The sequence below is a fragment of the Lepidochelys kempii genome, chromosome 2 (genome assembly GCF_965140285.1).
Source record: "Lepidochelys kempii isolate rLepKem1 chromosome 2, rLepKem1.hap1, whole genome shotgun sequence".
In the NCBI taxonomy this organism is placed as follows: Eukaryota; Metazoa; Chordata; order Testudines; family Cheloniidae; genus Lepidochelys; species Lepidochelys kempii.
In genome coordinates this window covers 49,205,955-49,350,133 of record NC_136381.1, presented here as the reverse complement: position 1 = coordinate 49,350,133, position 144,179 = coordinate 49,205,955, and the positions used below count along the sequence as shown (strand labels likewise).

Below are 144,179 nucleotides of genomic sequence, written 5' to 3'. Positions count from 1 at the left end.
CAATGTCGAATAGAGGGGAATGATCACATCCCTCAATCTGCTGGCAATGCCCCTACTTATACATTCCAAAATGCCATTGGCCTCCTTGGCAACAAGGGCACACTGACTCATATCCAGCTTCTCGTCCACTGTAACCCCTAAGTCCTTTTCTGCAGAACTGCTGCCGAGCCATTCGGTCCCTAGTCTGTAGCAGTGCATGGGATTCTTCTGTCCTAAGTGCAGGACTCTGCACTTGTCCTTGTTCAACCTAGTCAGATTTCTTTTGGCCCAATCCTCTAATTTGTCTAGGGCCCTCTGTATCCTATCCCTACCCTCCAGCGTATCTACCTCTCCTCCCAGTTTAGTGTCATCTGTAAACTTGCTGAGGGTGCAATCCACACCATCCTCCAGATCATTTATGAAGATATTGAACAACACTGGCCTGAGGACCAACCCTTGGGGCACTCCACTTCATATGGCTGCCAACTAGACATGGAGCCATTGATCACTACCCGTTGAGCCCGACAATCTAGCTAGCTTTCTATCCACCTTATAGTCCATTCATCCAGCCCATACTTCTTTATCTTGGTGGCAAGAATACTGTAGGAGACCATGTCAAAAGCTTTGCTAAAGTCAAGGAACAACACGTCCACTGCTTTCCCCTCATCAACAGAGCCAGTTATATCGTCATAGAAGGCAATTAGATTAGTCAAGCATGACTTGCCCTTGGTGAATCCATGCTGACTGTTCCTGATCACTTTCCTCTCCTCTAAGTGTTTCAGAATTGATTCCTTGAGGACCTGCTCCATGATTTTTCCGGGGACTGAGGTGAGGCTGACTGGCCTGTAGTTCCGAGGAGCCTCCTTCTTTCCTTTTTTAAAGATGGGCAGTACATTAGCCTTTTTCCATTTGTCCAGGACTTCCCCCGATCGCCACGAGTTTTCAAATATAATGGCCAATGGCTCTGCAGTCACATCCACCAACTCCTTTAGCACAGTTCCCCCATCTGTAATATGTGCTTTTTAAAATGTTTTTAGATCGACAGATGAAAGTGTTATATAAAAATTAGATATTATTATTTAGTATGTTTATGGTTAGTTTCACTTTAAGGTTCTTAGTGCTGCAATGTTTGGGGAACAACATGGAAGGGGAATGTGTATTTGTTAAAAAAAACAACTTTTTCCATTGGAATCATGGAAAAAGTGTTATGGTCGTAGATTTTGTATATACTTGCTTTTAAAGAAGTCTAAACTGCAAATTTGGGCCCAAATTTAGTTGGCAGTGTCCCTTGAAATGCAATAGTTTGAGTTAAAAAAGCATAGCACAGCTTGAGAGAACAGAGGTGGGGTGAACAACTTTGGGGGCCTGGTCCATGATCAGGGTTTCTAGGTGCTACTGTAATACAAATAATAATTAACCACAATAACAGCATGTTAGATTAGATTTGAAAGATGCAGTGTTGAGGCAGAGAGCCACAAATGTTGTTTAGATGGCAAATGATGCAGAGAAGAATGTTTACCAGCAGGGGCAAAATTGTCTGGAGGCCAGGCAAGTGTCAAGCATCTGGTGTGAGACTTATACATTTAGCAGTTCTGTCACAACTATTCACATCTCAAACTGCAAGCACTTGCATTCAGCAGTTGTGGGAAGGTAGCTGCCCCAGCTCCTCATGGCCACCAGAGGCTATTGTGGTCCCAAATATCAGGCAGCCAGGTGGCCTCTGGTTCCCTTGCTGGCTCAAGGACATGGCAGGGGGGAGGAAGGAGCAGTATGAGAGGCTGTTGAGAAGGTGAAGGGAGAAATGAGGGAACTGCGAGGGGGGGTTGGGGACAGGGAGGAACAGAATGTGAGGGCAGCGACAGGGGAGCAAGGGAGAAATTTGGGAGGCTATTGGGAGATGGACAAATAAGAGGCTGTCCAAGCCCCTCCCGCAGGTGCTCTCCTCCCTGCCTGCATGCACAACACCTCTTCCAGAGTCTCCCATGCACCCTCACAGGTCTAGTTTAATGAGATTGGCAATCTAGGGCTAATGGTTTTTGGAGGCCCCCTTTTTAAGAATGCGGTATTAGTGAAAGCAAAAGAGTACCCAGCTTATGTCAATCAACAAATCATTTATAGTACTGGAAAAAACATGAAAAGAAAATTGAAGCCAATGAACAATTTATGTACTGCTTGAAGAGACCTAAAACATTGAGTCAAATGAAATGCTGCATGTTTAAACTGATATCTTGCCACCTTTAAATGCCACAAATTCAATTATAGTTTCCTCAAATGACTGTGTCTACTGTAAATTCCATTCAACTGACATGGTAGCAAGAGTATTAAGCTTAGTTTCCATCGTAGTAGATTAAAGACTATTTAAGGCAAGCTTAGAGAAAGATTGCTCTGCTTCACAGTTGGCAATAGGTACACTCAAATACAGTCTCAACACATTGAATATATTCAAGACGACATTACTCCAATCTTTGTCATGCAAAAACTTGATGATCCCAGTACCACTCTTGGCCTGCATGTCCCAATACCTTATAAATAATGAAGATTGATAAATTTCAGCAAACTCAGGTTCTAGATCATTTGGGTAAACCTTGAGTAATGCCTCAATGCATATTTTCATCTCCTGTTCACTTCATACTTGAAGAGACCTAAGGAAGCCAAACTTTGTGAGTAGTTAAACATATCAGTCACTTCTTTATAGTTTCAAACTTCACTTGTTGAGGATAACATAAAAGCGCTCAACCTAGAATTTCTTTCTTCCCTGAAGCATAGTGTCACTTTTGCCACTTGGAAAGCTTTGCTTTGCAGTATGTTTGTAATGTTCACAATAGGACTTACAAGGAAGTCATGAAATTAACAGCAATGACATGATCCAGATCCGGTTTTTGAAGCTTCACACTAATCTTGTCAAACTTTTCTATTATCAAATTCCATAAGATACTCATCCATGTAGTTTCCAGTCAAATTTCAATAAAAATAGTTTCTTGAATGATTATGACCATCTGTGTGTGTGCCAACAAGAAAAGCTTACACACCATTTTTAATATAGTCAGTGTAGAGGATGACGGGGGAAAATAGTTCACTTTAACATAAGTATAGATTCCTCTTACCCAAAATTATTTAGCTAATACGTTTAACAAGTCATCATCAACAAAAGCACACTTTTTTCCTAAGTCACAATGGAGCTATGTATAGCCATCAGTAAGCACAGCATCTGAGTTTATAGCTAAACAAATGCTTCTAGCTCTGGACTAAATGAAGTACAGTTGTTGACTTGTTGCCCAATAATGTGTGTGTAAGATCTATAATTGAAACACTGACTTCATGGCAACTGTAGGAAAAGGTACAGAGGTGCAAATTCAGAAAGAATACTTTCCATACCAAATGTCTCAGAGTACTTTGCTATAATTTCTGCTGAGTAGCTATAAAAAAGACATGCACTTAAAGCCTATTCTATATCAAACAGAGGATATAGAAAATGCCCAATTAGAAGTGCCCAGATTAAAAATTAGTAATGAAGACAGCTATGCAAAATCAAAGGCAGAGACTGGCTCAGAAAGAGGTACCAGCATATATTTCAGGTTGCTGTAAAGTAAAATCTGCCTTTACGTACCACCCCAAACACTACCTGTAAAGAACATTGCACCACAAGAAAACAATGAGCTATTAGAGAGCTATTTTTATTAGATTAACTTAATACCCTGAAATATGGTGTTCCGATACTAAATACTTATGTTACTTCAGTTATGTGTAAAGCAGTCTACAGATGTTATCTAATTTAGTTTTGACAATGATCCTGTAAAATAAAGTATTATTAATTTCCTTCTATTGCTAAAGGGACTAGGGATGAGACACGAGCCTTGCCCTGCCACTAGCTCTTTATAGGCAACGTCAGAACCTTTTGAGGAAAATTGTGGAAACTCTCTCCAGATTCCCCTGGAAGATGTCCAAGATCCTGCCCATAAACTTCTGGATATCCTCCAGACTATAGGCCCTAACAAGATAATGCTGCCTATGAACGAAGCCATATTGGAGACTACTAAAATGGCTTGGCACACCCCAGCTACCTGCACTTCCCACCCAAAAAGGGTGGAGAAAAAGTACTTTGCTCCATCCTAGGGGGCAGAACACTTGTTCTTTCATCTTAATCTGAATTCTCTAGTGGACCAGATTGTCACAGAACATAACAGGCTGCACCAGCTTAGGCCTGTCCTTCAGACAAAGATGCTAAGAGACTAGATCTTTGTCAGATTTTTTTCATCAGTTATGCTCTTTTCAAATATTGAATTACCATGTATTTCCATATATCCACGTATGACTTTATTCATTACAACAAACTATTGGAATTCACTAATGAACTGCTGCAGGAGCTTAGGCCCAGTTCCACACCATCCTCGATAAAGGGAAATTGGTTACCAGATCATCCCTTCAAGCATTACTTGATGTAGCAGATAGAAGTCACCATGAAGTGGGAAGCATCAGGAGACAGGCATCACTGTAATTCTTGGGAACCCCAAGGAGGTCCAGGCAATAGTAGAAGATCTCTTTTTCAGGTAACAGTCTATTTAGTGAGAAAACAGTCACTTCATTTCCTTAAAGACTCCTTGGGATATATACCCTGGCACCTTGGAGGAAATATCCTCTCCATACATCCAGTGTAATACACCCTGCCTCTAAGCCCTTCTACCATCAAGGGGCCTATAAGCCCCCTAGGAAGTACCAGAGGGCACAATGCAGCAGGCAGAACACCCTGCCACCATCATCTTTTTAGTCCCAGGCTCCCCCAAAAAGGCTTCTTGATGGGATGCCCAAGAACCAACCAACCAACCTCCACACCTTTCGGTGGCCACCTGGCCTATTTCCTCCCAATGTGGCAGCATATCACATCGGACAAATGGGTCCTAGAGACCATCTCAACCAGTTATGCTGTAGAATTAATTTCCATCTCTTCCCCATAACCTCCCTTACAGTCTCTCTTCAGGGACCCCTCTCTTGAGAGGACTCTCAAACAGGAGGTGGACTCCCTAATCCAGCTAGGGGCAATAGAGCTTGTGCCCCTCAGCATGAGGAAGGGGTTTTACTCTAGATATTTCCTCATCCCCAAAGAGAAGGGTGGCTGGAGACTCATCCTGGACCTCAGACAAATGAATGTCTTCCTACTCCATTCCAGATTCAGGATGACCACTCTAGGCTCTATAATCCCCTCCTTGAACAAAGGCAACAGGTTTGCAGCCTTCAAAATACTTTCAGACAGACATTCATCCAGCACAAAGGAGATTCCTGTGCTTCTCAGTAGGCCTGAGTACTTTCAATACTGAGTTCTCTCCTTCAGCCTCTCCATGGCACCGAGAGGTTTTTACAAAGGTACTCTCCACTGTAGCAGCCTATCAGAATCGCCAAGGTAGCCTGGTATTTCCTTATCTCAAGGATTGGCTGCTTATGGGATGATTGTATCAGGAGGTATCAAGGTTCCTTTCCCACTCTGAACTCTAGGGTACAGATGTGGGGACCCTCATGAAAAACCCCCTAAGTTTATTTCTACCAGCTTAGGTTAAAAACTTCCCCAAGTCACAAAGTCTTTGCCCTTGGGTTAGGTAAAATGTTGCCACCACCGCGTGTTTTAGACAAAGAACAGGGAAAGGACCACTTGAGTTCCTATTTCCCAAAATATCCCCCCCAAACTCTTTCACCCCCTTTCCTGGGGAGGCTTGAGAATAAACAAGATGAGCAGAAACTGCTTGGATTTTTAAGACCCAAAAAACCCAATCAGATTCTTAAAAATCAGCTTTATTAGAAGAACGGGAAAAAAAAGATCAACTCTGTAAGATCAGAATGGAAGATAATCTTACAGGCAGTCAGATTCAAAACATAGAGAATCCCTCTAGGCAAAACCTTAAAGTTACAAAAAGACACAAACAGGGATACACATTTCCTCCAGCACAGCGAATTTACAAGCCAAAACAAAGAAAACCTAATGCATTTTCTAGCTAGATTACTTACTAACTTTACAGGCGTTGGAGGCTTTCATCCTTGATCTGTTCTTGACAAAGGTATCACATACACAGCCAAAACTTTTCTCCCTTCCCCACCTCCAGATTTGAAAGTATCTTGTCCCCTCATTGGTAATTTTGGGTCAGGTGCCAGCGAGGTTACCTTAGCTTCTTAACCTTTTACAGGTGAAAGGATTTTGCCTCTGGCCAGGAGGGATTTTATAGCACAGTATACAGAAAGGTGGTTACACTTCCCTTTATATTTATGACAGGAGGCATGGGTAACAGTCCTTTCTAGACCTCTTTCATGATCTAGGACTTCAGGTAAATCTAGAAAAATCCAATTTGACCCCCACAAGTTACAGAATTTATCAGAGCAAATCTGAACTTGATCCCAGCCATCGCATTCTTACAACTAGACAGATTCCTCACAATGAAAAACCTCACCCAATTCGACCTCAGCCTCCTGATGACAGTCCAGTCCTTTCTGTTCCTGCTAGGCCATATGGCCCCCATGCTCCAAGATGACCCTTATCTGCTGATAGTGGGGAGCACAATTTAAAGGTTCAGCCGCACAGGGAAAAGCTCAAGTCATGACCCCCACCCCCTGGCAGCCCTCCCACTCCTTAGTCTCCCTTCCCGGCACCTCCCAGCTTTTCGTTCTACCTCTCCCTATGGGATGCAGTTTGCCAGCTCTGGCAGCTGCAGGGCAGGGAGGGGACCCAGCCACGCCATGTGACTGAATGTGCCTGGCAAACCCTGGCAGAAATCTGGGAGGGCATGTGACCCCCCCCCCATGGTCACACCCTTTAAGAGACTCCACCACTGGTGACTTCAGGCATAATTGTGGACTGACTGTGCTCCAAGAAGACACACGTTAAGCAAGTGAGTCTCGATCCTTCAGAGAGACATCACATCCCTCACCCGGTGGGAAACCAAAGAGACTATGTAGTGGTTCCCTTCATTCTCCTATCACCCACAAATACACTCATTATTGATGACTCCCTACTAGGTTGGGGAGTGCACCTGGATGACCATATAGCTCTGCATATCAACCTTCTTGAGCTTTGGCCAGTGCACAAAGCTTGCAAGAGGTTCCTGCTCTTCATCCACTCAACACATACCCAAGTTATGTTAGACAACATGGCTGCAGTATTTTATATAAACAAACAGAGGAGCAAAGTCTCACCGCCCTGTATGGAAGCAATCAAGCTCTGAAACTCGTGTCTCTGATATCAGATCAAAGTTTCAGAAGTGCACCTACCAGGAATAATAAACACATTAATAGACAGCCTAAGCAGGCATTTCCACCAGGATCACAAGTGGGAACTCCACACTTAATAGTGCAGAATGTATTCTGGCAGTGGGGCTTTCTATCCTGGTACCTTTTTGTGACCCAAACAAACAAGTGCCCAGCCTACTGCTACTGAGCCACCCAGGACACAACTCCAGAGGTTAGAGGCCTTTCTGGTACAGTGGTCAGATCTACTATGTTCCTCTATTACCTCATATCCCCAGGAATATCAAGCAGAACAAGGCAACAGTGATCCTGGTGGAAAGTTGGTGTCTAAGGAAATTCTAGTTCCTTACCATTCTGCAAAAGGCCTCTTGCCCATTCATGCACCTACAACTGTCCCTGAACCTACTGTCTCAGACTGAGGATAAGATTAACCATCCCAACCCAGCATCGCTCCATCTAGCGGCCTCAATTTTCGATGGACAACAAGCTTAGAAAGATCATGTTCCAAACAGATCTAATCCATTCTTAGAAACAGCAGAAAGCTTTCTACAAGGAAGTGCTATGCCACCAAATAGAAGTGGTTCTCCATATGGTGTCAGTGTAACTTACCTCCAGTGGAGTCTGAGATTCCTCTTACCTTCAACTGTTACCTGTCAGTTCACTATGTGTGCATCTGGCAGCTATGAAGCCTTCCATCTCCAGTGGAGAACTGCTTGACTTTCACCGATCCCACAAACATGGAGTTCCTAAAAGGTATCATCAGAACCTTTCCAATAGTAATATAGCCTGCATCTGCCTGGAACCTGAACTTGATACTTTTGGCATGAACCCACTATTAAAGCCTTTGGCCTCCTACTCTCTTTCACCTCTCTGTGAAAGTGGTCTTCCTAACAGCAATCACTTCTGCTAGAAGAGTGGGTGAGCTCTGGGCCCTCATGGCAGACCCTACCTACTGGGTGTTCCACAGGGACACAGTGTCCTTGATATTGTATCCCAGTTTCATCCTTAAGGTCACCTCTGAATTTCACCTGAATCAGACTCTTCACTTGCCCATCTTCTACCTGAAACCTCTCAATAAAAGGGATGACAATCTTTGGATGTCTACAAAGCTCTAGCCTTCTACTTCCAAAAGACAAAGAAATCCCTTTAGGAAGTCTAAGACTATTTGTTTCATCACCAAGAGAAGCAATCTTTTTGCAAAGTCTCCTGAAATGGATGTCAGGGGGCATTCTCTTCTGCTATGAGCATATGGAAATCCTTCCCCTCAGGCTGTCAGGGCAAACTCAACTAGAGCACAAGCTGCCTCAGTGGCTTCCCTGCAGGGAATTGTCATCTCAGAAGCCTGTAGAGTGGTGACTTAGGGCTCCATTCATACCTTCACTAGGCATTACGCCCTTGTTGAAGCTTCATCTGCAAATGTCTCCTTCATCTGTGGAAGAGATCTGTGGTGCAGCATGCTTCCTTGCATCCTTCTCCTTAATGAGTTTGCTTCACCCAAAGCGAATACCCATAGGGACCAGTGCTCAGAGAAGAAATGGAGATTACTTACCTTTAGTAACTGGAGTTCTTCCAGATGTGTCATCCCTATGGGTATCCCACGACCCCATCCTCCTTCCCCTCTGCTCAAATCCTCATTTGATTCATGGTTGAGAGGGAACTGGAGAGGCAGTTATTCACATTGTCACATATACCCTTCATTCAGAGCACAAGAAGGCATAGCTCAGGCACAGACCAATGGACACAGGTACTGAGAAGTCATCCCAGGGGCGCAGTGAGGCCAATAAACATAACTCGCTTCAAGACTGAGCTTGATGAGTTTATGGAGGGGATAGAATGATGAGACTGCCAACAACGGCTTTCAGCCAATCTCCCATGGCCGGTGATGGGACACTAGACAGGGAAGACTGAGTTACTACAGAGAATTATTTCCCAGATGTCTGGCTGGTGGGTCTTGCCCACATGCTCAGGGTTTAACTGATCACCGTCTTTTGGGTCCAGAAGGAATTTCCCCCCAGGCCATATTAGCAGAAACTCTGGGGGGGTTTCACCTTTCTCGGCAGCATGGAACATGGGTTTAAACTAGAGTAAATGGTGGATTCTCTGAAACTTGAAGTCTTTAAATCATGACTTGAGGACATCAGCCAAAGGTTAGGGGTTTATTACAGAAAGGAGTGGGTGAAGTTCTGTGACTTGCAAGGTGCAGGAGGTCAGGCTAGATTATGATGGTCCCTTCTGGCTTTGAAGTCTGAGGTGCACATGCACATGGACAATGAATACTCACAGGGACCACACATCTTGAACTCCAGTTACTAAAGATAAGTAACTTTTTTTCCATTTTCATCTCTAGTGCAGATATGTCCTAAAATTCCCCTAATCCTGCTCTTGATTACATTTTTGGGAAGCCTACAGTAACTCCACTGACATCAGTACATGTACATCAGTAAAAAGTCAGTGTAAATGAGAGGGGAATTGGCCCTAAATATTTACCCCTTATGACTGTAGAGTTAATTTTCCATATGTACAATTATTACTTAGTATTTATTTGTATTACTATAGTGCCTAGGATCCCCAGTCCTGGATCCAGATCCCATCGTACTGGGTGCTGAACAAACACAGAACAAAAAGATGGTACCTCCCCAAAAGCTCACAATCTAAGTATAAGACAAGAGACAAACAGATGGATACAGATAGATGGGGGAGTACAGGGAAACAAGATAATATTGGTCAGTATGATATAGCCAGTGGTATCAACATACCAGTAAACGTTGTCAAGTTTTTTTTTGGAGACATCACAGCAAAGAAGAGTTTAAGGAGCTTTGCGGGTTTACAGTGAGCTCCTCCCAACAATGAGGAGCAACACAGGAAAAAGCAAAATGGTGCTGTTTTGAAAATTTAACAAGGGTGCAATGGAGGCTGGCATTTTTGGCTGATTGGAGGTGGGAGCTGAAAGCTCAGTAATGAATGAAAGGTGGTAGGTAGGGTGGGAATAGGCCATGAAGGGCCTTGAAGGTGAAGACGTGCAGCTTATGTTTAATATGATAGACAAGGAGAAGCCAGTGGAGGGATTTGAAGAGGGGGAACAAAAGGCCATGCAACAGATTAGGAGAATGTTTTTTTTTTTTGCAACAGCATTCTGAATGGATATCAGTGGGGCAAAAGATGGAGAGGACTTTGCAGAAATTGAGACAGGAGATTAAAAGAGCTTGAACAAGAGTTTGAGCTGTGTGGATGGATAGGAAATGCCATATGGCAGAGATAGTATACAAAAGAATCAACAAGTTTAGACACATCCTGGCTGTGAGGACCTAAAGAGCAGTCTGAGTCAAAGAGGATGCCTAGGGTCCTGAGTGACTGGCAGGATGGTGGTGTTGTCCACAGTCAGCAAGAAAAGATGTGGCTGGAGGGTTTGTGTGGGAAGATTAAGAGCTCTGTTTTAGTTGTGTTAAGCTTAAGTTGACTGCTAGACATCCATGAAATGTCAGCAAGACAGGCTGAGATTTTAGTTTGGACAGCAGGAGACAGGTCTGGAGTAGAAAGATGCATATTCAAGTCATCAGCACAGAGATAGTAGTTGAATTTGTATTTGCAGCTAAGATTACCCAGAGATAAAATATAGAAGGAAACGAGAAGGGGAACAAGGACAGAGCCCTGTGGAACCCTCATAGAAAGTTGGAGCGGGGATGAGGAGCCTCTAAAGCAGCGTTTTTCAACAATTGGTCCGTGGACTGGTGCTGATCTCTGAGATCTCCCTTACACAGTTTAGGAAGGCAGCAAGCTGGTCTCTGGTATCAAAAAGGTTGTGAAACACTGGTCGAATGCAGTGGTTCTCAAAGCTGGTCCGCCGCTTGTTCAGGGAAAGCCCCTGGCGCGCCGGACTAGTTTGTTTACCTGCCACATCCTCAGGATTGGCCGATCGGGGCTCCCACTGGCTGCGGTTCGCCACTTCAGGCTAATGGGGGCTGCGGGAAGGGCGGCCAGCATGTCCCTTGACCTGTGCCACTTCCTGCAGCCCCCATGGGCCTGGAGCAGCAAACAGTGGCCAGTGGGAGCCGCGATCGGCCAAACCTGTGGATGTGGCAGGTAAACAAACCGGTCGGGTGCACCAGGAGCTTTCCCTGAACAAGCGGCGGACCAGCTTTGAGAACCACTGGTCTAAAGGACATGCTGAAAGAGCAATTAGAGATGCATTGGTCTCCTGCTGAATCTGGAAATAGACACTTACAAGCTACATCTTAGGGGTAACTTGTACAATATACTTTTTATTCATTTGTTTTGGGGTTTGCAAAGAAATACATTTTGGTTTATGGTTATTTTCCTAAATCACACTCTGAGAAGAACACTTAGTAGTTTTTGCTTGAAGGCCTAATAGCCCAACATTTTACAATATCTAACAGTGCTTCATTAATGACACATCCAAATGATGCCTGTTTGCAAGCTAGACATAGTGAGAAAATATGCTTAATATGAGCATAGGAAACCCTCAGTAATATTTGTTGTACAGGCTTTTGAACTACATATGCCTCATTTCTACTTAGGCAATGCAAAGTTTTCTACTGAATAGTATAGAAGGAAAAGTGATTATTATTACAGCATCCACGTTCTCCAGGATAATAGCACTTTTGCCATTTAGCTTTATTTTCATCCAGTGTTCCAAGCTGCTTGATGAGGTTATACAGTTACTCAGTGTGAAGTGCTGAAGGCTGGAATGTCATTGCCTTGGTAACACTGGTCAGGCTGCTCAGTGCTTCTGTCCTTGGAGCTCCAGTGCTATCAGTACTAGCAGATAATGCAGTCTGCTAATTCAGCAGACCTTGATGTTTCTCATAAAGAGAGACCACACGCATGGTTCAGTGACAAAGGCACTCGGCCAGGTTTATTGTCCTCAAGGCACAGTACTAGAATCCCATAGGAGCTATAAGTATACTAACACATGAGTTCCCAGGGGCAAGGAATGGCTCCATCAGCAATGGGAGTTTCTGATGTCCGTTGGCCACACAAAGGAATAAGGGGAAGTATTCTGACATTTATAGACTGAAACACACAACTTGTATATCGCCTTATGTATTTCATCATATCTGTTTGTTACTTCCCCTTGTTCCTGATACCTCAGACACAACATTCCTATTCATGCTTCTGTCAAACCATTTTATCTTGGACTAGATAGGGGTGTACCTGTTCCAGCCTTCTGGAATGTATTTAAGTAAATATCTAGTGTGCTATTATTTTGCCAAGGCCAGGCTTACTCTGGTTCATAGCTATTGGTTCAGGCCTCAGGTCTTGCACGAGGCACAGTGTTCTAGGCTCTCTCTCTACTACGCTCGTATATAGTGAGGTATAATGAATTGGGGTTATATCAGTACGATTTATGAATTCTGACTGACATTGTGAAGTTGGATTATGAACACTTGCTGTATCATTAGTGCCTATATATATGTGGATCCACCATTGCTGACCAGTCCTGTAGGAGATGCACACAAAACAGGGACAGTGGGAAATACTTAAGGTTAGCGATGACACTTAAACCTCACAAAGTTATGCAAAACAACCAGCTATATTCTTAGAAAAAACAGTTTAGCTTTTTCCTCTGAAGAGAGGGGGGAAGGTAGGAACAGTGCAAAGTTACCAGGAGAACAAAGGAGGCCAGGTAACCAGGAAGAGCTTAAATAAGGAAACCCATAGGAAGAACCAGCATGAGAAAAGACAGTAAAGTCACAGAAGCTGGGAAAAGGGCTCTGCCATGGGGTACACTCACCACTAGGGCACCTCCTCCTGGTTGCTCTGGAGATTAGCTCCTCCCAGGTCCTATGCCCTTCTGTTGATCATTCTTGCACCCTCCCATTTCTCTCTCTCTCTCTCTCTGCAAGTCTTTCCATTCACTGCCCAGATCGTACCACTTCCCCAGTGGCTGGTAGGGGACTCCAGGCCGGCCCTCTACTCCAGGTTCTAGTTCTGGGACCCTCTGATCAGCAGCCAAGGTCTGTAATGTCCCACCTTGCTGCAATTTCCCTGTGCCTTTTCCTATTGTGTCTTTCTCAGGCTTTCACTCCACCCCTCCCTTCTGAATAAACCCTTCCTTCAGAGCCTGGATTTTCTGAGGTTTCTACTCTCCCTCTGGATTTCCTTTCTAACATCCAGAAAGTGGCTTCAGGGTCCCTCATTCCAGACCCCTTCTGCTGCTAGCTTCCTGGGTTTATACTAGCCCCATCTGTTCCTTCTCAGCAGGGCTCCATCATCACTTGGGGGTTATTTAGGCCACCTAATTCCCCTCAGCTGTGACCTATCAGGTTAATTGTCCCCTTCTCAACCTCATTAGGTTAGTGTGGGATGAACACCCCATCATAGGCTCCAGAAGGGATTAGTCACCCAGCATATAGCCCCCTTTCCTGAGCGCAGGTGACCTCAAGGATTGTGGACAACCCAAGGGAATCAAACCCCATCCCATGGAATGCCCTGGAGTGGTGAGGAAACTGAGACAGAAATATGCATGTAGTGTTTATTGTTTTATATGATCTGTAATCTCCTGTGCTTTCCATGACTAAATCGAAAAGATCATAAAGGTATTAGATTGTCCAAAGTGTTTGTGTTGACTGCTTTACAACTAGTGTATGCCCCTGAGAGGGTTAAACTGTAAACCAGAAGCTTCAGACCTTTTGGGTGATGTTCTGGGAAAGGGGGCTGGAGTTAAACAACTGGGATAATCTCTGGGGTCAGCACCGGTCCTGGGACCGAGGGTAGTAGGCTCAGGAGCCCCATTTCCAAGAAGAGGTGTCAAGGTTCCTTCCCCACACTGAACTCTAGGGTCCAGATGTAGGGACCTGCATGAAAACCCCCTAAGCTTATTTTTACCAGCTTAGGTTAAAACTTCCCCAAGGTAAAAACTATTTTACCTTTTGCCCTTGAACTTTATTGCTGCCACCACCAAGCATCTAACAAATATATAATAGGGAAACAGCCTGCTTGGAAACGTCTTGGAAACGTCCCCACAAAATCCTCCCAAACCCTACACCCCCTTTCCTGGGGAAGGCTTGATAAATATCCTCACCAATTTGCATAGGCGAACACAGACCCAAACCCTTGGATCTTAAGAACAATGAAAAAGCAATCAGGTTCTTAAAAGAAGAATTTTAATTGAAGAAAAAGTAAAAGAATAACCTCTGTAAAATCCGGATGGTAAATACCTTACAGGGTAATCAGATTCAAAACACAGAGAATCCCTCTAGGCAAAACCTTAAGTTACAAAAAGACACAAAAACAGGAATATCCATTCCATTCAGCACAGCTTATTTTATCAGCCATTTAAACAAAACAGAATCTAACGCATATCTAGCTAGATTACTTACTAAGTTCTAAGACTCCATTCCTTTTCTCAAAAAGAAAAGGAGTACTTGTGGCACCTTAGAGACTAACAAATAAGTACTCCTTTTCTTTTTGTGAATACAGACTAACACGGCTTCTACTCTGAAACCTGTCATTCCTTTTCTGTTCCTGGCAAAAACACACAGACCAAGAGAACCTTTGTCCCCCCCACCCCCACAGCTTTGAAAGTATCTTGTCTTCTCATTGGTCATTTTGGTCAGGTGCCAGCGAGGTTATCCTAGCTTCTTAACCCTTTACAGGTGAAAGGGTTTTTCCTCTGGCCAGGAGGGATTTTAAAGGTGTTTACCCTTCCCTTTATATTTATGAAAAGGGGTAACAGATTGAGAACCAATGCCCAAGAAATGTGCTAGAAAGACCAAGGGGAACGTGTGCTGCAACTGCTGAGGATGCAGAAATGTGGCACAGCCCAGGCATCCAGAGGCCTGGCTTCCCCTCCCAGCAGTCATAGTGGGAGGCCAGGACAGGGCGCTTGCTAGGTTCTATGACATGAGGATTTAAAGATTTTTTTTTTCATTTAATTCATTTAATTTCTTCTCTCCTCATACTAATTCTTGGTATATTATGCACTGCTGATGGTTGTGCTTTTGAGAAGGCATGGGCTGTGCAGCCAATTTCCTTATACTGCTGACATTTGCTACCAAACTTCAGGTTATCTTTTTGGTACCAGAGACAATTATTTTCTCAGCTACAGTTTCATACTGGGTGTTATCCTAGCCTCATTAAAGTCAATGGCAAAACTTCCAGAGACTTCAATGGAACCAAGATTTTACCCTCTGACTCTTAGTACTCTCTGGGTGATCTTCCAGCCATTCTCAAGTAGTCTGCCTTTTAAAAAAAGAAGTGTCTGGTCACACTCTCTATCCTGAATGTTGAAAAAGGAAGCAGAACTAGCATGTTCTTACTATTCCCACCTAATTTAGGGTCCCCCTCCTTGTATTTACATTATTTCAGTTCAGTTTTACCTTCCTTTTGAGGGAACAAATGCCCATTTTACAGTGGAGGAAACCTAGGGGAGGTCTCTGGTTCCCTATGAAATAAACAGTAGAGAATTGAGAGATGAAGGCAGGTGATTCAGTGGGAGCACATGGAAGGGCTAGATGTCCCAAAATGTAATGTTCTTGGGAAGGGGCTTAATTTTTCACATCATTAACTCATGATGGCATGTCTCAAAGGTGGCATGTTTATAGGGGATGGCTTTCTCAAAGCGAGAGTTAAGAGCTGTCTGGATAACTCAAAGGAGGAGGATTTCTGGAGATCAGTTAAGGGCAAATATCTCATGTGCATGCCTGAGGTGTCAGATGTTACGTGGGGGAAGGGTGTCTTATGAACTAGAGGAATGTATGGCATGAGGGACTCTTATAGGGTGCTCACTGAGGGGCACTCGCCTCAGAGGGAGAATGTACAGGGAGTGTGTCTCCTAGAAGGAGAGTTTAGGGGATCATCACTGACTTGTCTCTAGAGAGAGTGGGAAGAGCCAACCACGAGCAGCCTCCCCCTAAATAGGTAGAGCAGAACCTGGTGGTTTGCATCACTTTACATGTATCTTGTTTGATTTTTGTTGTGATACTGTCTGACCTACTTGGAGTTCATTTACCTTCCATTTACTAAAGTGTTTAGAAACTTTTACCTCTTCCAAACTCCCATATCAGTAGATATGCTGCAAAGTGAGACTTTTTCCATATTTCCACATGGATAATGTCATCCCTGGTGTGTGTTGATAGAAGCTCTGGTTCCATATCTTATTAGTCTTTCGGGCCTTACCTAATGTTTCTATTGTTTGGTTTGAACTGTTCTCAGATATTAGTATATTCATGTCACATTGTAATATTCAAGGTCATTACATGACAAAGTTTTTCTTTAGTAGAAAAGAGATGCCAATGTGCTGAAATTTCAGAACAGACACATTAGGAGTTTATTAAAGCAAACAGCTTAAGTCAGATTTTCATTCTTGGATTATTTGGAATCGGGCTGTGCCAGAGTGCATAAGTAGATAGCTCATCTTGGATTTTCATTCTTGAATCGAGATTTGGATTTTAGCATGCATATCGTTCACACAAATTCCTATGCAAAAACTACAGTAACATACTAATGATTATGCAGTTCAATGCATCAAATCTGGAAGCTGTGCTTTAAATGGAGAGAGAGTTTTTACTGTCGATGTCTCATGTATTAATTGATTCAATATATGCATTGATACAGATTTTTTTATTATGTTCATCTTGTCAGGTTTCCACAGGGAAAATTGTTTTATTTTGCCTCTTAGGGTATGTCTACAGTGCAGAATGTACCCATGTTCAGCTTCCATGCATGTGAATCTGTGTTTGTTATCCTACCTGAGAATGTCCATACAATAGGGCTACATATGTCCCACACCTGTGTAGCTGCATCCACAGTGGCACTATGTTGACACATTTAATGTGAGAATTTCTGGGGGCATATCTCAAGGTTCATAGCACCTCACTTACTGAAGCTGCTTTAGGGCTGGGTTCGTGGTGCATTGTGGGAGAATGTGTTTAATTCCCAAGTCCTTGTGCAGCAGCATTCTTAGCCCACAAACACACCTATCAGAGTCTGTTCCAGCTAGATCCAAGCCATGTATTTAGCACCAGGGGAAGAGCTTTTCTAGCTTGCAGCTGCATTGATCTGTGTAAACAGGATCTGTGAGGTGGAGCTGTGTGAGGAGCTTGCCCCAACCCTCCAGTCCCAGGACACGCACATAAGAGATGCCAAACAGGTCCAGAAGCAGGTTGCTGTTGCCATGTGGAAGATGGCTACTGCAGACTGCTACAGGTCTGTGGCTGACCAGTTTGGTGTTAGCAAGTCAACTGTCAGAGTTGTGGTAGGAAAGATTTGAAGCATGGGTTACCCTGGGTGGTGGCTATCTGAAATAATAGCTGGCTTTGGGAGGATGGGCTTCCTAAACTACACTAGGGCCACTGATGGCATTCCTGTAAATAGTCTGCCCACCATGAAGAGCACGTGAGTATATCAACCACAGAGGGTACTACTATATCATTATGCAGGCCTAGGTCAACTGCTGAAGCCAGGTCATAAATACTAACATGGGATACAGAGGAAAGGTGCACAATACCAGGGTTCTGAGGAGATCTGGCACTTACCTTTTTGGACAAACACTTTCCCTCCAAATGACATGGTTATCAATAGGATATCAGAGCCCACTGCTATTTTAAAGAACCCTCCTTACCCTCTCCTGCTCTGGCTCATGAAACCATACCATGACCTCAGAGGGTCTAGCAAAAGAAGGTTTATTACATGCTTAACAGTTACAGGATGGCAGTGGGATGCATTTGGCATGCTTAAGGCAAGATGATGAAGCCTACAGAACCATTGTATGCCAGTGAGGCCATATGCTGTCCATATTATTGTGTGCCCTGTACAATGTCTGTGAGGCTAAAGACAAGTAATTTTGCATGGAGTGGTCTCAAGACACTGCTGGTTTGCAGGCTGGTATAGGCAACCAGAAAGTCCATCTGTTATCGCTGGGGTTCAGTCCAGGCAGACAAGGGAAATCAGAGATGCCTTGTGTGCTCGCAGCCTAGTTTTGAAGAGTGGTGTAATGCTGTATATTCCTGTGGTATACACAGCATATTATTTGCTCCTCGCTGCCTGGCCGCCCTGCAAGCTGCTGTTCCTGGTTGCCTTGCCAGCCGCTGTTCCTTGCTGCCTCCTGCCAGCCAACTACTAGCCACTTTTGCTGACCGCTCCCGCCAGCCACCCATCAGTCAGCTCCGGCTGCCACCTGCCTCTCTGCTGTGACCCCTGTAGGTCAGTCTCTTAGTGATTTTTTTTTTTTTAGCTCTCAGCAGGCTGGGCAGAAACACTGCCTCATCACAAGTGATTTCAGCTTTCATTGAGTACTTAACAAAACAAAAGGCTTCTAATAAAGCCTATTTAGCTCTATCTTTTAACAGTGGGGAGGAACAGGTTAAATCAGAGTGGGAACCCTTAGGGAGAGTCCACATCTCCTGGCTGGGACACCTGTCCCACCCCTCTTACTTTCACAGAGGTCTGGCATTCGATCCCCTGGCTTAACAAGGTCCATTCAGCTGAGGGTGACACCCCCCCATCACCATTTGGGACAGGTTAAGCGCAGTTCTGCTCCCCTTTATTCATACAATAAAGATGACAACATTGATAACAGCATTTGACTACCTCTGCATTCAATACTAAAGTGACTTGTAACCCAACACCAGCCAAAGTTGATCACTTTGAGCAACACGGCTCTATCTGCTGGATATCTAAGCAGAGTAGATGTGTTCATGTAAATACAGTTTGCTCCTGAAGTCTCTCCATCTCCTGGCTAGCTGTCAGGGGAGTTCACTCAGACCCTGCTTAAACAAGCAAAAAAAAAAGCATACTATTTTACAACATAGAAAAAAAGAAGAAAATTCCCCCTTTTATATTCTACATCATGGCAAGCTACCGGTTGATACTTTTATCCTCTTGGTATGCTTTATTACATCTTTCTTCACCATCCTGTTCAGAAGCTCCTGCTAACATTGCCAGCCCACAGACACACTATGTTAAGAATTATATATTGAATGAATTAAAAAAAGTAATGAATAAACAACATTTTGGCCCTGACCAAGAGTGGGGGATGGCACCTCATAAGGTTCCTGTTACAAGTACTGGTTTTAACATTATTTAAGACTGGGGAAGCCTTGGAGGATGTTAGCCTTTGGGGGTTTTCAGAGTGGAAAGAGCAGTTTCTTCTCCAGGCCAGTTGAGGAATTCCCTCTATCTGTGCAAAGGAGATTTTTCAGCATTTGCACACTGAACAGTATATCAATGAGTGGAGATGATTAGTGAGCTACAGAGGCAGTATCGTAAGTTTGCCCTGCCCAGGAATCTGACCAACGGTTTAGAGTTTCTCTTTCATGAAAAGTTTTAAAGCATCACCACCCAGGAGGGGAAAATTTGAGGGAACATTAACAGGATGCTGAGCTAGGATTCAGAGGCTTGCTAGAAATGGAACTGAGACCCTCCCCCACCATCACCTTCCTCCCCTCCAGACTGGATACCATGTGAATAGATAGGGGGCCAGGACACTGCTGTCCCTAAGAAGCTTTTCCATTCTGTTACAGCCATTGGCACTTATAATCCAGACTGTCTTGGACACTGCTGCAATGCTAACAGTGACCTAACTCTATACCAGCACACTGGGAGGAGAATAAGATGAAAGATGCACTCATGCTTGCTAATCTTATAATTCTGGTTCATTTTTTCTACCAGTAAGAGTACAATTAGTAAAAATCACTAGTTTCTTTAAATCCCCCTCTATGCACGCACCCCACACCTACAACCACACCCATGTTGGATCCCATGTGGTGGTGGCAGGGCTTCTGTCCTCAACCAAAGCTAAATCCAACCCCCTGCCTATAATATCCTTCATAACAATAATTGTATTGGTCATAGCTTGGAAATCCCTCCTACTTATGCTGCAATTTCCAATATAATAATAAAGATGGCAGATGCCATTTACCAGGCTCTAAGTTCCACTGTGATACTGCTTCCTTTTCTGGGTGCCCCAAGTGCCCATCCCTAAACAGATATTTGGATCCCCTAGCTGATCCAGTCACATGGCTTGGTGTGAGGCCAATTCCAGCACCATGCTCTATTCCAGCTTCTAGTCTTCCAACTCTGTCCCCTCTGCCTCCAGGCTGTCCACTGTCACTGCCCCCATCCCCTCAGCCTCCTGTCTGAAAAATATACTGACCCCGCTCAAGAGATGGTTATGGAGAACTGTGGACTTTGTTTTGGGGGTAGTGGTGAGTGCCCCCCTGAATTCTTCATAGTACAGCCATATAGTGGGGAGTTGCCAGACTAGCCAGTCCCAACCTTTGCCTTGCAGTAGGCAGACTGGAGGTGGGACGCACAGCACAGTATCTGACTGATCTCCAGCACTATGAGTCTCTTGAAGATCTTTTCCTATAAGTGCAGGTTTATGGTGCTTCTTCCAAAATCAGCCCCTGAAGTTCTCACTAGACTTCATGGTTCCTCAAAGCTTCTTCTGGGGCCAGAAACAGATGCATTTCCTAAAAGCCAGTTTCAGCTCTTCTGTGCAGCAGCTGGATTGTATTGCTAGCAGTTTTCTCAGCCCCTTGCCTTAAGACAATCAGTTCTCTCTCCTTGGAACAGGAGCTCCCCTTCAGCCCTCTTTCTGGTATTGGGATTTTTGTCTCAGGCCTGTTTTAGGTTAGTCAGCTGTAAGACTTTTGCCATCTCCCTTCAGCTGAACACTGTTCCCAGTTACCTTCCAGTCTGGAGGGTTCAGCAGACCAGGCCTGTTTGACTGTGAGGGATAATGCAGCTTTTAGGCTGTTCCCCTTCTCCCAACTCCTTCCCAATACTGTCCTTAAAGGTACAGTAACTGTCAAGGAACAAGAGAACAACTCAGACTCTAATGAAAGACTTGATACCAAGAAGATCAGAAAGGGAAATTAAATGTCCTGAAAGACTCTTAGAGACTTGCTAACCTTCCTGGAGAAGGGGTATTATAGGAAAGTGAGTGGTAAAGACTCACTTCGAGAGTGATGTGCTGATAAATTCTCCTCTCAAGGTAGCTGACACATTGGGTTTATGGAAATGTACTACATGGGTTGAGAATTTAATGTGTGTTGTCGTTGGTTGTTAGCTGTTTATATATGTATGTATGTAAAGAGTTAATTTGTTTTTCTTTAAGAGGGACGATGTAGAACTATATTTGTAAAAGATTATAATTTAGAATCACTCCCTCATAAGGGACAGTATTATGAACATAGGAATGTGCTCTCCAGGCAGGGTTTGGGAACATTGTGTGCAGCAACGCACTACAGAAGCTCTCCAGTTTGTTGTATTAAAGTTTTATTCCTTTCTCATTAACTGGTTTGTTGTTTAATGAACCCCAAGATGGTGACAGATTCCACGACCCACCCTCTATCCCCACAGCTCAGAAACTCTTCATGGGACTCTGGGCGATGAAGGAACTGAGCAGTGGGTAGAGTCACTCTGCTGTTCATACCTTTGGAAGGAAGTGAGAGGGCCTGAAAGGCCCATGTGTAACCTCTACAGGACTCTACTGATAAAACTTTCAAATTCCTGTATGGGGGGGTGAGCGCACCACGAGTGGGATCCACATGCAGAGAACTTCTTGAACAGTTACTATAAGGTAAGCAGCTGCTTTTTCCCTATGTCATGTCACCTAATTTGGAATATTTTATTGAATTAAGACTTTTAACTAGAAAATGGGGTGCAAATGTATTGACTTGTTAACTCACGTTTTCATTTTATCATCAATATACTGACTATTCTGCTGTAATTATGCAGAGATGGGTTATAAGAAACTTAATATTCCATTTATTCAGCATACACTTTATCTGGCTGTGATCAGCTGACACTGTTTTTGTTTGTTTCTTTAGACATAATCAGTAACAATCCTTCTGAAATTTGTTCGTTGCTCTATTTGATTACTTCGAGCATTTCCTCTTCTAGTTCCACTTTCCTGCTTCGTGTCCAATTTTGTCATCTTAGCAAATTTGATCTTTCTGATGAAACCGATGTTTAAAAAGAAAAGGAGTACTTGTGGCACCCTTAGAGACTAACCAGTTTATTTGAGCATAAGCTTTCGTGAGCTACAGCTCACTTCATCGGATGCATAAAAGTGGAAAATGCAGTGAGGATGTTTTTATACACAGAGATCATGAAAAAATGGGTGTTTATCACTTCAAAAGGTTTTCTCTCCCCCCCCCCCACTCTCCTGCTGGTAATAGCTTATCTAAAGCTATCACTCTCCTTACAATGTGTATGATAATCAAGGTGGGCCATTTCCAGCACAAATCCAGGATTTAACAAGAATGTCTGAGGAACGGGGGGGAGGGGTAGGAAAAAACAAGGGGAAATAGGTTACCTTGCATAATGACTTAGCCACTCCCAGTCTCTATTCAAGCCTAAGTTAATTGTATCCAATTTGCAAATGAATTCCAATTCAGCAGTCTCTCGCTGGAGTCTGGTTTTGAAGTTTTTCTGTTGTAATATCGGAACTTTCATGTCTGTAATTGCGTGACCAGAGAGATTGAAGTGTTCTCCGACTGGTTTATGAATGTTATAATTCTTGACATCTGATTTGTGTCCATTTATTCTTTTACGTAGATTGTCCAGTTTGACCAATGTACATGGCAGAGGGGCATTGCTTGTACATGACGGCATATATCACATTGGTAGATGTGCAGGTGAACGAGCCTCTGATAGTGTGGCTGATGTTATTAGGTCCTGTGATGGTGTCCCCTGAATAGATATGTGGGCACAGTTGGCAATGGGCTTTGTTGCAAGGATAGGTTCGTGGGTTAGTGGTTCTGTTGTGTGGTATGTAGCTGCTGGTGAGTATTTGCTTCAGGTTGGGGGGCTGTCTGTAGGCAAGGACTGGCCTGTCTCCCAAGATTTGTGAGAGTGATGGGTCGTCCTTCAGGTTGTAGATCCTTGATAATGTGTTGGAGAGGTTTTAGTTGGGGTCTGAAGGTGACGGCTAGTGGCGTTCTGTTATTTTCTTTGTTAGGCTGTCCTGTAGTAGGTGTCTTCTGGGTACTCTTCTGGCTCTGTCAATCTGTTTCTTCACTTCAGCAGGTGGGTATTGTAAGTTGTAATAATGCTTGATAGAGATCTTGTAGGCGTTTGTCTCTGTCTGAGGGGTTGGAGCAAATGCGTTTGTATTGTAGAGCTTGGCTGTGGACAATGGACCATGTGGTGTGGTCTGGGTGAAAGCTAGAGGCATGTAGGTAGGAATAGTATCTGTTATCAAAGTCCATCACTTACAGTGCTATCAGTCAGTGTTACTACATAAATTGTTGGGCAAAAGTCAACATGGTTTCTGTAAAGGGAAATCGTGTCTCACTCATCTATTAGAGTTCTTTGAAGGGGTCAACAAACATGTGGACAAAGGGGATCCAGGGGACATAGTGTACTTAGATTTCCAGAAAGCCTTTGACAAGGTCCCTCACCAAAGGCTAATTTACTTATGTAAATTAAGTTGTCATGAGATAAGAGGGAAGATCCTTTCATGGTCTGAGAACTGGTTAAAAGACAGGGAACAAAGGGCAGGAATAAATGAACTGGAGAGGGGTAACTAGTGGTGTTCCCCAAGGGTCAGTCCTAGGACCAATCCTATTCAACTTATTTATAAATGATCTGGAGAAAGGGGTAAACAGTGAGGTGACAAAGTTTGCAGACAATACTAAACTGCTCAAGATAGTTAAGACCAAAGTAGACTGTGAAGAACTTCAAAAAGATCTCACAAAACTAAATGATTGGGCAACAAAATGGCAAATGAAATTTAATGTGGATAAATGTAAAGTAATGCACATTGGAAAAAATAACCCCAACTATACATAAAATATGATGGGGGCTAATTTAGCTACAACTAATCCGCAAAGAGATCTTGGAGTCCTCCTGGATAGGTCTCTGAAGACATCCATGCAGTGTGAAGCAGCAGTCTAAAAAGCACACAGGATGTTAGGAATCATTAAAAAAGGGATAGAGAATAAGACAGAGAATATCTTATTGCCCTTATATAAATCCATGGTATGCCCACATCTTGAATACTGTGTGCACAGATGTGGTCTCCTCATAGCAAAAAAGATATACCGGCATAAAAAAAGGTTCAGAGAAGGGCAACTAAAATGATTAGGGGTTTGGAACGGGTCCCATATGAGGAGAGATGAAAGAGACTAGGCCTTTTCAGTTTGGAAAAGAGACTAAGCGGGGATATGATAGAGATATATAAAATCATGACTGGTGTGAAGAAAGTAAATAAGGAAGTGTTATTTACTCCTTCTCATAACACAAGAACTAGGGGCCACCAAACGAAATTAATGGGTAGCAGGTTTAAAACAAATAAAAGGAAGTTCTTCTTCACACAGTGCATAGTCAACCTGTGGAACACCTTGTCTGAGGAGGCTGTGAAGGCTAGGACTATAATAGGGTTTAAAAGAGAACTAGATAAATTCATGGAGGTTAAGTCCATTAATGGCTATTAGCGAGGATGGGTAAGAAATGGTGTCCCTAGCCTCTGTTTGTCAGCGGGTGGAGATGGATGATAGGAGAGAGATCGTTTGATCATTACCTGTTAGGTTCACTCCTTCTGGGGCACCTGGCATTGACCACTGTTGGCAGACAGGATACTGGGTTGGATGGACCTTTGGTCTGACCCGGTATGGCTGTTCTTATGCATGCAGATATGCTCCAAGGGGAGTGAGCATAGCTTTCTGATTCAGGCACTGGCCCTTGACTCAGGAGATCTGGGATTGGCTGGGGTGCTAGAACAATTTGTATAGTGGCGGTGCTGAAAGCCATTGAACCAAACTGTAAACCCTGTATATAATGGGAACCACTTCAAGCCAGGGGGTGCAGCAGCACCCCCCACACTCCTAGTTCCAGCACCCATAGGGACTGGTTCCCATTCTCACACAGACTTCCTGCGTAACCATGGGCAAATCATGGAGAGTGGGATTTTTGAAAGCATGTAAATCCCATTATGCACTTCTTAAAATCCCACCCTTAAACTTTCTGGGGTAGATTCCCAAAGACCTCAGGTGCGGTGATGCTCAGTGTTGTCATGCCTAACTTTTTAGTGCCGATAACAACATCACTGGGATTCACAAAACCAAAGTTAGGCACTTAGGCTCCCTGTACAGTGAATGGGAAGAGATAGATATTGATGGTTGGGATGGACTCAGATATTGCAATATAGTGTGGGGAGAGAGGTTCATATATGCATATACTTAGAAGCTGTTAAGTCACTGGACAATGAACCAAACTGAGCTTGTTATGTTCTGGTTTTTGCAATTTTCTCTTTTCTGGGAACTGCCTTGTTGGATAGTGCATTGAATTAAACATTGGAGAGGTTTAACACAATAAATAAATAGCTGCAACACAGCTGTAAATTGTTAGGTATTTATCTTCTGCTTAAGCTTTCAAGTTTGGCCATTTCTTAAACAATCAGTAATAGGTGGCTGGAGTAACTTAATTTTATGACTTGCAGCAAATGTTTGCCCCAAGAAAAAGTGGAAGTAGACATGTTAGGTTTTGGATCAACAAATCATCATCATTAACAAGTTTTCTGGGTTGAAAAGGTCTTTTACTGACATTTGAAGAAGGGATTTTTTGGAACACAGCCAAAAATATTCTATGACTATTTGTCAGTCCAGTTAAAGGTATCGAATCCTTTACTTTGCCCATGTAATTTCCCGATGAAAAGGAAAGGCAACAAGGCTAATAAAAAGAAGAGCCGTACAGTGCAAGACAACTTGCTGATTGTGACTGATTCCACATAATTTTACTGATCCAACATCTGTCACTTAGCTGTGAAGCTATTTTGTTTGTGCAATAGATCAGGTAGAGTTTACTGGAAAGCTAAAATTTCAAAGGTTTTTCTGCAGTTTGTAGGAATTCTTAATGGAATAGATTGCTCAAACCTTCATTTAAAAAAATGTAATGAAAGAAAACAAATCAATAAAAGATTTTTTTTCCTTGTAGTAAAAAGTGTTGTTTTTCCATAAATGGCTTTAGTAAGTGTTCTTTTTCTGTATGAAGTAAATTATATGTATCTTTGAGCTTCTGCTAAGCAAGACTGCTAGAGCCGTCTGTTTGTAATGACTAAAATACTGTGAGCTGCTCCAAATGGAATTTGATGATCTCATAAACATTGCTGGCTCTCAGTACATGAGGAAGAAACCATTTCTGAGAGATTAATGTCTGTGCTAAGATTTATGAATTAAAATGGCAATGGGTCAATTTTATATTCAAGGGCTAAAAAACAAAAGTGAGAATACATAAAATGATGGGGTGTAATAAAGTAAGATGATACCAGTGGTTCCTCTTTGTACAGAAACCGAAAAGGTGTATTTCTCTGTTTTAGTGCTGAGTTTTCTAAATCATTGTCTAATTTTTTTTTAATCTTATTCTGCTGAGGGAAAACAGAGGAACTGAGATTCTTTAGAAGACATTTGGACTGTGAATGGATCTTTCTAGCTCAGTGGTGCCAGGAGCTGAGGCTTCCTAATGTTCCTAAATCATAAGAAATTTTCATAACAGGAATCACCAAAGCAATATAAATTCTCAGCAAACAACCAAACCCCAGCAATGTGAAATGTACGAAGCCATGGTAATAATTCATTTATATTAGAAAGACACCTATCCCTTACTTTTCAATAAAAGATGATCTGAGGACGCCAATGTTTTTCTTGTGCATATTCTGAGTGAGATATTGGGATGAACGTATTCAGCCATACTATCTCATGGTAAAAATCTTTACAGGCTGCAATTTGACCCTCAAACCTGGCTGAACAATTGTTTTTATAGCCTCTTAATCATGTTCTCAGTCAAACATTTGGTGTGGGAAGCTTCTCAGGCCAGAGATGAAAGGGTTTGAGCAACTGTTCTGCTAGGGCTCATTTCTGATCCCCATGAAGAGTGAGTAACTTGGACTATTAAATGGATCTTTGTGCTCTATAAGTTCAACATAACTTACATATAGTCCTTTGTTTGCTTTTGGCAGATGTGTGCACAGATCTGACTATGAATAGGGCTTCCATGTCTGTGCTACTGCCAAATACAATCATTGTTAAACCCATACCTGTGAACATACATGGGTTTCTAATTAGGCATTTTTATGTGTACCCTGTATCTTGCTCTGGCTGGCAAATTCAGGATGAGCTTCCTGGCTCTTTTCTTCACTGGTTCTAGCATAGTCCTCAGACTAACAGTAATTAGCATTACATGAGAGAGAGATCTGTCCAAAACTGTAGAATCTAAACAGTGTATGTGTGAGAAGGAAATACACCCTTCCAACGTTTATTTCCTAGCTGACAATATGCCTTGCCCTCTTGCATTGTAACTGTTATTGTACTTGTCCAAATTAGACTGTTGGCTCTTGGGTTATGGACCTTGTCTTTCATGTGTTGTAAAGCGGGGTGTTTATGGTAATGATGTTAGGATATTTACATTATAAAAGAGAGAGAAAATATAGAAATGATGGTCTACTAATCAGTCAATGACTTAATGCTAATTCCTGGTCCCCAGAATGAAGTCTGAGTTAAGGGATTTATCCAGAGGAGCTATGTAAGGGTTGATAGGAATGGAATCCTCCTCCGGTGTCTGGTTGTGGGCTGTGAAACATGAGCACACCCACTAGAGACTGTATGGATTATAGCAGTCCCCAGACCCACTGACCATCACCAATAACAACAACACAGAAGTTCTGGCCAGTGGATCCTCATAGTTTCAGTTCCACTCTCCTGGATGTGGATTCCCTCTGAGTAGCTTCTTCACAGCTTGTCCCTTCGCTCCCTATTCAGCAGAACTATGGCAGTTCTCATACTTTTTGGTCACTGTGCACCTGAAAAAGATAGGGAGGGAGCAGGATTTGGTCCATAGAATCAAAAGTACATGGATTAAAAATATATTTGCATATAAACATCTATTCCCACAATCCATTCTAATAAAGAGGTGCCATACCTAGGATGATCAGGCGCACTTACCATGACAAAAAAACATGAGTATTTTAAGAGAGATCAGAATAGATTGTGAGTTGGGACCCTTATTAAGATTTATGAAGCGAGATTTTTTTCATTAGTTTCAGCTTTTGCATGTGTGTGTTTTGGTATTCAGCTTTATTACTTTTGCAAGTCCATTAGCGCTAATGAGTAGTAAAGAATATTGTTTTTTACTACATAATCTGAAAGTTTTTTCCAAACTGCTCAGGTCCCCTGTACTTTTCTGTTCCCAAATGACTGAATATTCACCTTAAACTGTACAATTCAAGGTCAGCATGAGACTTAAAGCTGTACCTTCGTAGAGAAGAGGCGCCAATCTGTTGGAATTTCAGAGCAGACATGTCCGGAGTTTATAAAAGCAAACAGCTTAGGTCAGATTGTCATTCTTGGATTATGCTAAACCAGTTTGTGCCAAAGTGTATAAAAGCAGATAGCTCAGATTTTCATTCTTGAATTGAGACTTGGATTTCAGAGTGCGTGCCACGTGAGTGAATCCCAGTGACAAAACTGTAACAGTCATCTAGTTAGTCAGATTAGGGAGTTCTCTGTGTTAAATTTCCGTGTTGTTGTTTTTAAGGACAGAAATTGGTCTGTAATGTTTTTTTAATTGCTCCTATGATTGCTTGAACTTTATACCTTAATTCTGCTAAGAGAAATACTTTAATTTAAACTTCAAATACCTAACCCAATGTTCCGTATTTGTCTCCCACCCCTCAACTTTTGCTACTACCTATAATAGAAAGACAGAGCAGAGGGGAGTGTTTATAGCAAAGGGTTAGGAACCACCAAACAAGCCTGGAAGAAGTCTCTTAACCTGTCTATCCCATCAGGAAATTGAGATAATAATACTTACCTGCTTTGTAATGCTCTTTGGAGAGGCAGTGTGGTCCAATGGTACCAGGGTGTTAAACAGGAGACCAGGATTGTGTTCCCAGCTGTGTCCATAACTATCTAACCTTGGGCTAGTCTTGTGCCTTTGTTTCTCTTCCCATTCTTTGTCAATCTTGCCTATTTAGAATGTGAAGTCCTTGAGGAAGGGACTGTCTCTTAGTTAGTGTTTGTGTCTATCATACCAGGGTCTGGTTTTATTTGGAGCCTTTAGGTCAGGGGTGGCTAAACTGTGGCTCTCTTACAGTTAAAGTGCGGCTCACAGAGGCCCCCCTCCCCAATTCTCTACCAGATCGGGGAGCGGTAGTTCTGGGCTTCCACCCTGCGGCAGGGTGGTCAACTGGTGCCTGCTGAGAGTGAGTGGGCACAATTTAAAGGTCCACCTCCCCCCGCCGCAACAGCTTGAGTCACGCCCCCCCCTCCCCACACCCCTTCCCGTTACCCACAGTGGCCACTCCCTGAAGCTCCCAGGCATTAGCTCTGCATGGAGAAATAGCAGCAAACAGCTGGGAGCTGCAGGGAGGGGCCGCTGCTTTAGCTCCATGGGGAGAGGCAGCAACAAAAGCCGCGGCTCTCCCTGTAGCTCCCAGCTGTTTGCCGCTGCCTCTCCCCAGGGCTTCAGCTCCCAGCTTGCTGGCTCCAGCAGCTGCTGTACAGGAACGGGGCCCAGCAGTACTGTGTAACAGCATGGCCAGCAAACCCTGGCAAAAATCTGGGTGGGGCACATGACTCTAACTGCCCCACCATGTATTACCTCTGGTCTGTCCAGTGGGGAGGGAGGTCTTGGGGCTTCAGCCCAGCAGGATGCACCTGTTGGGGCTTGGGGCTTCAGCAGGAGTGGAGCTGAAGTCCCGAGCCCCAGCAGGCACGCCCCAGCTCTCAAACTTCTGTTAAAGTTAAATGGCAGCTGCTCCAGGTCAATTAAGACACCTGGGGCCAATTAAGAAGTTTCCAGAAGGCAGGGAGAATGCTAGATTGATTGGGACACCTGAAGCCAATCAGGACTGGCTGAAACTAGTTAAAAGCCTCCCAGTTAGTCAGGTGGGTGTAGAGGTCAGGAGCTGTGGGAGGAAGTTGTGCTGTTGGAGAGACTGAGCAATACACACCATATCAGGCACAAGGAAGGAGGCCCTGAGGTAAGGGTGAAGTGGAGCTTGAGGAAGTGAGGGCTGCTGTGGGGGAACTAGCCCAGGGAATTGTACATGTCATGTTTCTAAAAGGTCAGCTACCATAGCTGATACTATTAGGGTCCCTGGGCTGGAGCCTGGAGTAGAGGGTGGGCCTGGGCTCCCCTTTTTGCCCCTCCTCCCCCGATTAATCACTGAGACTGTGAGACAACAGAGACTGTGCAAGGGAGGATAGCTTCTCCTCACCTCCCTTGCTGGCTTATGATGAAAATGGCTCAGTAGACTCTGTGACCCTTGTCTCTAGAGAGAGAAGATTATGTGGAGGGTCACAGTGAGCCTCTGAGGCTAGCGAAATCTGCCAGGAAACGTGGGACCCATGGAGACAAGGGCAGAGCTTTGTCACACATGGTTTGAACTAAGTGGTTTCCATTATATCCAGGGTTTGCAGTTTTGTTCAGTGGCTTTCCACCCCCCTATACAAATTGTTCCAGCACCACTGCCCCTCTGAGTCACCTGCAGAATGATGCAAGCTAACAAGTATGCCTTGAGTTTACATGCAATTTGGTGCATGACTCCCTACTTATTAACTTAGAATTAGCAAAACAAAACCTGCACTTGAGTGTGGGATAAAAATCAATATTTTTGAAAAGATTAAGGGTGTTTTGTTTAATAAAAAATATTGTAGGCTGTTTTATGTGTTTAATTGAATTCCACTTACCATCCTAATGAAACTTGATACTAATCACGAGTAAAACGTTTAATTATCTAGTAAATAACAATATATCATTCCCCTTTTTCTAACATACTAAAATGTACAAGTAATAAGAATTTAAATTATTAAACTATATAATTGCTCAAATAAATGTATATAATTATAGTGTGCCCTGCCAGGTAGCAAAAAGATGTACCATATCTATTGTAAAGGCTCTCTATAGTTGTAAATCAACATGTTATAATGGTTCTATCCACTAATGTGCATGCATCTTTCTTTAGAAAATAACTGAAGTACAAATGGAAAAGCTGGTTAAAATCCACAGTTTCAGTTGAGGCTTTCTACTTGATGATTTAAATCAATCCAGCCTGGCTGAAGCAAGGGTTTTCTTACTGGGAGCTGTCGGAGACTAGCCGTCTATATTCTATAATGATTTTGCAGTTTAATAAGAATGTCCTGAACAGTAAGTAGCATCTTTAAAAAGATCCAAGAATTTGGAAATTCACCACCCTCTGCTGACTTTGTGCAATCAGGCTCTTTGTGAAGCCAGTGGGAGTGCACAGGCTGAAATTAAGCTGCACAAATGGGAATTTGATGTGATAGGGAACAATGTGAATTTATGATGTACAATTACATAACTAAAGTCGATGAGCCAAACTTATCCTTGACAGAACTCCAAACTCGAAGTTATACTGAACATAAGGTGGGAAAAGGTATTGCTGAATCCATGTCTCCTTGAGATAACGCCTTCTAGGTGCAATGTTCTGTCCCCTCTAGTAGCACTGAGATCACTTACAGAATGAGTTTAATGAGTCTGTTCTATACCCAGCTAACAGGCAGTTGGCTTTTAGCTCATGCACTAAACTCCAGAGGTCCCAGGTTTGATCCCGCCCACCGCTGAGCAGGGTCTGTTGGTGTTATACTAACATACAGCAGCTTCTGTGAAGTAACTGCACCTTCAGCATAAGCTCAACAGACAGAGTCAGCCAGCTGCAGTTGGATGACAGGGTCAGCATAATATGATGAATTCAGATGCAGTGTGTTGGTTCAGGCTGGCCAAAGAATTTATTATTTTATTTACGAGTGGAAACCCGTCACCTTACGCTTCCCAGAACATGAAATTAAAAACAAATCCTTTAGTACTGAAAGATTTCAACCATATCGTCATTTTAGTGCAAAAGCTTTGAGGTGTCTGCACTCTCTTGCTGGTAATTCCTGGCTTTATGCACTCAGAAACAGGGGCAGAAGGAGGCACTAGCCTGGTAAAATGTCCGTTTCCTCTCTCAAATTCCCTCCAGCATTTCCTCCCTCAAAGTCACTAGCCAGGACAAATTTAGATCCCCACTAACTAGTCCCATTTGGTGTATGCAGTGTTATTGAAGAAGAGCTCTGTGTCTGAGCCAAAGCTTGTCCTTCTCACCAAGGGAAGTTGGTCCAATAAAAGATATTACCCCACTAACCTTGTCTCTCCGTTCCCATTTGATGCATTTGTAAAGCCTCCTGTTGGAAATTGATTTTAAAAAAATTACTACATCCTTTAACAATTAGTGATGCCCCATGTAATATTCAGTAATACTAAATAGTGTTTAGTAAGAGCCCTGTGAGAGAGAGCATCAGCTGGAACAGGTCTAAGAACTTAGGACAGCACCTTAGTGGTACAACTCATCTAAAGAATTATGTGGGCTCTGTATTGCCACAGATGCATTTACTCATTTTATTTGCACTATGTGTTTAAATTTATTGGAATCACTGAAGTGCAAAGGAGAAGAGTTATTCTTTGAGTTTGAAATATAAGCCCCAGCCTAACCCCAGGGTCAGCTATTTATTGTTCCTGTTTGTAATGCACCTCGCATATATTTGTTTTTAATCCTACGGTGCAAACAGGCATTTTTGTGACCACCTTCTACTGCAAGGGAGAGATGCATGGTTCAATATAAGTTAGTCTCTCTTCCCACACCCAGCCCTGTGCAATGATTTGTGTCACGCCCCGAAGTCACAAGTTTAACACGCCGTGAAGAGAAATCTTGGTCCCAGGCAGGGACCTAGCAAGGGGTGCGAGGCGCGGTACTGCCAGCACCCCCTCCCCCCGCACCCGAGTGGGGACAGGATCACAGCAGCTCCTCGTTCAATTACAAATACACACTAACGATCCCGGGGGGCTGCAGCCCCGAGCCGGGGCGGACGCAGCGGGAAGCGGCGCAGGCAGGGGACTAGCTCTGCGGGGGGCGAGCCTGCCAGGCGCGAAGCAGACGGGCAGGGGAGCGGGGCAGAGGCGGCGGAGGGCGCGGGGGGGGGGCAGCAGGGGAGTCCAGGGGATCGCTCTCTCCGCCCCCTGCGCGCCGGCCAGGCGCCCCCGCCCCCTCTGTCCCTCTCCCCCCCGCCCCCCCGACCGGCCTCAACGGGGGCTCGGAGTTGGCGGGAGCCTATAAAAGCCCCTGGCGGAGCCGGCGCCACCGTCCTGCAGGAGCCGGCCGGAGCAGCCCGGGCCCAGAGTGCGGAGACGCCGCGCCGAGAGCATGGCCCAGCAATCCTGTCAGTGGGGCTACGACAGTGACAACGGTGAGTGAGGGGCAGGGCGAGCCCCGCAGCCTCCCCGGGCGGGAGCCTGCAGCGCTCGCGGCCGGCCCGGGCTCCGCTGTCCGCGCATCTGTCCGGCACCGCCGCTCTGGCAGACGCTGTAAGGGCTGAGACTGGGGCGGGCTGGGTGGGGGCTGGCTCCCGGCTCCTGCAACTTCTGCTGCCATGATAATAAGTCTGGGCACCACTTTACCGCCAGGTCAACCCGCGTTCCCCGTCCGATCTCCACCCTCACCCGGAAAGTGGATCTTGGACAGCTCCTGGAGCGCGGCGATCCAGGCGGCTGACTCCAGCTCCCCGGCTGGGCGGGCGGGGCGGGCCTGTGGCTCAGCCGCATATTCACCTGCAAAAACAGTTTCTTAAAAGGAGTCCCGCCCAATGGTTCAAATGCCTCTGTCTGAAAACCAAAAGGAGGGGGAAAATCCACAGTGAATGGCACAGCTGTGAGGCGATGTATGAATAAAGTGTAACATTGATTGTATTTGTATTAAACAGATGTCAACTTTATGCCTAAATGGAAGCGATTTTCATGTCATTCCTTTGCATTTCTTCCTAGGACCTGAGCACTGGCACAAATATTACCCTATTGCCAAAGGAGACAATCAGTCACCTATTGAAATCAATTCCAAAGAGGTCCATTATGAGTCCTCTCTTCTGCCTTGGTGTGTTGGATATGATCCTGTTGGAGCTAGGACCATAGTGAACAATGGGAGAACCTGCAAAGTTGTGTTTGATGACACTTTCAATAGATCAGGTTAGTCTGGGTTTTACCTGAAGAAATTATAGAAATGAATGTTTGCAAAGTTCTTGGAAAACAACATCTGCTCTATATGCTAATATGCTATATGCAAAAGGGTCTTTGTACTGGCCCTATGCATATCAACACAGATGGCCACTTTGGGGGTGGTCCAATATCTGCATTTTTGTGGATTCAGTGCCCCCAATACTCTTGTTCCCCTTGGCTGTAGGGTGGATTTCCCCTCACCAGCCACACTGTACTCCACCTACATGGAGCCCAAATCCTCAGGATTTCTGTGAGAGGAGTGAATTTCACCAGAAACGCTTTGAGGTCCCCAGCTGGAATGCCCGTGTAAATGCAAAATATCATTTTTGAAAAGTGTGATCATACTATTTTGACAAAGAAAAATAGCTAACAATCGACTCTAAATCCTGCTTTGTTTACTCTGGCAAGAATCCCATTAAAGTCAGTGAGTTTTTTGCCTAAGGACTGCAGGATTAAGCCTGTAGTATTTCTGCTAAATGAGTCCCCAGATACAAAAGGAAAGGGCTTAGAAACTTCAGTTTAAAATGAACTCCTTAAAGCAAACATTAACACTCTCTAAAACAGTGGTTCCCAAATTTGTTCCGCCGCTTGTGCAGGGAAAGCCCCTGGCGGGCCAGGCTGGTTTGTTTACCTGCTGTGTCCGCAGGTTCGGCCGATTGCGGCTCCCGCTGGCCGCAGTTCGCTGCTCCAGGCCAATGGGAGCCACTGGAAGCGGCGCAGGCAGAGGGACATACTGGCCGCTGCTTCCAGAAGCTCCCATTGGCCTGGAGCAGAGAACCGCGGCCACTGGGAGCCACGGTCGGCCGAACCTGCGGACAGGGCAGGTAAACAAACTGGCCCAGCCCGCCAGGGGCTTTCCCCGCACAAGCGACGGAACAAGTTTGGGAACCACTGCTCTAAAAGTATCACCATTCTTATTAACCTGTTTACCCACCAATTCTTTACATCCACATGCAAAGTGCTGCACATATCAGATGTGGCTCTTCAGGCTTAGAGCATCCATACATATCGAAGAGACATGCCAATACCTTTTAGCAAGTGCCAGCAGCATGTAGCATCTCTGTACAAATGGAATTTCATACTATTACCATTGGCTATACTTCATAGAAAAGTTGCTGTCAATAAGCTATGAAGTTGCTTCACTATTGAGTTAAAAAGGAAATCAAGTGAGTAGTACTGCAGCTCTAATTCTTATGGCTCTAGAAATCAAAACTTGCTCTCATCTTTGCAGAGCTTTTCAGTGAATATTTCTGAATGCAGATTAGCAACAACAGCCATAATTTCTGATCACAAAGTACCTTGCCCTTGTGAACACATCTCAAGAAGCTTCAGAAAATACATGTACTACCTGGAGTAGAGCGGATAGGAAAATTGTTGTCAAATGAGTTTGTTGTCAGAAAAGGCTGTTTTGTTGAAAAACTTTTTTTTTATGAAATAGCATCTGACATATCATGAAATAAATGTAAAAATAATATTAAAATGAAAAACTCCATAAATTAAAACTTGAAAGAAAGCTACACAATTCCAACACAATATTGATATTCTGAAATGACAAATTTTCAAAACTGATTTTTTTTTCTAAGATTACGTCCACACTGGGAGCTAGGGGTGTGATTTCCCTGCTGGTGTACACATACTCACACTAGCTCTGATCGAGCTAGCACAAGCGTAAATACCAGTATAGCTGCAGTACCATGGGTAGCAGCAGAGGCAAGGCTTAGCCATGCCAAGTAAGGGCCCTGTGGTTTCAGGTGGGTTTGTATTTGTCATGGCTAGGTCATGCCTGTACTACTGCTATCCACGCTACCGTGGCTTCATTGCTACTTATACTCATGCTTGCTCAGTGAGAGTTAGCACAAGTATGTGTACCTGAGGAGGGGAATCACACCCCTAACTCGTAATAAAGATGTAGCCTAGGTAATCATTTCCTTCAATTTGGGAAGAAAACAACAACATTCCAAAAGGAAAACACATTTTAAAATGTTGAAATTTCCTGCAAATCTGATTTTCGGGCAGCTCCAATTTGGACCCCATGCAGCAGCCCTTATGCTTGAGTGTAAGGTCTGCAGGATTGTGCCATTTATTTGTAATATGTGAAGTACCAATCTTAAAAAAAGGGAAAACAAATGGCTGTCCCTTTATATTGTAGGGTGAAAGACCAGCCTCTTTTGGCACAAAATATGATGTTGTTTTTAAACTGCATTGTAAGCTTCAACTACTATTGCTAGTAGTGACAATAATTAGTATGAGAGAATTTGCTAAAAGATTCAATGCTCTTAAATATTTAAGTGTGTATACATCAACTTTTTTTTTATTACTTTGATGGGTTCATGAAAACAAATCTATAGTCAAAATGAATACAAGATGAATTATTCAATAAAATGAAAAACGGAAGCACACAACAGACTGGGAATAGTTATGGGATTTTGATTAGTTCTCTAGCAAAGACAAAACCACATCTCCTTAATGGAAATCACTTAGCATTTCTTCCTAATGTGTTTTTTTTTTATTAGATTCATTTTCATGGCGTTTGCTTTGGAATTCTATCATTGATGAGCTACATCATTAACGAAAGGTAGCTGCAGTATACTAAAGACCTCCATAATCACTGCTGATTATGCGCACTAGGGCTGTCTCATTGTTTCCTTGTGCTCCCATCTGTTTGTTGCATCCACCGTTGTCTCTCATCGTATACTTAGATTGTAAACTCTTTAGGGCAGCACAGTACTAAAGGTACCCAGAGCCTTACGTAATGGGGCCCTGATCATGACTGCAGCCCCTAGGGACTACTGTCAAGCAAATAAATAATAATCATAAATAATCTTAGGTAAATTATGAAATGCTTACACATAAGCAACACTGCTGTCACAAAGTGCAGAAAAGTTTGTGCTTGTGTAAATTTATTTCAGGCTAGGTATTCTCATTAGGTGTTTGATTCTGAGAGAAAAGGTGACCAAGAATGATAGTGGTGGTTTGGTTTTTTTTAGAAATCTATCTGCAAAATCTATGTCTGTTTGCTTCAACTATCATGTGTCCCTGAAGTGTTAAACTGTAAACCAGAGTCCCCAAAGTGTGGAGCTCTGCAAAAGGGAGTGCCTAAGGTATTGTGTTGAAGGGAGTTAGGACGGGTCCTGGGGGTCTAAGGCAACTGGATCATGAGGTCCCACTTCTGTGAAGGGGGTAACAGACTGAGCAACTGTACTCAGAAAATGTGCGAGGGAGGCTGGAGCCGGAGAGGCCTGCTGAGGCCCAGGGAAGTTTAAAGGCACGTAAATCCAGTGTTGGAATCCAACCACAGCACCTTGATGAGCGTCCAGCATGGAGAGCTTGACCAGGTTAGGCTCTTTCTTCCAGCTCTGTCACTCCACCAGATACCTCTGGCATCTCCCCTGATACTCCATGCACAAATTCTCTGGCCATCTGTACCCCCTCCCACCCCACCCCACTGATTTTCCTGGTGGCTGCAGGACAGAGGCTGGAGATACAGCGTTCAGACATGCTTTCCTGCAAGTCTCCCTCTTGTCTTCCTGCCAGATCTTCCACTGCCTCATTACAGCCTTTCATAGAAATGTTTCTCTTTGGACGTAGCTCATTCATAAAACTTTTACCAACAGAAATTTTAATGTGAAGAATTGTATATGCTAGCATTTCATAAATGATATTATATTTATCAACTTTCAGTGAATATATGTTCATTTTTTGGCTTCCACAATCATAGAAATACTGAAGATAAATAACAGTAATAACTCTTTAGTTGGGAGAAATCTAACTGAGCTTGGACTTGTGTTTTGGTCTAATCTTACAAAAAGTTATGAGGTTGAAGTTGCTTCCTTATTCCCAGTTCCTTATTCATGGTACCAGCTCCTTGCCTTGTCATAAGGTTTTGAGTGTTAAAAGAAAGCCATTTGTAATGTAGAGAGCTCCAAAAACTATTAAAGAATAACCTTTTTAAGGTGCTGCTATCTCTTCTAGTCCCACAGTTCACACTGCAGGGAGTAAGTATTGTCTGGTCATTAGCCAGGAAACTCTGCTAACAGACTTTCCAACTCTGCCACTGATTTGCTCTGTGACTTTGGGTAAGTTACTTAGCCTCTGTCGCTCAGTTTCCACATATGTAAAAGGGAAATGAAGATAACCATGCTTGTCTACTTTTGAATGGCACTTTGAGATCCTTAGGTGAAAGACTTTATATAACTGCAAATTATTTATGATGATTTATTTAAGTATTACTAAAGTCAGTAAGAGTTAGAAGAATTTGCACAGCTAAAACCTAACATAAAGCTTTGCTTATGTATTCCCATTGGATTGCACATATGCCAACTAAAGACAAACAACAAAGCTAAACCTTTTACTCTGTGCTTAGCACATCTTTTAACACTAAGCATTTCAGTATGATGACAGCTAGCATTAATTTGAGACCAGCAATGCTTAGGCCCAACAGGATTTAAGAATTGTATTGATGTTAACTTTGATCCTCCATGCTGTTGTTGGAGATCAAACCTTGAGTGCTCTTCAAACAAAGTCTTCTGGGGCTGCAGTACTGGAGTGGGTTACATGTTTTCTGCCTCTGGAGATACAGGTTGCATTAGGTCAAAAAAGACAATGAATTTGGGAGCTAATTTTATAGCAGTCTTTACTCAAAAGCGGCCCTGAGCTGAAAGAGCAGGATGTATTGTGTTGTAAGTCATCATGGATGTGTATTGTAAAACTGTGAGAAAACTCTACTTTTTTCCTTTGTATATTAAGTGCTTCTCATCCTACAAAAACACCAAATTTACATACAAATAACACCAAAAGAAATACTGGGTTTATCTTCCCTTTTTAACAGTTGCTTAGAGTGGAAAATTCCATTTTAAAATATGAATGATGTAACTCTACTGAAGGCCTTTTGGAAACCTGCTTAACTGACTTTATTAGTCATAATGATCATGGTGGTACTGATAGTTTCTGCTCAGTACATGTTTATTTATGTATGGATTTTTTCCTAATGCACTGTTGACATAATGAACTGTAACATTGCTTGATGATATTGTTCCTTTGTTTCCTTGTAAAGCAACATTTTCTATCTTGGGGAATAATGCCTCATTATTTTCCCTTGTGGGTTACCATTTGGCCTTGTAGATCTGGCCACAGGTAAGGGTTTTAAGACTCGTTTGCAAGGACAAGAACTCCTCATGTCTATAAACAGGGCTGACCTTCTGTGCCAAACTGATTTTTGTCACTTGACCTCAGACGAGCTACATGGAAGAGTCTCTGCTCCCCTCAGCTGCATCCTCCTGTACAGCATTGACCCGCACTGGCTATGCCAGCCTCACTAAAAAACTGTACTGTTTTGATGCAAATGCAGTCTCTTGCTGGTCATAAAACAGTTCCATGATGGATAACCATGGGGCGCTGCAGGAAATGGAAAGGCCCCACTCCACCAGACCTCTGTCTCTGCACACCCAGTTACAGGCCCCACATTGTGACAGGGGCCTCTTTTAAATAGCTGCTGTGAATTCTACATTTCAGCAAGTACTTTAGACTGTCGTCACTATAATAAATGTTCCATAAATAGGAGAGAAGGGCCCCATTCAAAACCAGTGTACAAACACGCATAGTAAGAATCAGTCACTGACCAAGAGCCCTCTGGGAACGAAAATATTGTGAGTACTTTCCTAATACCACTCTCCTGGGCTATTCCACCTCGGGAGAGGTGCATCCTAATGGCTTAAGCCAAGTTACTTGAGTCCAACAACAGCAATCTTAACGGAGTCACATCTGTATTCCCTACTGTGGCCATGATATTTCTCCTTCAGAAATAAACTGTGGGAAATTCCTAGTTCCCAAAGCCCACACATAAAGCCAAACACTCAACTAAATGCCTAAAGAAGGTCAACACCATTTTGACGGGGCCACCTCCCACCTGCCAGAAATGCTGCGTACACAAACATCATTAGAGAGAGCCTGTGAGCTCCACTAGGAGGCTCTTGTCTGCCCTCTTCTGCAATCCCATGCTTGGACACCATGAAAAGAAGCTGAGAGGGATTTCAGTGTAGGCTGTGATTGGGATTTCAGTGTAGGCTGTCCAGACACTCTCAATGTAGAGGAAGCTTTTCTCCACTTTTAATTTTTCAGAAACGTGTTTCCAAATAGGATAGAAATAGCTGAGGGAGTAAGACATGATAAACATTATGTGCACTGGAACACTGTAAATTCTCAGGTGTTCTTGCTGTGTATGTCCTAGAGCTAGAACAGAAGAAGGGAATGTGGGACATTCTCTTTGAAAAGGCTTCAGAAATGCTTATCCTGCACACCAGACTCATGCTGGGTTACCAATGCCAGGGTGGACGCAGTATTGCAGATATCATGGATAGGAAAAGTTTTGCTTAAACCATTTGGGGTCCCTAATCCAAACAGTTCAGTTCTCCAGAGGCATAGTTATATTGATGAAGATAAGGAAGAAGGAGGGCATCTCCAGTGCTGTGGCTTGTATAGTTATCCTCAAGCCAAGAAGGAAGGAGATCAAGAGGCTGCACTATCCAGCCTGTAAGAGAATTTTCAACCTTCACTTGTGTGCTGCATCTCAAGGCAGACCACCTCACCAACTGGGAGATGCAGGTTCTGGGATATGGAAGCAGAGTTTTCTTACTGACTTACAAGACAAGACATTCAGATGATCAGTCTTTTATGTGCAGCATTCTATATTCATGTGCAGAGATTCTTTTCCAATCCAATCAGCAAAGGCAGGAATGCTTTAGGCTCTGTAAAAGGTCCAATATCATCTTATCAGCCCTGTGATAGGAATCAGACAGGCTAAAATTACACCTTAGCACCAAACCAGTACAAGGGGTCCTCACTTTGTAAATTAATATAGACAGCTTTCTCACCCTAGACTTAGAGGAAAAGATCATAGAAAATTCAGAGTCTCAGGACCTAGAAGTACTGCCAAAGGAAAACTCTCCTGTGGCTGAATAAACTCTATTTTCGTGATGCCTACGTCCATTATGGGATATAATCCAATCTTACATGCAAAGTCCATGCAGCTTTTTATGAGTGTCCACTCATTTTCTAAAGGGTCAACCTTTAAACTCAAGGTTTAAAAAGGGGAAGTTCAATGAAAAACAGATTTACACTCAGCCATTTTCTTCATTCCTATGCATCCAAACTATGGGGAAATTTTCAGGCTCTCCTGGCAATTGTGTATCATTGAAAGGTAATTGTGTTTGTCCTGTGGGATGCGTTTTTATCCTGGGTACAGGATAAGTTAGTCATCTTATCGTAAACACCTCTGCTCAATATGCAGCAGCATTCAAAAACAGCAAGCAAAAAGTTAAATTGCAAAAAGGAATGGGATGGAAAATAATACAGGAAATATTATGATTGTTCTATTCCTTAGAACTAGTGGAAACCAGGTCAGCATAGATGACCACTGTCCATAACATCTGGAAACTTAAACTGCTCAACATATCCCAGGGACAGAGAATTTGGTGGCAAATCCACCCTTTGGGAGGAAGCATCCCTGGACCCTGAAACATTTCTCATCTATGGGAGACTCTAGTGATGGGATTTTGCCAACCAAAAATGCCAGTAATTGAGATTCTGAAGGTTCCCAAGCAAAGCTGCAGGAAGGATGCATTCTCCATTCCTTGGACAGGACCACATCTTCTCCACCTACTGTAAAGAAAGCAGCAAGATAATTCTGCAGTTAAGGATTATCATGGACAGATAACAGTTGTCAGGGAATCTCGCAGGATTTCAGGTACACTTTTGCTTTCAGGTTGGAAGAATGCAGCTGACACATCCTACAATAGGAATTTTGTTCTGTGGGAAAAATCAAACACAGAATATAAAAACACCCTTTTTAGATACTCTTTGTCTATAAAATGTCATATGAGAACTCTACATCCATTGTCGAATTATGTACTTGTGTCCTTACCTCTCTTTTTTTCTGAGGTTACAGAGGAATTGGACATGCAAACCTACCTACCCAAATCAATACAGTTCATAAAATAAATATTTTGGGGATGTGAATCTTTTACGCAATCCCTTAGCATCTACTGCTAATCTACTCCTGGAATATCAGAAACTCACCTTCAAAACTGGCATATCTCCTAGTGTTATGTTTGTCCATCAGAGTGTTAAAATTGGATTTCCTGAAAATGAAGGAACAATGGAAGAAAAAATACCCCAAAGGATGTGAATTTCTTTTGTCTAGGAGAGCTACAACCCAAATAGCCCCTGGCGCGCCGGACCGGTTTGTTTACCTGCTGCGACATATTTCTAAAAGATAGTCTCCATTAAATTTTTTTGTGAAGTTCTATGGCCTGTGTTATACCATAGAGTCACACTAGATGATCACAGTGGTCCCTTTTGGCCTTGGAATCTATGAATTAAAGTTAAGCCATAGTCTTTTGTCATTATGTCTGGATCAAAATCAGTTAGGCACAAATTAAGCCCTGTTTATAGAAGAGAAAAGCTCTTTTATTTATTTATTTATTTTTGGCATGATGTCTTACAGCTTCACCTGGTGCCAGACTTAAAATGACTGGTGATAGTCCACAAGTGAAAATACTATGTCATTATTTCCCCTCAAACAGGATTACTAGGTTTTACAAGTCTGTTTTAATGGACAATTGATGCCCCTGACAGCTGCTACTGATCCTGCTGACAAACTGCCTACAGTATTACATTTCTGAGAGAACACATGAAAGGCCTCCTTTAGATGCTTTAGTTCTAGGACATTTCAGAAAGGAGCTGAACATGGACTTACTCCCAGTCTTTTCAGATCCAGGGATGTAATTGTCCTTACCTAATGTATATGAACTGAATCCTGTGAGGTGCTGGACCCCTTGTAGAAGTTGTTGAGCACCTTTAACTTCCAAGAAAGTAAATGGGTATTGAGGATGCTCAGAACTTGACAGGATCAGACCCTAACCTACTAGCTGGAAAGTGTGAGTAGTCAAGAATCCACACACCATGATGATATTGTCAAAATGCACTTACCTTGTTCTTTGTGGTCTATAAATAAAACCTTCCCAGTGTTTGGAATAATGGCTCTTTAATGCATTATGGCCTCTTTGGTGAACATATTGCAATGGGAATTACGCCTATGGAACTTCTGCAGGGAAAAAAGTTTGTCTGCGGGCTCAGTTGCCACTTCTCTAACTCATCTATTTTTACCTTTTTCTTCTGCCCTTTCTTCAAGAAATAGACTTCCCGTAGAGGCAACAGACTATGCTGTAAATAAACATTGCTTGCAACAAATTAGTTTTAAAAGCTTTGGTAGGGCTTTAGTACTTCATGGCACCTCTACAATACCTGTAATGCTGCATGGTCTCTCTAGGGCAAGTTTCACGAGAGAGATTCCCATCAAATGCTCAGCATAGATTTGTTCATTCCACAGCAGGACATTTGCTCGAGGATAGTGGGCCATCCTTAGCATGCTTCATCCCCAAACTGCAATACATGCTGCTGTTAGAGGAAGGGGACCTGTTCGGTAACTGGCATCACATTCTGTGGTTTGACCCTGATTCATGGCAGTTTCTATAGCTATGTAATCAAATAGTGCTATGTACCCTAGTTATAGGAGGATATAGGCCCAATCCTGCAAGGTGCTGAATTTCCTCAACTCCCACTGAAATAATTTGAATTTGCAGTAGGTGCTCAACACTTTCAAGGTTTGGACTCCTCTCTGGTAAATATATGAACCTCTCTTGTGAAGCAAAGCTTCCTGAAAAAGTTCTGAGCCAAATATTGATGTAGGTTATCAATTGCAGTGCTGAGAAATGGGCCACTCCCAGGTATCTACAGACTGCGTCAACTTCACTTTCATTGGGGTTCTTCTAATGACCATGGCTCTGAGCACATTGTGGATGGAGTGAAATATGCGGGAGAGGTAGGACCCATTTTTTATATATATTTATATGGTGCAAACTGAAATTTGGAATTATTGTGCAGCTGGGCAACATGAACAATTTTCACTTTCAAGTATTTATTTGTATTTATTGGTTTGTGTATGAAACCTGTTATTTCAGTGAATATTCAAAAATGTGAACCAGGGTGAATCATTTCTGCCAACAAACATAGCTTTTTCACAACTAAAATACAAACCCCTCGCCCTTGGCAAAATGTGTAAATTTTTGTAAATATGCCCCAACCTGATATTCACCATTTTCAGTAAGATCTTTTGCTGTTTTTGTAACAAACACAGCTTTTGTGGCAAAGTGTTTTGTTTTTCTCAAACTTGTGAAAATATCATGTTTTGCTAGTTTTACTTGTTTATTAGCATTAATGCATCTTGGTATTTTCACAGATGAGGGAAATGGCTTGTTAAAGGGATATTTAAATGGTCTGAGGTCCAAAATTGGATGTACCTTAAAACCGATGCAGGGTGGCAGAGAATATCCTCCACATTCTAAATAGCTGTGCTTTTAAATCATCACTCTATTGTTAAGAATTGTTTTAAACAAATATTTGCTTCTATTTTGTTGTAAAAGCACCAAACTACTATGTACTGAATTCACTGAAGTTAATGGGTGGATTTGACCCAGTATGTACTCACTGTGGGCCTAAATTCTCCCTAATACTCAAAGACCAATTAATTAATAACAAATTCCAGTTTCTATCCCCCTCGCACATGGGAGTTCAAGGCCCAAACTACCATGGAAATACCATGGTTTCTCTATATGAGAACCCATGCTGCAGCCTCTTAGTGTTCCCACCCTGAAACCCACATACATGCCATGGTGCCGAATTTTATGGTGGTTCTGAACAGCTTGCCATAAGGAGAAATGTTGGCAGACCAGATGCATAGCATAGCTCCACTGGCCCAAAACCTTGTGGTAGGGGCCATGGATGATTTTTTTCTATCATCTCTATTGCTACTAGCGTCAGCCATGGTCAAACTGCATGGCTATGCTAGTTCCTAGTTGCAGGCTGAATAGGAGGACTCTGTCTCTCCAAACTCCTGCTTGGTTCCATCAAACAAAGGGCTTTTACTTGGCCTTTAGTTTTCAGGACTAAGATTTGACCTCTAGGTCTGTGTATAGAGGAGAATGAATTTTATGGAGTGATTTGGGCTTCACTAGAGTGTAATTGGAGGCCTCGGGCTATGCTGCTTTTATCCTTTGTAATAAGATGTTGCATCAACAGAAAAATAAATTAAGTAGGGCTGTCAAGTGATTAAAATTAAATGCGATTAATCGTGCGATTAAAACATTAATTGCAGTTAATCACACTGTTAAACAATAGTAGAATACTATTTATATAAATATTTTGGATGTTTTCCACATTTTCAAAGACTGATTTTAATTACAACACAGAATACAAAGTGTACAGTGCTCACTTTATATTATTTTTTATTACAAATATTTGCACTGTAAAAATAAAAGAAATCATATGTTCAATTCACTTAATACAAGTACTGTAGTGCAATCTGTTTAGCATGAAAATTAAACTTACAAATGTAGAATTATGTACAAAAAATAACTTCATTCAAAAACAAAACAATGTAAAACTTTAGAGCCTACAAGTCCACTCAGTCCTACTTCTCGTTCAGCCATTCTCTCAGACAAACAAATTTGTTTACATTTGCAGAAGATGATGCTGCCTGCTTCTTGTTTACAATGTCACCTGAAAGTTCTCATGGCACTGTTGTAGCCAGCATTGCAAGATATTTACGTGCCAGATGAGCTAAAGATTCATATGTCCCTTCATGCTTCAACCACCATTCCAGAGGACATGCATCCATGCTGATGATGGGTTCTGCTTGATAACGATCCAAAGCAGTGCAGACCAATGCATGTTCATTTTCATCATCTGAGTCAGATGTCACCAGCAGAAGGTTGATTTTCTTTTTTTGGTGGTTTGGGTTCTGTAGTTTATCCATTGGAGTGTTGCTCTTTTAAGATTTCTGAAAGCATGCTCCACACACTGTCCCGATCAGATTTTGGAAGGCACTTCAGATTCTTAAATCTTGGGCCCAGTGCTGTAGCTATCTTTAGAAATCTCACATTGGTACCTTCTTTGCGTTTTGTCAAATCTGCAGTGAAAGTGTTCTTAAAAGGAACAACATGCTGGGTCATCATCCGAGACCACTATAACATCAAATATGTGGCAGAATGTGGGTAAAACACAGAGCAGGAGACATACAATTCTCCCCCAAGGAGTTCAGTCACAAATTTAATTAACACATTATTTTTTTAACGAGCGTCATCAGCATGGAAGCATGTCCTCAGGAATTGTGGCCAAAGCATGAAGGAGCGTACAAATGTTTAGCATATCTAGCACGTAAATACCTTGGAATGCCAGCTACAAAAATGCCATGCGTTTTGGCAAGAATTAAATGTGCAGGAAGGAGGTGCTCCTGTGGGTTTACTCCCCCTTTATAACCTTTAGCTCAGCAGTTAGGGTACTTTCTTGGGTTGTGGAAGACCTGGGAAGACCTGCTCTGGAAAAGACCTAAAACAGACCTCCCCATTTCACCTAAAATTCATATTTGATTTAAATCAAACCAATTTTTTAAAAATAGTATTTGGAACTGCTACTGAACTTCAAAATCAGTTGTTTGTTCAGCTCTCCTGAAAATATGTGTTCACATACCAAGTGGTATTAGAAGCTATATAAGTCCTCTGGAAGGATAAATAAATGTTGAAAATTTTCCTGAAAACATAGTATTACAGAAAGTAGAAGTGGGAAAGGGCCACCTTGTCCATTCCCTAGTAGAGCAGACAACTACAGAGTAATAATTTATAAAGCACACATGAATTAGGATTTTTCTTTTAGAATTTCATTAACCTGAAAATCCAGTTGAGATTCAACACATCAATGGATAACTTATATATTGCACATATGCAATTACATGCATGGGTAAGCATCTCCTCTATTACATGATCTGATTAATTTTAAGCAAGTTTTCCAATATTTTGTGCAGTCTCCCTATTCTAATTTTTACACTTTGTTTAAAAGTAAAATAGCTGACAAGTGATTGCTACAAAAGCACAAACACATGGAAGAGCTGTAGAAGGTATAGGGCATATTTATACATATTTTCTTTTTGTGGAGTGATACATTTGAGGCCCAATCCTGTATTCCCTGTTCACCCTATTGAAAGAGGTTTGGGTGCACAGTGAATGCAAGATTGGGCTCTTGGTGGCTTGTTATTGCAGAATAATATTTATTAATGTTTAATTGTATTTGGTTACAGCTTCATTTGATACACTGGTATTCAAAATACAGTAATTACGCTGAAGCTTTGAGAAACTATGATGGTGTGGCTATTTTGGGTATTTTTCTGCAAGTAAGTAGAAAGAGCTCATTCTTTCTTTGTAATATTGCATACATTTGTTCTTTGCAGGAGAAAGGTTCCTGCTCTGCTTTTCAGTATTGTATCACATTAGAGGACATGTTCAGAATGGTGGATTATGTTCTGATGTGAATAGAGGGACTGAGGAAGACATCCTAACCACAGGGTGTACTCCTCCTGCTCAGGGGGTGCAGTGTCAATAGCGGGTGGCTGTCCAATAGCAATCAGGGGTGCACTGTATTACTCGCTGACTGATTTCTATATCCGGGATCTCTCCAAAAGATTCCGCTTTAATCTTCCCGTGAGAAAAACATGCCAAAAAACAGCATGTATCACTTGTACCAGATTTACCTGGTGGGTGTATAGTTTTAGTTTCAAATGGTGGGTTTTAGCCACTCATTTCTCATCAATGTTAATTAGAGATAGACCCAAGTTCAAACTCTGAATTGGGATCCTGATCAAAATCTTCTCAGTCTTCAAATCCAAGGTTCTGGTTCAGCCCATTGCAGAAATGGGTTCCAGCCAGGAAGTTTAGATTTGGTCCAGATTCAAACTTCCTCCTAATTGTGGAATTTGTTCCAAGATTTTTGTTTGGGCTCATTTCTAATATCAATAGACAAAAATCTGAGGTCCTTCCTGAGTTCTTTAGCTCTATTCAGGCAAAACTCAGTGGGTCCAGTAGTAGTTGTTTAATGAAAGACCCTCAGATGTTGAAAGTCTGTAGTGATTTTTCTTTCACATTATGATTTCTGTGTCTGTTATGAGAATGAGGAATGAGAGCACTGGCTATTAGCAGATGTAATAGGAGCCGGTGCTGAGTGAGCTTCTCCACACATCTCTGCAAATATACCCTGAGCCTTTTTAGTATATTAGAGTAAATTAGGTAAATTTTAATATTTACCAGTCAAATTATGTGGTGGTCTTGTGAGAAGAGACCGATTTCTGAAGTTTTCTCTGATGCCAAACTTCAGTGGGTGTTTGGTTTACATGGGACTCACAACGAGGCCCAAGAGAATAAGGACAAATTTGTGTTACTGGTGACATGAACCATGTTTTAAGCCATTCTTTCAGTGATGAGAAGTTACATTACTTTTAGATTGTGCTACCCAGGGCCTTCCCATAAACTGTAATCCTATTCTGAAATACAGAGAGTCCTATTATAGTATTTCTTTGCTCTTCTCTTCTTTTCTTTACGTGAGATCAGATCCTTTGCAGAGATATCAGCTTTCTGCTCATATTTTCCCTGGATCCTCAGCTTGGCATATAGTTGTATTTTTAATAAAGTCAGGCTTCTGCATAAGGGCTAAAGCATGCATTTGGTAGGAGAATTACCATCAAATGGTACATATGCATGCTAAAGAAACTATACATTTTCTATTTGTTATAAGTCCAAAATTGTGTGAACTGTGAAACTAATTTGCTACTAATCCTCCGAAATTCTTCTTTTGCATCAAGTTTATATTCAATACTGGGAGCCCACCGTGCTCTCACTTAAGTCAGTGGTAGTCATACTAGTCACTTCAACTGGAGCATGATTGAGCCTGGTATGTTGTTTTAGCAAATACTACTATAATGAAAAATCAAGCAATGATTTTTATATTATTCAGGGTGTTTTTCCCCCTATCAGGTGTAACATTTTGTTATTGTTCCATACAAGATGTTCTGAGAATGTTGCTAATTAAACTGACAGATGGGATGGGTCAAGTTCAGTTTTTCATGTAGTCGTGACCTATAATGATGAAGGGGAAAAAAGCAGCTGTCATATCTACTTTTCAACTCTTGCTTCCTGCATTACAGGTAGGAAAAACTCCCAAACCAGAGATGAAGAGAATTCTTGAAGAAATAAATGGTATTAAAACAAAGGTAACAGAACAGTTTTTATTATATTAGGTTAACTGAGTAGCTGCAGTAGGGAAAATCAGAAAGCCAGATTCACTAGTCTGCTCTGGCTGCTTTGCACTGTTCCAGCAACACATAGCAGCCAGCACATTCTGGTGGCTATGGCCCGGAATATCTTTTTTTCTTTAAGGAGAAATGTAATTCCTCCTCTCATTTCTCTAAGGTCCCGCATTGACTTCAGTGGGCTTTGGATCAGTTGCCAGGCAGCTCTCGTTGATAATTAGTACAACTATCATTGCAAACTCTATCCTAAACTGCTTTTTAAATTAATTAATGATCTAAGGGCCTTGTCCCATACTTGTCCCATTATATAGGCAGAACTCCCACAGAAGGGAGCTCAGTTTGCATACGAATTATAGTATCAGGACTATGTTTAACACCGGAAATAAATGCAACCACTGGGTGTTTCCTAAAAATATTAGTCTATGACCAACATTGGTGGGGTTCATTCTAATTCTACTAAAATAAAATTCACTCTTCAGAATACATCTGACATTGATTATGTCACTCACCTTTTTAAGAGTTTGCTTCTGCAAGATGCTGAGTACTGTGTATCCAATCCAGCAAATCACTTAAGCCTGTGCTTAACTTTAAGCACGTAAGTAGTACCATTGATTTGCAGGGTCAAGTCCTGAACCTCTCCACCAGCTCCCCACTCTCCATCACCTCAGCTTTAAACTTCTTTGCCTTATCTTCAGTCCCTAAATAACTCCACCTCTCCCTGCTTAACCAACCGTGAATCATTTATTACTCTGTCCCTTGCCCTCTTTGCTCTGCCCATAATGCCAGAGCCACCATTTCTCTCTTTTTTCTTAATGCCTTTTTTCATGCCATTATCTACATGTGGAACAGCCTCACCACTGTAATCAAAAGTTCCTGAATAAGTGAAGAGATCAAACACTGTCAGATACTATGTTAAAAAGACAACAGTGATACCAGCCCCATTACATGGCAACTGAGACTGCCTGTCAGATTTTACACCATGTTTTAGTAACAATGGAAACCTAGCTGTTCAGTTTTGGATAGTGGAATCCAGTCATGATGCATATATATCACAGAAATCCAAAACTGGGCTGTAGCTATTCTGAAAAAGAAACAGTTCAAGAAAAGCAGAGAAAGATAAGAGCATGAGCTAAGGAATTAAAATCAATGCACAGCATCTTGAATTTTATTTGTTATACTTTTTTTTCTTGGCAAAGTATAAATCTGAACAAGGCTACATATTTATGTATTTATAGGACGGGTTAGTGAAAATATATCCTGGACATAAATATTTCATGCACAGTCACAATTGTTAGGTAACAGTACATTATGGTGACAAGTTCTAAGAAGTTACTGTACTTAATTACATCAGTGGACACTTTGATAAAGTGCATCTTATTTTATTTCTTTGGGAAATCTCAGCCTTGGACTAGTGGTCATTTCTAGAAAAGTAAGTTACAGAGCAAATGTTTGAAAGGAGGTGGTCAGCCTCTTACATAATATTGGACATTTCATTAATTCTTCCATGGAAACTTGACTCTCTCTTTTTAAGCAAGCTCAGTGTCTCCATTAGTGTTATTAAAGAGATTTCTGTTTTATTTATTTGAAGGGAAAAGAGGCTCCTTTTTCAAACTTTGATCCATCAATTCTTTTTCCTAAATCTTGGGACTATTGGACATACCATGGCTCCTTGACTGAACCTCCTTGTGATGAGTGTGTTACCTGGATTCTTTTGAGGGAACCTATTATTGTCAGCCCAGACCAGGTAAACTTCAGCTGGACATTAACCTCCCTACTGTCGTGGTTCTCTCACAGTTTCGGCTTATTTATTTATATGCCATATCCCAGCCCTACTCTTTCAATAAGAAAAACTCCCCTTGGAGTTAATGGGAAATTGCATGAGTAAAGACTGGGTTAAAATAGAGTAAAAACTGAACTTCAGGATTGGGCCCTTCTGTTAGTCACCTCCTCAGCTGACTTTAGTAGAAGCACCATTGAGACCCCTAAAAGAGCTGCACAGGACTCCAGGCTGCTAAAGGTATGTCTACACTGCAGCGGGGAGTGAGTCTCCCAGCCCCGATAGATAGACTTGGGCTAATGGGGCTCACGCTAGCGTGCTAGCAATAGCTGTGCAGATGCTGGGGCACTGGAGGAGGGACCCAGGGGTGAGGGTGGGTGGCTAGCTCAAGCCTCCGCCAGTGCCACACAGCTATGAGTCTACCTATCCAGGCTGGGAGGCACACTCCAAGCTGCAATGCAGACATACCCTATGAGCCTATCCACCCACCCCAGTTCCTTGTCTGTCTCTCCACATTTGGAAAATTGTTGGTTCCAGCTCCTAAATTCCTAGACCATGTTGCTGGGAAGGGTCAGGTCAGAGGCCACAGAGCTTCACAAATCAGTGAGATTGTAACAGACTGGGGGAGAATAGGAGGGGTCACAAGGAAGCAGGAGGTGATCAGAGAGTGTTTGTGTGGGTTTTGTGGCTACCAATGTGGAGGGGGCTGACTGTAATCAGGACTATTGTAGATTGAAACAGGAACAGTCTTTCTCATACATCAGCCAAAGAGGAGTGGCAGCTTTCCCTCTGCTTTCCTCTTTGTCTACTCTCCCCTTTACTTAAACTCCGGATTGTAGATGATGGAGCTGGATGTGGCTCACACATGTTATTTGCCATAGAGCCTTGCAAAACCGAAGCCTGCACTGTCCAAACACCAAGCAAATTAAATTTTAAGCCACTAACCTAGATACTTATGTGGCGTGATAAATCAGCAGAACATTTAGTGCATGTAGAAAAAGCTATAGTTATATTTGCTTAAACCATTTCAATTCCAAAGAGGTTTTTCAATTTATAACTTTCTGAAACTTTCATTTTTCAAGCAAAATGTCCCAGGTCTGTTCAAGTTGATTTTTTTTGTTTTTCTTTTTTGCCTTTTGAAAGTTTGAGCAAAACGACTTCAGACATTTTTGAATGAAAAGAGAGTGAAACAGTACACTTTTTTTCATGGAGTGTAGTGATTGAGGCAAATAATAAATAGTCAGCTATCTCATTCATTATCCATTACATGTGCTCATCTAATTAAAAACTGTTTGTAATGCAACCTCAGTTTTGGCATTTCCAAATTTCTGAGGGATTCATTTTGCAGCCACAATGTTCTTTCAATATAGTCTTATTTAATATTTCAAAAGGTTCCTTCCTAAAATCCATAGGAATCACATTTTAACAGGTGAAATAATATTTTTTTAACAAATGGTACTTATAAAATAACTTGCCCCACATTCTAAGTGGCAGCATGTAACAAATAAATTAATGCAAATTTTGTAATCCTTTTAAATACATTTATGGAAATGTTCATGGCCAAATTTGAATAAACAAAAGCAACAACTTCAGAGAACCTTCATTTCTCCAATCTGAAGGCCTCATGTTAAACATAACAGTCTCATAGCAGAAATAAATATTTTTTGTAAATTTCCACACACCCTAGTATACTCATAAAGGTGCTTAAATGATTGAAATTGGATGAAAATGACCAATGACCTCCTTGGTGATCTCAGATGTAAAGGTCAGTTTTCTAATCTAGGATTCAGAGTAGCAGCCGTGTTAGGCTGTATCCACAAAAAGAAATGGAGGACTTGTGGCACCTTAGAGACTAACAAATTTATCTGAGCATAAGCTTTCGTGAGCTACAGCTTACTTCATCGGATGCATTTAGTGGAAAATACAGTGGGGAGATTTATATACACAGAGAACATGAGTATAACATGTGTGTAACGTTCTCTGTGTATATAAATCTCCCCACTGTATTTTCCACTAAATGCATCTGATGAAGTGAGCTGTAGCTCACGAAAGCTTATGCTCAAATAAATTTGTTAGTCTCTAAGGTGCCACAAGTCCTCCTTTTCTTTTTAATGTAGGATTGTTCCCATGCTCAGCAGTCCACAATGAACGAGTCCCGAAGTTCAAGAGTCAATGGGAACATGAAAATTCTTTGAGTCAGACAGTGAGTGAGTGACATGTTACACATGCACGTAATAGATACATGTAGACATATGTTCTTATCCTAGGATCTCAAGGTGTTTTATGACTACAGTACACATAAGCCAATGCAGGCATCTCTGACACTCCATACGGATCCTGGCAGGCATCAGTGAATCACACAGCACTTTATTTCCAAATTATTATGTCCTGATACATTTGTGGCTGCTTAGTTTAAAAAAAAACTGAATGAGTGGAGTACAGTGAAATCACCAGAACTCAGATCTGACTTGAACCTTAAGAGGAAAGCTAACACAAGCACCTGTATGACTGCGTTTTACATAGCTCATTCAAATACAGAGCCAGTCTGGAGGTCACTTCCTTATTTTTCTTTGTTTGTACCAAAATATAAAGGCATTAGATATTTGGAAGGTTCTCCTTGTATGCAAAATGCAGATTGGCTCTGGTCAGTTTTCCTGGCACAACGACAGATCTGGTTAGAGCCTTATTACTGACTCAGCTGTTTACATCACAGGGGATCATGTACGGGTTTATATGAAACTCCAGTGTAGGTATAGCTATCAGTGAACAGCTCTGTGTTGCATCAACAATAAAAATGTCAGCTTCCTCTCCTCCCCTACTTTAATGGGTTGATCTTAGTGTGAAATTCTTTTAGATTGCAACAGCTATGTGCCGAATCATTGATCCAACTTCATCTGATGTGTTTCTGATCTATACTCAGACTGCTCTTCTTTCTAAATACGGCTAGTAACAAGTTTGGGTAATTAATTGTTCTCCAGGCAGCCATCAGGTCCTGTGTGTAATCTGCAGGGAAGCACCTTGATCTGCGCATCAGAAGACATTGATCATTTCTACAAAGTGGATAATTAGTACCTGTAGATGGTGCTTTGTCATTCTGCTTTACAGACAGAATTATTATTAGTAATATTTTTATTGCAATAATGCCAAAGAGCCACAGGCAAGGACAAGGGCCCCACTGTGCTTGGCACTGTATAAACACAGAACAAATCAACAGTTCCTGCCCCAAAGAGTTGCAGTCTAAGGCCATGTCTACACTGCGGGCACTAGAGCAGCGCAACTATGGCCCAGTACTGATGCCGGCAGTAACCCCAAAGTGGAAACACAGCCTAAAGTGATGGGAGGGTTTTTTTCTATCACTGTAGGAACTCCACCTCCCCAAGCAGCAGTAGCTAGGTCAATGCACTGCGTTGACACCTGGCATTAAGTCAGCACCCCTGAGCTCTGTAGCTATGTCTACCTACATTTTAAATATAGACCAGGTTTAAGTAGTCTTCACCTGAGAGAGGTTCACAGGCTCAGGCCCTTAAAGATCTCTAATCCTCGAAGTGTGCTAACATTGCAGGCTTGCTGGCGATAATTGTTTTAAGTGCTAATCCCTTTGCCACAGAGACCAAGATAGTGTTCTTGTATGGCTGAGATACTGAGGGCAAATTTTCCGGTGTGCACCTGGAAAGATGTGCTCATCCCATATGCGTTAAGCCATGCAAACAGGTAGATATGTACATCGTTACCCAATCCACATACTATTACTATTTTATTTCTATAATATCCTTGGCATGCCTGGCACTTTTCAGCAAATGTATATACTAACCCTCCTAGGTGCACCCCAGTGTGGGGGCATGGGTCCAGCAGGAGTGGGTTGCATGGAAATAGGTATCACTGGGTGCAAAAACAGGGAAGAACATTATCAAGGCTTGAGAAGTACCTGGAAAATGTTGTTTGTGGCATCACACAAAGAGAAGATAACCCTGGATTTTTAATGTTTTCACCAAAAAAGAAACAAACCGAAGGCCCAGCTTCTAATCCATCTAAAGCATTGCAGGGGGCAGCATCTTGCTATCTTAATATTGCTGACACTAGTATTGAGTCTTCCTACTGTTCCACAGCAGAATACAGTCTTGTGCCTCAGCTCATTACTGAAGCAAAGGATTTGTTGGAAAATCCAGCCCTAAGGCCTTCTCAGAAAGGACCAAATCCTGACTCCTCCCCCACAACCCTGGAGGACTCTATTCCTATGACCAAATGGTGCAGTTCTTGTGCTGAAAGGGAGGGGATAGGATTTGGGGCCCCTGCATAGGTGGTGCACACCCCTTGCATGTCACAGAACCCTGCAAACCAGTGCTCCCTGCACCCCATCACATTGAGCTTGGGGGCAAGACTGAGCTGGAGAAAGCAGGGGTGGAACCAGTGGATCTCTGACTATGTGGATCTATCTACTGTAAATATTTATGTAATGCCACTGTAGTATCTAGGTAATGGGTCCCCTGGCTATTCTAATCCTCTGAGGGTAGCATGCTGGCCATGAGGGTTACTGCAGCCAATGCAACTCTATGGCCTTCGGGGGAAAATTTCTTCAAACTGGCAGCTCCAGTTTATAGCCCAGTCACTCTGATGATGTTCTGGTTAAAGCACTGGGCTCAAAGGTCAGAATTCTCAAGTCTGAGAATTTTCATTTTGGTGCAATTACTCACTGTGTATTTTCCTTTTATACTGCACTGGCCAGATTTCTCATGGAACGGAAAACACATGCCTCTGTTCTACAAAATAGAATTCTTCTTCGAGTGATTGCTCATGTCAATTCCAAGTAGGCATGTGCGTGCCATGTGCACGATTGTTGGAAGGTTTTCCCCCTAGCGGTACCCTGGAATGGTGCCTTAATGGTGGTGTATATAGGTCCCTGCCGACCCGCTGCCTCTTCGGTTCCTTCTTACCGCAGGTCATTGGAGCAGCTTCTCTCTCTCTCTCTCTTATGTTTAGCATGTAATCCCCTAGTGGACTGTTCTCCATTGTTTTCCGTAAATAGTTCAAAAAATGATTTGTAATTAGTATTAGTAGTTAGTTAAGTATCAGTTGGGGGTCCCCCCCATCTTGTTTCCCCCCTGAGGAGTGGGGCATGCATTGGTCTCAGGGTTTCAAGCTGTGCAGGTCCTGCCTGAAGCCTGTGCTTAAGGGAGACCCACACGACTCCTGCCTGAAGTGCCCTGGAGAGGCACACCAGTCAGACAAGTGTAAAATCTGCAGCAGCTTCAAGCCCAGAACAAAAAAGGAATGGAACTTTTGGCTAAAACTCCTCCCAATAGAGTCAGTCCTTCACCCCCTGCCGACCCAGGTGGAGTCCGACCCTAAGCCCAATGCTTCGGTGCGCAGCACGCCAGCCTTGGTGCAGGAAGCTTCAGTGCTGAGAAAAGACTTGGCTAAGGACTCTCAGCACTGCCATTCCCCGGTGCTGAAGATCGCCCCTAGTGCAAGCACCAAACACCTCCCATTCGCCAGTGCCTCACAAGAAAAAGAGAGCAGACAGGAGGTGCTCCCCCACTAAAGTAGTGGAGTGGGCAGGCACCAATGGGGTGCATTCCACGTCGGGACACCTGGCCTCAGCCCCACCTATACCAGCACTGTTGACTCCGGCCTCTCTGGGAAGTCCATCAAGTCCGGTCCTGGTGGACTCCCCAGTGCAGGAGGATGATATAGACCTCCCATCCACGCTGCACACGTTTGAAGCAGCCAGGGACCTGATCGTGATGACAGCGCAGTCCCCCCCCCATCCAGCACCAGTTCACACACCGGTGACAGTTCTACAAAGAGGCACTGTGGCCTCCCGGGGCAAGCTTATGATGATGCAGTGCCATTCACCATCACCATGGCACCGTTCCCTGGCACCGTCTCAGTCCACTCTGCCCTGGTCACTGGGATCAGACTACTCTTTGGAGTCAGAGGTGGACTCCTATGCCTCTAGGTGAAGCCAGTACTGTTCCCAGCACCGCTCGAGGCACAATGAAGGGCAACCATTGCTCATGATATCCTGGCCTCCACAGTGGCAGGGGCTGACCCAGTGACCCTTTTGGACACCGTGGGCCTACCGCCAAGTCCAGGACATGGGCTTCAGATCCCTGTCAGTGGGCTTCAGAGGTGCAGATCCCTCCCTCTGCCACCTCAGTGTCCCGGGAGCCTCCTCATGAACAAGAAACTGACGCCCAGGTCGGCGCCAACACCAGTGCAGGGCCCAGCATCAGCACTGGTACCAAGACTGGTGTGGTACCAGGAACCAGCACTGTCCCCAGCACCACCCAAGGGGTCACCATGCAGGGGGATTCCTGCAAGCCAGAGGGTCAAGAAGACCCAGTGTCCCTGTGGTCATCATCCTCATCCTTCCTGAATGAGGCTGTGGGTGGGTACCTCCACCACACTGCCTGCCATGGACACGAGGACGCATCAGGACCTGCTCAGGAGGGTGACTCAGAACCTGAATATGCAGGCGGAGGAGGTCTCAGAGGAGATTGATCCTATGATGGATATTCTGGCTCCTGAAGAGCCTTCGAGGGTGGCTCTGCCCCTCATTAAGACATCCAAAAGGTGTTGTGGCATACACCTGTGTCTATTCCCCACACAGCTAAAGGGGTAGAATGCAAATACTTTGTGCCATCTAAAGGGTATGAACACCTATATACTCACCCATAGCTGAACAGTTTGGTGGTGGAGGCAGCCAACCACAAGGAATGGCAGGGACAGCCAGGGCCCACCCCCAAGTCCAAGGAAGCAAAAAAGCTGGATCTCTTTGGTCGGAAGGTATTCTCCACCAAGAGGGCTCCAGCTTCGCATATCAAACCAGCAGGCGGTTCTCAGCCATTATTGCTACAATTCCTGGAACACCTTCTCCAAGTTCCAGGGATTGCTTCCAGAGGACTCCCACTCTGAGTTTGGGACAGTCCTGGAGGAGGGCAAGGTGGTCTCAGGAACCTCCCTACAGGTTGCCTTGGACTCAGCAGATCTGGCCACTCACAAGATGGCTACTGCTATAGCTGTGAGACGCAGCTCATGGCTTCAGGTCTTGGGGCTCCCTCATGGGGTCCAGAATAGTATCCAGGACCTACCCTTTGACTCTTCGGGACGCTTTTCAGAGCAGACAGACTCAAGGCTCCATAGCCTTAAAGACTCGCGGGCAACCCTTAAATCCCTGGAGATTCACATGCTGGCCCCGCAAAGGAAGCTGTTCAAACCTCAGCCCATTTCTCGCTTCTACTCTGCTCCTCTCAGGCAGGACTATAATAGGAAATGGGGCAGGAGTAACAGGAGGCGCCCATCTCAGTACTCCTCAGGTCAGGGCCAGGGGGCAGCAAAATAGCACTCAGCCTCAAAACTGAACTTTTGAAGGTACGCCTGAGGACGGAGCACCAGTTCAAACCCCGGATCCTTCCCCTCCTTTTGCAGATCATCTATCCAATTTCTACCATGCCTGGTCTCAAATAATCGCAGACTGATGGGTCTTGAGCACAGTAGAATTGGGATGTTCTCTCCAGTTCTGTTCCCTCCTGTCTTCCGACCCACCATACCTGTTCCTCTTCAGGGACCCTTCTCATGAGCAACTTCTAGTGCAGGAGGTGCAAGTGCTCCTGCAACTCAGGGCAGTAGAGGAGGTTCCTCTGGAGTTCAGGGGTAGGGGGCTCTACTCCTGTTATTTCCTAATCCCCAAGGCCAAGGGTGGGCTAAGGCCTATTTTAGACCTGCAAAACCTCAACAAATTCATGAAGAAGTTGAAATTCCACATGGTCTCCCTGGCTTCCATCATTCCCTCTCTGCATCCAGGGGACTGGTACGTTGCCCTTGACTTGAAGGATGTGTACTTCCACGTGTCCTTAATGTTGTCCCACAGACGGTTCCTACGATTCCTGGTCAACAGTACTCACTATCAGTTCATGGTCCTTCCCTTTGGCCTCTCGGTAGCCCCTCGGGTGTTCACCAAGTGCATGGCAGTTGTGGCAGCCTTCCTACAGAAGCAGCAGGTGCAGGTATTCCCATACCTGGATGGCTGGCTAATCAAGGGCCACTCTCTGACCCAAGTGGAGGACCACATGAGCCTGCTGCACACAACATTTCTCCAGCATGGCCTCATCCTGAACATGGCGAAGTCAACCATAATTCCCACTCCAAGAAGGTACCAATGAATTTTATCCTTTGACTCCACTCAGGCCAGGGCCTTTCTTCCAGAATCTCATTTCCTTGCCATGAGCGCCATCATAGAGGATCTCAAAAGGTTCCCTATGACGACCGCGAGAAATTGCCTAAAACTGCTAGGGCACATGATGGCTCCGTCCCCTTCAGGCGTGGCTAGCCCGAGTGTACAGGCCAAACCAAGACCACTTAGACTGGTCACGATCACTCCTTAGGTCCTTGAGGCCCTCCGGCGGTGGCTCAATCCACGGACAGTCTGTGTGGGAATACCTTTTTCCAACCCTCAGCCCTCGCTATCACTAGTCACAGATGCATTGGCAATGGGATAGGAAGCGCACCTAGGTGGACTCAGGACTCAAGGTCTATAGTCCCAGGCAGAAATTTCACTGGACATCAACATGAGGGAGCTGCGTGCGGTGCGCCTCACTTGCCAGACATTTCAAACCCATCTCCGGAGCAGATGTACTCACAGACAATACTGACAGACAATACCACCGCGATGTTCTATATAAACAAACAGGGTAGTGGAAGAAGCCTTCTTAATTGCCCATTTGATATATTTGGAGGCATTGTATCTTTCAGGCTCACAAAACGAACTGGCCGATCACCTCAACAGGTCTTTTCACAGCCACGAGTGGTCTCTCCTCCCGGACATGGCGATCAACATCTTCCAAAGGTTGGGATCTCCCCAGATAGACCTGTTTGTGACACAAAGCAACAGGAAGTGTCAGCAATTGTGCTTTTTCCTGAATCATGGCCTGGACTTGCTCACAGATGGGCTCCTCTCATGGAAGGGGAGCCTGCTGTACTCGTTTCTGCCTTTTCTGCTGGCACATAAGGTCCTCCTCAAGGTTCAATGGGAGAAAGCATCCTTGATCCTCATAGTGCCAATGTGGCCCCATCAGCACTGGTTCACCATGCTGTTAGACCTATTGGTGGACATGCCTGTAGCCATGACTATGGTTCTGGACTTGATCACACAGGACCACGGCCACCTTCAGCATCCCAACCTGAAGTCTCTCCACCTCACAGCATGGAAACTCCATGGCTGAACTCGTTAGAGCTCATGTGTTCCGTCCCGATTAGGAAGGTCCTCCTTGGCAGTAGGAAACCCTGCACTCGTGCCACTTATCTGGCTAAGTGGAAGAGATTCTCTGTTTGGTCCCTACAAAAGGGCACTCCTCCATTACAGTCATTGGTTCCCTTCATCCTAGACTATCGACTCTACCTGCAACAGCAAGGTCTGGCAGTGTCTTCAATCAAGGTGCACCTGGCCACTATTTCATTTTTCCATCCGGGCTCAGCTGGGTGGTCAGTATTTGCTAACGCTATGGTTGGCCGCTTCCTCAAGGGGCTAGACAGTCTGTACCATCAGGTACGGCAGCCGATTCCCCCATGGGAACTTAACCTGGTGCTCTCAAGGCGGATGGGCCCGCCCTTCAAGCCCGTAGCATTGTGCTCTCTACTTTACCTTTCTTGGAAGGTGGCATTTCTAGTGGCTATAACATCGTCCAGGAAGGTGTCTGAGCGCAAGACCCTGACGTCCAAGCCCCCTTACACTGTGTTTTATAAGGATAAGTTACAGTTGTGGCTGCACCCAGCGTTCCTCCAGAAGGTGGTTTCGCAATTTCACACAAATCAGGACATCTTTCTTCCAGTGTTCAGCCCTAAGCTGCATGCTAATGGCAGGGAACGCATGCTCCATTCCCTGGATGTCAGACGGGCATTAACTTTTTACGTTGAGCGGACAAAGCCATTTAGAAAGTCGACACAGCTCTTCGTCGCCATTGCTGAGTGAATGAAAGGTCTTCCAGTTTCCCAAAGGATCTCTTCATGGATTACAACCTATATCAAGGTGTGCTACCACCTATGAAAGATACCAGCCCCAGCGTTAACAGCATACTCCACAAGAGCACAAGCTTCATCTGCAGCATTCCTGGTGCAGGTCCCTATTCAGGACATCTGCAGGGCGGCGACGTGGTTGTCTATTCACACTTTTACATTGCACTATGCCATTACACCTCAGGATAGAGACAATGCCATGTTTGGCAGAGTGGTCCTGCAGTCTGCAAATCTGTGAACTCCGACCCCTTCTCCAGGGGACTGCTTGGGAGTCACCTACTTGGAATCAACATGAGCAATCACTCGAAGAAGAAAAAACGGTTACCCAGCTTTCCTATCTGTTGTTCTTTGAGACATGTTGCTCATGTCCATTCCAAGACCGACCCGCCTTCCCTTCTGTCAGAATATCCAGCAAGAAGGAACTGAAGAGGCATCAGGTCATCAGGGACCTATATACATGGCCATGAAAGTGCCATTCTGGGAGCTCCACAGCCGATCTGATGGGTACCACTAAAGGAAAAAACCTTCCAACGACTGTGCATGTGGCACGCGGACACCTACTTGGAATGGACATGAGCAACACCTCTTGAAGAACAACAGTTAGGAAAGGTAGGTAATCGGTTTTTACATTCCTTTACTACAAGTTCTAGCAACAAAACCTTGGTAAACCACTCTTACTTCCTCTCCAGCCACATAAGCTATTCTTACATTCTGATTGATCCTGGGGCTGGAAAAAAAGCCTTAGGTTGTGAGGCTTACGGAGCTGAAATTATTCAGCTTATTGAAGCTGTAAACATGGTGGACCAGTGATCTGAGATGGTACAGGGAGTCCTTTTTCTAGATGTCTGGCTTGTGTGCCTAGCTCACATGCCCAGGGTCATACTGAACACCACATTTGTGGCTGGGAAAGAATTTCCCCCCACATCAGATTGGCAGGGACTTTGGGGAATGGGGGGAAGAGTTTGCCTTCTTTTGAAGCACAGAATATGATTTTCCTGAAGGGATCATCTGTGCCTATCTCGCCTTATCAACTCCTTGCCATTGCAGCAGCACTGGTGACATCTTGATCTCTCCTGTTGTCTGCTGGTGGCACACAGTTTAGTGTCTAGAAGACTGAAATGCTTTAGTCTAACTAGAGTCTTTGGGTTTTTATAGTGGGATCTGGGTAAAATTTAATGGCCTGTGTGTACAGGAGGTGAGACAAGATGATCTAGTGCTCTCTTCTGGCCTTAAACTCTATGAAACTGTGAATGCAATATACAGCGAGCTTTCAAGTTCATGATGGATTTGTTATTGTGTTTCAGATTCATAATACAGTTGATGCACTTTTCATTGCCCTTTGAAGATATAAGCTAACTATTCTGAAGACAAGGTGTCATCATGGCTCATGTCACCCTATATACTCTTTCCCTTGCCTCCTTGATCATGGAAAGTAATATCACAGCAAAGAAATTTTATTGAAGTTCCACAGTGCAAGAGGCAGGCAACAGCTGCTACCACTTGCACATGACAGAGCTCCCTAGGTTGAGGGTTTGTGGGGACAGGTCATGAGTAGGCCAGAGAAGAAGCCAGGCAGAGATGGAGAATCCACTGTTACACAGGTCTACTATGTAAGGATCCCCAGAGTCTATTCCAGCTATTAGGCTGTAGTAGACTCCATGCAGTGGCTCCTGTGACTTTGTAGGAAGATTCCTCTCCAACCCCCAAAGCTTGACCCAGCCACAGTGGTTGGTCTAGACCTGGATTTGCCCCAAGTGAATTCCATATTGACATTGTTATTTTGCTTCTTTGCAGATGGCAAAGCTCCGTAGCCTTTCCATCAATGCTGAGACGGAACCTGCTCGCCCCCTGGTGGATAACTGGCGCCCTCCTCAGCCTCGGCATTTCAGGATGGTGAGAGCCTCGTTCCAATAAAATCTATGCTGAAACTGGGTGTCTTTGCGTGAGGCAATGCCTGCATCCCAAAGCCTAGTTAGCTTTGTGCCCTCTCCTGCTCTTCCTCTGGATGCAGTGCTGCATTTCACAGTCCAAAACTCTGCATAATGAAATGTGATGGGTCCCCGACTCTAATTTTGAGATGTCAAAAATTACTCGAGGCAAATTTGAATCTTTACATGAAAATGTGGAATCTGTGTTTGGATCTCAATAACAACTGTGTTGACTTTAATAGTAGCATTTATATGGCTATTTCTAAGGAAGAAAAATGGAATAGTTACTAATGGCTAGAAAAGGCATTTCTCCATTAACCTTATGGTCTTCAGCGCTTGCCTTTTTCCAGACCAAAGAGGTTTCCAATTAACAGAAACAGAGTCATTTGAATTTAAAATGGGCGACATGTGTCAAATTCTGCTGTCAATTGTACTAGCAATCCAGTAGGGAATACCAGGTGTAACTGAGGGCAGAGTTTTCTACTTTGTATTCATATAGAAATACGGAGAGTACAAAGACTCATTAAATTTCCATTGATAATTAAGCAAGTTAAGATTTTAATGAACTGAGAGATTAATATTGTACAATTTTATGTTGAAAACTGAAATCAAGTTGTCATATTCAGGTTATTAAATGGGGGGGAGGAGAGAGTTCCTACTTTAATTATTGTAACAACGGACTTATTCTTGTTAGAGTGTCAATATTCATTTTAATGTTAAAGCAACTGAAATGAAATGAATTTCAAGAAATCCCAGGATTTTCTTTAATTTCCTGCATTTGTAGGTCTTATCAGTGGATGAAAGTGAATAGATTCTGTAGAAAACCCTTTAGCATCCTAAGAGTTACTTAGTCCCCATTTTTTCTACTGTACCATTGTCCTTACATATCTGAAGGCCAAATTCTGCCCTCGTATACCTATGCAATTGAGCCTGATGTCGGTGAGATTTGCTTGCAGGAATCTCTGTTGGACTTGTGGTAGCAAAAGCAATAAAAGAGTATTGTATGACTGCACTTGAGGTAATAGCATTTCTGCATTACGCGAACCAACACTAATGAAAGCTCTTTTGTAAGAAATGGTGTTTGGGGTTTTATTTCTAATTTTGGGTAACAGGAAAACGCAACAGACAAAAATACTTGTCAATGTCCTCCTAATACATCTCTGTATACATTAGGGATGGATAAGATTGTAGTACCTAACCCTGGCTGTTTGTACTGCAAGGTACTGGCATGTTTTTTGTGTGTGTGTGACTTCAAGGAAATAGCATCTCTAAAATGAAAAGGAGTACTTGTGGCACCTTAGAGACTAACCAATTTATTTGAACCTAAGCTTTCGTGAGCTACAGCTCGCTTCATTGGATGCATACTGTGGAAAGTACAGAAGACGTTTTTATACACACAAACCATGAAAAACTGGGTGATTATCACTACAAAAGGTTTTCTCTCCCCCCACCCCACTCTCCTGCTGGTAATGGCTTATGTAAAGTGATCACTCTCCTTACAATGTGTATGATAATCAAGGTGGGCCATGACCAGCACAAATCCAGGTTTTCTCCCCCTCCCCCAACACCCTCTCCCCAAAAAAACCACTCTCCTGTTGGTAATAGCTTATCTAAAGCGATCACTCTCCTTACAATGTGTATGATAATCAAGGTGGGCCATTTCCAGCACAAATGCAGGTTTTCTCCCCACCCCACTCCCCCAACACACACACAAACCCACTCTCCTGTTCGTAATAGCTTATCTAAAGTGATGACTCTCCTTACAATGTGTATGATGATCAAGGTGGGCCATTTCCAGCACAAATCCAGGGTTTAACAAGAACGTCTGAGGAAGGGGGAGGGGGAGGAAAAAACAAGGGGAAATAGGTTACCTTGCATAATGACTTAGCCACTCCCAGTCTCTATTCAAGCCTAAGTTAATTGTATCCAATTTGCAAATGAATTCCAATTCAGCAGTCTCTCGCTGGAGTCTGGATTTGAAGTTTTTCTGTTGTAATATCGGAACTTTCATGTCTGTAATCGCGTGACCAGAGAGATTGAAGTGTTCTCTGACTGGTTTATGAATGTTATAATTCTTGACATCTGATTTGTGTCCATTTATTCTTTTACGTAGAGACTGTCCAGTTTGACCAATGTACATGGCAGAGGGGCATTGCTGGCACATGATGGCATATATCACATTGGTAGATGTGCAGGTGAACGAGCCTCTGATAGTGTGGCTGATGTTATTAGGTCCTGTGATGGTGTCCCCTGAATAGATATGTGGGCACAGTTGGCAACGGGCTTTGTTCAAGGATAGGTTCCTGGGTTAGTGGTTCTGTTGTGTGGTATGTAGTTGCTGGTGAGTATTCGCTTCAGGTTGGGGGGCTGTCTGTAGGCAAGGACTGGCCTGTCTCCCAAGATTTGTGAGAGTGTTGGGTCATCCTTCAGGATAGGTTGTAGATCCTTGATAATGCGTTGAAGGGGTTTTAGTTGGGGTCTGAAGGTGACGGCTAGTGGCGTTCTGTTATTTTCTTTGTTAGGCCTGTCCTGTAGTAGGTGACTTCTGGGAACTCTTCTGGCTCTATCAATTAGATAAATTATTACCAACCGGAGAGTGGTTTTTTTTTTGGGGGGGGGGAGTGTTGGAGGGGGAGAAAACCTGGATTTGTGCTGGTAAGGCCCACCTTGATTATCATACACATTGTAAGGAGAGTGATCACTTTACATAAGCTATTACCAGCAGGAGAGTGGGGTGGGGGGAGAGAAAACCTTCTGTAGTGATAATCACCCATTTTTTCGTGGTTTGTGTGTATAAAAACGTCTTCTGTACTTTCCACAATATGCATCTGATGAAGTGAGCTGTACCTCACGAAAGCTTATGCTCAAATAAATTGGTTAGTCTCTAAGGTGCCACAAGTACTCCTTTTCTTTTTGCAAATACAGACTAACACGGCTGTTGCTCTGAAACCTGTCATCTGTAAAATATGGTATTTCATCACAGCAACTGCTAATTGGCACTTTCCCCCACTATGATGTCACTTGTGTGTCTCTGCTTCAAGAAAATCCTCATTCCTAATAGCATTTACTTCTCGTTTGATCATATACCATCCTTGATCCTGCCAAAACCCATATATTCAGAAGTATTCTGCTTGAAATTTTCTGAACTGATCTGGCTCGTGTCTAATGATGACATTTCACTCTCAATTGCACATGAACTCTAGTTTCCTACAACGAAACGCATGATCGAACTAGATGAGCTGTTGGGTCACTCTGAATTTAACTTTTAACCTCTGCTTCACCTCCACACGTCACAGCCCACAAGCCTGACTGTTTAAGAATGGCATTAGTAGCTTCTTTTCCCTGAAGACATAGAATAGATATTCAGTAAGTCACAACGAGTCCTGTTGAGGTCTAAAAAATATCAGGTAATAAATTATAAGGAGGCAAAAGTAAAGTCACGTAACTGATTCCTGTAAGCCTGGAGAAAAGCCAGCTGGGCCAGTTCCAAATAATTCCCCAATAGGAGCCAATGGGTCTGGAACTTCCCTCTTCAGTTCTAATGCAAAATTAATTTTTCTGTCCTTACACACACATCTGGAGAGGTAATAGATTAATGCAGGATATTTTGTCACATTATTAGCCCAGAATACATCTGTGTATGTGACCGATTCAATATAAAAGCAAGCATTTAACAATGTTGGGTGAGACACAAGAAAGTATTTTAAGAATAACATGAGTCTGTTCTTACTTCATTCGTGATATTGGCGGGGGGGGAAAGCCCAGTTCTTTAACTCTGAATTTCCTAGTAGCTTGTACGACAACCTTAATAGTATATTTTAAATGTATTATTAAATGTGATAAATATCATTCTTTTCTTTCAGGAAGTAATGCTTACGAAGGTTATGAAATGTGTACTATGCATACAGAGTATGCATGTTTCCAAGTTTAATGTCCCAGGACCAGATCACTTCTTTCCTTATTAAAGTCAGTAAAAGAGGGAATCTTCCTTGTTATTTACCATGAGGTTGAGTGCAGTGTCTGTTCCTCCCATCCTCCCCTCAATTGCAAGATGATGGCAGAACAGAGATGAGACCCCCAATACCGTTGTAGTCATGGATCTGGTCCCAAACATGAATCATTTGCCATCACAAATCAAGTCTCTCTGTGCGTTTTGTGGTACTGCCAACTCAAAAACTATGAGTCAGACCCCCCAAAATCACAAGAATTGTTTTAAAAGATTATATTGGGGGTGAGGGTTGGCTTGTCTTTTGATTTTTGAACTCCCCCTGCCCATCCCCGGTGAGTGTCAGCAGCAATTTGTGTTGCTCACTCCCACATTTTTTAGGTAAGGTCATTTTGCTGCCTTCCAGTTCAAAGCCCCCCCACCCGACCCAGTTCAGCTTGTCCCTGAACCCCCATCAGTTCATCCCATTGCAGTAAGCCCCCCTCCGTTCAGCCTGTCACCAACCCCTCCAGTTCAGCCTGTCCCCACCCCCTCAGTTTAGCCCATTTCCCCATCTCCCTCAAAAGGTGGCTCCTATCTCCAGTCAAATCTGGCAACTTGCCCCATGCATCAAAAAGTGAGGCTTCAAATCTACAAATGCCCTTTCACCAAATCTTGTTTGGCTTTCCCTTGAAATATGTGTTAACTACTGATATTAAACAATCTGTTCCACCTTGTATTTAGCTGTGACACTCTCAGTACGTTTCCCGGACCTGAAGACGAGCTCTGTGTAAGCTCGAAAGCTTGTCTCTCTCACCAGCAGAAGTTGGTCCAGTAAAAGATATTACCTCACCCACCTTGTCTCTCTAATGTCCTGAGACCAACGCAGCTACAACAACACTCGATTCTATACCTGTACATGTGAGAATTGTTTGACTTAGAACAAGTTTTAAAAGAGCACCCTTTTCAGTGTTGTTCAGCTGTGCAGTTTAATATATATGCAAAACACGTATGTAATAGAATCAAATAGGATAGAGCCCAAAGTCTGATGGCTGGTGCCAAAGTGGTTGCACAGGGGGAGAGAGAGAAATTATAAAACTGTGTCCCCACCCGTGATGTTTTCCCAGATTGGCCTGTAGATGGCAGCAAAAGTACAAGAACAAGAGCTAATGCACTGAACCTGCCTTCACTGAACTCTATAGGCAAACTCTCATTGACGTAAGTGATGCAGGATCAATCACTACATTATCCTGGCGGCAGACAGAACTCCTTGTTTAACAGCAGTGATATTTTATTTCAGCCTGTCATTGGGTTTCCATCTTAAAAAGGCAGGATAGACATTGCATTGGAATCCACAAAGGGCGGTAAGGACCTGACTTTAGAAAATCAAATAGTTAATTTGACATTGACAATAGTATTTTCCTTCCATTATCTGCATAGTAGCACATGTTGGTTACTATAATGCATTTAAATTTAAGATACACTGTTATTCTTAGCAATGATGCTTGCAAATAGGAAATGTGGAAGTTTCATGTAGAAATATATTGTATATTCTACAGTTTGTTTGGTGTTTTTATTATTTATTATATTACCCAAACAGTACCATCCTGTCAGATGTGCATAGTGCTGAACAAAACTCATAGCTCCTGAGTTTGATATCAGTTACCCCAGTGTAAATCAGGAGTGATTCCACTGACATCAGAAGGTGAAATCCTGGACCCATTGAAGTTAATGGGAGTTTTGTCACTAACCTCATTACGTGGGGCCAGGATGTCACCCAGGAGCCATAAAACTTCTGTAAATGAAGTTGGAATCAGCTCCATAGTTTAGAGAAACGAAAATCTAAATTGCATTGGTAGAACTGAACAATGAAATTCTGTGAGATGAGGGATGTGGGGCAGCTGGAGATTTAACTTTGATGTCTCAACCCTGGTCAACAGAAAGAGTTAACCCAGACCTGTACGAGGCCAGTATATTTTCTGCTGCAAAGGCTGAAAAGCCAAATAAAAATAACCATTCAGTGGTCTATAGAAGGGCTTTGCACACCGAGCTATGCTGAGCTTCCACAGCTTGGTGGCTATATGGTACACAGTACATTTTGCTGTATTTTGATGCTTTAAAAAATGCAAAGGAATTGGGTCCACCTGTGTCATAATAACCTGCATTCCTCTGAACCTGCTTAGGCCCCAATGTGGCATAAGGAATCAAGATGAAGCCTGAAATGGTGTAGGAATCACTTCTTTAAGACAAACAATATTTACTATAACCTTGGTGTCCTGACTCAGTTTATCAGCTCTCAGTAATAAAAGTGAATCAACACCCAATTTGCACGTAATGGATTAACCTAAATTTGGTCTAAACTGAAGGAAGTCCCTGCTAACGAGGTGAGAAGTATATTCACCCCACAGTTGCTCACTGGGAACCGCTTCACTAATATTCAAAATAATCAGAGAGCTTGTCCTCGTGTTACCTCAGTGCAGCCAGTGGGAAAATGTTCCACTGCCTGTTTCACTCAATAGTGTCTCTCAGGCAGAAAGAATCTGAGAGAAGGTTATATTGCAGCCTAAGGTTGTTTGAGTGGCTGTTGTTTTCATGTCATGAGAAAAATACTGCTGCATGGCTGTAAAACTTCAGGGTGGGGGCTGTGTACATATTCTCCTTCATTGTATTTAATGTATATTTTTGTATAATATGATGATTTATTTGATCAGTTTTGCAGCCCCACTCTCTTTTACCCTCCCCACCATGCATACATTCTTTCTGCTTCACTATGATGGGGTGATCGTCCTCTAACGTTGATTTTTCCTGTCCTTGTCTAAGCAGGAGCCAAACTCTCCACTGATTTATACCAGTCACTTCTTTGGGCCAGATTCTGATCAGAACATTGTAAATCCAGGGTGACCCAGTTTAATTTAGAGCAACACAATTGATTTGATTGTGCTCTCCCTAGTAATGGATTAAGCCGTGGATTCAGGCCCTGACCTGGGGAGAGGCACATGGACCATGATGATTAGGTCCAAGGATAAATGGTGGGGTCAGTGTACATCAGAGAGGGGAGCAGGCGGTAGCATTGTCAGAGCAATGAGTCAGGAGTGCCAGGAGCATTTTAAGAAGGGGGATGGAGTTCTTTGGTTTGCTGAGGAGACAACTGACTGGATTAGATCCAAGGCCCATTTAGTTTTAATCCACCACAGCTCTCACTTACACTGGATTTACACCAGAGTGTTTCCATTGGGTTTGAGTCCATCTTCCTTACACTAGTTTTACACCAGTATAAGTTCACTGATTTTGTCAGTTACTCCTGATTTACACTGACATAAAGGAGAAAAGAATAAGGTGCAGTCTTTAAAAACTATAATTTTAAAGGGTTTGTTTACCTGACTGGGGAGCTAAACTTGGGCATAATGGAATTGAAAGCATGATTGGCTCTTGGGAAGAGTGAATTTATTTGCTTTTCCTGCCTTATTGAAAGAGCATCTCACTTTAAAGGAGGGAGTTTAGAAGCCAGCAGGTGTTTGTGCCTCATTTCTCCCTTTACATTTTAAAAATCCCTTCCCAGCTTCAAAAACGCTTCTATTAATGACAATGTAAAACAGCTGGGAAGTTATGATGAGAAGCAAAGCCAAGAGTGTTAAAAGAAAAAAGCACAAGCTGATGTTAATCAGATCCTAGGACAGAGCATCTGAGAAATCTTAAATAGAAAAAGTTTGTGATTAGAGGGAGAATATTGAGACAAAGTGGCAGAGTCCTGTGGCACCTTACAGACTAACAGATGTATTGGAGCATAAGCTTTCGTGGGTGAACACCCACTTTGTCAGATGCATCTGACGAAGTGGGTATTCACCCACGAAAGCTCATGCTCCAATACATCTGTTAGTCTGTAAGGTGCCACAGGACTCTTTGCCACTTTTACAGATCCAGATAAACACAGCTACCCCTCTGAATATTGAGACAAAGGGGCTGTAGGTATTATCCACTCCTTGGGGTGGGGGTATTTCCTAAGGGAGGAAGACAATAATTGCCTTCAGGGAGAATTCAGAGAAGTGACTTGATTCCTGCAGGAAGAGCTATGTCTGCTAGATTGTAGTGTGAAGAGAGAACATAGGGCATGAAATCCAGAAAGCCTGGGCTGATAAACTGATGGACCTGGAAATGACAATGAGATCTAGACAGAAACCAACAGGCTGCAGGAAAGTCTTTGTTACTTTGAGGAAACTGAGCTTCAGAAAGACTTGCCTTCGGGTATCCAAAGCATAGGAGCAGGAGACCTACAGAGAGAGACATGATTTGGGAGAGCATGTGATTAGGAACTGTGAGAGAATTTGAAGCTAGTTTATGGTTAGTAGGATAAATCCTAGAAAGTGCTGGTCACTCAGAAATGAACAGGATTATAGTTTGGAGCTAGAAATAAGATGTAAAATCTAATGTGTGAATGTTGCTACCTTAATCATCTGTACCTATTTTGTTAATGATTATATCTAACTGACCTAGTTGAGTCCAACGGAATAGAAATAATAACACCTCTATACAAATAGTAATATAAAAAAAGTGTTGACAGATAGATACTCTGTCAACACCGTGATGTTCCAACCTCAGATGTTAAATCTGTCTCTGCTATTAGAAGTATTATAACCAATGTTTCGTTTGTTACAGAGCCAAATCCTACACACCCAATAAAGTTTATTTATAAAAGGATTAACAGTAAAAGATACTTTGTCTTCTTGTGTTTGCTTTCATTAAGAACTGTTGATCCCTCCTTAATTAGGTTAGTGAAATCATGTTCTACTTGTGCAATATAAACTCTTCTTCATATAATGCTGAAGCTTAGATAAAAGACAATTTAGTATTTATGTAGGATTGATGCTTGTGAGATAATGCACCCCTGTATTCACACCCTACACACCATTGTAATAATCTTTGTAGAAAATATGCCTTGTGAGGTAGCATTTGAAACTAATAACTCACTGATTAGTAATATGATGAAATGTGTGTAGCAACATTATATAAAGTTACGAGTTCCTTCTCAATGATGCTGATAGCACATGTTCAAACCCAAAGAGCCTGATTAGGTAGGATTGGTCAAACAGGTTCTAAACAAAGCAATGTGTGTTTACTTCAATTTACATATAAATTGTAAACAGAGTTCTCAGATGGAGAGGACAGGTGACAGGGAAAACCTACATTTCAGCAAACAGAGGTGAGAAGAAAACGTGCATCCTCTTTCACCCCCAGACACCATGTCACCTTGTTTACTTTTTGAATGAACTTTTGCTAATAGTGACCCTAGTAAAATGCATTTCAAAGGGGAACTGAACTATAAAAGTGAGGGGCAAAAACATCCCAAGTTATCTCCCCCTATCCATCTCTCTCTTTTCCACCTAAGAAGACAAAAGAAAGCCTATTGACTTTGAGAACAGATCCTGTCCTAAAACTTGGTCAGCAATGATACTGGGAACCTGTGGTAAATGACTTCACCTTGAACCAAGTCCACTTTGTTAAATTTAGAAAGCTTTTTATCCTTATCTCTCTTGTAACCATTTCTGACTTTAGTGCCTTATATTTGTACTCACTTAAAACATATCTCCTTGTAGTTAAATCAACTTGTTTTATTCTTTAATTAAAACTAACCCAGTGTTGTAAATTTTTTGGGTAACTCCATTTAAAGTAGCAGCCTGTTGTATATTGATCCCCTTAGAGGGGCAACAGACTTGATTTATCTGGGCTGCCCAGGAGAGGGCTGGACAATGAAGAACACACATTCTCGGGGGTGGGGAGAATCTAGGACTCAGAGTGTGTTGGGGTCACCGAGGCTGTAACTGGTGTAACTGTAACCACCAGTAACCGAGGCTGGTGGAAGCCAGAACGTGGCAAGTGTTTGGTGACAGGCAGCTGGGGTCAGAGCTGCAGGACCAGGGCTGTAACTATACACAGATACTCCGGGTGTGACCTGCATGCTATACCTGGCTGCTTGTGAGGAGCCCAGGTTGGGCGTTACAGCAGCAAAGCACTGTGAGACTCCCCAGATTGCTTGGCAAGTGGTGACACAGCCACTCACTGGTCTGGATTGTACCCTGGATGCCATAATGCTATCACAGAACCAGTCAAATGCTGTATTTAGAACAGGTCTAGCACCTAGGCAGTGATGAGGCAAGTGTCCCTGCAGTCTGCTGTCTCAGTCTTGACCAAGCACAATGCTGAGGTGGTAAATTAGGCTCCATGCACAGTTCAGTGATTGGCTCTCCTGCTAGCTAAGATGCCAGTTGTGCTTAGTTGAACATGTGATCACTAAGAACAGGACTAAGATCAACTCATCAAATGATAACATATTTCAGTCTCTACTCGTCTGAGCTAGATTTTTAACCAGTGCCCTAGAGGGGTTGGGGAAAATATCTCATTACTGAGCTAACTGAGCTCACTGCTTTAGCTCCTCCAAGACACAGCTATAGTCCTGTGGTATAAAGGGGATTAAAGAAGATGCTACCTGATGTTGTCCTAAAAGTGGAGACAGATGATACTTTAAGAGAAGCTTTTGCTAAGGTAAGCAGAGAAGACCATTTCTCAAAGAGTTTGTTAGTAAAAAGCACAGAGAAATAATTAAAGTTACATGGTGATCTAACAGAAAGTTCAAAGTTTTAGTCTTGAATCTCATTTTAAATTTAGATCTACAACTTTACAGTTTTAGATCTTGATTTAAAATGTATACAGCACTATTCAGGTCTTGGAATGCGGCAATCTTAATGCATCTTTTCTCTTGCATAATATTAAACTTATGAACTCAACATGTTGTAGATTAATTATTATTTATTTTTATTTGTTAAACACTGGTAATGTGTTCATTGTTGAACCAAAGTGAATATAATCTCTAGCTAGAGCAGCTTGGGATTTCAGTAGTAACCTAGAAAGAAGTAGTTCGGAAGTAAGTCTTGGAATTGTACAGTGAGCCCTGGATGACATACAACTTATTCCCAAGAATAGTGTCAGTTACATTTCCTTGTTGATGCTATTGTTATTATTATTAATAATAATAATTACTAACAATAATGATGTTTATTATGGTAGTGCCTAAAGGTCAGCTAACAATGTGTGCTAGTTATGGTACAAACATAGGGTAGCAGACAGTCCCTACCCAGAAGAGTTTACAGTCTTAATAGACAAAACAGACTGAGGATGGGAGAAAGGGCAGAACATATAAGCAGCATGAACAAAGTCCTGGTGGCAAACATAATGTTACTGCTGTAATAGTTTATTTATTTATTGTTGGGTTGGTTGGTCTACTTAGGTGGGGGTAAGCTAAATGGAAAGAGAAGGGAGACAGGGCAGGGGGAAAGAAAGTAACAGGGAGAGGTACAGAAGGAAGCTGAGGTGAAAAGACTGTAGTGAACCCACCTGTTTAAGTCGCGTACTAATATTATAGTGACTCAATCTCCACAGAGGACCGCAGTTATCTGACATTCTGAATTCAATATGAGTTCCATTCACATAAGCAGTGCAGGTCTCAAGATCTGCTGTGGGAAGCAGTTTGTTTCCTGAACTGTCCATTATAGAAGAAAGTTAAGAACGTAAAGAACAAAGTAATTTTCTGAATGCTCTGATCCAGAATGGGTGGCAGCTGTACATGATTTAGCTACGTTTGTTATCTGGTATTGCAAACAATTTGGTGCATAATGTACAGCTATTTCTCCATTTTGCAGGACTTCTTGCAATGATCTGTGTTCTCAGATCAGTTACATTTATAAATCCTGAGATAATAGTAATCCTTTCAGAATCCTTAAGAGGATTGAGGGCTATTAATACTTACTAAATAGCCATTCTTTGAGCTCCACATGTGAGAAATGTCATAGAACACCACATAATAGATGAAAATAATAGATGTGTCTGAACCAAAAATCTGGATCAAAAAAGCTCTGGATGATATTGGGGGAATGCCAAAATCTGGTATCTAGATACTACAGTGATGGATGTATTAGAAGTATACAGATTAGATCAGGTTATCTTTAGATTCAGACTTAGATTTAGATTAGATTCAATTAGATCAAATCAGATCAACCCAGCTCTAGCACTATCTATGAAGTGCCAAATCCTCAGCCCCACTTTGGTCATATTGCATAGGATTGTGTTTTCCAAACAGTGGGGAATACCCCCATGGTGGGAGGATCACAGATAGATTTCTCACTTGTTCTTCAGAGTTCAAGCTTTCATTTTTTAAAAGTAAGTCTTTATCTGTTATTGTTGTAAAGAAAACCTTGAAAACATAGAAAAAGTATAACAAATGCTGTGTGATGTCTGCCTGAGTTTGCAGAGAGCCTGAAACAATAGCGAACTATCCCATTCATTTAAATGTGTGATATTGACTTAGGTACCAATGATGCTATTTTAATAATGTTGATGTTTAGTTGTTTCAGTGTTCATCATACCATATGAGCAAGTAGAACGTATATTATGAAGATCTGCAGCAGTTTTCTGCAGTGGAAGAGGATGTGAAGGACTGGGGTAGAGAGGAGTGGAGTGGAGCAGTAGGCCTTTAATATCACCTGATGAGACTGTAAAGGAGGCAGCATTTAATTGGTTTAATTTTCCTTAAAGGGGACTCAGCTTTCAAAAGTATTGGAAAAACTGGCATAGGCAAGGCAGAAAGCTGACACTGATAGCTCTAAACCTTGTCTCCTGCTACCCCACCAGCAGCCTCCCAGTGTAGAGGACATTCTGGAGATATATTAAGGCACAAATGGGAGTTGCTGGAGCAACTTTTGCTCCAGAAATCCTGGGCTGACAGAATGGCCCCTAGGGAGCCATTGCAGATGGCATAGGTTAGAGCAACCCCGAGACTGCTCTAATTTATGTCAGGAGTTGAACAAGAAATCAGCTGCCCTCAAGGTTAGGGAATCACAAAAGTGGCATAAATCATCTTTGTCTCCATCTATCAGGGTCTCCACTAAGTATTTGGCCAGACCTAAAGATCTGGTTCTATAGTTTTCTTAGAATCCAGATAGTGAGGAAAAAGTTTGTGGACTGGATAGCAATTGTGGAGCTAAACTATTTGAAAGTGTTTGTGTTCTGAGTCTTTTGTGCAATTACTTTAAAGAGGCATCACAAATTTAGGTTTAAAACTTTGGCTGTGTAAATATAAAGTGTTAACCAAATCAAACATCAGTAGACAAGCTTCCTTTTAAAAACGTCGGTCGACTCAATTTATTTTTTAACCAACACGTCCGTGCAAATACTGAAACTGAAACATCCTGCTCAGCAGGAGACTGAGAAAGTGACACGGATGAGCCTATTTTCACTGTCCAGGCTGAATGCAGCACAAAAAGGGAAACCAACAGTGTAACATGGAAAATTAAATTCACTTGGCAAATTAAAAAGTGACCGGTGGGGAGGAGGCAAAGGTGGTGGTGGGGAATCTAAACAAAAACAGGAAAGTAACCCTGACATGCTTAACTCCACCATCCAAGCATGCTGATTATTGTTGCCTTCCATCCCCTTATATGGATTGTATTCTCTTTGGGGCAGACACCTTGTCTTCTGTTCTGTGTATAATGCACCAAACACAATGCTGACACTAGGCAAATAATAAAGATACAATGTTGCCTAGGAATGAGAGACAGCAAACAGCAAAAAGAGGAGAGAGACAGAGACAGTGACAGTGGCAGATTAGTCCCTAAAAAGTGACTGACGATCACTTTATTGTTATGGCCTGTGCCTCTATTATTTTTCTTGAAAAGCTGAGGTGACTAGTCCAATAATTCAGTCTCTTCAAGGATTTGTTGGGAATGAGGAAGCTGTCACGCAGTAGCAATCCAACAGCAGATATGAGAAAATAGACCTCACAATTCCTATAATAATTATACTACTAGGCAGGAGGCTAAACAGACTAATCAATAGGGGTTCTATGAGAAGGCAGCTTAGATTACTTGCCTGGGGGGACATGAAATGAAGAACAGTTTGCATGAGTGGAGACTGCAATTCTTTTGCCAATCTATGTAGGGATGTGAGTAGAGCTTTATACAACGTTGGTAAAAATCACCTGAGTTTGGGCCTCCTTACAGACTCAAAACCCAGCCCAGGTTTAGTAAAAAGTTCACAACCCTTTCACGTGAACCTGGACTGATTTATAGATAAGCCTGAGTGTGCTGCTGTATGATTGAATATGACCATTTATATCATTGATATTACCACTGTTACATAATTGCAACAAATCTTGTACAAAGCATATCATGTACGGTATCAATAGAAAAGTTATGAATTGCTAAGTATGATTAGTCTGTTTACATGCATGTATCATCTTTGTATCTGAAGTTATGAATATTGGCTATGTACTGGTATGTAAATTCTATTGTGTTACCACGTGTTTTAGTCCTAACACCCGCCCCCACAATAGAATTTACATTAGGGCCAGAGAGCTGTGTACTGATGGCCTATTGAGGACATTCAGCTCACAATGGGGCATTGAAGAAATTCATCACACTCAATAAACCTTTCCTGTGGACACCTCAGAAAGAATATGGGCATAGACTGCCTCTGTGAGTCAGCAAACCATGTAAGGACATGTGATATGCTCATGGGACCCTAGACTCCATCTTGGGCCACTAATTTTCCATGCACCTGGGCTGTGGGCTTTGTCTTAGACAGTAACATTCCATGCACATGGCAGAGGATATAAAAAGGCACTTGAGACATTTCTGTTTTTGCTTCATTTTCTGCTTCATTTCTCTGGGCTGGATTTCTAACAAGGAAGCTCTGAACAAGGACTGATGGCCCCCAATCTCTTTGGGTAATTCCAGAGAGACTTTTGCAAGCTAGTAGTTTATTCCATCACTGCTTCAAACCTAATATAAGGACTTTGCAATCACTTGTATGTCCATGATCTATTAACCATTTATAAATCTCTTCTTCTTTTCTTTTATTATTAAACCTTTAGTTTTTGGTTACTAAAGGATTGGTATCAGCATGATTACTGGGTAAGATCCGTTTTATATATTGACCTGGTTAAGTGGCTGGTCCCTTGGGATTAGAAGGACCCTATAACTGATTAAACTGGTTTTCAGTAACCACTCATCATAAAGTCCAGTGTCTGGGTGGAGAACCAAGGGCTGAAATGCCTTAACTTCTTGTTAACCAGTGTGGTGATACAGTTCACTTTTGTTACTGGCTTGGTATAATCTAATGATAGAATAATCACCAGTTTGGGATGAGTCTTCCCTATTTCTCACAGTCTGTCTTGAATTTGGCATCCTCGGCTGTGGCCTGCTGAAGTCTGGTGGCACCGAGTTGTAAAGCTTGGACCCATATCTGTCTCCAAGGTTCCCCAAAGTTTATGGTTCAGACCAGGCATTGTGGTCTGAATGAAAATTATGTGATAAGTGTGGTTGGTTTCCCATGGGCTTGATACAAAGCCAAATGAAGCTTGGCCATTTGGACTGAGTTTTGCCTTGAGATTTTGAACTCACAACTCAGAGTGAAACTTAGGTGGGAAACAAACAGTGAATTAAAGATTTATAGTCTCATGAAGTGACACCATCAAGGTTTGCACACCCAATCATTAGTGCTCCTTAAGAGTGAAATTCACCCCCTCCACTGCATGAGGTTTTATGCATGGAACTCCACAGGAGTAGTTGGGAATAGAAATCAACTCCTAACCTATGGGCAAGTCCTGGAGCTGCAATGGCTCCATGGCACTATGTCAGCATGTACTCATTGCAAGCCCCTCTGAACCTGGAGGCTCTGCTCTGCGTTCTAGAACTCATGTTCCTGGTCTTGACCTACCCCAGTGGTCTCTGCTATGCCAGTCTATTCAAAGCTGTTATAGATTCCCTCTACATGGCAAATAAGGGGTGTAGCTCCCCCTGTGCACCCTCTCTATCTGCACTCCCTCCCCTTAAAGCCTCACCTCTGGGATTTAATATCTCATATAATGTTGAACCTATATATTTAATTTCACCCTCAATGCCTGTATTTGAAGCATTCAGGAAACAAAGCAGAGTTTGCCACTATTCTTCTTATTAGCAATATCTGATCATATTGAATTTTGTAATTCATGGACATGTACCTCAAGGTGCATTTTGATAAACTGGAAGGATAAACAACCTTACTACTTTGGTACTTCCAGTCTCTTTAGCGAAACTCAATCATAGCTAGCTAGTGGCAAAACGAAGTGTTGTTAGTTGTAATAAATTGGTTAGTCTCTAAGGTGCCACAAGTCCTCCTTTTCTTTTTTCCTAAGGAAAAGAATAAACTTTGTTTTACTGAACTGGAGGTGATGTAGTTAATCTACTCCAAGCACAGCAGATGGCATGAATAAATTGTTCTTTGAACTCAATGGAAATATTCACCTGCATAAATTTACTCATGTGGAAGAACCATTTGCTTGATTAGGATTAATAATAAGGAATATGCTCTCACTTGTCAAGTTGTCTTTTTAAGACTTCCATTCTGCTGTTCTGTACCATAGCATTCAGATTAGCTCTCCCCATTTTCCCCACTTTTTTTATTCTGAACACTTTTTAAAAATGTATTGGTCTCTTTTTTGGCTGTTGTGTTTCTTGCATGATGTTGGTTGAATGAATTGATTCTAGCATGTTATTTTTTAAGGATAAGATTCAAACCTTCTTTGGATTTTTGTGTATGTCTTGCTGTTATTCTTACCTGTGCTGTTATCATTTCAGAGCTCTTAAATTAAGAAGGATGGGTGGGGTCCATAGCTGGATTGCAAACCTCAAAGGAACATTTAGCCACTTCTTGAAATGTTACTGGTTGGTGAAGACAATGGTTCTCTATCTTCTGAACCAGGGCTGAACCAATGTCTTAGGAAGGGACAGTTTTCAGCTGGGATGTAACTCCTAGGTCCAGATCATTTATGGCATTAAAGATCTTATAATGTTTCTTATAAGAGTATGGGCATTAACCCTATTTTCCTAATCAAATTTCAGCTCAGATAATTATATTCTACCTACCTAAATTCCCCCTGCAATTTTAGCTAGGAAAAGAGACAGTGTTACTATTATTGATTGCATTCAGTACATAATGTCCAGGTGATGTCATTAATTTATTTTTAACATAATAGATTACTTAAATAATACTTTGCTTCATTTTTGTCCTAAAAATATCCAAGAGACAGCCAAAACACAGCCAGGATGGAAATGATCCATACTTATTCCTTTCCCACCTCACTTAGTTTGTCAATGATTGTAAGTACTCTAGTACTGCGTGTTTTTTGTTGTTCTTTTTACAGTCCAGGTCTCAAGCCTGCTCCCACTAAAACCAATGGCAAAAATTCTCTTGACTTCGATAGGGATAGGAGCAAACACTAAATGCAGAGGGAAAAACACTGGATGTTATCAGATTGGATTGGTGGAAATACACTCAGAACCAGCCTGGCTCAGATGCAATCATTATAAATACACCCAATAAATGAAAGCATATCTAACTGAACTCCCCAAATTGCTTTTGCTTTATTATAAATGTTGAACACTCCAGTAGTACCATAATCATGCCTGGTGGTTTACAGAAGTACTTTCAGTCTAGGACCCCCATCCAGCTCCCATTGTAGTCAATTTCAAAATTTCCACTGACTTCACTGGGAGTACAAATAGTGCCTTACAGGAGACAAACACAAACACAAACCCAGGTGAACAAAGGTACAACAAATGAAGACACTATAATTAATATAATGGTGCAGATCAAGCTTCTGAATCTGGACCAGATCCCCAGGCAGACTTGTGGATCTGACTCAAAGTGCAGAAGCCTGATTTGCAATATAGTCCAGGCCAGCTGTGCTCTGTGTCACCTTACTGCTCCTCTGATCCTGGGACCAACCCTGGAGCAAGTTAGAGCTGCCTAATGGCTGCTCTAAATTATACCAGCAGGATTGATCCATTCTGGCTATAATTACTCCTGCCATTAGCAATGCCCCAAACATCTCCTTTATGATGTGGTGTAGGGGAGAAGGTGGAGTGGCATACAGCCTATGTCAGGAAAATTCCCCACTGGACAGAAAGCTGACAACCCAGGCCTTTTAAAAAGTCTAGCTATTTTCTCACTATCTGTCTCCAACTCCAAAGGGAGCTGAGTATTTCCTCAGATTTCATGCCCAGATGTGACAGAAGGATTCAGAAGTTTAAAAATAAAGCTTTGAAGAACTGGACACTTGTGAAACTACAGACATGCAAAGTAAAATTCATCCCGGTGCAGAGGACCAGCAGCAAGGCCTATGCAGCCCATACATCTTCAAAATAGGGCTTAAATGAGAAGTAAGGGATGCAGAAGCCTTGTGCTGGCTCTTGACACAGGAGTGAATTTCACCTGCTGTGGGAGAACAGTTTGCTCCTACTATAGCCATGTGAGGTTGATGAGGCTTGTATTTGTATTGATGCAATCAAACTCAACAACACTTACTGGCAAAATCCTTAGGCCCAATATAATCCAAAGAAATGGAGGGAAAAACATGCATAGACAAACACATCTAGTTACATAACTTACCTACAACCTTCATTACAATAGCTGGGGGCTGTTCTACTAAAAAGAACAAATGTATGTTATAATTTTTGCACACTTTTGCCAGCAATGACAAAAATGGAGAAATCTGCTCACACCGATGCTATTTTAATTCCAAAGCCTATTGCAATTTCTACTGGAAACATTAAGGTAGGAGCTGTGAGTAATCACATGGCTACATTCCTTTCCTATCTAATCTACTGACTTATATTGCCTCCATTCCGCATAGTATTTGAGAACCTAATGCACACGCTACAGATGCAAGTAGGCCTTATGCATGTGCATCTCTCTACTGACTTCAATAGAATTACTGATGAGTGAAATTCACTGGACCCACATAGAGCCTAAGAATTCAAGCTTTATGCAGCTGGAGTACAGGTCAATTGGGGATACAGAACCCACACCCAGACCCCTCAAAGCAGAGCCAGTGGGCTATTCATGATCTGGAGTAGCCACTACACGAGGGGGGTCACAATCGTGCAAGATGATGTAGAGGCACTCTGATGCTTTACTTTGTAAGGTGTAAAGAAACTCAAGAAACTCTCAAGAAACTCCCTGAAAAAGCACAAGAACAAATCCGGACAGACACACCCCTAGAATCCCTACCAGGGGTACTCTGTCGGCTACCCAAGATCCATAAACCTGAAAATCCTGGACGCCCCATCATCTCAGGCATTGGCACCCTGACAGCAGGATTGTCTGGCTATGTAGACTCCCTCCTCAGGCCCTACGCTACCAGCACTCCCAGCTACCTGCGAGACACCACTGACTTCCTGAGAAAACTTCAATCCATCGGTGATCTTCCTGATAACACCATCCTGGCCACTATGGATGTAGAAGCCCTCTACACCAACATTCCACACAAAAATGGACTACAAGCCGTCAAGAACACTATCCCCGATAATGTCACGGCTAACCTGGTGTGACTTTGTCCTTACCCATAACTATTTTACATTTGGGGACAATGTATACCTTCAGATCAGCAGCACTACTATGGGTACCCGCATGGCCCCACAGTATGCCAACATTTTTATGGCTGATTTAGAACAACGCTTCCTCAGCTCTCGTCCCCTAACGCCCCTACTCTACTTGCGCTATATTGATGACATCTTCATCATCTGGACCCATGGAAAAGAAGCCCTTGAGGAATTCCACCATGATTTCAACAATTTCCATCCCAACATCAACTTCAGCCTGGTCCAGTCCACACTAGAGATCCACTTCCTGGATGCTACAGTGCTAATAAGCGATGGTCACATAAACACCATCCTATACCGGAAACCTAATGACCGCTATGCTTACCTACATGCCTCCAGCTTTCATCCAAACCACACCACACGATCCATTGTCTACAGCCAAACTCTACGATACAACCGCATTTGCTCCAACCCCTCAGACAGAGACAAACACCTACACGATCTCTATCAAGAATTCTTACAACTACAATACCCACCTGCTGAAGTGAAGAAACAGATTGACAAAGCCAGAAGAGTACCCAGAAGTTACCTACTACAGGACAGGCCCAACAAAGAAAAAAACAGAAAGCCACTAGCCATCACCTTTAGCCCCCAACTAAAACCTGTCCAACACATCATCAAGGATCTACAACCTATCCTGAAGGACGACCCATCACTCTCACAGATCTTGGGAGACAGGCCAGTCCTTGCTTACAGACAGCCCCCCAACCTGAAGCAAATACTCACCAGCAACCACACACCACACAGCAAAAACACTAACCCAGGAACCTATCCTTGCAACAAAGCCCGTTGCCAACTGTGTCCACATATCTATTCAGAGGACACCATCATAGGGCCTAATCACATCAGCCACACTATCAGAGGCTCGTTCACCTGCACCTCTACCAATGTGATATATGCCATCTTGTGCCAGCAATGCCCCTCTGCCATGTACATTGGCCAAACTGGACAGTCTCTACGTAAAAAAATAAAGGGACACAAATCAGACATCAAGAATTATAACATTCAAAAACCAGTCGGAGAACACTTCAATCTCTTTGGTCACTTGATTACAGACCTAAAAGTGGCAATTCTTCAACAAAAAAACTTCAAAAACAGACTCCAAAGAGACTGCTGAATTGGAATTAATTTGCAAACTGGATACAATTAACTTAGGCTTGAATAAAGACTGGGAGTGGATGTGTCATTACACAAAGTAAAACTATTTCCCCATGTTTATTCCCCCAACCCCCCACTGTTCCTCACACTTTCTTGGCAACTGCTGGAAATAGCCCACCTTGATTATCACTACAAAAGGTTCCCCCTCACCATTCCCCACTCTCCTGCTGGTAATAGCTCACCTTACCTGATCACTCTTGTTACAGTGTGTATGGTAACACCCATTGATTCATGTTCTCTCTGTATATAAAATCTCCCCACTGTATTTTCCACTACATGCATCCGATGAAGTGAGCTGTAGCTCATGAAAGCTTATGCTCAAATAAATTGGTTAGTCTCTAAGGTGCCACAAGTACTCCTTTTCTTTTTGCAGATACAAACTAACACGGCTGCTACTCTGAAATTTGTAAGGAATGTGGATCCTGTGTGTGTGTGTGTGCACATACATGATATAAGGTAGCAATAACCATCTGATAAATTGCAGAACCAGATGATAAAGGAAATAATAAACCCTAGTCCCCTGGTACTGCTACTGACTGACTCATTTCATTTGCCCTGGTAGGACTGCCAAGCAGATCCTTGAGGAAGCCTGCCTGCCATGCCCAACATTATAGTGCCTGAGCTGGTACTTGTTCTGGATGTGGAACTCCCTTTGAAATCAATGGAAGCTTTCATGTGAAAAGATGGCAGGATCAGGTGCCAGTATCTTTTTCAACTCTGAGTAATGAAAGCAGCCATATGAAATATCTAGACATCCTAGTCCTGCCTTGTGCAGCAAGCCCACAACATAAAGTGAATGCCTTTCTGGGTTTTTTTGAATGGTTGGTGCACGTTTGTTTGTGTGTGTCTGTATATCTGGTGTCCATGTCTAAATATGTATGTTTGTTTGAGAGAGTGTCAATATTAATGGAGAGAAAAAATACTAGATCACAAAAAGTGATTTCTAAAAAATAAAAAGGGCTATAATGAAGAAGTGTGGGATTTCCCAGTGGATTTCTGCCCTCCAAATTTCCATTTGTAGTGTACATAACATACATTACAGCCACTTCCAAATTACCACTATGTGTATTGCTTTGCTTTCCCATTTCTGCTTTGGGGGTCTCTACTTCTACTTAAATGGAATCAGACAAGTGTGAAAGAACATGCATACTTTGTTAATCAGTAATAATCTTTCAAGTATTTTCTGATAATCCTCCAAGAAGCCTAAGAAATGTCTTTATTTCTTCCAAGCAATTTCCTAGCTGGTTCATTTTGCTGTTATTAACAGTAAATACATTATATGCACACACTCATCCTCTTTTACACAGAAAGACTTCATGGGACAAATTTTATTCGGTTCAATATACTGTAAATCATTTCATTCTTGTGTTGTTGTTATTCCACGGTGGAATAATGTAATATTGTTACAACTGAGTAACTCTGGGGTTCTCAAACTGGGTGTTGCGACCCCACAGGGGGTCGCAAGGTTATTACGTGGGGGGAGGGAGGTTGCAAGCTGTCAGCCTCCACCCCAAACCCTGCTTCACCTCCAGCATTTATGATAGGGCTAAATATAAAAAAGTGTTTTAATTTATAAGGGGGTCGCACTCAGAGGCTTGCTGTGTGAAAGGGGTCACCAATACAAAAGTCTGAGAACCACTGGAGTTATTAATGAATTTGGCCCCATACTGCTAAATCAGCCTAAGAACAAAACTAATACTCTTCATTGCATGTTGGTCTATAACTTGTTTGATGATGAAAATAGGATAGCAGTGCCCTTCTGATGCAAAACTGACCAAACCAACAGGACATTAAAAATGTTCCTCTTGGGCCCTGTTTTGCAAACCCATATGAAAATAGTTACTTTACACACACAAGTAGTTTCACCGCCTTCGAGTACAATGGGACTGCTCATGTGAAGTAAACTGCTTCACTTCTGTAAGGTTTGCAGGATTGGGTCCTTCGTGCCCAGCAATTAACTACTGTGGTGCTGGGCAATGTAGAAAAACCCAAGACATGTATTATTGTCTACTGCTTTAGGTTTATTTTCACAGGCTCATTGGATTAGTTTACCAGTCCTGTGCTGTTATTTTAGGCTGGTAATTTACTCACCCCGAGTATATACCGAATTTTAACTGTCAAACGTGTACCTAGACATAGGAGGCGTTGTAAATGTAAGCAGTGTAGACCCACTTCAGGGGAAGCCACACAGTCCACCATTCTCGGGATGTGATCATAGAAACACACTATGAAATAACAGGGAGTAATAATGTCCCTACTCAGGAGGGCCCCTCCCCCCTCCCTTCTTCAATGTTACAGTTGTTTCCTTCTAATAAATTGGTTGAGACTATTATAAATCCCCCCTCCAAATCCCCAGTAATTGCTTTCAAATGTTGGCACCTCTGGAAAACTCTGAGCCTGAGAGGATTAAATGTTTCTTTCCAGAAATAAATGCCCTGATTGCAGCACCTTTTCCTTCAGCTCCCAACAGGGAGCAGCAGCAACTTAACTATCCCCCCCCCCCCCCCCCCCCCCAGCCCAGGCAGCAGCTCCAGCTCCACGCCCGCCCTGCCGCAGCGGAGCTAGCCCCGCGCTCACGTCCCAAGGTCACCGCGCTGCCCGGCGCTGAGGCGAGGGCCGCCGGCAGGGCCGCGTGCGCACCCGCGCTGCAGGTGTGGGGCCGGCCCGCCGCTCTCGGGGAGGGCGGGCGCGGTGGGAGTCGCTCCGGTTCGCATCCCCAGGGCGCGGGAGGACAGCGCTCGCTCGCGCATCCCGGGCGCCCTGCCGGGGTCCCGGCCAGCCGGGGGATGGGCTGCGGGCCAGCCCGGCTGCCGCTCTGCCGGTCCCGGGCTGCGCTCCGGCGGCGGCGGCCGGAGGGAGGATGGCGACGGCAGGTTATAAAGGGCTCGCTGCCTCTCCCCGCCCCCTGCGCGGGCTGAGCCGGAGCCGGAGTCGCCCTCCTCCCCCCGCCGGCCTCAGACGGGGGCATGGAGTTGGCGGGAGCCTATAAAAGCCCCTGACGGCGAGCCGGGGCCACCGTCCTGCAGGAGCCGGCCAGGCCAGGAGAACGAGACCATGTCCCATCACTGGGGTTACGCCAGCCACAACGGTGAGCGAGCCGGCGCGCCGGGCTCCATCCCCCGGGGGTCCCCGCTGGGCTTCCCCGGCCGGCTCCCGGCTGCTCCGCCGGCACCTGCCGCAGCCACCGCGCGGCTCAGCCTGCGCCGCTGCTCTTTGCCCCTTGGCAGCGCCGGCTCCGCTGAGCGCGGGGCGGTGCGGGGCATGCCCTGCCGCGGAGCCGGGCGGTGCTGCGGCCGGCACGGGGACCGCATTGCCTCTGGCACCGGGAGCCGGCTTGGGGCGCTGTGGAGGTGGAGGGACCGGCCCCAGCGCGATCTACCCCACTGAAGCCCATGGCAGCGCCTCCGGATTTACTGAGCTGAGATCGGAAGCCGGCCCTAGGAGCCCCGATTGCTCTAGTTGGGGGGGGGTCTGGTGACGTGCGGTCACTGCCCCCCTGGAAGTGCGGTTCCTGGCAGAGGCATTGCCACGCAGGTGCCCGGTTCCAGGGCGTTCCTCCTTCTTCCAGCCCCACGAGCTCTTTCCCCAACCGCTGGACAGTTCAGCCGAGGGTGGCTCTGTCCTTTGCGATGAAGTTTCTCTCATAGATCTGGACTCGTGGGGGAGGCTGGAGCATCTTCTGGTTTCTCCTGACAGCAGTACCGTAGCGGAGCTCTTCAAATCAGATGGGGAGCGGGGGAGAGGTCAGACCTGTGTCCCCTGCACATCCCAACCCCTGCTAAATGCAGTGAGGGGCTGGGCGGGCAATCAGCGCAGGATCGGGCCCTCCTGCGTCCACACCGCATCCGCGTCTCCTGAGTTCTCTCATTTAAGGCGCTTGAGACCAGCGCCTCCCTAACGTGGATGGTCAGTTCTCAGGATCTCCGGGTTTATGTGGCAAGGGCCGGAGGTGGCGAAGACGGGTGCATCGTTAAATATTGATGCAAGAGTTAAAGCAGCAAATGCACTTATAGCATCAACTCCTCTATTGCATTTGTTATAAATTATTTCCACCCTCTGTGTCTTGCCTACATCTTTTTCACGTTGGATTTGTGTGTGCTTTCTCTTGTAGGACCTGCTCATTGGCATGAGAATTTCCCCATTGCCAATGGAGAGCATCAGTCCCCTATTAATATCAACACCCAGTCCGCCCAGTATGACGCTTCTCTGAAGCCTTTGCATGTCCATTATGACCCCTCCACAGCTAAAAACATCGTCAACAATGGGCACTCTTTCAATGTGGAGTTTGACGACTCTGCTGACAAATCAGGTGAGTCCTCGCTTTCAGGTGTTCCTGTAAGGGATTGAAATTGGACAGATTGGGAAGGGGGGAGAGGATTTTAACACTTTCCTCCTTATCTTCTACTAAAACAATGTGGTGAAATCCGGCTCCCGCTGAAGTCAATGGGAGTTTTTACCTCATCGGGTCAGGATTCAACCCATAAAGATTCATTCAGTTCATTTAGGCATCCTTTGCTCTAATTACAAGAAAGTTGATGTTTTATGTACTGTCTTGACCTGTCCTGATCCAAAGGCCACTGAAGTCAAAGGGAATCTTTTCAGTGAATTCAGTAGGATTTGCATCATGCCTCAAATGCACAATAGACAGAAGTAAGGTAATTTATCAGGGATGACAAAGTGTATTTCTCCACCTGAAAAATACTAGCTTTGAGTAATACCTGCTAAATGGTTACAGTAAAAAGGCAGGATGCACTGCAGGAAGAAAAGGACAACAGAATAGCAAAACAACTAAAATTAGCAACTTGAAATGATTTGGAAATAGCCTCTTCAGTTTTATATTTTTGCTGCCAACAATTGCAGTGCAGAAAAAGGGGGCATCTCTCCAGGTCAGTAGTGGAACAGCCAGGAAATGAGTTTGATATTCTCTAATTTAAATCCACATCAGCCCTGGCATTCCCTGACTCTGTGCTTTCTAGATAAAGATAGCAATACATGTAGCATGTTCCCACACAGTTCACTGAGAGCTAGCTATTCTGCGGTATTTCAGGAGCCTGTTCATTGTACTGTACTGACAAGGGCCTGATCCTGAAAACCTCTATACACATGATCTGTCCTTACTCACAGAAGTAGTCCCATTGAAGTGGATGAGAGTATTTGCATGAGTCAGGGCTACTTGTATAAGCAAGGGTTTTGCAGGCTTGCTCCCTAATTGTAATTTCTCAGCTGGCGGGATTTGCAGAAATCACCACCCTTCTGCAATGAATGTGCCTCTATATTTAATTTAGAAAGGGGAAAACAATCCCTCTGTAGAGACAGTAGCTGCCTTCTCTAGACACTGCCTTATTTAACTTGCTTGAGCAAGTGCCCTGTTTTTCCTAAGCAGTTCCTTGGCAATGTCATTTAGGGGATGGTGCTGAAAACAAATTATCAGTGCCTACAATATTTTGTGTGTGTATGAACCTAGGCAGTATTGTAGTTGTTCAAAACTGTAATGAAAACCCAACAACATATTTTCCAACCTGCCTTTAGAGTAAATGGGACTAAATGGATAGCTAAATGTTTCACAAATGTATAGACAAGGATATACAATTCAGTCAGAACATCCATTGTAGCATGAATATCTGTTTTGCTTCAAGAAAAGGAGTACTCTGACTCACACAGTTTTGTAGTGCCCAATTCTGTGCTGAGAACTCTTAAGTCCTGTTGAAGTTGGTTGGAATTGACAGTGCTCAGCACCATGCAGGTTCAAACCTTTAGTGAATTTTAACTATGTCATGAGAAGTGGGAAACATGATGAAATTGCAAAAAGCAGATTTGCTTTTCAGGGCCACATCCTTCTCTGTGTGTGTGTGTGTGTTTGTGTGTGTGTGTGTGAAGGATGTTGTGAAACTTAATTTAAATTCAGTAACTCAGAAACAGAAAACTGCCAGGGTATATAAAAGTTTTCATAAATATCCTTTGGAAGAACAGCTCCTAATGAGAAAAAAAAATAGCACAGAAATTGAATATCTCTATTCTGCGAGAATGATTCACACACAGCTACAGCTTGCAGAGAGTGGGAGGAGGAGGGGATGAGAGTGAAAATACAGTAGCTCTACAACTCATCAAACACTGGACTGGAAAAAAAAAAACATTATACAGATATCTGTATACATTCACCTAAGGGTAGATTCTGTACTCTCTGATAGTCTTTTGAAAATCACGGTACATAAAATCTAGCTGGCTGCACACTTAATTGATTAATTTGTATGCATTTAACTAGTTAGCCTAATTTTACAACACAACAAAAGCTGCTTATGACTTGCTTACATTTCATGCACTTCCTATATACAACATTCTGATGCTGAGCTTGATTATTTCTTTACCAAGTTCCTGGTTAAACATAATGTAGCAAGCACAAGGAGAAATTATAAGAATTTATTTTATGTGACGTCCCTTTTTACATTAAAAATTAAGGACCTAATCCTGCAAATACTTATTAAAAGGTGTAGTTCTCACGCCGATGAGAAGTCCCATTTATGTCTGTGGGACTACTTAATGTAGTAAGCACACCATGAAGTAGTAAGTAAGGTCCTGATTTGTGACTAATTTTACGCACAAGTAATTTTATGCAAAGAAGTAGTCCCATTGGCCTAGATCCTACAAGCACTTAAACATGTGCATAGTTTGGCTTGTGTGACTAATCCCATTGAAGTCAACAGCACTACTCTTGTGACTAAGGTTATGCATATACTTAAGTGTTTGCAGGATCAGGGCCTTATTGTTTACAGAATCAGGGCATGTCCCTGAAATTACAGGCAAAGGTTCTAATGTCTTAGTAAAAATAGGTGCAAGAGCAAAAAACGTTTTTGGATAAAATCTTTTGGAATAGCATCATTGTGACCATTATGCATTTCTCTGATTCAGACAATATTTCATGTGGTCATTATTAATAAAATCATTAAAATAAACAGAAATTAGAGATCAGAATATCCAGATACCTGATATAAAACATAGCCCCTAGAAAAGAAAAGGTTCCATATATATTTGTTATATAATGCATTGCATGTGTCTCCTGCATAACTTGTCGAGTGCCTAAACACTAATGCAAAAAAAATGTATTTAAAAATCATCCTTCTCCCTTGCTGAGGCACCAAGGTATTGTGCAGTGTAATAAAAGTCCAAAATAAATGTTTAAATCTCTTCAAAATAAAAACAATTCCATGTGTCTTTTACGAATACTCTATTGTCATAGGGGAAAAAAGTCTTTAGTCTGCTCTTTTAGAAAATTTGCTCTTTAGTAATAACAGAAGCTTATATGTGCATAATTCTTGATTCAATTTCTATTTTCATTATTCCAGTATCCCAAGCATGTTCAGTATTCTAAAAAACTCCTTTGTATAGTAATGGTTTAAGATTTCTAAACTAAATCATAATAGAAAAAGGTATGTGATAGATTCAGAAAATTTAAATTTTTAGAAACCACTAAGTATTGAGAGTAATCTTTTTTTAAAAAATGTTTTATAAAAGCTCTCGGCCCAATCCTGCAGCTCTTGCTTACAAGTGTAGTTCTTCTGAAGTTCTTGGAACTACTGGTAAGAATTAGATGGGCAGGATTAGACCCTGGGCTTTTTAAAGTGTGCCCTTAATATTTTACGGTTACTAGTTCAGCCTTAGAAATCCTGTAAGTAGTGAAATGCCCACAAATCAATAGTGACATTTATTTTACTCAAGCGTTTTTCTACTTTGAAAGGCCACGATTTTTCCTTAGTATGGACATTTTATGTATTTTGTTTTGTTTGCAATTTTACGGAAAGCTTTCTGAGACTGTACCAAGCAGGATACAAACTACTCCAATTATTTTTATCTTCTCTTCATCCACTTTAATTCTTGTGGCTGAATATTTTATTTGGCTTCTCCATGTCTACACATCATTTTGGAGGAAGCAGGAGTGAGCTTCCCAGCCTGGGTCAACAGACTTCTGCCAGCGGGGCTCATGTTAGCACTCTAAAAATAGGTTTGTAGACACTGTTTGAAGTTGCGGCTTGACGTAGGAGCTCAGGCTCTGAAGTTCACCCCACCCCTCCTCAGGCTTCATAGCCCAGGCTGCAACTTCAAAGCGCTGTCCATACAGCTATATAGAAAGTGCTAATGTGAGCCCTGCTAACCCGAGTACGTCGACCCAGGATGGGAGGCTTGCTCTCACTTGCTCCAAAATCCTGTATAGACATACTATGTGGTCTTTTAGTAATAGTGAAAGTGTGAGTATTTCCTAGCAGTGGCATTTAAAATGTCTGACACTTTAAATAAGGGCAAATAGTCTCTTTGCTACAAATACCATAGGGCAGTGGTTCCCACACTTGTTCCGCTGCTTGTACAGGGAAAGCCCCTAGCAGGCCGGGCCGGTTTGTTTACCTGCCTCATCTGCAGGTTCGGCCCATCGCGGCTACTGGGTTCTCTGCTCCAGGCCAATGGGAGCTGTTGGAAGCAGCGGCCAGTATGTCCCTCGGCTCACACCGCTTCCAGCAGTTCCCCTTGGCCTGGAGCAGCGAACCCCAGACACTGGGAGCCGTGATCGGGCAAACCTGCGAACGCAGCAAGTAAACAAACTGGCCCGGCCCGCCAGGGGCTTTCCCTGCAAGCAGCAGAACAAGTTTGGGAATCACTGCCATAGGGACTAAATCAAAGACTACAGTGTATCCATTCTGATATCTCAGAAATGCAACTACATCAATGGAACACCTCAAGGTAGTAAGCATTACATGCAGTATTTAGTGTTTGCAGGATCAGGCCCGAAAATATCATAATAAATGCACCTTATTCTTGGGATTTGTCCCTACTGCATTTGTAGCAAAGATGATATCTGCACCTAGTTAAAGTTACAGGCACTTTAAATCCTGTTGTGAGGAAATAGTTACACTTTCACTATTGCTAAATGACCGCAAGAAACAGCGACTAACCAAAGTTGACAACTGACTTGCCTCAGGACAGCTAAAAGTGTCAAGAAAACCTGTAACCTGGTTATAACCTGATTTATATAAACGTTTCTCAGAAATGTTTTCACAATATGCATAGGGCCTTAATTTCAATGGCACTGCTCACAGTAGTGAGCACAATGCTCTATAGCACCTCTCATGCTTATTGAGCTTATATGAAGCAAAGAATCCTGTCAGTAATGAATTTGTTTTATAATCATAATATAAACTGATCTATTTTTTAGCTATAAAGATGATACAATATAATTGGAAAATCTGATTTCAAGTTCTACAGCTAATAGTAAATAGACTGGTAATTTCTCCTTATGGCTAACGCTTTGTTAGTTGTTTCTTTTCTTTTTTTTATAATTGCTTTTAAGATAGAGAAAATATTCTAAGTCAAGCTACAAATTCATGTACATTTGACATTTTTATGGAAATACAATCAATATAAAACCTTAAAGTTACTCTGCCATCCCTGGGAGGTCAACATATAGGGGCAACTTTGACACTAGTACTGCATGGAAGACTCTCCTCAATAATTTTACGCAAGTATATTTTTTTCAGGTGATTCTTTCTATAATGGAAAAGAATGGAGGTACCTGGGGGACCACTCAGATACATTTCTTTAGTTATGACTCAGTGTAAACAGACCAAGGAATATTTGTTATCCTAAGAGAGAGTGTGTGGGCACTCCTTGGATTGCAGTGAGTTACACTGCAAACTGCGTCGCTGTTGGATTTTTCCATTTCCCACTGCAGCAAGGATCAGTTTAGGGAGGAAACATGCAGGTCTGCAGTCTTCAAGATAAGATGTTCTGAATACAGCCTTTGGCACAGGAGGTCTATTTTTAGGCCCACAAACACTGACGGTATAACATTAGCTATTGCCCAATGTTACATGTCACCATTATATGTCCAGAATACTGAATATTTACATTACTGTATGTCTAAACCAATATTTTGAATCATAAGGGGAACTGACTGAAAAGAACTCCTGTGGCTAAAGAAATGGAGAGGCTAACCTCTGTGCTTCAGGACACACCTGTGCGAGACAGAACTTTCTCTGTTATCATAGTCCAAGGCAGCTGTTGTGTTATTTCTTTCAGTTATGTTTTAAACCAGGGATCAGTAACTTTTGGCATGCGGCCTGCAAGGGTAAGCCCCCTGGTGGGCCAGGCCGGTTTGCTTACCTGCCGCATCCGCAGGTTCAGCCGATGGCAGCTCCCACTGGGAGGCTGCGGGAAGCGGTGCAGGCCGAGGGATGTGCTGGCTGCCGCTTCCCACAGCCCCCATTGGCTTGGAGCGGCGAACCGCAGCCAGTGGGAGCTATGATCGGCCGAACCTGAGGATGCAGCAGGTAAACAAACTGGCCCAGCCCGCCGGGGGCTTACCCTGGTGGGCCACGTGCCAAAGGTTGCCGATCCCTGTTTTAAACTATAAATCTGGCCAGAAATCAGTTTTGGAATGGGCACATAGGGTGCGAGGAAACTCTCCTCACTTCATTCAACTCCCTCCTTAAGAGTTGCTTCTACTGTGTCAACGGAAGAAGTTAGTCAACTAATAATAGCTAAGTTGGGCAGCACTTGTTTTTAAAATATACAGCTAACGAGATGTGTGCCAATCATCCCCATATTCTGTTGGTGAGAGAGACAAGCTTTTGAACTTACACAGAGCTCTTCTTCTTCTTCGTGTAAGCTTGAAAGCTTGTCTCTCTCACCAGCAGAAGTTGGTCCAGTAAAAGATATTACCTCACCCACCTTGTCTCTCTAATATCCTGGGACCAACGCGGCTACAACAACACTGCATACAGTCATCTCCGTCTGTTCTGTTTGTCTGATATCACTTTCCTCACCCTCTTTCATTTGTTCATTTACTGGAAGTTGTAAAAGACTTGTAAGCTCTTTGGGGCAAGGGACCCTGCCTTCCTATGTCTCAGTTCATCATCCATCAGATGTCAAGGAAAATAAGCACCTGTTGGTACTATTGTAATATTTTGCAATACACAATACACTTTTTTAGTAACAGTTGCTAGGACTGTTCCATACATCCAGCTGCCAGGAGACAAGACGACATATTGTTACAAATCATCTTCATGCTTATAATATGGCAATTATCAATTCAAGGACAGCTCATACAGGTTGAAATTCACCCCATTGCAGAGGGTGCACACAGGGTATGACCATTTAAAACCCATATAAATCGCTTGCTAAGGGATAATGTAGGACTTAAGTGCTGCACTGAGCCTTGTGCCCTGATGAATTTCACCCTTAGAGGCTTGGTGTTCCTGATCTGTTCCCCTCTGATGTTAACAGCAATGCACTTTACTCACTTTTTTATTAATGATTCATAGGGATTTCTGACATATATTATGTTTAATATGCATAAGTTGTATCTGCAAATGGTTTCACTATAGGGAAATTTGTTTAACTGTACCCATTGAAAACAACCTTTTCTGACTCTGTTAGAAGTAGGGTTGCCAATTTTGGTTGGACACATTCCTGGAGGTTTCATCACATGATATAATTTTTAATTAAATTTTAAATTTTAATTCCTGGCAACTCCAGGGCAATCCTGGAGGGTTGGCAACCATAGTTAGAAGCCATTTGGAGAGCCTGATAGAGAAGGTGTGTTTTTGAGAGATAAGATAAAAGAAATGAAACACCTCTCATTATGTGCCATATTTGCACATACTATATATATATATATATATATATATATATATATAGGCAGCTTGACAGTGACTGTGACTCACCTGGGCTGAACTTTTCAGTATGGCCTGTGTGTCAACTAGGGACAGCCCACCCCTACTTAAGGACTCAAGATTATCAGGTGAAAATGTTCTTCAGATTTTTCCTTATGCCATGAGTCCATTGTGCATCTGTAGGGAGGTGTGTGTGTACATGTATACACATGGGTGTATGTATGTATGCCTGTCTACACACACACACACACTCTTAATTGCATTAACTACTAATGGCATGAGGAGTACTCTGGTCAGCATGCTCAGGGGGTAGCCTTATATCCTGGACAGGGCAAGCTATCCTTAGCTGACACTCAGGCCATATCTAAAAGTTCAGTTAGGGTGTGTCACCGTCACTGTCACACTGCCAATATACAGTTTGTGCAAATATGGCACATATTGGGAGTGTTTAATTTCTTTTACGTTATCTCCTCAAAACACCTTCTGCCCTCTGGGGCTTCCCAAATGGCTTCTATGAGAGTCAGATGAGGTTGTTTATCAGCAGTAATTGTCACACGGTTTTCTTTTGGTGAAATTTATTGCGGAGGTTTCCCACAACAGCCTTGCATCACAAGGTGAACCCATCCATTCAGAACCATTGGTCCTGCTTTACTCTCTGCTTATTGTGATATATTCTCCTAGGAGGGATGCTTGGGAGAGATAAAATAAAAAGGGAACATCTCCCCAAATGTGACATTCTGTCCTCTGTATTTGCAGCCTTACAGAAAGTATGATTCACCCTGGCTGAACTCTTCAGTATATCAGCTGGGGAAACCCACCCCCTACATAAGTACTCAGAATCCCTGAGCATGCTCTTTAGTGTATTCCCCATCCATTAACAGTACAGTGTGTTCAAACATAGCATGTTTTTAGTAATATTTTATTTATTATATCTCCTCAGCCAAATTGGTGTTCTGTGACTGCTAGGGTTTTCATTTGAGAGGACTCTGAATTAGCACTAAATTCCATAGATTTTGAGCAGTGGACTTCCATCTTGCTTGGATGACTATTTTTTCAGCTATAGGAAAATGTTCCATTTTTACTCATTTCCATTTGAGGAGTATTCCCTTTTTCTGCATTTATTCAGATTAACAAGCCTTAGAATAGTTTATTTCCTACCAATTTGATTTGTGTAAGTGGAGGATTTCATTCAATGTCTGAATTATTTTTTGAAGGAATCTTGCAGTTTAGCCATTTGGATTCTTTCCAAGAAAAGCGTTTCCCTGAATAAGATAAATTAGGGCTTGCTCTTTATAGTGAATACATCCCATCAGTGTTCGGAATCCCAGCAGTAAAGCCACAGTATTCCTGCAAAGCTTCACATAAAGGACCTGACTCTTCTCTAAATAACATCAATGCTACCCACACAGTTTAGGCCAAAGTTGCTAATGCTCTGAAGTAAATATGGGAGTGGTAACTGCTCAGTAAAACTTCTTTTACAGTAGAATAGCCTGGCCCATGTAACTAGATGCCTTTGACTGTGTAGATTTCTCTTAATCAACAAAATGTCCTTTTAGTTCTACACACTCTACGATCTCACCAGGAAATGTGTTAGGGCCAAATCCAGTTTAATGTATTCATGCAAGGAATCCCAGTGACATCAATGGGACTTCTCGCCTTACCCACGTGAATAGAATTTGATCATTAAACTTTCCTACGAGTCAAAGCACTTTTACCTCCTTTGTAAAGTGCTTTGGGATCTATGTAACTGCTCAGGGTATTCATCATCATCATCATCATTACTGATAATAAATCTCAAATCTGCTCAACATTGTCTCAATACAGAAAAAATACAGTGCCCACTTCTAAATTGAAATGAAGTGCCCCAAAATGTATTGTACCTTAACATCTTTCATGTTGTCATTGAATAGAAAAAAAATCACATTTGTAGCCCATCATCATGTAGTCACATGAGCCTTAGCCACAGAACAGGAGTTACTGCTGTATAGAACATGCTGCTTTGAGACAGGAACATGTGACAAAGATTGGCTGTTCCCTTTTTCACCCCACACCCAGCTAGCAATTTTCTCCTGATCACATTTACTTGCGCTTGTGTTGTGTGCCCATGTTTAAACACCTACAGGTTCAGTGGCAGTGGAGTGGAGCTTTTGTGATTGCCAATGGGTTCTGATTTGGGATGTAGGCACCTAACTGCTACTGTGGGTACCTAATTCCTTTTGTGACTCTAGCCCAAAGGGTATATTTTGCCCATTGTACCTAAGTTTTTCAAATCTAATATTATACCTACAAAGCTGTAGCCTTGACAATGGATGCAAAGGTTGTTGTGTATATCTTAAATTGCATTTTCTTGTGGCTAAAGTCTTGAGTCATTCCCTTCACATCATTGTAATTACCCCTGCCCCAGTTGTCAATGGCTATTTTAGTCTGTGCTTGCATATAGTCAAAGTTAGCCAAAACTGAACAGATAGTGGCCTACTGTAATCAATTTACATACTCTCACGCATGCACACACTGGCACAGTCCTGGGTATGGACTGTTTGCAAACAGAGAAAAGCATTTTTATTCCATTGACCTATTTTGTTTGTGATGCATAATCCAGGCACTTTTATGGTAACATATAGCACATTTCTGTCACTTTGCAAGTACAAAATTGGATTTTAGGGTCTATATCATCTTAAATTTTATTCCTAAAATACCTTTGCTTTTCAGATAATACCAGCTTAAACAAAGAATTAGATTGTGAGGCCTAAATGCTCTGCAGAAGAACAATTTGGCCTAAACCTTTCTGTGTTTACCCACACGATTTGCTCCATTAACTTCAATAGGATTACTTATTACCTGTTCGGGCTTGGTGCTGCACATGAAGACAGTTTCCCTGCCCTGAGCATTTTCCAGGCTTAGGGCTTGATCCTGCATCTCACAAGGGTGGGCTGTTCGGAGTCTAAACACAAGGTGAAAATTAATGAGCAGGAAAGGGAATTCAGGGAGCCCAATCCTGCATAATTGAGAGTGCTACTGAGTGCTCTGGTTACACTAGGACTTAGTTACTGTAGTAGCAAGAGTAATACCAAATAGGGGCCTCATTTCCAAACCCGTCTCTCTTCAGACCTGACTCATGTGCCAGTCCTTATTTTACCAATATTTTGGGAGGGACTAATGGAGAAGGGAACACAAGAGGCTTGAGATTTACCTCACTTTAGTGAGGAAGGCTATGCCTAGTGTTTAACCTCATATGTGCCTGTTGCTGGCCTTTACTCATACTTACACTAGAGCACAGCAACATTGGGCTCCTTGCTGTGCACCATGACGTTTGCAGGATTAAGGCCTAAATAGATGGCATAAAATGAAAGGGCAATTTGCATGAGTAAGGCAAACACTTTTAGGCCCTTAAGAGTGCTTTGGTGGAACATTTTCTATATGGCCCTAGAATTCTGGTTATTCATCTTTTTAGAATTTTTTATTATATTGTGACAGAAAAGTTTCTCACAAACCTTTCCTAAATCCAGTCACCTTGTATTATTAGCATGGCTGGTAAATTGCTGATGAATCTCATATATTAAAGCCATTTAAGTTTTTAGATGTCTGGTATAGACTAGGTGCAGCTGTGCCAATACAAGTTTGTAGTGTAGACCTGCCCCTAGAAGCCCAGGGTTCAGTGTTCTGTTTTAGAGTAAGGCTCCATAACAAAGGAGGTGAGGCAAATACTAATGGAGGCTGTTTGGTTTGCAGTGCTGAGGGGCGGAGCGCTTGAGGGAACCTACAGACTGATTCAGTTTCACATTCACTGGGGCTCCTGTGAAGGCCAAGGTTCTGAGCACATTGTGGATGGAGTGCAATATGAAGCCGAGGTAAGACTGGATTTTTTCTTATAGGGGACTGTTCACACTAAGCATTTTTCCTTAAAATTTCCCATCAGCGCTACTCCCCCAGTGGCAGCAGTGCTGTGAGTTCTAGCAGGGTAAGACAACATGATGGTTCAGATGTCGGCTGCTGGTCTACATTAGTGCTCCCAACACAGAAGCAGCACCATACTATAGAATGGTGGGAAATGTTAAGCAAAATCTTGTGTAGATACAGCCTAAAAGTGCTGGATGGTATCAAGCGAGATGTGGTATTCACTGTAAAAGATTTCCATTGCAGCCACTTCATTTCACAGATGTGACAGAAACAAAACAAACAGACGGCTCATGGGAAGCATTGGAAAAAATTCTATTCCCTGTGCATCTGTATATCATAGGTTCCCCATTTTCTTGTCTCTAGTGTTAAAAACCAAAGTGTTTGCTCTGACACGACAAGACTTTTGGTTTCTTAAAGGCTTTATTGTAGTTTTCAAGTCATGATCTGTGGTAGTGAGCGAGCAAGAGGAACTGTGGAGGGGACATACAGCAGTGGGACCTCAAACAGACATTTTGGTTGACCCAGCCAGGGACCCCTATAGGACTGCATGCTAGAGCAGTTGCTGCACTACCCTTTGCTACACTCCCCTGGACCCAGGCTCACCTCTACTCTGCTCCTGGAGCGGAAGGAGGACAAAGCCCTAGATTAACTATCTCACCCCTCTCTGTCCGCTTTGGAAGTCTAGCAGTGGCAGCAGAGGTGGCATTTCCCAATTCTTGCACTAAGGTAGCACAAGGATTGGAATTGTGACTGGCTCTTGCACTGGAGTATAAGAGAAGTAGCTCCTTGCACCCTTTCTTTTCCTATCCCTTGTGCACTCATGCAGGGCCAGTGACAATCTGGTCTGAGAGTTCACCTGCCCTGCTTCTGCTTCTTTTTCACGAGGTACCGAGCATCTTTCAACTTTCTGAAGGTTCTGAGCACCTTGTAGGATTATACAAAGATTATAAAATTCTGCTTGTGGCACCATAATTAGCTGCTGAACTTCCTGTGCAGATAGTTATGATGGCACAGATTGTTATAATTTCAAATGAGGAATAAGCAGCAGGAGCAGATGAGCTTAGAAGAATCAAAATCCTGTCTTCATCTTAATAGCCCTAAAAACAACTAAGAAAACAAAAACAAAAAAGAAGAGCAAACCAACTAGATTGATGCAGAGGTACATTTATTTCCAAACAGAATGTCCTCCAAAGTTTTCCAGGAGTTGTCTTTTTTAAGGCATTACCTTAAAATTTGCAGGCCAAACTCAGCCATAGTGTAAACAAGTATAACTCCCCTAAGTCAATGGAGTTTATTTAGAGCATGTTTAACTCTATATCCTTTAAAAAAAAAAAAAAAAGGACAGAATACTTTGATTTAAAATTAGGCCAAATCCTGCAGTCCTTGCTTCAGCAAAATTCCCACTGAAGTCAACTGGAGTTTTACCAGAATAAGGACTGCAAGATATGGCCCACACTTGGCATTTAGAAAATGTTTTTGAAAATAAGTATGAGAAGCACTTCTTCTTATAAATATCTATTGCACAAATTTCTACAAGAGACATAAAAGCAAATCAATGATGCAACAATTTCAGAGCTGTATGCAAAACTCTTCAAGTTTCAGCAGTAAAACACAATCTGTGTTAATGTTTTTGGTAAATGGTCATCTATTAGTTGAGATGCTCTGTTAGATGGAAGGTGCTGTTTATAAATGTCTCTTGTCTCCTGGATTCTAGCTTCACCTGGTTCACTGGAACACAAAATATGGTAGATTTGATGAAGCTGTGAAGCATCCTGATGGCTTGACTGTGGTAGGCATTTTTCTGCAGGTTAGTTGAACAATCACCTTATTATTATAGTAATGTATTGTTTGTACAGCACCTACCATGATGGAGCACCTAGCACTATTGCAATACAAACACAGAACTAAAACATGCCCCCATCCCAACAAGATTACAGTCTAAGGCCTTGTCTACACCCAGAAGTTGTACTGGTTTAGAAATACCGTAGAGTTAAAGAGGTACTTCCCCCCAGAGTTATATTGGTATAAAGGTGCCTATACTCACTAAGTCCTACTGTATGAAAAGCAGTAAGATATATTGGTCTATGGCCCTTTATACCAATATAATTGTGTCCACATTAGGGGTGGTGGTATTGGTATAAGTATGCCATGAAAAAAAATCACATGGTATAAAAACTGTGTAAACCAGGCATAAATAACCTCTATTTTCCCTTTCATTTGTCACTCCTCAATGGCAGGATGTTTTGTGCCACATTAATTACCTTGGCTTAATATAAAGGTTGAGAAATACACAACCAGCTAAAGATGATGATTTGTCTCTACTATGCTCCCTCTATTCTGGTCATGCTGGTTTTGTTGGGAGTTTAACTGTTCATTTCTCAGAAGTCAAATTTAAAGACCAATAATAAATCCACATACCTTAAAAGAAAATAATTTTATTCTGTCCCACAATCCTTGACTTCTGCAGATTAGTCAGCACAAATGGCTTGTGCTGACTGGCAAACTTCATATGCTTTACAATGTGAGGGCACAGCCACTTTCATCATTCAGCATTATGAGAAATCTCTATGAAACTAATTGGTGCTGTGGTGATCTAATTTAAAATGGTGTCTTCAGTTAACTATGGTGGTAAATCTAAGCAAGCACATATGCACCTACTTACTTTCTTTTCATGTGGTTTGCATTATAGGCGGGAAGTGACAGGCCTGAGATACAGAAAGTTATCGATGCACTAGACTCCATTCAAACCAAGGTAGTATATGATCTCTATGCCAACTGACAACAAGCACAGCTGTTTTCTATAGTCTTCTTCTTGAAAAGTGCAAAATTGAAGTTCCTTACTTCTGCTTGCTATATGCAAGTACTACAGTAGAACAGCTCTCCATGTCATCAGCACTGACACCTTTGTAATCCCTACCCTGACGAGAGCTCAAATGCTTTTTTTTAAATTAGGCTAATAAAAGATATACAGCATTGTAGGTCATCAGCAATCGGAAAGGATTTATGTAAATAATGTTTTCATACCATTATGATCGTGTGCTTCTGGCTTTCAGTTGCAGTGGAGTCCATAGTTGTTATGCTGGACTAGGTTCATGCCTGGTGTAAATCAGATGAGTTACACTAATGACTGAAGTCGATGAGTTTGGCCATTAACGAACCAGACCCACAAATTTTTATATTTGCTCTGTCTCTTTTGCCATCTATGCATGGGATATAGATTGTGGATGTTTTTAGAGGAAGAGACAGTAACTTTAGACATTTGAAACAAGGATGGAGGGCTTGATCCTGGAAGGTGCTAAGCAACTTTAACCCCAACAGTTTTCAGCAAATTGTAGGAGGGTCTCAGTACTGTTCAGAATTAGCATCCATCTCTCTCTCTCTCTCTCTCTTTCTAAAGCAGGGGTCACACTTGGCAAGAAATATCAAACCTCCCTTAACTAGCTCCACCAATGCAAGCAAGGTGTGTATTTTCCAACTAGTCTTACACCACAGTTTTAACAGGCCGTTCTATCTTCTTAGGGCAAGCAAGCTTCCTTCACAAACTATGATCCCAAGAATCTGCTTCCCACATCCCTGGATTACTGGACTTACCAAGGTTCGCTGACCACTCCCCCTCTACTTGAATGCGTTATCTGGCATGTTCTGAGAGAACCCATCAGTGTCAGTCCAGAACAGGTAAATCTTCAGTAGCTAAAGGTCATTTTTCTATATGAAAATACTCTCATTCGCCTTCGTTTAGACTTCAGTGGGATCTTCTGCTGAAGCTGCAGTTTACATTACTGGAACAGAATAGAGTCCGATTGCAAAGCTTTGTGAAAGAGAAGATAGCATCATGAATCATTGGTTCAATATGCATATCTGAAATGTTTTTTTTCTCCCTCTCTGGTAACTGTGTTCATATGTGTGTTGAAGTGGACTTTGCTGCTACTCAGGACAGGAGTCAAGAAGAAATGCCATTGCTTGGAATGCAGAAAATTTGCAGCTTCCAGAAGTTTGCATTTTATCTCAAGAAACTCTTTTATTGTGCAGCCTGATGACACTGGCAAATGCTCTCAGAGTAGAGCACTGACAAGTTGAGTGTCTCTGGGCATTAGTTCTGTGCACCATTCCTTAATGAAATTGTGTAGATTCAAGTTTCATCCTCAGGGCTGCAGTGGTTTAGCTAAGAAGATAAAAATAGGACCCTTGAGTCTATAAATATAAGCCATATTTGAAGGGCTTTAGTTTACCCTCACAGGCTTACCTCAATTTTACCAATGGCTATTGCTCTAACAATAAATCAAATAATTGTGTTTCTTTATTGACTTGAGATGAAAAGAAGCTGTGATCTGGTGCTGGGCATAATTTAATAAAAGTGCAGGGGAAAGGAAGAGGATGAACTATGGGAAATGTTCATTAAACTACAGTATCTATTACTACTAATAAGAGGCTTTGGAGTGAGTCTTAGCTTGACGTCTGTGTTTAAAGCCACAGGAACTATTACTGATGATCAAGGGGACATGAATGTAGCTTTACAACATGGGAGAGAGGAGAGGGGAAATACTCAAAATAAATGAGTATTTTTCCCTTATGAAAGCCATCCTCCATCTCTTCCCATCCACAAATCCATTTATCACATTGCACCTTTCAAAACCAACTACTCAAGACCAAAGCTGCACATATCATGTATTTTGTCATTCCTAAATGCTGAACAAATCAAGAAACCATAAAACAGCTTGGGGAAAAAAGGAAATCCTAAAATTTAGCATCTGTTGGGAATGTTTTCACTGGACTTCAATTCACAATTGGCAACTGTTTTTTTCTAAAGATAGGCAGATTTTGAATATTTGTCAGGAGGAGGAGGTTTAGGATAGCAAATCCATAAGAATTGCTATACTGAATTACTGATTATTGGAACACGTAGGGTTGCAGCATTCTGAGCTATGTACCATGTCTCTCAGAGAAGTTAAAAGCCTCTCGTAAGGCAGCTCTTTGCCAATCAGAGCGTAGCATGATTTTATGTCTACAGAACCATTCTGTACAAATGCTGCAGCCCCCTCGCATCCTTCTGTCAGCAATTTCTATTGCTGTGTGTTTTCAGACATGGTGTCCCGAATCAGTTAATTAAAATGAGGACTATTTCTAACCTGCTGGTCACTTGCATTGAATTATATTTGTCTGACCTTTGTCACACATGAGAAAGCAGCATGAATAGCTGAGTACCTGTGACAAATCCACATGGTGTCCTGGAGGGCTGGGTTTTGCAGTTAGTTCTGAATTAGCTGAAGTATGTGTAAAAATCACACATAGTCAGATAGCTCCCTATGGACCACATCTAAAGAGTCTCCTGTGTGTTGATTATTCTAGCAGGTACCTCAAAGGTGGCAGAGCAAGACTTGTTTTTAATGGAAGTACATGAATAAACACTGTGTAGGGTAAATGTCCTACTGCTTGGGAAACCGCACATTTACTTCAGATATTTCAGGGCCTGGCTGTCCCAAGGGACCTTTGGAACAGAAGAGTATTATGGCACAATTATACACAGAGATGGTTCTATTTTAGAGGGCTATGAAATTGCAGATCATGCTTTAGGATAGACCGTCACATTCTTACTATACATTCCCATGGAAATTGAGATCTATTCTCTTCTCATACCAGTTTAACCCCAGGATAGCTTCACTGACTTCTGTTGAAGTAATTGCTGAATTACACCAGTATGAGAAAGGGATCAAGTAAATGTTATTTAAAAAATCAAACTGTCAAAAGAGTTTCAGCTTTCAAAATAGCCAAGTGTTCAATTAATCTATAGACCTGGAACAAACACAGAGCCAGCTCTGGCCCCTTTGTGAAGTTCCTGTGATTCAAAAGTTCCATAAAACTATACCACTCTTTCCCAGCTCTACCAGCACAGATGGCATGTCGATGGCCAAAAAGAATGTGTCAGGGGCAGGAAAGGGTTTGGGTGAAACACCTTGCACTGAGTTCCTTGGCCAGCAAAACAAAGAGGGGGGTGATCACTTAGATATCTTTAAGCCACCTTTCCCAATACCCTAAGAGTTGTACTGTCTCTGGCTCACAGTATATACCGTAAATAGGTTGCCGGAGGCATGAGGATGCATCTGAAGGTTAATGTTGATCCTTTCTTTTTTCTCCAGCTGTGCAAACTCCGTGGCCTTTGCTTCAGTGCTGAGAATGAGACCCCATGCCATATGATGGACAACTGGCGTCCATGCCAGCCTCTGAAGGGCAGAGAAGTTAGAGCATCATTCCAATGAGCTAAGCACTGAGCTCATAAGAAATTGCTGTGTTTGTGAGGGAGGAGTCCTTTCTGCTAAGCACAAATCAAACCTTTGCTAGCTGTGCACTGGCAACATTTCTTCTCCTAGATCTCTCGCTTCTTCCATTCAGCATCTGAAGTTCTGGCTAATGAAATGTGAAAGACCCTAGATCAAGAGAAAAAAAGGTCTTAAGGTGTGGGGAGAGGGGAAATCTGTGTGGTGTTTGATAATTGCTGTGACTGACACTTTGACTGTTTGGCAAAGCGCATAATGACCGCAAAATAAGCCATTTTAAGTAACCTCATCTACAGGTGACAGTACATATAACTAACTGTACTCAGTAATGTGAAGCTTTTTGGAAGCACAGGAATACAGAATAATTTGGACATTTTAAATGTGATTTAAGAGATTAAGTTGTGTCAACATAGGCAGTGAAAAGCAAATTAATAATTATTAAATGTCTTAGATTTTAAGAAATTGAAGTGTAAATATTTTTTAAATTTTACATTTTTAGCCATGGTATCATCAACCTCAATTATGTCTTAATGTTAGTGTGTTTTTTTAAATTACAAAATGTCTTAAATTAAACATTTATAAAACTAATTCCCATAGATATAATACAAAGTAACTTTCCATTAAAATATGTCATAATTTAAAGAAGAAATGAATATGTATTTTAGATAAATTCTCTAATAAAAAAACCTCTATAATTATAGTTCTGTTTCCAGACTATTATTCAATCCAGGAAAATGGGACAGGGAGTTTTCTGCATTCATGTGTGTATATTATATAATTAGACACATAGTACTATAATAAATATTAATTAGAAACATAGAATACACAGGGACCAGTCTCACAGGTTTTGTCGCAGAGTTCAAGGAAACAGAAGCTGAAATGTGAACCAGTTTTGGTAACAGGATGATTGCCTTACAGAGTCCCTGGTAGCAAAAGGAAGGCAACTATCTTTAACATAGAGTATTAGCCTTAAGCAACCGCCCTTGAGGATCAGCAAAACTACTTGCATAATGGAGCTGCTCCTTAACAAAAAGGAGAACAAAATCATACTGAAGACCAAGTTAGGGTCTGAAGGCCATAGGTAGGCCTCTGTTTAAATGGATTGATTTTCAGGAGTCCTGCACTTAGGACGGAAGAATCCCGTGCACTGCTACAGACTAGGGACCGAATGGCCAGGCAGCAGTTCTGCAGAAAAGGACCTAGGGGTTACAGTGGACGAGAAGCTGGATATGAGTCAACAGTGTGCCCTTGTTGCCAAGCAGGCTAATGTCATTTTGGGCTGTAGAAGTCGGGGCATTTCCAGCAGATGGAGGGATGTGATCATTCCCCTCTATTTGACACTGGTGAGGCCTCATCTGGAGTACTGTGTCCAGTTTGGGACCCCACACTACAAGAAGGATGTGGAAAAATTGGAAAGAGTCCAGCGGAGGGCAACAAAAATGATCAGGGGGCTGGGGCACATGTCTTGCGAGGAGAAGCTGAGGGAAGTGGGATTGTTTAGTCTACAGAAGAGAAGAATGAGGGGGGATTTGATAGCTGCTTTTAACTACCTGAAACAGGGTTCCAAAGATGATGGATCTAGACTGTTCTCCGTGGTAGCAGATGAGAGAACAAGGAGTAATGGTCTCAAGTTGCAGTGGGGGAGGTTTAGGTTGGATGTTAGAAAAAACTTTTTCACTAGGAGGGTGGTGAAGCACTGGAATGGGTTACCTAGGGAGGTGGTGGAATCTCCTTCCTTGGAGGTTTTCAAGATCAGGCTTGACAAAGCCCTGGCTGGGATGATTTAGTTGGGGATTGGTCCTGCTTTGAGCAGGGGGTTGGACTAGATGACCTCCTGAGGTCCCTTCCAACCCTGATATTCTATGATTCTGTGAGTGCTGAGCACCCAGCAGCTTCCATTGACCGCCCCGAGATTACATCAGCTGACCCTTGGTGTTTTTATTAAAACATGTGGAACAGATTCAAAGACAATGATGCTGAAGCTGGGGGTGCTATAACAATGTAACCTAGTGGGGGTGCTGAAAGCCACTGAACCAAACTGTAAACCCTGTCTATGATGGAAACCACTTCAAGCCAGGGGTTGCAGCAGCACTCCTAGTTCCAGCATCTGTGGCTGACGCTGAATGTGAAGACAACACACAGGCTCCATCAGGTACAGAAGGTGACTGCCTGCCTTCTCAGGCCTTGTGCTCAAGTCCTTCTCCCAGCTCCCAGTCAGCTTCTGATACCAGCTTAAATCTCTGGTTCTAATTTTTAAAGTCCCAGCTATATTACATACCAAATTTTGATCACTGAATCGCTGAGACAGTTGTGGTCCTATGGGTCAATGCACAGCTGAAACCGCAGGGTGAAGTGTGTGCAAACTGTGGATAACACCCTCAGGTAAGGGGATCCAGCTATGGAAGGGACTTTCAGAGGAGATTAGGAGAATTCAGAATATGGCCATTTTAGGAAACCCTGCAAAACCTTCCTTTTTAAAAAGGCCTTGCCAGCATATGAATCACAATCTCTTCTTCCCAAATCATTCCTTCCTATGTGTAGTACTTTGCAGTTATCTGTATTAAATTTCATCTTGTTACATTCAAACTAATTCTCTAATTTGTCAAGATAGCATTAGAATTCAAAACAATCCTCCAAAAGGCTTGCAACCCCTCCTAGACTGTTGGCATCTGTAAATTTTATAAAGCATACTCTCCACTCCATTAGCCAAGTCATTAATGAAAATATTGACTTGTACTGGACCCAGGACTGACCCCTGCCAAATTTCACTAGATATGCCCTCACAGTTTGACAGAAAGCCATTGATAACTACTCTGAGTATGGTCTGTCAACCAGTTTTTCACCCAGACATGTCCCTTGGGTATGGCGAATCGGGACTCCACGCTTTGGGGGTCCCCATGGGTGGGGAGATGAGGCGGGAGGTGGGCAGGTGAGTGGGGTGAGGAGGTGAACAGGGAGGCAAGTGGCAGGTGGGCGGGGGAGGGGGAGAAGGAGCCCCCCCTACCAGAACCTCCTCTTCCCCCCAGCACCTCTGGCAAGCCCCGCTGATCAGTGCCTCCCCGTCGCATGCCATGGATCTGATGTTTCACGGTGTCAGGAGGCACTGGGGGAGAGGAGCAAGGGCACAGTGCATGTGGGGAAGGGGTGCTCAGAAACTACAGTGATGGGTGGCAGTATAAAGTCCTAAGATAGACAGAAGCTTAAATTTCTGGGTTAAACTATCCAGCAAAGCACACACTGTATTAATCATATTCAGGACATGTGTGGCTGGAGTGCGCCATATGAAACTCTGATGCAGTGATGGGGAATATAAGAGGCTGTAACAGCCAGAAAAACAAGACACTTACTGAAATGTGCCACCAGTGTAAAGTAGCCAGGTTACATGCCTGAATGGGGTATGGCTGATGCCATGAGGAATAGCTGAGGCAAAGCCTGCTTTAAGGATTGTAATGCAGGCGCTAAGGTTTGAGGTGGAGACGCATTCTCTGAGAGTATGTTAATAATAATCATTTAAAAATTTGCATTGAGCCATCAGGATGTACACGTTTGCACAGACTAACTGCATGGCCTCAGTGCTGGAACCTTCACCCTAACCCTTCCCTATTGGTTGTTACTCCCACACATTGCATCATGTCTAAAATTAGATTGTAAGCATCTTGGGGTAGGGACTATGTCTTTCTATTTACTCTATAGAACACCTAGTGCATTTTTGGATGCTCAATAAATAATAAACCCCAGTTAGCAAAGAAAGTTCAGGATCCTGACACAGGGAAGAAAGGTAAGCAGCAGGATACGGACCCTGGACTTCAGGAAAGCAGACTTCGACTCCCTCAGGGAATGGATGGGTAGGATCCCCTGGGGGACTAACATGAAGGGGAAAGGAGTCCAGGAGAGCTGGCTGTATTTCAAGGAATCCCTGTTGAGGTTACAGGGACAAACCATCCCGATGTGTTGAAAGAATAGTAAATATGGCAGGCGACCAGCTTGGCTTAACGGTGAAATCCTAGCGGATCTTAAGCATAAAAAAGCAGCTTACAAGAAGTGGAAGGTTGGACATATGACCAGGGAAGAGTATAAAAATATTGCTCGGGCATGTAGGAATGAAATTAGGAGGGCCAAATCGCACCTGGAGTTGCAGCTAGCGAGAGATGTTAAGAGTAACAAGAAGGGTTTCTTCAGGTATGTTGGCAACAAGAAGAAAGCCAAGGAAAGTGTGGGCCCCTTACTGAATGAGGGAGGCAACCTAGTGACAGAGGATGTGGAAAAAGCTAATGTACTCAATGCTTTTTTTGCCTCTGTCTTCACAAACAAGATCAGCTCCCAGACTGCTGTGCTGGGCATCACAACCTGGGGAATAGATGGCCAGCCCCCTGTGGAGAAAGAGGTGGTTAGGGACTATTTAGAAAAGCTGGACGTGCACAAGTCCATGGGGCCGGACGAGTTGCATCCGAGAGTGCTAAAGGAACTGGCGGCTGTGATTGCAGAGCCATTGGCCATTATCTTTGAAAACTCGTGGCGAACGGGGGAAGTCCCGGATGACTGGAAAAAGGCTAATGTAGTGCCAATCTTTAAAAAAGGGAAGAAGGAGGATTCTGGGAACTACAGGCCAGTGAGCCTCACTTCAGTCCCCGGAAAAATCATGGAGCAGGTCCTCAAAGAATCAATCCTGAAGCACTTACATAAGAGGAAAGTGATCAGGAACAGTCAGCATGGATTCACCAAGGGAAGGTCATGCCTGACTAATCTAATCGCCTTCTATGATGAGATTACTGGTTCTGTGGATGAAGGGAAAGCAGTGGATGTATTGTATCTTGACTTTAGCAAAGCTTTTGACACGGTCTCCCACAGTATTCTTGTCAGCAAGTTAAAGAAGTATGGGCTGGATGAATGCACTATAAGGTGGGTAGAAAGTTGGCTAGATTGTCGGGCTCAACGGGTAGTGATCAATGGTTCCATGTCTAGTTGGCAGCCGGTGTCAAGTGGAGTGCCCCAGGAGTCGGTCCTGGGGCCAGTTTTGTTCAATATCTTCATAAATGATCTGGAGGATGGTGTGGATTGCACTCTCAGCAAATTTGCAGATGATACTAAACTGGGAGGAGTGGTAGATACGCTGGAGGGCAGGGATAGGATACAGAGGGACCTAGACAAATTGGAGGATTGGGCCAAAAGAAATCTGATGAGATTCAATGAGGATAAGTGCAGGGTCCTGCACTTAGGACGGAAGAACCCAATGCACAGCTACAGACTAGGGACCGAATGGCTAGGCAGCAGTTCTGCGGAAAAGGACCTAGGGATGACAGTGGACGAGAAGCTGGATATGAGTCAGCAGTGTGCCCTTGTTGCCAAGAAGGCCAATGGCATTTTGGGATGTATAAGTAGGAGCATAGCAAGCAGATCGAGGGACGTGATCGTCCCCCTCTATTCGACATTGGTGAGGCCTCATCTGGAGTACTGTGTCCAGTTTTGGGCCCCACACTGCAAGAAGGATGTGGATAAATTGGAGAGAGTCCAGCGAAGGGCAACAAAAATGATTAGGGGTCTGGAACACATGACTTATGAGGAGAGGCTGAGGGAACTGGGATTGTTTAGTCTGCAGAAGAGAAGAATGAGGGGGGATTTGATAGCTGCTTTCAACTACCTGAGAGGTAGTTCCAGAGAGGATGGTTCTAGACTATTCTCAGTGGTGGAAGAGGACAGGACAAGGAGTAATGGTCTCAAGTTGCAGTGGGGGAGGTTTAGGTTGGATATTAGGAAAAACGTTTTCACTAGGAGGGTGGTGAAACACTGGAATGCGTTGCCTAGGGAGGTGGTGGAATCTCCTTCCTTAGAAGTTTTTAAGGTCAGGCTTGACAAAGCCCTGGCTGGGATGATTTAATTGGGGATGGGTCCTGCTTTTGAGCAGGGGGTTGGACTAGATGACCTCCTGAGGTCCCTTCCAACCCTGATATTCTATGATTCTATGATTCTATGAATGTATGTATTTAAAAATCCCAATGGATGTTAACCAACCAAGCCTTGTTATTCTCAATGAGACCTCTGTGCCAGCACTGATGAGTACTGGCACATCTCTGGCTTCAAATCAAGCCCCTTCTCTTTCCCTTCCCCCTTTTCTATTTTCTAGTTACTCCTCTGTTCCCTATCTCATGTCCCATTGTCAGGCTTGACAAAGCCCTGGCTGGGATGATTTAGTTGGGGATCGGTCCTGCTTTGAGCAGGGGGTTGGACTAGATGACCTCCTGAGGTCCCTTCCAACCCTGATATTCTATGATTCTATGATTCTAAATCCAACATCACCCATATATTTACATTTCTGTTTGTGTGGGCATGTACATTGCCAATGCCACATATGTGCCCTCATCAAATATACAGAGGATTGGTTATGCAGCCTGGAAGTGAGAGAGAATTCAGTGATGGTTGGTATTAACAGACTGGCAACTGTTTCCAGTATGGAACTGTTGTAGCCCACCCAGGAGCATTGCCACTGGTTGGTTATTTACAGTCATAGTTCTTCAGACTTTCTTGCTTTCCCGTAACTGAGAACAAACTAAAAAAGAAACAAGAATTCCCAGCATAAACCAAGGTGCCAGTTTCCCCTACGTGTGTCCTATATAGCTTAACTATTGCACTACCACAGCCATTTCAAGGAAGATATTTATGCTGAGGCCAACTGAAAAAGATAAACATACAGTAAATGTTTTTCCTGGTATTCATGGGCTGTATCTGCAATGGTAATTTTGTTGGCGATGAATGTGAGTGGAATGGTAGGGCTCTGCTTCATGACCTATGTTCTCCTTCCTTGTTGATTTATTTGAAGAGGTTATAATTATATTTCACAAGTCTCTCCCACTGGGGGAAAAGCAATGCCTACATGTATCACAACATGACTCAGTATGACCAGGACAGTTGGTTTCTGGTATCTATTAGACCGGGGGTCTCAAACTTCTTTGCACCGTGACACCCTTCTGACAACAAAAATTACTACACAACCCCAGGAGGGGGGGACCAAAGCCTGAACCTGTCCGAGCCCCACCACTCTGGGTGGAGTGGGGGCAAAACCTAAGGGATTCAGCCCCAAGCAGGGGGCCTGTAACCCGAGCCCCACTACCCAGGGCTGAAGCCCTCAGCCTTTGGCTTTGGCCCCACGCAATAGGACTCAGACTTTGGACCAAGGACTCAACAAGTCTAACACCAGTCCACTTTGGGGTCCCGACCCACAGCTTAAGAACTGTTGTATTAGACTAAAGATATCTGGCTGACCAAAAGATAACATTTCATGCAGAGTAAAATGTGTGCATCATTACTGCAAAGTATGCAACTTTGGTACTAGTGAAATGAATTAGCTGTTGATGATAGAAAAATATTCACCTGTGATCTGTCCTTTTTGCACAGCTTGATATCCTGTCTCACACTGGCCCTTCAGCCCCGGGTATTAGAACATTTCATGATTCCTTCTTAGTTTCCAAACACAGGATTTGTATTGAAATGCTATGAATGGGTAGAATGTGATCAGAGATAGTCCTCATCGGACTGGATTATGTATTAGTGTCCCACATGAAGTCAGAGATGGGAGACTTTGTAGCAGGGGATTGACCCTCATGAAATTGAGAGGAGTAGGATTTTCTGTCACTTCAAAGAAAAGCAGCTCAAAAGCAGCAGCTGTTTTAAATTTAGGGGCAGAGAAGCAACTAGTTGGTGACTAAAAATGTGGCCAACATCTTCAGAGATATTTTCATGGACTATCTTCCCATCTACTCACAATTGCATGGACCACTTTCTCTCCCAAAATACAACCAGTCAGACATCCAGACAACATTCCCTGGCAACAGCTGTAATGAAAAACTAACATTAGGAAAGTGTTTGATGTAGTTTTAGCCCATTGTACTGCAATTTAATAATTGGATGGCAGCATGCTCCAGTCATATGTCCTTCCTCCCTCAGCACATGGAGGGTGGCTGGGAGTGCAGTTATACTGGCTCCCTCATGCTGGGAGAATCCCCAGATACCAGTTTAACAAAGCTTTATGATGCCTTTGTTCCACCAAAATGGGGCAAAGGCAGCATAATGGGAGTCAGGAGCTCCATGGTGATAAATTCTTGCCTGGTTTTCCAGATTACACTATTACTTATTTGTATTACAGTAAAACCAGGGGAGGGGCTAAGTAACTAAGGCCAGCTCCACGTTGCGGTAGAGCAGTTTAGCTATGGTGCCAAAACAATGCCAGCATAACTCTATAATACAGACACGGCCTCAACGAGGGGTAGGCAACCTATGGCACACGTGCCAAAGGTGGCACGCAAGCTGATTTTCAGTGGCACTCACACTGCCCGGGACCTGGCACTGGTCCGGGGGGCTCTGCATTTTAATTTAATTTTAAATGAAGCTTCTTAAACATTTTAAAAACCTCACTTACTTTACATACACCAATAGTTTAGTTATAGATTAAAGACTTACAGAAAGAGACCTTTTAAAAATCTTAAAATGTATTACTGGCATGCGAAACTTTAAATTAGAGTGAATAAATGAAGACTTGGCACACCACTTCTGAAAGGTTGCCAATCCCTGGCCTAAACCAACAGAAGGGTGTGTTTTTTCATTGCTGTAGCAACACTCCCTCCCCGAGCGACAGTAGCAAGTTCAACGGAAGTATTCCTCTATCGACCAAGCGGCATCTACATCACAGTTAGGTCAGCATAGCTATGGCTCTGCGGGGTTTGTAAAATCCACACCCCCTCCCCCACCGAGTGCTGTAGTATGTTGACCTAAATTTTAGGTGAAAACCAGGTCTATTTGCTTTGAGAGAAATTTATGTTTCTGAGTCAATTAGGCACTTTTGAGAATCCCACCCTAGAAACTTGAACTGGGACTAGAGTAGCACCCCCATTGTGCTAAGCATCGACAAACACATAGTAAGACAGTCATCTTATCAACTAAATAGGGAAGGAAGGGCTCCAATACACAAACATAGTGATCAGAACAGATGGCTGGCAAAAGTCATGTTGATTCCATGCTTTGCTTATTTGAGATGGGGCTTTAATGAGTCTGATGGTATCACCAGTAGCCAGGGACTATAAAAATCTACTGTGAGGGTAAGTCCACATGGGTTTGGTGCATGGGGAAGGATTTGGCGCATGTGATGGGATCATAATCAAATGTTGCCTGCATTTGGTAATGCTCTGGTGAGTGTTATTTGGATGACGCTTCTCGTCACCACCTGGGTAATAGTATTCAATCGAAATAACATTTTAAACAATACATGTGATTTCCTCTTAGAACAGCTGGGTACCTGCTCCTGCAAATCAGAGAGACAAGGTGAGTGAGTTAATATTGTACCAACTTCTGTTGGTGAAAGAGACAAGTTTGAGCTACTGTGTTGGCCCAATAAAAGATATTACCTCACCCTCCTTGGGTCGCTAGTATCCTGGGACAAACACAGCTATAAAACTGCACACAACAGTGGAAGATATTGAATTTTTCCTCATGCAAATGCCTCATTTTACCATGGCCAGTCAGAACCATGCCCACAGGAGGAATAAGAAAACAAGAAAACCAGAGTAGCACTATGCAGACAACAGAAAATTGAGGCTGGAATGAAGACATATAAATATGGTTTTTGTGATCCTGAAACAGATTTGAAAGCACAGCATCTTGAGGTTCAACCTTAAGGATCATGAAACACATCATTTCCTTCTACTCTTTCTAGAATTATAATGCATTAAGTGCTGAACAACTGGGAATGGAAATCATTGCAAACTACATATTTGAATTCAAAGCACTTCAAATGGTTTTCAAAAAACACAGTAAAATAAGACAATCATTCAGCAAATTATAAAACCAACAGATGTAACTAACTGATGCTATAATCCCAGAATGACTACAACTGCCCCCGCTGTGCCTTCTTCTTAAATATCATGTTCTACTTGCTGTATTTCCTAATCTAACCAAACCTTATGTCTGTCTCTGGAGACAGGGTTGTGGGGGAAGGAATATATAAAATTGGGGCCTGATCCTGCAAACATTTATAGCTGTGAGTAATCCCTCACATGAGTAACCCCATTGATTAATTTAAATGGGCTGGATTTTCCACCCCCTAGGTCCTCCCTCTAATCTACACATGGATCTGTCCACTTCCATGCAGGGTGGAATAGGGATATAATCACCATTGTAGCACTGCCCCCACCGCCCCTAAATACACACAGATCCCTAAGGGAACTGCAGAGGTTTACGGATTCAGCTGGGGGAAGGAACAATGATGTACTGGGGTAGTAAGCAGAGGAAGGACAGATCATCTCCTGCCTATGGCAGATTCCCTGAACCAGCACAGCCCCACCCAGCCAATCTTTATCATGAAGCCAGTGCAGAGGCACAGAGCCACCATGGGGAAGATCCCAACCTCCCAAAGATCCTCCATGTTTGGGGTCCAGCCCCACAGCCTATGCAGAGGCATAGGGGTTAAGGTTAGCCCTAACTCCTATAGAACAATCAAGGAGAAACTGTATCAAGGGCTCTCTGCAGATAATTTCCTCTCCAGAGTCTGCTCCTGCGGGTGTCATCACAGAGGGATCAGAGTAACAGACGTGTTAGTCTGTATTTGCAAAAAGAAAAAGGAGGACTCGTGGCACCTTAGAGACTAACCAATTTATTTGAGCATAAGCTTTTGTGAGCTTATGCTCAAATAAATTGGTTAGTCTCTAAGGTGCCATGAGTCCTCCTTTTTCTTTTTATCACAGAGGGAATGATCTGAGCTGATGGAGCATATCGGAATAAAGTTAATCATGGTTGTTAAATAGCTGAGGGATCCAGCCCTTAATTTCCATGTATTTCACCCTTATTTCCATACAGTTACCCAGTCCATGGAAAATCCCCAGAGAACTTGGAAGGACAACTCATTCCCACTTGAAAAATTCATTCCTATTTCACTAGGGATTGTCCTAGAACCAAGTAATTATCTACATTACAGCCAGGAAGAAAGTAGTATAGGAAAAGTTCTTTGCCTTATATTTCATTTAAGAGGAATAGTATAGCGAGAAAAAATCCCAAGACTGTGGGATGTAAGGGTGATTTTTATACTAAGAATTGTCATCTCTATGTAATAACTCCCTGCCCTGTAAAGCACCTAATGTACTAAAATATAATAAATTAATGTTTTACTATATTTTTGTCTCACACCTGTCTGCCTAGACTAATATCTGTCAGCCTTGATCCAGCAGGCCTGTTCTGCCACTTCCTATTTGTTTGACTTACTCAAATGTGATTTATTAGCTTGTCTGTTTTTTAACCCTGTCCTTCTACATGCTATGCTTTCCGATACAATCATTGTGTATTAAACGTGTTTATGTTCTTTTCATGTAACTGTGTTATTTAGCCTAGACGTATATTGTATAGTATATTGTAAGTATATTGGCTTTTTCCTCTAAGACCATAAACAATCCATATGAAGTCGAGAGATATGTAATATTTTCATCATGCAGTAGTTGTGCTTATTATAACTTCGTAGTAGACATTTTGCACTTTGACCAAAAGTGCCCTCCACAATTTTAATTTCTAATAACAAAGACAAAATATGAATGTAAGTCACAATTCTGAGTGCTCTAGCAAAATATTGTGCATTTCAGAAAATATACACTTGTCTCTGGTTCTTTACAGGAAACATAGCTTCTTACCGTGGTACAAAAACCTTGTTCTGAGGCCTCAACTGAAGCTGTTTGCACAGGAAAGACAGTGGGATAAGCCAGAGGTAGTGCTGTAGTTGACAGCCATCACTCCTACTCACTGCATTACCAATGATTGCTGATCTAATGAAATGAGACCCTCAGAAAATTCAGACTGAAAATTTGATTAGGTAAGACAGCAAGTCTCAGCTGAAGTCTATGAAGGAGGCAGGCTGTCTGTGTCTGAATTTAAGATAGCGGTGCATAGGTGGAAAATGGCACATATATTTAGGATTTTATAAAAACAAAGGTTTTATAAGGCGTGAGATCACAAAAGAGAAGACCGCTAGGAACTGATTAGACACAAAGTGAAACTCACCCAGGCTCCAGTGCTACAATGTGATGTACACAGGCAGACCCTTAGGCCTGCACGGAGTCCAGATGACTTCAAAGGGTCTCCAGAGAGACACTGGGGTCTGCCCACATATACCACATTGCAGGATTGGGGCCTAAGTTGTTTACAGTGTCCAAACTGAATGAAGTGGGATAAAAAGTAATACACCAATAATATGAAATAAAAATCAAGCACAAATAATGGAAAGTTAATTAGATGTTTAAAATTCTTTCAGTTTTAGTCATTCATGGTGTTACTACTAACATCCATGAGGAAATGTAAGAATTTCTTTTTAATGTGTGATAGTTGCTCAGATAGATAACCTTTCTGGCAGGTGATGTCAGCAGCAACAAGGGCAGGGTTCAATACCTGGGGGTTCCTCTTAGCATTACAAAACATATCCAGCTCTAGCCACCCAGTGCCTCTGACAGGCAACACTTCCCCACTCACAAACACTGAGTCTATAACCAAAAGAAAAGTTTTATTAACAGGAGGGGTAACATTAATTTGAGAAAACTCCACTACAATGACTCAAAGGTATGCAAACAATAAATAAAATACCCACCCCACAATATCTTGGACAGTGTCCTCTGCCTCAATTTCCCTTGCAGAGTGAAATTCTAATGACCCTTTCATATGCCACTGGCTATTTCACTCTGCTTCAGCCCACTCGTGGTTTGTACTTCAAGGTCAGTGAAATTCCATAATCCAGGGATGTGTTCAGGTGAGTTCACCTCAAGCCCCGGTGGATAGGGGTAGTGATGCCTCCACCACCTCTTACTGCTGCCATCTCTGCCAGCGCATCGTGGCATCTCACCTCAGTTGCTTTTCACCACTCTTCCGCTGTGTTAGTTTGGTTCACAGCACCACAACCACCTAACCCAGCCAGCAGTAATCTCAGCTCTAAGATTTGCTGTATAGGGAGCACCTTAGCAGCTCTCAGCATGCTGCCCTTGGCTATGATGCCATGTTCTGGGTCCCACCATCTAGCTCAGATTATTTCAGCTCTAGTGGTTTCACTGAGTAGTGGGGAACCTCACGGTTGCTGCTCTCTCTGCACTGTCCTTCAAGGCAATGCTGTTACCATACCAGATCTAAAGCTCAGGCCCCCCTAGACCAACTCATCAGTGATTTCAGCTCTCGTGATTGTTGAAAAGAGACAAGCACACTCAACTGAAAGTATTTAGCTCTGGCTTTAAACAGTGCAAGGGGGATGGGTCAAACGGCATCTAGGGCTCACCACCAGGTTGTCCACTCTCCTCTGATTTTCATTTGGGTTTGGCATCAGAACCTCCCACTTAGCAAGTGAGGTTTAAGTCATGGTGACCCACAGTGAGGGCATATTAAGTACATATTAAGTGCCTTTTCGTCCCACAATAAAGATAACATTTCATTACCCCTGCATCCAAGCCTTAAGCAAAATTCAATCCAAAATAGACAAAATTGATTACTTTGGCAAAGTTTATACAAATAACGTCTACTCATGAGGTCTTTTTCTTCAGCTCATCAGTAGAAAGCAGGAAACACCTCATTCCGACTACCGGCTTACTAATATACGATTTTTCAACTGAAATTTACTCCTGAATGTTTGCAGGGCAGTAGAACCGACATTTGAGAGGCTGCATTGACAGCTACAACCCATAATCCACAATAATGCTGCCAACGCATGGGTTATTCCTGAACTTTAAGAAGCCTCCTGTATCTTCCTTGCTATTTGGTGAGTGAACCAGCCTAGTTAATGCTGACTGATGTCTAGATTCTTGGTGGAGGAACGGAGGTTTGGTGAGATGGACAGTTGCCACCCACTTCATCCTGGTCTCTCAATACCCTGGCCTGTCCCCACAAAGCAAAATTCACACAAGCAGCACCAATAGCCAAAGAAAGTTACCTTTGGACAGCTGAGCTGTGGTCCCTAGGGGAGACACAACGGCTGCTTGTTTATTGTATGCATAGGCTTTTCTCTAGTTCGTATTACTGTAGTATCTGATCCCCTCATAAATATTAATTTAACTAATCAACACTCTTGTAGGAGGTAAGTATTAGCTCCATTTTGCAGACAGGGAAACTGAAGTAGAGACGTATTAATGACTTGCCCAAAGTCACACAGGAACTGCTGTGGCAGAGCCAGTAATAAAATCCAGATTTCTGGAGGACAAGTCCTATGTGTTAGCCACAAAACCAACCTTAGTTCCAGACAAAAGGGATGAGCCACTGATTGAAAGAGGAATAGAGACTCCTGATAGAACACTGACTCTTGGCCTTTTTAAACAGTGTCAGGAGAGTCAGGATTATAGCCAGTCAGTGGCACATCTTGTCCAGCCTCACGGCTAAGCAGTCAGTTTTACAGTGTAGAGTCTTTCACCATGTGTGCATGCAACTGTATACATCATCAAGTATATGAGGCAATGTCTCCACAGACTTATGGGGCTGAAAATATCAGCAGCCTCGACACCTTAAAAGGTCTTGGAGTAGCTGAAGATGGAAGTGAAACCTGATACAGCAAGCCCAGCCAGGAGAAGGGCATGCAGACATAGCACAGAGAGTTAGGGTTAAGTGTCTGCCAATGTTTCCATTATCAGTCCTTAATTCCAGGGGTTTGTAACGGCTCCATAAATACTTAGTCCCAAGGGAAGCTAAGCAGATAAAACCCCAGCCTGCTAGCAGTTCTCTTTATTTATTTACTTCCTTTTGCCTTTCAGCAAATCTGAAAATATGACATAGCTTGAGAATGTGAAATATCTAAGATTTCGATGCCTTGAGATTTTTTCATTTCAAAGTTTAATAAAAAGATATTAAAAGAAAGAAGAATGAAAGAAGAGATTTCTAGTATTGCGCTTAGAACAAATAAAGCCTAAGGCCCTTCATAGCACAAACGCCTACTCACATGTGACAATGGGACAACTACTGTGCAGAAAGTAACTCACGGATGTTTGTAGAATCAGGGCCTACATCAGTACTTTAAAGATGCCTTTTTTAATGATGTTTCTGCTGTGTATCTGCTGAAAACAGTTGGCAGATGGATTTGCTGCTATACATACCCATCAGCCCCACATCATCCCTCCTCTGAATGCCCTGCCCCATCAAACCCCACTCTGTACCCCAGGCCAGAGACTGCACTCTACCATATATAACGATACGCACACACACAATCAATGTTTCTGCATTCAGCACCTCACCCCATTAGGGTTCCCTGCGCAGGGCCAAATTCTGGCCCTCATCATAAATATCTCACAAAACCTCTTGTGGCCCTCTTAGGATACAAAACCATAGGAGGAGGCTTTGAGGAAGTAATAGACAAACAATTCCCCCTATACTGTCTTGTCAGTGGAGCAGGGTTTGAAAAGGCTCTCAGAGGCACCCCCGATCTTGCAGATACCCAGAGATCCACAAGAGGCCTGTGCCTCTGTGGCAGTTCTAAGTCATAGTAGAAGTTGTGCTGTCAAGGCTGATTCCTAACTATGAATGTCCCAAGACTGCCCCTACTCTGTATTCTACCTCATCTCCACAGAATCAGAGGTGGAACGGTAAGTGCTTCTCCCACAGTCCCATTCATAGAATATCAGGGTTGGAAGGGACCTCAGGAGGTCATCTAGTCCAACCCCCTGCTCAAAGCAGGACCAAACCCCAATTTTTGCCCCAGTTCCCTAAATGGCCCCCTCAAGGATTGAACTCACAACCCTGGGTTTAGCAGGCCAATGCTCAAACCACTGAGCTATCCCTCCCCCGCATTCACCCCATATGACCTGCCTCTCCATTCCTCTACTCAGCCCACCCAGTCTACAACCCCTCTCCAGTGTAGATGCCTGACCCACACAGACCAACATAGTCCTCTTCATCTGGAGGAGCTGGAGTGATACTGCAGAAACATCTGAACCTCTCTTCCCAAGTGGGAGGCAAGGAAATCCACTCACAGAGAGTCTCCCCTTTGTGCAGAGATCATGGAATGATTGTGTGTGGAATGCTCCAGGCTTCTGCTCTTAGTTATTCTCGTTACTACAGATTTACTCTCACTGGTATAAATGCAAAAAGAATTTGATCCATGGTATGGCACTTAGACCTTCAGCTCAAGGAACAAGATAGTAGACTTTATCGTCATTTGTTACAAGTAAAGTAGACTTTGTTGCTGAAATAAAATTGGGGTTTATTTATCTTAGATAACAATTCACATTTTTGCAAAGATACCCATTGCTCTGGTGACTGGACAAAAATGTTATGCCACAGACAGGCAAGTATTTCTTCACTGTGCATACATTGTTGCTATACATTGCCATGCACTGGTATGTTACATAAGAGATGGTTCCCTGTACATTGAGAACGTTAAGTACAGGCTGCTACAGTAAAGTGTTCATTTTTTTCAGCAACGCTGTAACTCCTAACTAACTGAATTGTCACATTGGTTTATGAATTTAGCAGGAATATGTTTTAACAAATGAGATTCTTTTAAAATTTTTGTTCTACTAGATCTGCCTTATGCAAAAATATTGTAAACGTTCCTTTAAGCAGTTTGGACAACAGGGCGGAAAATATGTTATAAACTTTAGGGGAGATTGTCAAGTATTTGTATCCTAATTTTAAACTTCACTTTCTGTTATAAATATCACCTTATAATAAAGGATTTGCCATGCAATGTAAGACCACGTTAACTTGTCTCTGCTTGTGGCTGTGGCCAGGTTCATCAATAAAAATAAATAGAGAAATAAATAGATATTTAATAAATAAATAGAGAATATTTTCAGTTATGTTGAACCAATAACTACACCAGAAACCTGATTCTAAGAATTCCAATCTAAACAAAAACAATAGCATGTTAATAGCATATTAACATTAGCATGTTAATAGCATATTAAATAGATATTTAATAAATAAATAGAGAATATTTTCAGTTATGTTGAACCAATAACTACACCAGAAACCTGATTCTAAGAATTCCAATCTAAACAAAAACAATAGCATGTGTGTGACCCAAGGAGTCCCTCACTGCCAACTGGCAGAGGGAACATTGTATCATAATTCACATCAGGCCTGACACACTTGTCCCAACATGGTCATACTCTATCTAAACTGTGTCACGTAAGGTATCATGTGCAAACCAGTAACTAGCTGGTCATTAAGATTATTGTGGAAGGTATGTATGGGTGGTGTATAAAGAATTAGAGAGGTGTGCTGGAAATCTGTTTTTAAAAAGGAGTTTTGCAAGCAGTGCATAAGGTCAGCCTATCCTAAACAAAGGAATGTTATTTTGCCTGTTTTCCTGTATCTCCAATGTAAATCGAGCCAGGTAATACCTGTGATGACAGCAACAGTACATTTACATATTAGGTAAACAAAGCTATCAAGCTAAATGTATGAGGGAAGACTGTTTAATGAGCATGACAGGGGATGGAGCGTACATCCCCAGGAAGACTACCTGGCTTTTGAAACAGACAATAGACCTTGAGAAATATAAGCAGAAACAGAAAACCATTTTGGCATCCATCTCCTAGGGGACAAAGAGGGAGCAGTGCCCTTTGGGATCATGAAAAGTGGATTTTATTGGCCTCAAAATCAAGTGGGACTGGAACTGACTGTAGGTGGATAACCTGCTTAGACAAAGATTGTAATTTGCTGAAGTTAAGTTTGTCACTAGAAAATGTGTTTTGTTTTGCATGTCACCATATCTGTCTTTTATGCTTACTTCTTATCACTTAAATATCTTTTCTTTGTTAATAAACTTATTTTTGTTTTATTACAGAACCATCTCAGTTCATTGTATTAAACTGAAGGGTGAAGTCCTCAGATAAACTAAGAGGCTGGTGTGTGCTCTGTCTCTTTGGAGGCAGTGAACTTAATAACTTGTGAGTATTCAGTGAGAGGGACTGGACATCACAGGTGAAATGGTTTTGGGGAGAGGACTGTCGCCTTGCAAGGAGTAAACCAGGCTGGTGAAATCCAGGGTGAGACCACTGTGCTGTGAGCAGGTGGCTGGTGTCATGGGTCTGAGCCAAAGCAGCACAGCACCTAACCACCCAAAGTTACAGAACAGGCAGTGACAGAGCCCCTTACTGGTCTGGGTAAAACCCCAAAGCATCACATTGGTAGTCATAGAGGATTTACACATAGCTTGCTGTTTGACTTTGGTTCACACCACAAGGCATCACAATGGGACCTATCATAGAAATGTAAGGCTGGAAGGGACCTCAAGAAGTCATCAAGTGCAGCCCCCTGTGCTGAGGCAGGACCAAGTAAACCTAGACTATCTCTGACAGGTGTTTGTCCACATGGTTCTTAAAAAACTCCAGTGATGGGAATTCCACAGCTTCTCCTGAAAGCCTATTCCAGGGATTAACTGCAGTTACAATTGGAAAATTTACCCTAATATCTAACCTAAATCTTCTTTACTGTACATTAAGCCCATTATTTCTTGTCCTACTTTCAATGGACATGTAGAAAAATTGATCACCATTCTCTTAACAGGCCTTGACATATCTGAAGACTTATCAGATCCCCCCAAATATTATTTTCTCAAGACTAAGCCTGTCTAGTTTTCTTTTTAACCTTTTCTCATAGGTCAGGTTTTCTAAACCTTTTATCATGTTTGTTGCTCTCCTCTGGAGTCTCTCCAGTTTGTTCACATCTTTCCTAAAGTGTTGTGCCCAGAAGTGGACACAGTATCCAAGCTGAAGCATCACCAGTGCGGAATAGAGCAGGACAACTAGCTCCAGTGTCTTACAACACTGCTGTTAATACACCCCAGAATTATGATAACCTTTTTTGCAACAGCATCACATTGTTGACATGTATGGAAGTATAACATTGTATAAGTATAGCGTTGTATAAGGGGACATGCTGGATACATTGTATATGAGAGGGCATGCCAAAACATGTTACAAAGTATCTGAGGGAGCACATGTAGGGACAGTTAGCTTTTGAATGGAGAAGCAATTAAGATAGAGCCAGCACGTCTAAGAAGCAGGCATCAGAATGGAAGGTGTGAAGGGCAATTAGTTAAGTTAACTGGAAGCTGTTAAAGGAGATTGTTAAGGGTGGCAGGTAATTGAAGATACGTGACTGGTCTCAGGGATCTCGAAGGGTGGTGACTAAAATCTTTTTTCTTCTTTTGTCTGTAACTTCTCTGTAACTTGTTCTCCAAAAACTGTATAAATTAAGAGACACAAGCCCCACTCGGGGGGCTCACTTCTAAATGTATTAGCAGAGCAGCTTTGCTAATAAAACAGAGGGGTCTGATAAATTGTGAGTCTGAGTCAAACTTTGACACATGTTCAATTTGTGATCTACTATAACTGATCCTTTTCAGCAGTACTAACACTTAGCCAGTTATTCCTCATTTTGTAGTTGTGCATTTGATTTTTCCTTCCTAAGTGTAGTACTTTGCACTTATCTTTATTGAACTTTATCTTGCTGAATTCAGACAAACTGGAGAATTGATCAAGGTCATTTGGAATTCTAATACTGTCCTCCAAAGTGCATGCAATCCCTCCTAGCTTGGTGTCATCTGAAAATTTTATAAGCATACTCTCCACACCATTATTCAAATCTTTAATAAAACTATTGATTAGTGCTAGACCTGGGACTGACACCTGCCAGATCTCACAAGATACACCTTTCCAGTCTGACAGCAAACCATTGATAACTACTCTGAGTACAGTCTTTCAACCAGTTGTGTACCCACCTTATAGTAATTTCATCTAGATCACATTCCCCAGCTCAAAAATCTTACTAAAATCAATACACATCATATCTACTGTTTCCCCCCATTCACTAGGCCAGTAACCCCATTGAAGAAGGAAATTAGGTTGGTTGGGCAGGATTTGTTTTTAACAAATCCATGCAGGCTATTCTGTATCACCCTGTTATCCTCTAGTTGCTTACGAACTGATTGTTTAAAACTTGTTCCAGGTATTGAAGTAACACTAACTGATCTATAAGTCCCTGGATCCTCTTTGTTCCATTTTTTAAAGATAGGTACTATGTTTGCCGTTCTGCAGTTCTCTGGGGCCTCACTCATTCTCCATGAGTTCTCAAAGATAATTGGAAACAGTTCTAAGTTTCGCAAAAAGAAAAGGAGTACTTGTGGCACCTTAGAGACCAACCAATTTATTTGAGCATGAGCTTTCGTGAGCTACAGCTCACTTCATCGGATGCATACCGTGGAAACTGCAGAAGACATTATATACACACAGAGACCATGAAACAATACCTCCTCCCACCCCACTGTCCTGCTGGTAATAGCTTATCTAAAGTGATCATCAAGTTGGGCCATTTCCAGAACAAATCCAGGTTTTCTCACCCCCCCCCCCCCCACACACACACAATCTCACTCTCCTGCTGGTAATAGCCCACGAAAGCTCATGCTCAAATAAATTGGTTGGTCTCTAAGGTGCCACAAGTACTCCTTTTCTTTTTGCGAATACAGACTAACACGGCTGTTACTCTGAAACAGTTCTAAGTTTGCTTCAGCTAGTTTCTTAATTCTATGATGAATTTCTTCAGGCCCCACCTGATGCCCTGTGTGTCCTATCAGAATTAACCCACAACCTTTGAATTGCAGATTCTGAATCTTTACATGATGAATACACAGCTTGAGAATTACTTACAGAAATTGTGCTGCAGATAATTTCACATGTAACCCTTCCACCAGGTGGAGCCAGCAGCAACCAGGGCCATGTTCAATATCTAGGGGTTCCTTTCCATTGATACAACACAGGACCAGCTCGAGCCCCCACCCAGTAACTCAGAAAAATTTTAACAGCACCCGTGGGCACCTCTGAGAGGTAATACTTTCCCACTCGCAAGCACAGAGTCTGAGTGTAGAAAAGAAACTTTTAATTAAAAGAGGGAAGTAACTCTTGTTAATTTGGGGAAAAACAGCAAACAAGGTTCATAAACATAAGCCATGAGTAAAAGACCCACCCCCCAAGTAAGTTGGGCAGTGTCCTTTCCCCCTCAGGTTATTAAGCCCAGCAACCCAAAAGTCCCTTTCACGTGCCTGATCCTTCTATGCCCCCACTCACAGTTGCTGTCCTTGATCACTGCAGAATTCACCTCCCTGCCCCCAGTACCTTACTCATTCCACTGCTTGGGCACTCACTCACTGCCCCACTCCACCAGCTGCCCTGATGGCCGCTCGTTATACCTCTCTGCCACTGCCTGCCTGCTCACCACGCTTCTCCACTAGCTGCCCTGCTGGGCGCTCATCATGCCTCTCTGCTGCACCAGCCACTTGTTCACCAGCTGACTGTCAGTTGCTACCTGCCTCTCTGCTGTGACTTCTGCACATCAGTCTCTTAGTAATTTTCAGCTCTTTTCAGGCAGTGCAGAAACACTACTTCATCTCAAGTGATTTCAGCTCTCATCAGGCAGGGCAGAAACACAGTCTTACCACAACCGATTTCAGCTCTGATTGGGCTTTTAAAATAACAAAGAGGCTCCTAATAAAGCCTATTTAGCACTATTCTTTGAACAGTGGGGAGGAACAGGTTAAACCAGTCTAGGGAAGGACCCCAGAGAAAGAGACAGAATGCAGTCTCCTGGCTAGAAATATCCATCTTCACCCCCTCTTACTTTCACAGGGCTCTGACATTCGAGCCCCTGCTTAGTGAGGTAGCCTGTTTCCTCTTGTTTTTTCCTACCCCCCCCCCCCAGATGTTCTGGTTTAACTTGGATTTAAACTTGGAGAGTGGTCAGTTTGGATGAGCTATTACCAGCAGGAGAGTGAGTTTGTGTGTGGGGGGGGGGGTGGGGGGGATGTGAGAAAACCTGGATTTGTGCAGGAAATAGCCCAACTTGATTATCATGCACATTGTGTAAAGAGTTGTCACTTTGGATGGGCTATCACCAGCAGGAGAGTGAATTTGTGTGTGGGGGGGTGGAGGGTGAGAAAACCTGGATTTGTGCTGGAAATGGCCCACCTGATGATCACTTTAGATAAGCTATTACCAGCAGGACAGTGGGGTGGGAGGAGGTATTGTTTCATATTCTCTGTGTATATATAAAGTCTGCTGCAGTTTCCACGGTATGCATTCGATGAAGTGAGCTGTAGCTCACGAAAGCTCATGCTCAAATAAATTGGTTAGTCTCTAAGGTGCCACAAGTACTCCTTTTCTTTTTTTACTTAGTGAGGTTCTTTCAACTGAGAGTGCCCCCCCTGCCCCCACATTTGGGATAGGTTAAGCCCAGTCCTGCTTTCCTGTTATCCTACAATAATTACAACACTGGTAACCATATTTCACTACCCCTGCATTCAATACTATGGTCATTTGTATCCAACAGCAGCCAAAGCTGATCCTTTGACACAGCTGTAAATTATGAATATGTAAACAGAGCAGGAGCAAACTGTATTTACATAAACACACCCATAGTCTCTTCCCCTCCCACCTAGCTGTCAGGGAAGCATTAGTTCAGAGCCTGCTTACACACATATGAAAATATTTGTGAAAATCATAAGTGGTTTGCAGATACCCCAGTAATTCACAAATCAGAAAAGAGAATACATTGATCAGATAAATTATTTCCTTTGAATTATTTGCTGAGGTCTATGCAAAACCGACTATACATCTCAGGTGGAAAATGTAATTTATATACAAATTGTCTACAATAGCCAGAATTCTTTTCACTTCATGGTTCTTTGGGAACCTACGTGAAATGAAGTAGTGAGCTTAATCCTACTGGACAAGCAGGGCTGGCTTTAGGGAAAACACCCTGGGCAAACTTGTATTTTGGCACCCATCTCAGGCTCCACACCCCACCCCTGTCATCCCAGCCCCTGCTGCCTTTCCCTCCATTGCCCCAAACTCCCATCCATGACCTCACACTCAGAACCCACTCTGCTTCTTGCCTCTTAACCACAGCACCCCTCTGACCATATCACCCACCTGTAGGGATGGTCTTGCACTACGTGACTAACAACTGGATGACACAGTGATGGACATCATAGGGAACCCCACAGCAGTCACTTTGACTTCTCCAGCCAGTGCTACAAGGAACCATCATCTGCTCGTAGAGCCGGACAGCCAAGATAATGTAGCAAGTGGTCTCCCGCAATCTGACAGGGTGAGTAGGCACTGGGGCAGAGTCGTACCTCTCCTGCACCTCCCAACCTCTCCCACTCAGCATGACATCCAGATCCCTTGCCAGAGCCCCAGAGGGTCAGCAGCCCAAGGGGAGGCGCAATGACAGGAGGGAACCAGAGGGCTATTCTGCAGGGCATATATCACGTTGCTGACATATCACACTGATATGCCATCATGTGCCTGCAATGCCCCTCTGCTATGTACATTGGCCAAACCAGACAGTCTCTATGCAAAAGAATAAATGGACACAAATCAGATGTCAAGAATTATAACATTCAAAAACCAGTAGGAGAACACTTCAACTGCCCTGGACATTCAATTACAGACCTAAAAGTGGCAATTCTTCAACAAAATCTTCAAAAACAGACTCCAACGAGAAACTGCAGAATGGAAATTAATTTGCAAACTGGACACCATCAGTTTAGGCCTGAATAAAGACTGGGGGTGGATGGGTCATTACACAAGCTAAAAACTAATTTCCCAATGCTAATTTTCCCCCCTGCTGTTACTTACACCTTCTTGTCAACTGTTTGAAATGGGACACCCTGATTACCCCTACAAATGTGATTTTTCCTCCTGCTGATGATAGCCCACTTTAATTGAATTGTCTCATTAGAATTGATAAGGCACCCCCATTTTTTCATGGGCTGTGTGTGTATATATATATTCCTATTGTATTTTCCACTCCATGCATCTGATGAAGTGGGTTTTAGCCCACGAAAGCTTATGCCCCAGAAAATTGGTTAGTCTCTAAGGTGCCACAAGTCCCCCTCGTTGTTTTTGCGGATACAGACTAACATGGCTACCACTCTGAAACCTGTCACCATTGATGCAGAGGTTATCAAAAGTGTCTATTGTGTAGGAAAAGACTGGTTTAACTGCAACACTTTGTTGCAAAAGGACGAAAATAGGCACCTAAGTTCTGTACTTGCCATTAATGAGGTAATTATGCTGAGAACTACCTGCTAGAACCAGTTCTCCTACCTTTTACAAAATACTCTACCATTAGGCTAAGCTCACACCACCACTAGCACAGGTACGAGTGCAATTATTTTAGATTACTTGCTATATTGACTGATCTATAGCCAGCAGATTTCAAAAGAAATAAACTTGGGGGTTAGCACAGGTGGGGGGCCAGTTCCGCAGGGAACCTCGAGACTAAATTGCTGCCCCTGGTTAAGGAGCGGGGGGATGTGGATGCCACCTCACTGCCCCCCAGAATGGACCCAGCTGAGGGGTCCCGTTCTCTGCACCTGCAAGCTCTGTTTTAGACCATGTTCCTGTCGTCTAATAAACCTTCTGTTTTACTGGCTGGCTGAGAGTCCCGTCTGACTGCGAAGTTGGGGTGCAGGACCCTCTGGCTTCCCCAGGAGCCCCACCTGAGTGGACTCACTGGGGGGAAGCGCACGGAGGGGCAGAGGATGCTGAATGCTCCGAGGTCAGACCCAGGAAGGTGGAAGCTGTGTGAGCTGTGTGTCCTGCAGACAGGCTGCTCACAGAAAGGCGAATACAGACTAACACGGCTGTTCCTCTGAAACTGTTTTGACTGGGCTTCATCCCCAGATTTGCCCATTGTGCCTCTTTTGCTTTAATGTGAGATATCCGTTAGATGTATTAGGACACCTAGACATGGGTACAATATAGATGATTACGACAGAGCTAGAAACAAGTGAATTGGGACATATGGAACCAATCTGTGGCATAAACAAATTTGCCCCTCAGTGATTTCAATGAGAGTTTAACCTTCTTATACCACAGCTGCATTTTGCCTATGGAGAGAATTTTGTAAAGCATGAGACTATTCTTGCAGTGATTACTGGTCAGATAATGCTAATGTTTTGTTCTTCTTGCCCATGAAAGAGCCGGGGCCTGCAACATGTTCTCAGGCAAAACTGTCACTGAAGCCACTAGGCCTGAGTTGGGTCTGGAGATTAGGCACTGAATTATTTGTTCAAAACTGCATCAGAACAAACAAATTTCTGCCAGCTAGAAGAGAGAGAGAGGGAGAGAGAGAAAAAAGACCCCTGTTTTTAGTGATACCGTTCTTACCTGAGTTTAAAATGAAATAGGGATGCTTTTGTAATTTCAAGGAGAATCATGCCTACAGAATCGTATCAGTTTCGAAACTGACAATTATTAGACAGCTACATTTCCCCACTATTTAAGTCTACTTCATATATATTGTCAATGCAATTCTTCTTCTGTGAGTTGGCACACAATAGAAAGTTATTCATGCACATGCTGCCAAGAACCTTAACATATAATTACAACACTAAGTAAATCAGCATGCAATATGTACTCCTAGAAATGGAATAACCATGGAATGAAAGCAAGTACACTGCAGCTTTCAGCTTTGAAAAATGACGGGTGGGTGAAATGATTGCGAGTCTTTATAATGTAGTCAGAGGCAGATTACCGCTTTGTGGGGCTCTGGGCCAGTGCAAGTGGGGGCCCCTCCTCACCCCTTCCACCTGCAGTCTCCCCCTCTTCCTCCCACACGCTGCTGCTGGGGAAATGGGGTCAGGGCCTGGGGGCGTGCCCTGCTTCCTGGCAGGAGCACCGAGCAGGCGAAGTGGGACAAGCCCCGTGCCCTGACCCCGCTCCCCGGCAGGAGTGCCGGGTGGGCGGAGTGGATCGGGGTGTGGGGATGCCCATTTTTACAGGGTTCCCCAATTGTCCGGGACCCCTGGGCACAGACCCCGCTCGCCAAGTGGCTAATCCGTGGCAGAATGTAGTTCATTTTATTTTGCCCTGGAATTTCTAGTATGTTGGCATTCCCATAAATAGGCCCAAGATGTTTTAAAACATAGTCTTCTGTCCCCTTTACAGTTTGACTTGTACTTTCAGAGCCCTGGAGCTTCAATACACTTGTTGATTGTCACAGTTTATGAAGTATGTTTTCAAAATTAAGCAACTTCTTTACAAAGGTCATCTTCACATTAAATCAAATTAACATCTTTCACATATTGAAATCTAGAGCAATCATGCACAAGAGACAGAGTTATATCACTCTAACGTGATGTCACCTGGAAGACTGTAAACGCTGTAAATCCATTTTCTTTGGAAGGTGGGAGTGTCAGGGTGGAGAGAAACCCTTTTATTCTGGAGGAGTTCTTCTTATCTGACTTGTCCTGAGCTTTCCACGTCCATACTATGGCATGGCATATCCTGCCATGGATTTTAAAGCAGAATGCCCCACATACACAAAACAATGACATAGGTTTCAGAGTAGCAGCTGTGTTAGTCTGTATTCGCAAAAAGAAAAGGAGGACTTGTGGCACCTTAGAGACTAACCAATTTATTTGAGCATAAGCTTTCGTGAGCTACAGCTCACTTATTTGTTAGTCTCTAAGGTGCCGCAAGTACTCCTTTTCTTTTTGCGAATACAGACTAACACAGCTGCTACTCTGAAACCTGGTTTTTGAATGTTATCATTCTTGACGTCTGATTTGTATCCATTTATTCTTTTACGTAGAGACTGTCCAGTTTGACCAACGTACATGGCAGAGGGGCATTGCTGGCACATGATAGCATATATCACACTGGTAGATGTGCAGGTGAACGAACCTCTGATAGTGTGGCTGATGTTAGGCCCTGTGATGGTGTCCCCTGAATAGATATGTAGACACAGTTGGCAACAGGCTTTGTTGCAAGGATAGTTTCCTGGGTTAGTGGTTCTGTTGTGTGGTTGCTGGTGAGTATTTGCTTCAGGTTGGGGGGCTGTCTGTAAGCAAGGACTGGCCTGTCTCCCAAGATCTGTGAGAGTGATGGGTCGTCCTTCAGGATAGGTTGTAGATCCTTGATGATGCGTTGGACAGGTTTTAGTTGGGGGCTGAAGGTGATGGCTAGTGGCATTCTGTTATTTTCTTTGTTGGACCTGTCTTGTATTGGTGACTTCTGGGTACTCTTCTGGCTCTGTCAATCTGTTTCTTCACTTCAACAGGTGGGTATTGTAGTTGTAAGAATGCTTGATAGAGATCTTGTAGGTGTTTGTCTCTGTCTGAGGGGTTGGAGCAAATGCGGTCGTATCGTAGAGCTTGGCTATAGACAATGGATCGTGTGGTGTGGTCTGGATGAAAGCTGGAGGCATATAGGTAAGTATAGCAGTCAGTAGGTTTCCGGTACAGGGTGGTGTTTATGTGACCATCGCTTATTAGCACTGTAGTGTCCAGGAAGTGGATCTCTTGTGTGGACTTGTCCAGGCTGAGGTTGATGGTGGGATGGAAATTGTTGAAATCATGGTGGAATTCCTCAAGGGCTTCTTTTCCATGGGTCCAGATGATGATGATGTCATCAATGTAGCGCAAGTAGAGTAAGGGCATTAGGGGATGAGAGCTGAGGAAGCGTTGTTCTAAGTCAACCATAAAAATGTCGGCATACTGTGGTGCCATGCGGGTACCCATAGCAGTGCCGCTGATTTGAAGGTATACGTTGTCCCCAAATGTAAAATAGTTATGGGTGAGGACAAAGTCAAAGTTCAGCCACCAGGTTTGCCGTGACATTATCAGGGATACATTGTGTGGTTCTGCTTCAACACTGATAACACAATATGACCCAAAGTAATTTCTAGTCCTGACCTTGGACTAATTTTCTATTCACTACTAAGTTCTTATGCAGGCAAAACTCACCGACGTTGGCTCTTATCCATGGTCCAAACTATATTTGACACAGATCCAAAAGGGCTAGGAGTGTTCGGGTTGGCTGCCTACCACCTTTGTATCCCCTAACTCCATGTTTCATCCACAGCATAAGTTAGAGCAGCCTCAGAGCTGCTCTAATGTCCACCAGCTGATTTCTCCCTCAGGAACCATTATGCCAAAGACCAGGAGAGCACAGCAGTGCTTCATCCATGCTCCCTCCCCTGGGCATGACCCAATGTGTGTGGAAGTAGGCTGGGATTGGATGGCATATAGATGACTTTGCTGGCTCAACGCCAGTCAGGGATTACCCATGCCAGAGGAACTCTCATCTGCCTGGTTAGGGTGGCTTTTTGGTCCCTTTGGGCCACCACAGCAACACAAAGGGAATGCATAGGACTTAGGATTTGGCTCATTAACTTTACTGGGAGGTTTACCTGAGAAAGGAATGCAGAATTTAGCCCTTTGCAAGTTTATCATCTACTATGTCATGAACTTTAATGGGATCTGATGAACAGGCAACCAACAGGAAATCCAGAGACCAAATCTTGACTGAAGCCTCTACCATAGAATTCAAAAGCTCTTGCCAAAGTAAAATTTCATTATGAATCAGAAGCCATGAACTGTATGAATGAGCAAATTGATATTATGCTAAACAGTATTGATATTATGCTCAAGCAGCATTAGAATTCAAGCCAGTAGCATGTCAACTCATCTAGTTTGTGTGCTGTCTCCTTAAAAATCTGTGATTGCCTAATACCTTATATAAGAGACAAAGAAAGCTTCTTCCCATCTCTTTGAGGACATAAAAGATTAATAGAAATCTTCATTATTTAGATCTTTTCATTATGCCACCCACAGGGTGACACATATTGCAGATCTTAGTGTAGGGCTGACCTTGACTACCTAATGAGATGTGTAATGATGACACTGCTGTAGAAGCAGGGCTGGCAGAACAAACGCAAGCAGGCACTGCACAAAGATCAAATCTCTTGCTTTCTGCAAATTAAGCTCTGGGAAAAAGGAAAAGCCGGATGTGGGAAACACACTGATAAAAGGCTGGTGGCACCATACACTGAACATTAACGGAGGGCCTAATAGTATTTGCTGACCTACATTCCATTAGAATTCTTTTGATAGTGAAAGTCTGCTCTGGAATGTAACCTAGACTAGAACCCACACACATTAAGATAATACACTCTGATTGCAACTATTGACATGAATTTCAGCATTGGCCAAAATAAGCGTACTGGGCTGGATTTTGCAGAGTGACTGTAACGTACACAGAAAACTCAACCATTCTGATCTGGGGGTGTTTTACAACGATTTCACTGAGATATAAGAGACTATACTAGGAACAAGGAAATGAAGAGGGCACATTATATTATTTATACTACAATAGGGTTCCATTTTGGCACGGTCCCTCCACCAAAGAGCTTAGAGCAGGGATCGGCAACCTTTGGCACGTGACCCATCAGGGAAATCCACTGGTCAGCCGGATTGGTTTGTTTACCTTCAGCGTCCACAGATTCAGCCAATCACAGCTGCCACTGGCCGCGGTTCGCTGTTCCAGGCCAACGGGGGCTGCAGGAAGCGGTGTGGGCCCAGGGATGTGCTGGCCGCTGCTTCCCGCAGCCCCCATTGGCCTGGAGTGGCGAACTGTGGCCAGTGGGAGCTGTGATCGGCCAGACCTGTGGATGCTGCAGGTAAACAAACTGTCCCGGCCTGCCAGCGGATTCCCTGATGTGCCGCGTGCCAAAGGTTGCCGATCCCTGGTCTAGGAGCTAGGCTGTACCCTTACACACAGCCCTGAGTAACGGGCAATGTATTGGAACACTGCTCTAGGGGAGCTATTGTGCCTCAGGGACACCTGACAGAAGTATAATTCCTCTCAGAGCTCCTGTATTGTACTGGGGGCCTAATTTGCAGCGTGCATGCGATGGGTGAGAGGATGGGCCCATGGATCTTTAGGCCCTGCCACTCCCTGTCCACTTGCCCCTCAGGAGAAGCATCTGGCACAGCCCCTGCACTCCCCTCAGCACTCAGACCTAGACTGTGCATAGCTTTAACAGAGCCACACATGGGGAAAAGTCTTACTTCTTTTGCCACACCCTCATATGGCTACATTTGAGCTAGTCACAGTCTAAGCCCAGGAGGGCAAGCAGCATAGGCCAGGTGGGGGAGTGGATATAGCCCAAACCTGTATTGTTTTTATATACATTGCAGGTCTTGTCTTTAGTATCATCAAAATAAGCACATCTGAATAAGCACAAATTGTCCCATAGTAGTTGGCACGTTTCATACAGGTGTCACGGAAGAAGTGGGCATGGAGGAGGCAGTGTGAAGGAAGAGAGGGTAGTGACTTTATGGGTCATCTCAGAGAAAGCAGTTATGGCTGGGGGAGGGAGGAGCACTGTTGAAGAAAGCTCAGAGAGTGCTATGAGAGAAGGAAACAACTCCCTACCCCCCCCCGAACATCCCCCTCCCCCATCCACTGGTCAACTAGTTACATGCAGTGTTGTCAATCCCTCTTCCCCTCTCCCCCCCAAATTAGAACACCACCCCCCCTTCTAATTTCAGTTCCTGGAAATCACTAAGCACCCCAATAGAGCAGTTGGGGGGAGGAGTTGAGGGGCAGAGAAGTGGTAACTATAGATTTCTAAGACCAAAGCTAACATTCATTTTCCAAGTGAAAAGTTCAGTTACTGTTTTTTTAAAAAACATTGATTTATTCATCCATCTAGATCATTATGGTTCAGGGCTGCACCACACCTTTGGCCACTCTCTCGGTCTCTCCCATCGGCACCTTTCCCCAGTGACAGATCTAGAGCTGCACTCCTTTCAGGGCAGAACCTGGGGGGTCACCCTACTTTTAGACTGGGTCCGAGGTTACAGTATCCCCGCTTCACCAACCATGTTACCTCAGCCTTCCCTGCTCCAAGGAGGGAGTCAGTACCTGACCAAGTGTAGAAACTATGCTCACAACTGTGTTGGAGGGGCTATTTTTGGAGCTCCACTTCCTAACTTGCCCCACCCTCCTGGTCAGGTAGGGGATATAGCAATCCTGCAGAGGCTGATTTCTTACACGAGGTACTACCTGTGACCTGAATAGTCAGCACAAAGGAATAAGAGGGTGCTTTATACCTTCTTATTCCTTTGTGCAGCCATGCCAGCCAAAGCCCCTATCACTGGACAGTAGCCCCCTCCAGGATCAGAAATAAAATTAAATAAATCAGAAATAAAATAAAATTACTCCCTGAAATAGGATTAGTAACCATGATTTTCTCATGGGAATAACACTGCATTGCAATCATCTGTGACGCTGGCAGACCAGATGCCAGCTCATGCCAAAGCCCCTAGACCTCACTGAACACTAACAAATGCATAGCTGGAAACCTATCTGGCTTTCCTGTGTGTTAGTACTATTAAACTAGATATCAGAGTCATAAGATTGTGTTTAGACTTTCTGGAATGCTGGTAGGATGCTGCATGTATTAATCCTAATGTCTGTATCTCATATTATAAGGTAATGTTTGCCTTGCAACTATAAAAATGTTTAAGTCTCGTAAATTCCCTACAATCAGGGGAGAAACATTACCAAGTGTGAAATGCTAGTTTACCACAAGAGGTGTTGTTATCTTTTCCCCAACAAGAAAAGGTCTACAGACATCAGACAAGCCATTGTAGATTAAAGACTTTGTTGATTGCTTCCCCCATGCCTCTGAAGAGGGTACATGCACAAGCCTGTGTCCCATCATAGCTTGAATGCTACAAGAAGGGAATAAAAATGCCTGTTAAGGACAAATTAGTATCTCTGCGCTGTCTGGACTCTGAGGGGCAAAGATAAACATAAGCAAGAGATCCCCAAGCTGCTTGTCTTGGGTTAGCCCTAAAGCACATAAAAGCTTGCTTATGATAGAACTTCTATTACCTTTTGAAGCTAACATTGTACCTCATTTGTGTGCCTATGATCATCTGCTTTAAGCATGTAAATAGCTCATTTATTTTTCCTAGTTAATAAGCCTTTAGTTACAGGATTGGCTACAAGCAGTGTCTTTGGTTTGAGATCCAAGTACAACTGACCTGGGGTAAGTGACTGGTTCTTTGGGACTGGGAGTAACCTGAATATTGTAGGGATTTTTGGCGTAAAGCAACCATCTATCAAAAAGTCCAGCTTGCTGGGTGGTGAGGGAGACTGGAATGCCTGTCTATGACTCCCTATTAAGGCTGTTATAGTGTTTTAGGAGCTCACACTTGTTACTGGGTTGGTGAAATCTAAGTATAGATCACACAATCAGTTTGGGGTTCATGCCCTGTTTCTTGACAGTCTCCCCTGTGGTTGGCACTCACAGTTCTGAGCTACTCCAGCCAGCATGACAACATCTTCATGTAATTTTTCTATATTGTGATCCACAAAAGATGTATTTGTTCCCACTTTGTACATCTCCAGAGGCATTTTTAAAACATTTGTGGCACTTTATTATTCAGCTGCCCTTGGATATTTAAAGTTTGGCTTTTAGTTAGCTTCATTGTGTTATAAAGTAGTTTTTAAATCTGTGTTTTTCTCAAAATAAAATCTAGGGAATCAAGCAGTAAACTAAGGTAAAGCCAAGTGGACTTGAGCTCCAGTGTAGATCTCTTTCAGGAAGCAGTTGATAAATGGGAGGATTTATTGAATGACTCTTCTCTGTGCAAGTGCCAAGAGCTAAATGCACAACTGCATTAAAATGAACTTTTCTAGATTAAAGTGTCTTCTCCCCAGCCTAGGTGAGAATTCCCAGACAATGATTTGTTGACAGCGCTGGAATATTTTGCCTGATTATTTAATGCCACGAGGGCAATGCTTATCATCCTCCCGGGAAGTTTTTCTCTATCACTGAGAGAATACTTAGTAAGGCACAGTGCTCTCCCTGGGTAAGACCACTAATTAAAAAACAATGATTTGCCTACTGTATTACCAGCTGGAAGACTCAAGTTTTAGACACAGAACAGTACATTTATCTAGGCCAAATTTTTCAAAATAGGCCACTGAGTCAGGGTATCTTCATGTTCGGATGGTTCACTCTGAGACACTTTGGGCTTGACCCCCTTCCTCCCAGCGTATTCAGTGGGAGCTCTGGGTGCCTCACTCCTAGATAAAAACAGGCCAGCTTAAGGTGCCTCAAAGGGGGCACGGAAAAATGGAGACATCGAAAATCTGTAGCAACGTTCGGAAACTTTGGCCTCTCTCAAACCATGTAATGTTCCAAAGGAGAAAAATAGTTCACTGGTAAAGCAGGATTAAAAGCGGATTTCATGTCTTCACACTGCTTTGAAAACATGCATTTTGAAAATGTTACAGGTAAAGAGTGAAACTTTCAAGTGGATAATAGAGGAACAACAACCCCACCCTTCAGCTCTGCCAGTGTAAGAGAGAAGGCTCAAGGGATTTCCCTGTTCCCCATGCATGCACCATGTGCAAGAGTAGGAATATTTCCTGTCCCTGTGTTTGAGGGAGCATGAGGATTGCTAACTCTGTGCATCCCCAAGAGTGCAAGTCACTACAAAGAGGAATGGGTGTGGAGAAGGTCAGAGGATGGCTCCCATAGCAGAATACAGGGTCATGTGTATCTGCCCCAGAAGCAGTGCACTGTTATAGCCCTACATCCATTCTGCACCAGACTGTAAAGCTGGTGAGTTGCAGGGAGTGGGTCAATAATACAGTGTGTGTGTGTGTGTGTGTATGTAGTCTCCCCCCCGTGCCCCACACCCATGTACAGCACAGTGCTGGGGGAGACTGTGTCTCTAAAGGCAGCATACCTGGAATGGCTTGGCTTCACTCACGGCTGTGCCTACCAGTAAATGCCATGATCTAGCCTTTGCCGTGTAATTTACACCTACTTGCTGATGCACAGCTTCTTATATCACCCCTGAATTTGACCTCAATTGCCCACACCCTTTGCACTTCTTCCAACAGGTGTGCTAGACTCTCCTGTAAAACTTAGGAAGGAAGGCTATTGGCTGGCTCTTTCCCAGGCACACAAGAATCCTGTAACTCTCCCACATAGTATTAAATGTATATTCAGACACCAGCCTTGGAATCATCCCATTCTAACAAAGCCATATTATGTTACAAATGCAGAAGAGCCAAATCCATCAGCTCTGAGCAGAAAGTAGCAGTATATATCATTTCATACAGTCATTGGGGGGAAAGCAGTACATAAATCAGCATGTTTCAGAGACTCCAGGCCTTTACCAGAGTCTTTGAGGAGAAATGTTCAGTGTCTGTTGCCTTATATCACCTTTGGTCTGAAGACTCATTTGCTTCAGCAAGGTTAAATCCAGTCATACAGAAATGCACCTGAGGTTGGCACACATTAATACACATTAATACAATTTCACATTGTCCTAACAGTGATAAAATGCACCCATTTCCACAATTACTGTTAACTTGTGCACCCCCTCCTCTTCCCACTTTCCCCGCTATTTCTCCATTAATTTCCAATATTTCATGCTTCCTAAAGAAAGTTTGTTATAAACCTCTGTTGATCCATCCTACATCTCCTGCTAGTGGCCACTGGCCTGCCCTTGTCTGTCTGTGTCACTGTTAAACCAGCACTAGAGCAGGTCAGAAAAAGAGTGTTTTTCTGTGAAAAATATCATTTCTGGCAAAAATTTCTCAAACAAAACAGACTTTTTGGGCAAATATTTGGGCCAAAAAACTAAAGCTTTTTTAGGTGGGGTGGGTTTTGTTTGTTTGTTTTTTTGGACAATACGTCAAAATTTTCCACAGAAATGAGATGCTTTTCACGAAAATTTCGTTCTGTGGAAAACCCAACTTTTCCATGAAAAAACCAGGTACTGGGTCATTGAGTAGAAGAGACAGCCAGGTGGAGGGCAGTCAAAACAGCAGAATGGAACTCTGGGGGCATCATAAACACAATGGTCAAATAATACTTAGTCCTGGCATGAGTGCAGAGGTTTGGACTTGACGACATCTTGAGGTCCTTTCCAGTCCTGCGATTCCATGATTTAGCAAGTAAAAAACAAGGGGACAAATCATGCCCTTGGCTAAGGTCATTTCACACCAGCAGAGCAGCACACAGGGCAGGTCTGAGATCCCTAAATGAAAAGCTGAGTATTCCCCTGCTGTAAAAGTCTACTCAGCTGGCATAGCTGGCTCTAAGACAGCCCCTCCTTGGCTCCCAGTGGGGGTGTGGTTTGGGGGTGGGCCAGAGTGTAGTGTGCTCTAGTGATCCTCATTGGTGAAATGGCCTCAGTGAGGTAATTACAAACTGGCATAAATTAGACTAGCCCCAGAAGCAGGGGAGACAAAAATATGTCTTAGAGCTAACTTTGGCTCTGGCAATGAGCTGTGATTAGGTTCAGCTGAGGACTGAGCCCAATATATATTATTTTCAGTAAGCTCATTTTAGTGTTGAGCAGGCAACAGGCTTAAATTTTTGTAACATAATGTTGCAGCTGAAGAAAAATGTAAAGTGCCAGAAATAGCATTTTTCCCTTCTCCCTGCCCCATCTCCCATATACATAGGAACTTCATGATTGAATTAAGAAAAAATGAGTACTTGTGGCACCTCAGAGACTAACAAATTTATTTGAGCATAAGCTTTTGTGAGCTACAGCTCACTTCACCGGATGCATTCAGTGGAAAATAGATTTATCTCTCCACTGTATTTTCCATTGAATGCATCCGATGAAGTGAGCTGTAGCTCACGAAAGCTTATTCTCAAATAAATTTGTTAGTCTCTAAGGTGCCACAAGTACTCCTTTTCTTTTTGCGAATACAGACTAACACAGCTGCTACTCTGAAACCTGTCATGATTGAATTAGGGTCACTAAGGAAACAAAGGCAGATCTGAGGAGATAAAGGATATTTTGAACACATTTCAAGATGGCTTCCATTTAGTGACCGAACTGGGTCCAAGCAACAGAGGTTTATTTATTTTGAGATACAGCTGGCATCTTAAAATCCAGTGTATGATTTTATGGAGGATCATACATAGAAAGCATCCCACCAGGCATAGAAGGAAGGGACTGATTCAATGAAGGACAGAGTGAGAAACAAAAGAACTAATCTCATTCCAACTCACAAGGTCAGAGAGTCTCAGGGAGTGCCAGGAAGGTGACTCGTGGCGGATTGGTACTGATTACCTATATGTTCAGACATTTAAAAGAAAATGGTAATTCAGTATTATCTCTCAGGAGAGATAGTTACAACGGGTTTTATTTCTGAAATAAAAGTGATAAATACAACTAACACAGAACTTTAAAATTACAAGTTCTACAGATATCAGAGGGGTAGCCGTGTTAGTCTGGATCTGTAAAAGCGGCAAAGAATCCTGTGGCACCTTATAGACTAACAGATGTATTGGAGCATAAGCTTTTGTGGGTGAATACCCACTGTATCCACCCACGAAAGCTTATACTCCAATACATCTGTTAGTCTATAAGGTGCCACAGGATTCTTTGCCAAATTCTACAGAAACATCTGATATGCATTGTAGAGCAAGTCCAAATGAATACAGCAAACCAGAGATATTGCAAACTCCATATCAGCAGCCAACTTGTCCAAGTCTGTCACTAATTTGGTAAGCAATCTTTTCTAGATCTACCAGCTCACTTAAACCAAGCCACCACTCTGGAATATATTTTCAAAACAAGTTTCCAATTTATAGGGCCCAACCCTGAGAAGTGACTTCAGTAGAGACGCATGTGCTCATTGTGTCTCAAGATGTAACCCTAAAACGATCAAGTCTCTTAGGAATCCATGCTAGACTCACTTTTACCAGAATTAGTTTATTTGTCTTAATAGATAGTATATTTCACACTTCAAATCCCCTAGTAGAGAAGTGGGCAAACTACAGTGCACGGGCCACATCCGGTCCTGAGCTCCCGGCTGGGGAGGCTAGACCCCGGACCCCCCCTGCAGCGACACCACTGCGACGCCAGTGTGGCCTGCAGCTCCTGCCAGGCAGCACAAGAGGCGTGGGTGGCTCCAGCAGGGCTGCGAGTTCCTGCTGCTCTGAGCAGCATGGTAAGGGGGCGGGGAGGGGGTTGGATAAGGGGCAGCGGGTTCCAGGGGACAGTCAAGAGACAGGGGCGGTTGGATGGGGTGGAGGTTCTGCAGGGGGCAGTCAGGGGACAGGGAGCAGAGCGGTTGGATAGGCGTGGGAGTCCCGGGGGGCTGTCAGGAGGTGGGGGTGTGGATAGGGGTCAAGACAGTCAGGAGACAGGGAGCGGGGAGGGGTTGGATAGGGGGTGGGGTCCTGGGGGGGCGGTTAGGGGACAAGGAGCAGGAGGGTTGGATGGATAGGAGGTTCTGAGGGGGGCTGTCAGTGGGCGGGAAGTGTGGGGGCAGATAGGGGGCAGGGGCCAGGCTGTTTGGGGAGGCACAGCCTTCCCTACCCAGCCCTCCGTAACATTTTGAAACCCCAATGTGGCCCTCAGGCCAAAAAGTTTGCCCACTCCTCTGCCCTAATATGTTAATTTTTAGGATTGAAGAAGATTCATTAGATTTAAAAGGAAACAATGATAGAATAGCGCCCCTGCAAGTGTATTACACTCTGTCTTTACAACACTTGTTATAATACACATTTAGTCTGTATCTTGCCAGGAAACACAAAGAAAGTTCTACATAAAATCTTCTGTTGACTAAAGTTTCTGCCTCAGATACATTGTTGAGTTACTGATATTTTTTAAAGACTCTTCCCTGCACGTCCTCATTCACTGCACCTCCCACATCCCATCCCCAAAGGTTTTCCATATTTATCCAGTCTTATTTTGGAGGACAGCAGAATAAATTTATATGTTGCAGATATGCTGTTCCTTATTTTAGCTAAGGCTCTCAATAGGGGTAAGAATAGTGACTGCTTTGGGACAGAGTCCCAGGAGATAGTCATTTGCTGTTTTACAGCCAAAAAGAGCTGTAAATAATGCAAGTGATTCACTCTAGTGAGGCTGAATAATTCACAAAGTCTAAGGACGAGTCTGAAAATGTCATTATGGAACAGCTGATTTAAAATAATATCACCCTCAGACACCACATTTTCAAAACCAAATTAGTCCTGGTACATTGTATGAGGAATTTAAGCAGTGAATTTCAGTTTAGAGCTAGATGTCTTTTGTTTAAACTTTAAAAAAAAATAGTCTTTTTTTTAAAAGTGAACATTTGCTTTTCTTTGAAATTCCACTGTTTCTTGAAAAAATGTCCTATCCCCTCCCCCCCCCCCCGAAAACATCAACAAACTGTAAAAATGACTAGTTAATAGAGCCACAAAAAATCCCCTTTTACATCTATGGCTCTACCCTCTCCTCTCCAATGGGAACGTGGTGAACCACATATTCATGAGTTCCAGGCTTGATTACCGAAATTCTCTGTATCTTATTAGGGTTCTGTTTTCATACTAAGATATAGTTGGTTTGTCCAGAACAGAGCAGTCCATATAGTCAGCAATACAAACAGCTGAGAGCACAGCACCCCAGTGTTTAACTAGCACTTAACTCTTAACTGGCTCCACACTGAATACCAGCTCACATTCAAGGTTTCATTCTGCATCTTCAGAGTACTCCATGGGATCGAGTTACTTGAAGGGCTGCATAACCCTGCTTCACCATAATCTCTCATGACAGATATGTTCCACTGAAATAAAGACACTATCAAGCTCAAGAATGAAACTCATTTGTGGAGGAAGAAGAGCTTTCTTGGCATCCACTAAACCAGCACTCACTTGTGGAACACATCAGGATGTCCAGGAACCTCAGCATCTCCTCAGCACAAGAAACCCCTTAATTCTTCTACCTACCCTTTCCACAACAATGCTACTCCCATGGAAAATGGCTGGGACTTTAGAATCTTAGGCCTTTCTCCAGGGGAGGGATCCACCCCGTGCTCCCCCACTGTGGCCTTTGCATGTTTGCTGCTATAGTGGCATACATGGCTG

The 144,179-nt window shown here is 43.0% G+C and overlaps 2 protein-coding genes across 3 annotated transcripts; both read left to right on the top strand.

The window, feature by feature from the left end:
• The first annotated feature begins 32,919 nt into the window (after nt 1-32,919).
• On the top strand, nt 32,920-67,095 carry LOC140906552 (carbonic anhydrase 3). 2 transcript variants are annotated; one of them, XM_073330663.2, is made up of 8 exons: nt 32,920-33,410; nt 33,985-34,182; nt 43,971-44,089; nt 47,399-47,491; nt 49,295-49,360; nt 50,988-51,143; nt 62,982-63,080; nt 66,979-67,095. In XM_073330663.2, the coding sequence occupies exons 1-8, from the start codon at nt 33,368-33,370 to the stop codon at nt 67,078-67,080; spliced, it is 876 nt and encodes a 291-aa protein (XP_073186764.1). In that variant the 5' UTR covers nt 32,920-33,367; the 3' UTR covers nt 67,081-67,095. The 2 variants fall into 2 exon arrangements, with proteins under 2 accessions (XP_073186764.1, XP_073186765.1); XM_073330664.2 differs by lacking the exon at nt 50,988-51,143 and having other exon boundaries at nt 32,921-33,410.
• A 19,332-nt stretch (nt 67,096-86,427) lies between these two features.
• Nucleotides 86,428-106,191, top strand: CA2 (carbonic anhydrase 2). Its single transcript, XM_073330659.2, has 7 exons — nt 86,428-86,753; nt 87,777-87,974; nt 99,052-99,170; nt 100,934-101,026; nt 101,909-101,971; nt 102,739-102,894; nt 105,354-106,191. Exons 1-7 carry the CDS (start codon nt 86,720-86,722, stop codon nt 105,471-105,473), a joined length of 783 nt encoding a protein of 260 aa, XP_073186760.1. The 5' UTR covers nt 86,428-86,719; the 3' UTR covers nt 105,474-106,191.
• Nucleotides 106,192-144,179: the final 37,988 nt, after the last annotated feature.

Excerpts from the sequence above, each read along its gene's own strand:
- LOC140906552 (XM_073330663.2), top strand. The coding sequence starts at position 33,368 with ATGGCCCAGCAATCCTGTCAGTGGGGCTACGACAGTGACAACG. Across the intron at positions 44,090-47,398 it reads GAGTGAAATATGCGGGAGAG|CTTCATTTGATACACTGGTA; the intron begins GTAGGACCCATT and ends ATTTGGTTACAG. Across the intron at positions 49,361-50,987 it reads TAAATGGTATTAAAACAAAG|GGAAAAGAGGCTCCTTTTTC; the intron begins GTAACAGAACAG and ends ATTTATTTGAAG.
- CA2 (XM_073330659.2), top strand. The coding sequence starts at position 86,720 with ATGTCCCATCACTGGGGTTACGCCAGCCACAACG. Across the intron at positions 87,975-99,051 it reads CGACTCTGCTGACAAATCAG|TGCTGAGGGGCGGAGCGCTT; the intron begins GTGAGTCCTCGC and ends TTTGGTTTGCAG. Across the intron at positions 99,171-100,933 it reads GAGTGCAATATGAAGCCGAG|CTTCACCTGGTTCACTGGAA; the intron begins GTAAGACTGGAT and ends CCTGGATTCTAG.